This window comes from Anopheles nili, chromosome 3 (assembly GCF_943737925.1).
Source record: "Anopheles nili chromosome 3, idAnoNiliSN_F5_01, whole genome shotgun sequence".
NCBI lineage: Eukaryota > Metazoa > Arthropoda > Insecta > Diptera > Culicidae > Anopheles > Anopheles nili.
The window spans coordinates 51,288,370-51,401,372 of record NC_071292.1 but is presented as its reverse complement, the minus strand read 5'-3'; the positions used below and the strand labels follow the sequence as shown (position 1 = coordinate 51,401,372).

The 113,003-nt window shown below is 46.4% G+C and overlaps 20 protein-coding genes across 21 annotated transcripts; 12 read left to right on the top strand and 8 right to left on the bottom strand.

Moving 5' to 3' along the window:
- Positions 1-12,005: 12,005 nt before the first annotated feature.
- Positions 12,006-13,135, top strand: LOC128724584 (uncharacterized). The gene is made up of 4 exons (XM_053818307.1): positions 12,006-12,130; positions 12,205-12,599; positions 12,670-12,997; positions 13,081-13,135. The coding sequence occupies exons 1-4, from the start codon at positions 12,006-12,008 to the stop codon at positions 13,133-13,135; spliced, it is 903 nt and encodes a 300-aa protein (XP_053674282.1).
- A 452-nt stretch (positions 13,136-13,587) lies between these two features.
- Positions 13,588-14,573, top strand: LOC128724583 (uncharacterized). Its single transcript, XM_053818306.1, has 3 exons — positions 13,588-13,703; positions 13,784-14,178; positions 14,242-14,573. Exons 1-3 carry the CDS (start codon positions 13,588-13,590, stop codon positions 14,571-14,573), a joined length of 843 nt encoding a protein of 280 aa, XP_053674281.1.
- Positions 14,574-18,989: 4,416 nt separating this feature from the next.
- Positions 18,990-20,013, top strand: LOC128726617 (uncharacterized). The gene is made up of 4 exons (XM_053820432.1): positions 18,990-19,136; positions 19,358-19,486; positions 19,574-19,705; positions 19,835-20,013. The coding sequence occupies exons 1-4, from the start codon at positions 18,990-18,992 to the stop codon at positions 19,922-19,924; spliced, it is 498 nt and encodes a 165-aa protein (XP_053676407.1). The 3' UTR covers positions 19,925-20,013.
- A 959-nt stretch (positions 20,014-20,972) lies between these two features.
- LOC128724582 (uncharacterized) lies at positions 20,973-21,781 on the top strand. Its single transcript, XM_053818305.1, has 4 exons — positions 20,973-21,140; positions 21,281-21,406; positions 21,471-21,599; positions 21,680-21,781. The coding sequence occupies exons 1-4, from the start codon at positions 20,973-20,975 to the stop codon at positions 21,779-21,781; spliced, it is 525 nt and encodes a 174-aa protein (XP_053674280.1).
- Positions 21,782-22,009: 228 nt separating this feature from the next.
- Positions 22,010-36,587, bottom strand: LOC128722829 (tetraspanin-9). The gene is made up of 8 exons (XM_053816510.1): positions 36,489-36,587; positions 35,684-35,892; positions 23,770-23,836; positions 23,511-23,702; positions 23,252-23,446; positions 23,024-23,178; positions 22,839-22,953; positions 22,010-22,770 (listed from the first exon to the last, which is right to left on the bottom strand). The coding sequence occupies exons 3-8, from the start codon at positions 23,830-23,832 to the stop codon at positions 22,630-22,632; spliced, it is 861 nt and encodes a 286-aa protein (XP_053672485.1). The 5' UTR covers positions 23,833-23,836; positions 35,684-35,892; positions 36,489-36,587; the 3' UTR covers positions 22,010-22,629.
- An 807-nt stretch (positions 36,588-37,394) lies between these two features.
- On the bottom strand, positions 37,395-44,343 carry LOC128724581 (UDP-glycosyltransferase UGT5-like). Its single transcript, XM_053818304.1, has 3 exons — positions 44,263-44,343; positions 38,613-39,087; positions 37,395-38,536 (listed from the first exon to the last, which is right to left on the bottom strand). The coding sequence occupies exons 1-3, from the start codon at positions 44,341-44,343 to the stop codon at positions 37,452-37,454; spliced, it is 1,641 nt and encodes a 546-aa protein (XP_053674279.1). The 3' UTR covers positions 37,395-37,451.
- A 3,535-nt stretch (positions 44,344-47,878) lies between these two features.
- Positions 47,879-58,513, bottom strand: LOC128725920 (hyccin). The gene is made up of 6 exons (XM_053819693.1): positions 58,364-58,513; positions 57,994-58,254; positions 57,384-57,906; positions 57,189-57,305; positions 48,702-49,145; positions 47,879-48,605 (listed from the first exon to the last, which is right to left on the bottom strand). Exons 1-6 carry the CDS (start codon positions 58,511-58,513, stop codon positions 48,271-48,273), a joined length of 1,830 nt encoding a protein of 609 aa, XP_053675668.1. The 3' UTR covers positions 47,879-48,270.
- Positions 58,514-64,578: 6,065 nt separating this feature from the next.
- LOC128723601 (trafficking protein particle complex subunit 3) lies at positions 64,579-67,316 on the top strand. Of its 2 annotated transcripts, none has more exons than XR_008410816.1 (2): positions 64,579-64,698; positions 64,950-65,102. XR_008410816.1 is itself a non-coding variant. In XM_053817359.1 (2 exons), the coding sequence occupies exons 1-2, from the start codon at positions 64,660-64,662 to the stop codon at positions 67,165-67,167; spliced, it is 537 nt and encodes a 178-aa protein (XP_053673334.1). In that variant the 3' UTR covers positions 67,168-67,316. The 2 variants fall into 2 exon arrangements, 1 of the variants encoding a protein (XP_053673334.1); XM_053817359.1 differs by lacking the exon at positions 64,950-65,102 and adding an exon at positions 66,670-67,316 and having other exon boundaries at positions 64,660-64,698.
- LOC128723600 (nuclear transcription factor Y subunit alpha) lies at positions 65,240-66,735 on the top strand. Its single transcript, XM_053817358.1, has one exon. It carries the CDS (start codon positions 65,240-65,242, stop codon positions 66,281-66,283), a length of 1,044 nt encoding a protein of 347 aa, XP_053673333.1. The 3' UTR covers positions 66,284-66,735.
- Positions 67,317-68,620: 1,304 nt separating the features above from the next.
- On the bottom strand, positions 68,621-73,968 carry LOC128723722 (uncharacterized). Its single transcript, XM_053817488.1, has 6 exons — positions 73,604-73,968; positions 71,550-71,613; positions 70,906-71,011; positions 70,411-70,687; positions 70,142-70,310; positions 68,621-70,051 (listed from the first exon to the last, which is right to left on the bottom strand). Exons 1-6 carry the CDS (start codon positions 73,966-73,968, stop codon positions 68,621-68,623), a joined length of 2,412 nt encoding a protein of 803 aa, XP_053673463.1.
- Positions 73,969-75,498: 1,530 nt separating this feature from the next.
- On the top strand, positions 75,499-77,589 carry LOC128722648 (lambda-crystallin homolog). Its single transcript, XM_053816324.1, has 3 exons — positions 75,499-75,869; positions 76,517-76,895; positions 76,969-77,589. Exons 1-3 carry the CDS (start codon positions 75,826-75,828, stop codon positions 77,491-77,493), a joined length of 948 nt encoding a protein of 315 aa, XP_053672299.1. The 5' UTR covers positions 75,499-75,825; the 3' UTR covers positions 77,494-77,589.
- A 148-nt stretch (positions 77,590-77,737) lies between these two features.
- On the top strand, positions 77,738-78,745 carry LOC128723446 (alpha/beta-tubulin-N-acetyltransferase 9). Its single transcript, XM_053817189.1, has 3 exons — positions 77,738-77,814; positions 77,894-78,003; positions 78,076-78,745. Exons 1-3 carry the CDS (start codon positions 77,738-77,740, stop codon positions 78,558-78,560), a joined length of 672 nt encoding a protein of 223 aa, XP_053673164.1. The 3' UTR covers positions 78,561-78,745.
- Positions 78,746-80,787: 2,042 nt separating this feature from the next.
- Positions 80,788-83,503, bottom strand: LOC128726625 (arf-GAP with dual PH domain-containing protein 1-like). The gene is made up of 4 exons (XM_053820442.1): positions 83,422-83,503; positions 81,785-82,010; positions 80,937-81,715; positions 80,788-80,852 (listed from the first exon to the last, which is right to left on the bottom strand). Exons 1-4 carry the CDS (start codon positions 83,501-83,503, stop codon positions 80,788-80,790), a joined length of 1,152 nt encoding a protein of 383 aa, XP_053676417.1.
- A 1,453-nt stretch (positions 83,504-84,956) lies between these two features.
- On the bottom strand, positions 84,957-85,673 carry LOC128723676 (NADH dehydrogenase [ubiquinone] 1 beta subcomplex subunit 11, mitochondrial). Its single transcript, XM_053817438.1, has one exon. It carries the CDS (start codon positions 85,606-85,608, stop codon positions 85,144-85,146), a length of 465 nt encoding a protein of 154 aa, XP_053673413.1. The 5' UTR covers positions 85,609-85,673; the 3' UTR covers positions 84,957-85,143.
- Positions 85,674-85,891: 218 nt separating this feature from the next.
- LOC128725155 (Golgi reassembly-stacking protein 2) lies at positions 85,892-88,070 on the bottom strand. Its single transcript, XM_053818879.1, has 3 exons — positions 87,957-88,070; positions 86,768-87,815; positions 85,892-86,711 (listed from the first exon to the last, which is right to left on the bottom strand). The coding sequence occupies exons 1-3, from the start codon at positions 88,017-88,019 to the stop codon at positions 86,122-86,124; spliced, it is 1,701 nt and encodes a 566-aa protein (XP_053674854.1). The 5' UTR covers positions 88,020-88,070; the 3' UTR covers positions 85,892-86,121.
- Positions 88,071-88,606: 536 nt separating this feature from the next.
- On the top strand, positions 88,607-93,949 carry LOC128723228 (protein fem-1 homolog B). The gene is made up of 6 exons (XM_053816946.1): positions 88,607-88,768; positions 91,575-92,314; positions 92,376-93,065; positions 93,144-93,246; positions 93,309-93,450; positions 93,548-93,949. The coding sequence occupies exons 1-6, from the start codon at positions 88,607-88,609 to the stop codon at positions 93,703-93,705; spliced, it is 1,995 nt and encodes a 664-aa protein (XP_053672921.1). The 3' UTR covers positions 93,706-93,949.
- An 8,906-nt stretch (positions 93,950-102,855) lies between these two features.
- On the top strand, positions 102,856-103,940 carry LOC128726033 (uncharacterized). The gene is made up of 2 exons (XM_053819814.1): positions 102,856-103,168; positions 103,246-103,940. Exons 1-2 carry the CDS (start codon positions 102,856-102,858, stop codon positions 103,593-103,595), a joined length of 663 nt encoding a protein of 220 aa, XP_053675789.1. The 3' UTR covers positions 103,596-103,940.
- A 141-nt stretch (positions 103,941-104,081) lies between these two features.
- LOC128726268 (uncharacterized) lies at positions 104,082-107,096 on the bottom strand. Its single transcript, XM_053820065.1, has 3 exons — positions 105,303-107,096; positions 105,137-105,234; positions 104,082-105,063 (listed from the first exon to the last, which is right to left on the bottom strand). Exons 1-3 carry the CDS (start codon positions 107,079-107,081, stop codon positions 104,370-104,372), a joined length of 2,571 nt encoding a protein of 856 aa, XP_053676040.1. The 5' UTR covers positions 107,082-107,096; the 3' UTR covers positions 104,082-104,369.
- Positions 107,097-107,774: 678 nt separating this feature from the next.
- Positions 107,775-108,803, top strand: LOC128726271 (lysozyme c-1-like). Its single transcript, XM_053820067.1, has 4 exons — positions 107,775-107,937; positions 107,999-108,087; positions 108,144-108,207; positions 108,590-108,803. The coding sequence occupies exons 1-4, from the start codon at positions 107,775-107,777 to the stop codon at positions 108,727-108,729; spliced, it is 456 nt and encodes a 151-aa protein (XP_053676042.1). The 3' UTR covers positions 108,730-108,803.
- A 1,096-nt stretch (positions 108,804-109,899) lies between these two features.
- On the top strand, positions 109,900-111,490 carry LOC128726270 (lysozyme c-1-like). The gene is made up of 3 exons (XM_053820066.1): positions 109,900-109,977; positions 110,647-111,018; positions 111,090-111,490. Exons 2-3 carry the CDS (start codon positions 110,694-110,696, stop codon positions 111,233-111,235), a joined length of 471 nt encoding a protein of 156 aa, XP_053676041.1. The 5' UTR covers positions 109,900-109,977; positions 110,647-110,693; the 3' UTR covers positions 111,236-111,490.
- The last annotated feature ends 1,513 nt before the right edge of the window (positions 111,491-113,003 follow it).

Here is a 113,003-nt window from a genome sequence, read left to right as displayed (position 1 = left end):
AAATGGGTGGAATCGAGCGCGAAAGCAAAGCTTCGTGGATATGATAAATCGAACACTCCGTAGTATGCCATAAAAGGAAGCCTTAGAGCGAATAAATCACGGCTGATAGCAACGCCATAGCAACGCTTTTCCCAGTGCAGGACAGAATGAAACCCAATATTTTCGTATCGCGGTACAAGAAACACCATGTTAGGGTGATATAGGTATATAAAATTGCTTTCAAGGACATACCAAAAATCCTGTACACCTTCCCACAGGAGCATTGCCGTTTACATTTACCGTTAGGAGTAAAGCAAGTACAACCTTGCAAAAATATCCTTTTAACGGTTCTATATACAGCGCTACTCCATTTTAAAGCTTATTTCCACAAACTTCTTCAGTATATAATGCTAGAAATGTTTAACATTGGCAGAATTCATGGCTGATCAAAACCTAAACCCCAAAATAGCACGATTTGCAGCTAAAATAAGTCCCCACAAGCGAAAGCCTCTAGCGAGAAGTCTTTCATCCATTATCACGTAAATGGAAAACCATACCCGGACGCCCCAAAACAAATGGCCAGTACTCGGTGGGTTCGCTGAAAATCAAATAAAGTTTTGTCCCTTGTTCGGAGCGTTTCGTGAAGCTCGGCACCAACGGAAAATCGCCCCAGCTCGTGTAAGGATTCCAAGACGCCAAAGTGCCGCCAATAAAGCCAGTTTTCCCAGCAACAAATCATGCTTTTCGGCCTAGTTCACAGGAATTACTTCACGCCCGGGCGCCAGGGTATCATAGGTCAGGAAAAAGTAAAAAGGCTTTGACATTGTTGTCTGAACACTCCGACGGCATTTGACCACGAGAGAGGGGGCAGAGAACGGACCGGAGCCATTCACCGTAAATGGGCTGGAATAGGTGTAATTCCGGGCCAATAGAGCAAGCCCACCACCTCTCGAGAGATCTCACAGGTGAAAAGTTTCCAATTGTGCTCCTGCAGCGTGCATTCCAGCTCCTGGCAGTTACACACTGTTCCATGGAACGAAACGCTGCCTATTGTTCGGATGGCGGCAGCCATTTTGCAAATTTTATCGATGGCTCACTCCCGTCGGCTGTTTGAAGTCGTCGAGCGTCAAGCTGAAAACGGGTGGGCTTCAACGAACGAAACCTTAAAAATAACGGGCTTCGGCCCTTTACGGGCACTGCTACTGACGGACGAAGATAATGGACTATCCTATTTCGGGGTTGAATGTGAAATCGAACATACCGCCGGTCGGTGAGCGAGACAGAAAAGAGAGAGAGAGAGACCCCTAGCGTGTGAGCGATGCAAAAGAGGACATCGACACCGTCACCACGGCAGCACAAGCCCTACCTACGACAGGTTTTGGTCCTTTTTCGATCGCACCGGTTTTCGGTCCGGCGTTAGGTTGGCCTTTATCTCTTGCGTGCTGCACAAATTTAGCCCTTTTCGGTTTGGTAACGCCGATTATTAGGGATGGCAGCACAACAGTTTTGCAGCTGCTGTCCACTGGGTCTTTTTTTTTTACGCGTCCGACTACCGGACGGCAACCGGAGTCCACGCCCGCGCAATTTTCACATTTTCGGGCAGGTTTTTGCAAATCCGATTAATCCGTTCCACTTATACAATTTTGATCGGCTGGCCAGGTTTGGCGTGGGCCGCGGTTCGGTCGTGCTCGTAGTGCAATCTGATGCGAGTGAAGGCACTGGCACTTTCGTTCAGTGGCATCCCTCGAAACAGGGTAGATTTAGCGACCCGTTATGTAGAACGACTCGCCCCACAGCGGTGGTTTTATCCGTTTCTAATCAAAGTTACTAATTCCCGCGTACTGGAAGCTGGAATGAAATGCGCACGATAAATTGGAAGCGTTCTAGAGAATTGCTCATATCCAACGGTCAAATGGCGACATTTTCCGAGGAAAAAGCCACCCTCATCCCCATGTAAAGCGTCGATAATTGCGTGTGCGCGCGCGTTTTTCCGATCCTCTCGCTTGCGTACAACATTGATGTGATGCGTAGAATGCGCCTCGCCATGCGTATTGCTCGCAGGCACGCAACCCACGGCGAAGGAAACGCTCTAATCTCGGTTGTCAATCAATACACAACCGCCGTGGTGTTCACCCTGCACGTGCAGGTCGGAGGGTGCAGTAAGAGCGCGAAACAAAGCGCCTGCCCGTGGGTGGCGCTTTTCCAGCGCACTCCATGAAGGACGTGACTTTTCAACGGTAAACACGCGCGATTGCCAATTCGCCGCGGGCGAAAGTAAGCGCATGACGACTCACCCCCCACCCGAGGGTGGCCAATCAACAGTTCATTTCCGATGCATCCTGGACCACCCGGTCGAGACGGGAGGATGCTTTCGCAGAAAGAAAAACCCAAGTAAGAAACATCCATCGTGCCCGGGGGGCGCGGATGCGTTCAACAATTGCGCGTTGTCCTGCCAAGAGCGCGTGACAGCCTACCGGAACGAGATGGGGAGAAAATATCCTGTTTGCCGTCGGGAGCTTCGATCAATAAGAGCAGCAATAATAATTCGAGCCCACAACTTGACCACGACCACGGTTAGAGCCTTTACCAAGCCGAGAGAAAGAGGATCGAGGCTTCACAATGGGGTTGCGAGGATGGAACTGAGTTCAAACACGTGTCGCAACGCGGGCACCCAACCGCGTAATAAAGCACAGGGAGTGAGAGAGAGAGAGAGCAGAGAAAAGGTATAGCAAAAGAAAAAAAAAACACCATCATCATTTACCGTCACGGTATGTCGGGCCAGTTTTTAAAACCACTCAATATTCCATTTGCGCACCCGGTGCCATCATCCCCTGCCGGCAGATAAGCACCGAGACTGCTGATAGTGAGCATAATGTGAGACTGGGGAAGGAAAACAAAAAGAACTGCAGGAAACCTGTTGCATCAGATGCACCGCCGGTGGGTGGTCGGTTTCCCTGTGGCCCATGCCGTGGTGGGGTGGGAACGCATAATTTAAGCTGATTAAATTTCATACCACGACACCAGCTGGGGTCACGTGTGGCGTGTGTGCGTAGTTGAAGTTTTGCCGGTGGAAAATTCCCTACCAACCGGAGCGGTTCGACTACGCGGCGGTGTCAAAAGGGCCAAAAGGGTGCACGAGGGCAGATGGGTATTGTTTCGCATGGCGCGTATCGAACGTGGCCTGAAACCGCATGTTTTTTACCCCACGTCGCCAGCAATACAGGAGCACGAAATTAACCGCTATTCACGCTAATGTGCGTCCTGCATATGCGCGCTAATTAAGGATCGTGTGGCATCGTGTGTCACCAAGTGCAGAGCCATCGTAAACCACGCATCGGTAGTGCAAATGGTGTGAGTGATGCAATTCTTGGTCGATATTGCTTGCCTATTAAATGGAGCAAACACGTTCGATTTAAATCAATCACTTCAAATCGATACCCATGGCTCATCGGCCAACCATCGGCAGGATGTGCATGAACATTCCAGCAAACGCATGGGTTTGCGAAAGCGTGTTTTGTGCGTTCTCTCTAAATCAAAGCAAGCCTTGCCCGGATAAATCGGTCAGCCGACAAAAAACAACCGAGAAAAAGCGAGAGAGTTGTAATTGCTTTCCAAGTATTCAAAGGAAAATTTTTACATAGCAAAACATACTTCCGCAAGGGCTATGTCAGCGGAAAATTCCACCGATGGCATCCCGGTGCAGGGCTCGGGCTCGTTTTCTTGAAAAAAAAAAAGAAAACCATCAACGAAGGCATGCCAATATTGCATGCGATCGCCCATTTTGCATACATGCACCCGGTACAGCCAGGTTTCCTGCGATAGTTTTCCTGCGCCTCCATCATCCCTAGCTAAGGAATGCGTGCTAAAGGAAACGAGCAGCTGGTTCAATTTATTATGTATGTCACAGCTTCTTCTCCCCCGAGAACCATCCGGAGTGAGGTTTGTGCAGTCCCCGCTGAGACAAGCACTTTCGTCAAAACCGGACCACATCCCTGGGAAGTAATGCTTATCCCATTTCCGTGCGAGTGATGGAGCACCCAAACGGAACCGATTTCCCTGGGTTGCAAAATGTTGTGCCCTCTCCGCTATGGCACCCCTTTTGCACAGGCCAATCAATCGAGATTCCGATTTCTGGACCGAGGAAAGGCGTCGAAAGAAAGCACACAGGCGACAATTTATCGCTGAAAATGAGCACTCGGATGATCGCAGCAGGCCGGGTTTTAATGAATGGGCATCATCATGGTCGTCGTCAGGGGCGACCACCGCACGCCGAGCAGGGAACATGAGTTTGCAATCAGCGCGCAATCCGAAACAGGTCACACGCCGCAGCGATGGTTGGCGCGAACGATGAACAAACTAGGCCAGCCAGCTCGAGGCACCCTCCCCGGAAGGCTCGTCGCCCGCGGTCCGGAGGGAAATTCCTTCGCACGCAGTAAACGACTGGCCGCCGCCACAAAACCGGAGCGACGCAAGCCGGGAAAACTCGATCGAACCGGCACGATGGCCGCCACTGGGCTGGGTTGGGGGTGTGATTAGGTTAGCTTAGATTTCAGCGGATTCAGGCAACCGGGAGGGAGAAAGGCACAACGTGCGGGAGAAGCTGAAATGGGTGATGAAAGTAATCCCTTGCCAGCGATGGGCGCAAACGACGAGTGATATATCGTATATCGTCTGCCATCGGAACATGTTGTTATCGATGGTAAGCGATTTTATTCGATAACACTCCTTGCAGTGCAAATAAAAGGGTGGCTCTTGGGGGCGTTGCAGGACGCCCGGCTTGGGGACGATTGACTGAACGAGGGAGAGTCTCGAATGGCACTGCGGCGACTCCATCCAGCCATCCATCACGACCATCCATCGGCTATCTTAGGAAGACATAGTAGAGTACGCTGTAAGCCATAGAACGCCTGCCCCGGGGGACGATGGGCCAGCGCGTCGTTGGTCATTGTTTATTTATCACGATCAATAGTACTACAAACATGATTAACTCCATCGGACGTGAATGTGGACGAAATCGCGCTGGCTGGTGGCGCGTGAAGACTATCGTTTTGTGGGCGCTAATAAAATCGTTATTCTGCGATGGAGGCGCATGGTGCCTCAACGCGGGCAGACTCGAGAAGGCAGCCGAAAAAGGCGTGTAAAAGTCGAAAGCAACCGCAGACGCGCATAAAGTGGGCAATTTCTGTTTTGGTGGCTGCGTTATGAAGGAAATCGGGTTCGTGGCACTTCAAACTTAATATATTGCTCGATTGAACTCTTTGATTTTCAACAGCATTCGCAGACTGGCGAACTGGTTCGGCGCAGTTACTTACGTTACGTTTTCTCGACGGAAATTTCGAAACAGCTTCTCGACAAAGCTAACGCTCACGGGGCAATAGAGCTACGAAAAGTGCTACTTTTTTCATAAATTCCCTGCCCGGATGTCGATTGATACGAAGGGAAGCAAGAGCAAAAAATAGCAATCCCAAACCCCGAAGGGGCCCGAGACGCGTTTTGTGCCACCTTTGTTTGTGCGCTCTTTTCTATCGCGTTTCGTCTGCATTTTCTTTTTATTCGCTCATCGAAAGGTAACAAATACGCTTGCACGATGGGTAGCACCGTCAATTTGCCGGGAAAGAGCAAGGTAAAATTGAAATACTGCAGCTTCTTCCCGAACCGTCTACCATTACGGCGCAGTGACCATCTGTGAGCGGCTGATGACGAAGGGTTTTTTCTTCCATCAGCTCCCGAATTGGTAGTTCCTTCGCCGGGGATCTTTCCTTTTCTTTTTCATGCTTGTTAGTGTACTTCAGTGTCCTATTAGATGTGATTGAAAGCCGTCCCGTATTGATCGAATTTTGGACATTTTTGACCGTTTTTTTTTGCGTTGTTTCGACTGAACAACGGCAGACGGAATCTTGTGATGGGAATTTTTGTACTTCAATTTTATATTACTTGCACAGTTTTCAGAACGATTTCTGAAAACCGAGACCATTGGACTTGAAAATTTATGTTGCGTTCGGAAATTCGATATTCGTGAATATTAATGCTCCCTAGGCGATGGACTTATCGTACATGAAACGAATGTCTCCTTGGTAGTCTCCTAGAACCCACAAAATAAGAACCAAACACATCAGTACCTCGGTGCCAGGCGAACGACCTCTGGGTGGCACTGTGCCAAGCTTCCTCAGTGGCAAGGCAAACAAACTAACCGTAGCTTTAGAGCGGTTTGAAAGCAGTTTAAGAGCAGTTTCATCTTTCTGTTTTTTTTTTGGGACCAATCCGCACTCCCGGGATCGCTGTGGTACAAAACTCAAACTCACAACCCATGGGGGGCTGTGGTGTGCGAGAAACAAAGTCGTACACTCGACGGGACACATCCGGCCGCAGTTCCTGGTAACCCCGGGCAACTGCTGGAAAAATCCGAGGCTGCCACTCGTTCAAGTGCCACGTTTTACTGCTCCAACCAGTGTCCGCTTTATTCGCGGACCGTGCCCAAAATCAATACGCAGTCTGCGGCCGGATGGACGACGACAGCATTATCGAGATGGGTCCAAGCTTTCCCGGAATTCGGTCCGTAACCTTTTTCGCCCGAATTTGCTCCCAATGGACCGTTTGCTGGTCACACCTCCGGAGATTTGAGTAGCCACTCGATGGTGGTTGAGATCGCTGGGCGGAAAAACTGAGATACCCATCGTTTCTTTTTATGCTCCGGGGGAGGGTTTTTTGTTGTTGTGTGAACAGGACGAATTTTCGATTGAAAATTAGAATTTACCCTTGCAGTGCTGACGCCAAAAATCCGCCCCATAGCCACTGGCAATTAGTGGGCCGTATCTAACCGGAGAGCGTTTTAAAGATAAGGGCAATTAAGTGAGCAAACGCGTCGAAGGTGTTTTTTTCCGCACAACTGTGACGGGTTTGTAATGCGGGATTTATTAATTGCGCTTCACAACGGTATGCTTTAAGTGGCCGGGAGCAAAACGGTTGGTGCGCAAAATATGGCCCACAAAGAAAAAAGCTCTCCCGTGTCTTCCTTTTTGGTGATAAATTTCCAGCAGCAAGCAGGAAGGCTCATAACAGCTCAAATACTCGGCTGATTTACTCGGATGCTTGCCGAACGTTTTCGCAACAGATTTTCTGCCCTTCTAGGAAATTAGCAAGCGAAGAAGTTTTTGCTTGTTTTTTTTTTTCGTTAGTCTCTCCCCATGGGGGAAAAGTTTTTCCCAACCATCCCACCCGGTACCGGACGGGGATCGGCAGCGAAAATCATCAAGCGCATTTTTAAGCACCGGGAAAATGTCAACCCCCATGTGTGGCATCAAAGCATGCGTGGAAAAATGAAAATGCAAACAAACAACAACAAAAAAGAAGTAGAAACGCGCCCGGAATGGGGGTGAAAATGTTTGAAAATCTCCATAAGCTCCATCGCGTAACGTAATTGTGGTGGGGATTTCGTTTCACTTTTCGGCTCGTTGTGCCTCCAACCGGTGTGTGCCGCGTGAACTTTTACACCGTACTTTTCACGGCGCTTTTCCCTGAACAAAACGTACACACCCCGCTGGCGGGCAGCTTCATAGTGATGTTGCCGTCAAGGTCGAGCTGTTCGTCGAAAAAGCTCGCCTCCATCGGCGGTGTAGTTAAAACAGACTGGACGCTACTGTCGGTTAGCACCGGTTGGGCTCCCGTTGGGTGCAAAAACTCGATGCAAACGATGGACGAAAGAAAAAAAAGCAAGCTGGTGACATACCAACCACACCCAATCTCTCCGCAAATGCCCCGGCTTGGCGTATGCTCATTTATTCGGCATGATTCCAATTAGCCGTACGTTTCTGACCACGTTAATTAACGTGCGGGCGAGATGGCAAAGCAACAGCAACAACAACAACAAAAAACCATCTATATCGTTCGATCTTTTGGCTGCACAAAATCGACCATTTCCTGCCGATCGTGTGGCAGCGTGCGTTAATTAATTTCCTGTGCCACTCCGCATGCCAGCCATCTGCCGAGGGTGCATGCAAATGTTCTGCCGGTGCGGGTTGTTTCTTGATTGAAAAAAGCACACGGTGGGGGAATCGAAAAAAAAAGGAACAAAATTAAAGGCCAACAACATTTGCTGTCGCGTTTGGAACGACGACAAAATACACACAACCACACGTGGTGCACAAAGCGGCTTATGCGAGCTGAATGTAATGGTAGTAATTGAAATTCCTGCTGCTTCGAAACAGCGGCACACGGCAAAGCCCCCGGCGAGACGGTGAGCTTTGTGCTTCATCGTAATGAGTGATATCCTTACGTCCTTACGAGGCGCCCAACCATCACATCGGCGGCACAAGAAACAATCACAATCCGTCCGATGGAAGGAAAAAGAAACGCAACGTGCGAAAGGAGCACGAGCACGCTGTGCAAAGAAAACTCTCTAATAATTTAGCAACATGATACACTCGAAACGTACTTCGGATGGCCGTCCGGCCACTGGGGGTCGTCCTTAGACTGCGCTGCTGGAGTCTCCCGTTCGGGTGATGGGAGATGAGCGACTCGTCCGGCTCGTCGGGAAGATGATTATGGTAATAATAATTTCACGATACAATCGTAAAAAGAAAAATGACACAAACGACAAGGGCGTCCTGTGACGCGCGCCGTTGATTAGGATGCGATCGCACGCTGCTGCTGCTGCTGGCGTCCGGTGCGCTTTCCCGGGTCAGGTTTCGATATTTTCCACCCCAACTTGAGTGGGGAGTTTTTGGCGAGGTACTGGTTTCTTTGGGTGTGCGTTAATTTTCACTCTCCAGTGGTTTGCCGAGTGGACGCCACTAATTAAACCGCCCGTTCGGTGATGGCGTCGAAGGACATTCACAGCGTAAAAGTCGCACAGATCACCTTTGCTGAGGAAGGGGTCACCGTCAATCAACTCACTTCAAACGGTTCTCGGGGTTTATCCAAATGATGGTCGGACTATGTTACGGGACGGTTCAAATAGCACACGCACAACGTACTTCGGTGTCTCACACTGAGTATTAATACACACTTGTGCTGTATACTTTACGCTAAAAAGATCCCTCTTGTACGGTGTGCACTTTCTTTTATTGCGTTTTCACAAACAGCCGCCAGACGCTGCAACATATGCGTTTTTTTCCATTCAACAACGGTGTAGTTTGTCGTCTCAATCAGCCGCACCGATTGCACTCTGGTTGCCAATTCAATCACAGCGCATCGAACTCATAGATAAGGACAGCCCGCACTGACGGCTGGAGTTGTTTCACCGATAGGCGCACGATAACGAGTCATAGCCGTCGGTACGTGTGCCGCCCCATTTATATTCATTTTCCGCTCGGGAAGTCAACGACGATGTCTGTACTCGCCGATCATTGCTCACGAAAAACCGAGAAAGCGAGAGAGAGAGAGAGCGAGAGAACATCCACCGTAGTAGCAGTGCTGTGGAGGATGTTTTCCCGATGCTTGAAAGCTCCGAAGCTCGCACCCGAATGGATGGCGTCCCGGCAAATGGGCTTTCCCTCCGGCTTTTCCACGGCTCGGATTTCGTCTCACCATGAACGTTCTAACAAATCAATTTTCAAACCGCTCGTTAACAGGTGTGGATTAATTTACGCCGGCACTAAATAGTGCAGGGTATTCGCTTGTGAGAAATGATAAGAATATTGGATACAACTTTTTGAATTTATAGCCTACTCCTGCCGGAAAAACGTATCTATTAAACGTCGGACGTCGGAGTCTATTAAATTCATCCCAGATGGCTGCGCTTTTTTGCCAAGATGAGCAGAAGCGGACGGCACGATTTAAAGAATGCCTTCGTGGAAGGATCCTTTCGACCTTCTAATCGCTTATTTCCAAACTTGTAAACCACAACGAAGTAGCGGTAAAGCGTCGTTTTCCAGCATCGAAACGTCGTATCTCTTTTGCCCTCAACCCGGGTGAGATGCTCTCACCCGGGAGCAGATGATGAAGTTAGCCATCGAACCGGGCCGGATGATTTCCAAACCGAACCACCGGGCAATCGATAGATGGATGCCATTTGTTTCCCATCGGCAGCGGGCTCGGCGGAACGGACTAATTAAAGCTTCACGCGAAACAGACAAAAAGTTGCGCATGGTGGGGCGCGAACTCCCGGGATCGGAAAGCGATGATGAAAAGCTTTCTGCGCTCGGGAAACTCGGCTGCAGGAAAAACCAAGGACTCGGTGAGAGGCAACGACGATTTGACAAAGAGTGTTGGGAGTGCGTAATCTCTTATCGGGTGGTTTGTAGTAAAGCGTAACGGGAGTTGTAAAGCTTCAGGGTGGTTGAAACTTTTCCACTACGCCCTATTTGTGGTACACATGTGAGGAAATGAGAGCGAAAGAACGAGATGGGTGATCATTAGAAGATGAACAGTCAGGCAAATGTCTAGCGGCTGACATGAACTTTTAATTATTGGAACAAGGTTTATATTCCGAAGGGTGGGAAAAAAACGTTTTCCCGGGGTTTCTTGTGCAATTGCCTTCGTGAAAATTACAGCCATCGGCAAGTTACGCTGTTGTCCATTTCAATGGAACAGAGAGCTTTATTCGACGTAACGCTCATATTCTACCAGCTGCCGATGCTTGTCTGGTGCTGCTGAGAGCGTTCTTTTGATGTTGAGGCTTAGAATTGAGGATTCGAAACATTCGTCGACCTTCCTTGAGCACTCGCCGAAGCAACAGGTCGAGTGAAATGCGAGTACAACCGTTCGGTCGAGTCGCCTTCGAAGAGCCAGACGGGTTCCAGTGGTGCGAACATAAAATGGGATTTAGCTTTTCGGAAGCACGGCGGCAGTTCGGAAAACGTATGCCCGGCGATCCAATCACCCAAACCGCGAGTTGTAACGGCTTTGCGTAAGGGAGAACTTTCCTGGAAGTAGAGAATTTGATAAAAGATGTTTCAATACCTCGTAGATGCGACCAGTGTTACGAATGCTTGCTGTACGTGCCACCAATGGACCGCCCATTCGCGGGGTATTTAAATTACGAATGCCATTGTGCAAAATCGAAAGGTCAGTTGGACGGGGCGAAAACACTTCGGAGATGGAATTCGCGTTTCCCGGCTCGGAAAACAACATCATCGGGCATCGTAACCAGCACACGTAGGCAGTCAAACATTTTGCGCTGCTTCTGGTGGCGAAGGTTTCCAGCAGAGCTCGGCCACACAGTGCTTTTAATCATTCCGTCTCGAAGGAGGAATGCAAAAGGAGACCTTTCCGATCACCTTTCAAGCATCCAAGTGTATTTTTTTTAACATTTTTCATTTCCTAGCTTCCTTCAGTCCAGCGATCTATCATTCGCAATAACCCGATGTTTGCAAAGGACAGCAGAGTGTAGAACTTTACGTTTGTTCATCATTTCAAAGCTGTCAGAAGGTGAAATAAAAATATTACAATTGCAAGATTTATAACATCATTGCAAATTTGATCATTTAAGTAGAATAAACTGCTTTGGCATGGAGCTGATAATGCAATTAGAAACCCCAAAGCGTTACATTCTAAAATTACTTAACTAAATAGCTTTTGCATGAAACAATTCAGCGTTCCATTTTGCGTATCGATTAGAAATCAATCATCAGGAATTAGCGCAAGTATATAAAACCATGAAAACAAATCTGATTGCCATGCTGCGTACTTTATTTTAAAATGTAACGTGGCAGCAAATTGTACAGACAAAAAGCACCCCTTAAATCCAACGCCTGCTATGTTACTTATCATAAAAAAAAACTGAAAAAGAAAATCAAATATCAAACGAAGAGCTTAACGCGCTTGTTAGGATGTATATGTTGCAAAAATGCGTACACCATAAAAGAGACCACAATTGATAACGATCATTGGATGGAGACCGGAGAATCGCGAAAGCCAACGAGGCAAAGGTTCCAGACACTGCCTGAATGCATTTGCTGGTTGACTGCCATCTTGTGCGGAGTTAAATCCTGCTTAGGGAAATTTTCCTGAGCGACGAATTAAAGCTTTAAAAATCGTGTACAGTTGCCGTTTGCAGTTTCTCAACGATTCGCTAAACATAGTAAAAAATGGAGCTAATTTCCATAGTGTACTTTTCGGTTTACTTTCTGGCTTTTGCTACGCATTCTGCTGACGCGGTGGGACCAACGAGCTACGATTACGATACGGTCATAACATTTACCATCTTCGACTGGTGTGTAAGCATGTGTTTGGCGAAAGAATGGTCTAACATCTGCTCACAACTCACGCCTCGATCTTTTCCTACAGGAATCAAAACAAATTTGTAAATCACACTACCGTGGAGACGAACTTCGCGTCGTACGGCTGTACGACGTCTGACCCGTTTGTAGTGACTGTCCACGGCTGGATGAACGGGTGCTACAGAACACCGTGGCTGCAGGACACTCTCAACAACTTCGTCATCCACCGGAAGGGCTGCGTGCTGTGCATGGACTACTCCCCCATTACTGACAGCAGTGATTTTTTTACCGTTGTTGCACAAATAGACGGTATAGCTTCCACATTAGTAAAGAAGATGCGCCAACTGATCGCGTTCGGCATGAATCCACTCAAAGGGATGCTGTACGGATTCAGCCTTGGAACACAGGTCGCGTTTCATGCAGGCCGTGATCTGGCTCCCGTAAAGTTGGGTCGAATCGATGGTATGTTTCGTGTAGCTGTGGCGATCACCAAAACGCTTTTTCGATAACTTTGTATCGTTTCATGTAAAAGCTTGCGATCCGCCCGGTATTGGATTCGATTCCAACGCCACCCACAACTCGCTGAGCGTAATGGACGCCGCTGTCGAGGTGCAGTGCATCCACACGAGCAGTAATATCGGCACATTGCAGCGTGTTTGCCACAAAGACTGGCTTATGGGGTATTGTGGATGGTTGCAGTTTGGTTTTAAGAGTTCGCACGAGCTGTGTCCGGATTATTACAATGCCGCGTTTTCGTACAACTTTCCGGCCACGATCAATCCGTACTTGTGCCCCACAACACGTGCCGCGTTATTGTGGCCACCTGGCTTCAAGATGGGGTACTTTATGCCGCAAGGAATGTAAGAAGACTAATAACATTAACAAGCAGCCATATTATTCAACATATTAAACTTTTTTTTAAACATATCTTTCTTTCTGACAGCCCTTTGATTGGAAACTTTTTTGCAAAAACTTCTGTTCTTTTTCCGTACAACTGAACAAAGACGGTCCAGCGGAGTAAACGGTTAATGTTTCACAAAGCTACCTATACATGATACTGTTCAATGTGTGGTCATTTCCTTACATCTCTTGTTTGTGAACGTAACGGAAACACACTGACCAGAAATAAAACGAAATGAAGCAGCACAAAATGCAGTTATTTTTGAAAGATTTACAGATGCATCGACCTGATACGTTAACAAGAAAGAGCCACCGAAAACAACCGAAAAAAAAACATATCAAATTCAGGTTTTATTCCGCATTTTGCTTTGGATGGCATCCCAAAAATTGCATTCCTCCGCATTCGATGTCGGTCGGTGAACTTGTGCAGTGGAGTTACGTTTTGCAAGTGAAGCTCTTCCCTACTGCTCGTTGGAAAATATACTTAGGTGTACTAGAAGTGGTGGAGAAGTCACCGAAAGACTCAACGTAAAGAAAAAACCCAATAGCAATGCTAAAGCTAGTGTGTTGTATTGCTTTGTTCTTCGTTCACTTCCATCATGCTTCCACATTGGGATTGTCTAACATCAATTTCGACACCGATATCACTTTCATTATCTACGATTGGTGCGTTAGCTTGCGGTTTACCTCCCCACCGGTGCATAGTTATCCTTTTATGCATGTCCTTTTGGTGTATACACGCTCAGGAATAACAGCAACTTTACGCAACACGCTACCACCGAGACCAACTTCGATGCCTACGGCTGTACACCTGCGGACCCGTTCGTGGTAATGGTGCACGGTTGGTTGAACAATTGTAGCCGGGTTCCGCACGAACGTGCGACGCTCAACAACTTCGTCATCCACCGGAAGGGCTGCGTGCTGTGTATGAACTACTTCGCCATCATCGACAACACCGACTACTTGACTGCGGTGACGCTCGTGGACGCGATCGCTCGCACGCTCGAGAAGAAGTTGCGCCAACTGATCGCGTTCGGGATGAATCCGCTCCAAGGGATGCTGTACGGGTACAGCCTGGGAGCTCAGATAGCGTTTCAGGCAGGGCGTAATATGGCCCCCCAGAAGCTGGGCAGGATCGATGGTGAGGATGCTGTTAAGCCTCGACAACTGCCCTTTCTTATCTTTTGGTTTTCTTCCCATGAAGCATGTGATCCGGTTGGAATAGGGTTCGACACGAACATCACACATAGTTTGTTGAGTGTGATGGACGCCGCTGTCGAGGTGCAGTGCATCCACACGAGCAGTAATATTGGCACATTGCGGCGTGTTTGCCACAAAGACTGGCTTATGGGATTCTGTGGATTGCTGCAGTTTGGCTGGAAGAGTTCGCACGGCATGTGCCCGGACTACTACAACGCGGCGTTTATGTACGATTTTCCGGCCACGATCAGTCCAGTACTCTGTGCCACGACACGTGCCGCGTTATTGTGGCCACCTGGCTTCAAGATGGGTTACTTCATGCCGCAAGGAATGTAAGTTAACCACGAGAAATTGGAAGTATGTCGCACACAAAAAACCGTACCGTTTCTCTCCCGTAGCCCATTGATTGGTAACTTTTATGCGACGACATCCCTGCTGTATCCATACAATTGAAAAACCTCGCCTAAGGGGTCCCAAAATTCTGGATCTTATTTAAAACAGCTTAACAGAAGGCTGACAAAGCGTGCCTCAATTCAACTGCGCATTTCTTCGAATAAAGCTGACGCCTATTTTATCCTCGACAACAGTGTGCGTGTGTGTTTATATCATTTCTCTCCAACGACGAATAAATACTTTGATCGTATGGCGTAGAATTGTCGGTGCCATACGTCACGCTAAATCCGCGGCGTAAACTTTTAATTAAGCTTTCCTGAAATCACGCGCCAAAACGAAACACCGGCGGCAAAGTCACGATGAAAACGTGCACCGAACCGCATCCTAAACGATCGGGCACGTCCCCGTACGTCACTGATATGTTTGGCCCCAAGCCCTAAGCATGAGTGCGCAGTATATCCTTCGTAAAATCACACCGTCAACACCGACGTCAGCGATTTCTGGCACGGCACGGGCACCGTGGGGCACGTGAGCGACACACGAGTTGCCCAACTGGATGGCGTCACGCGACACAAGATTCCGGCTCATCGGCAGGATCCAGGCGTGAGACGGATACGAATATGATAAAAATCAATTTGAGTTCATTATCCTGGCTCCCGTGAGCAAACAGATCCGAAAACACACGGCTCATTTGCTGCCACGACGTTTGGTTGCCAATTTTGATGTCCTTTCTTCCTTCTCCGCAGACGGTGTGGCTCGTTTTCTGTTGCTAACTCGCACCAGCGGTGGAAAGGATACGATAAATCATCGTTTTATCTCCCACCAATACTGCCCCCATCGTGCTTCCTGTAATCAATGAGTGGTGGTGTCGCGTTTTGATGCACGTTTCCAGCAAGGATGCGAGCACACGACAAAGTGTGTTTCGATTGTGGTTATCCCATTGCCTTTTTTTATCCTTTATCCTTTCCACCCTTTCATTCGGATGAAATCGCCCGCAATTCCCACCCCACGTTGGTATGTAAAGGAGGCAAACATGCAGGGCATCCTTCTCATTCGCGGAAAATCGCCGTGTAGTTTGGATTTTTTTTCCTCGTGTCCACCATTCCATGGCCTACTCCTTTTGTTTTGTTACGCGCTTGCAATTGATGGGTCCCATCCGTGTGCTTAAGGTGCAGCAACGTGCACACGGTGACGGCGCAAGTCCTGAACCCGTGACGGGAATCGTGATTCGGTTTCAAATTTCTCCCACTGGACGCAGAGGAAACGTGTGCACGCGCTGATACTATCATCATATTTATGGTTTGGTTAGTTGGGAGATGTTTCATTTTTGTTGATGTTGTATTTAATCCGTATGTAAAATATAAAAACGATTGTTTGTAAAATAATACTAAGGAAAGAAGACAGACAGTTTAAAAAGCAGTAAGGGAAATGATCAAATGAATGATTTCTAAAGTTAATGAATGTCTTCTTACGGTATGGTATATGATGAGCAGGATTAAGAATCCAAGGGGCATTTTGATAAGCTAGATGGGGAAGTTGAAATGGATAATAATAATAGGTTTTACTTTTCACGCAGAAAATGGGAAAACAATCCATGTAAGAAAGAGTTGAACAGACAAACAATTATTTTCAATATGAAGTATTTACTAGAATGTTGAGCAGCAACACCAAAAGAGAATTGAATTTTAAAGAAAATAAAACCTCAACCAATCCCTAAAAAAGCATCAATCCAAAGTCTTGCAAGCAAGCTATTAATATAATAGAAACTTTATCATTTATCAATGTAAGAAAATAAGTTAGCAAGTAATTATAAGCGTAAGTTTAATCGGGTTTGCATTTATCGATGAACAAAAAACAACATCAGGATTATAATTATTATTATTATTTATTTAGGGACGGCCAGACCGTATTGAGATTTGTATAATTGTTTCTGAACTGAAAGGCATTTCCTCCCAACAGCCTCTGAGAGCCTTATCCCGGGCAGACTCGGTTGAGGATTATATTTAACAATATCAACAGCACCATTGCACCTTCCACGTGTTTGTTAAGTTAAAACTGTAAACTGGATGCTGATGAATCACAAGTAATCGTTTTTAATCCCAACACGGGCATATCGATCGAACCAGAAATGCTTCGGCAAATAAAATCGATATCGTAACCATTGGATTTCTTTCGGCGTAATCCTGTGCCCAAGCATGATGATGTTTTTTTCTTTGCTTTTGTCTGCTACTTACCTCCGGTTACAAAATTAGCTCACAGGTCCGATCGAACGGAACTCGCCTCTCGGTCGTCGTCCTGCCGTAAAGGGCATCTTCCTTGCCAACAGGTAATGGAGAAGAATTAATCAAATAGACAATACACGAGTACCGGATCATGGTGACCGGATATTAGCTAGAAGAATTTGGTTGCCATCTATCCATTCTTCGTAATAAATGTACCACAAATAGACATAAATGCGTTCGAGGAGGGCCACCACATTTATATTTAAATAAAGTGACCTCCGAATGAAATTCAGTAAAATATAATCAACCCATCTTTCCATCCACCACGCATACGATTAGGCTGCGATTTATATAACTCCTGGTGGTGCGTTTCATAGCTTCGCGCCGATATGCGGCTTTTCAATTTCGTTGTCTACTTTCGCCTCTCTTCTCACTGTAACCTTGAGCTAATTTCCCTCAAGGTGTGCATTCGGTTGGCGTTCCGCGAATCGGTGGGTATAATTCAAGGCCACGGCGCGGTGTTGGCGCTTTGTCCGGAAGCGCGCACCGAACGTAAAACCTCAACCCATGGTTCGTCATCCTTAACCGCCAACCGCCAACTTGATTGCCACTGTCAATAAAGACGAACGCCGGTACGAAAGCGAACGACGATCGCGAGACCGGAACGGACCGCATTCGTGCGTATGATAGGCATGCAAACTCGGTACAGCTTCACGCTATGTAAATGTGCTCCATTTTTATATCATATTTTAAGTGCTAAAGTGAGCCACAATATTGCTGTACTTTTAAGGTTATTGGTGAAATAAATTGCTTTAGACCTGGCTCGATGTTGGCAATTCCTGCTCATTCATGCCCAAAACCTTCGCGCTCTAGTCTAATGCAACAGCATGACCCAATGGAGGTGCATGCTCGTAAATAGTGCTAGTAACAGAAAAGGCGTATGGGCAATAAAATCGTTAGACGGTCGGTGGTGGATTGCTCGAAAAAAAATGCAGCCAACCAAAATGCTGCTGCATCAATGGAACGTCGGCCAGTTGAATTATTGTACGTCGAGAAGGTAACCCTTTGGTGCATGCTTTACGAGGCAACTTACACTATTTTGCAGGTAAAGGGTTTTTTCAAGACAGATATAAAAGATTATTTATTTATTGGGCTTTAAGTTCATAAAACTACCAGCATAAATGAATGTAAAAAATGAGAAAAAAGAGAAGATCCTTTAAGGGTTAGAAAAAGAGTGGGGTCATCTTCAACGTCCCTGATCCCAGCAACACACACCCGCCGCCCATGGACACAGCGACTGCAACCAAACGCTACCATAGCAGGCGACGAACCCCCCCAACGAGAAAGAGACCTACTTCGAAACGTTCGCCCGACTGCATAACACGTTAAGTAATCGAATCGAAGCAACTCGAATCCGCGCTGCTTGTGTGCGCGAGTGTGTTTGGAGGAGAGGAGAGAAAATGAAAAAAAAAACACACTCACAAAATACTGCAAAAGCCGGTAACTTGTTTGGCCGCAGTTTCGAAAATCGACCCGTCGGGAGAACAACGAACTCCCCCCATTCGATGGTTAAGTGTGTCGCTGTAGATCGTGCTCGATCGCGAGTCGCGCAAACGCGTCGGTTGTTAAATGGGTACTAAAAATGGCTGCTTCTCGGGCACATCGAAACCGCAAGGGATGTTTCGGGGTGGGGATGAATTGTATTTACTTTCTGTAGGTCGCCTAAGCGGGGCACTGGCTGGCGACGACTGCACGGCAGCCCAGATTGAGCTGACCGGCTTCTGTTTGGGTTCGCGCGTTCTGTTCACTTTCAGTTTCAACCGTGCCGTCCTGGCGATAAGTTTACTCGATCCAATTTACTGGATTGGGCTAACGTCCTTTAGTGCGCCGAAGGAGTTGTAGTTCTTTTTATTTATTTAGGGACGGCCAGGCCGTGTTAAGATTTGTATAATTATTTCTGGACTGAAAGGCATTTCCTCCCAACAGCCACTGTGAGCCTTATCCCGGGCTGACTCGGTTAAGCAGTTGTAGTTCTCGGTAGAACATTAAACACTATTTCTTTACTGCCTTCCATCGACTAATCAACGTGTGCTTTAGTTTTGTTGGGTAATACTCTACACTAAATTCCCCTGAAATCATGATCGTACGATCAAGTGCAGTGCTATCGTTGCTTGGGGCATTCTTGCTTGTTAGGGCCGCGCCCCATGGCGGTCATGATGGTGAATTTCGTGACACAAAGTACGACGAGCAGTTGAAACATGTTTCCAAAGTGGGCAATACTTACGTAAGTGGAGAAAAACAGATAGTGTTTAAATGCATTACAAATTATTTGGCGCGTATAAATATCGTTTAATAGTTTGATAACCAAATCGAAGATTGTTGCATAATGCTGCAAGTACTTATATTCCTTTCGCTTAGATGGTGTTTTTGCTTAGATGGTGCGAATGATTTATGTTGTACTAAACATTGTTACTTTTGTTCGAATGTCTTCAATCGCACTACCAGGTAGCTGCACTTGAAGTGTACGACAACCCACCGGATCAAGACAACGCCCGTAAGGAAGTGGATAACTTCCCTTCAAACATTTACAGCAAGTACGACGGCTTGCAGCATAAGGTGAAGAGCTTTTTCGATGTAAGTGTGCAAAAAGGCCCTCGTAGTGATTCACGGTTTCTGCTTCGGATGTTCTGCTCACTCTGTCCATTCTGTTGGTTTTTTCAGGCCGAGCCCATCATCGATAACATCAGGGAATCGGATAAATACGGCAACACTGGGGATCAGTTTTACTTCATCACGAAACCGCTGGTGGAAACGACCGCCAAGGTGAACATGTTTATCAACTCAGTGATAGCGGTAAGTGAAACCAGTCCCACCGTTAAATCAGGCTAGCTGTTTATGCTTGAACAATGTTGGAAACACATTTTAGGTTCCTAAAACCAAACAATTTATTCTGTTCCTTTTTCTGTGCTCTTTCGATTATAGGCTCCAAAGAAGCTACTCAATGGTTTGCAGAAACAGGCAAATGATAAACTGAACGACATCGGAGGGGCATTAGTTGGTTTGAGGCGATAATCTAGAAAAAATGGCGCAGCCAACGATCTGTTTTTGCATAGGATAATGAGTACGAAGTCCTTAGAGTGTGTTCTGGTCGATCGTGAAGGGATGCGCCACAACCAGAAGTGTATAAAGTGTTAAATAAGAATTGGTTCATTTAGAATTATACGTTATACATTATAAAATTTTATGTTTTATGCAAAATGTGATATATGACAGGGAAAGTTACACTCGAATACTATTTAGCAAACTCTACAATAAAAAAAAGATAACACAAACAAAAGAACAACATTATAATTTTCAACGCTTTCGATTTTTAATTGTATCTATTGCCTACGAGTAAGCTTTATTTATATTAACGTGACTGCGACGCCACTAAAAGCGCCATTTGCTTTACTCCTCTATCTGTGCCACTTAAAAGTGCATCTGTGCCACATTAAAAGTGCATCATTGCCACTGAAAAGAGCCGGGCGCGCTGTAACTGACCACGACCGCGTCAATGAAGCAAAACGCACCACAAGCACAGCAACTACCACCAACGAAGATGGGCGGTTTTTCGCTAGTGATGTTGAAAAGCTCAAAGCCTGTCTGCATCCACCATCCGCGAACACCGCGAACCCAACGGGCTCATTGTCGATGCGCATACGAATTCGAGTGTGTTGCGTTTTGCGTTAGATAATCGAGCTGAGGGGCAACTGCTGCCCGAACGGCCCTGGGCATCTCGGTCGCAGTGGCCAAACTCTGCCCAGCTCTGTTAGCTAATATTTGACGATTTTTCGGTGAGGGCTCACCTGTTGGGTCCACGGAGATTTCGAGACGATTGGCTGCACCGTTCGGAGGAGGTGGAAATTTTTGGACAAACGTCACCGTGTCACGTCACCAGCCACCGTCAGTTCTCTCGGTTCGATCGCACAGATCGGATGGATTAATGATTCGTTCAAAAACCCAACTGACGTACCGGAGTAGGCTGTGATTTATCCCCGAACTGTGACCGAACGTTTGCAAAAAAGAGTGATCTTTCTGAGTGCATAAACCGTTGAAAATTGAAACAATATACTTAGACGTGATGGGTTCCCACTGGCAGATGGGTTTGGTGTCGGTGATTTACGTTCTGTCGGTCGTTCGGCAGCTTCAATGTCTACCGTTGCCTGGTCGTGAGAGCGATGATGCGGAGGCCAAAATTCAAGCTGACCGTGAGCTGCTGAACACGGTTACTTACGTGGGCAATAACAAGGTAAGCGAACCTGTTCGAGAGTGGGGATTTCAGATTAGAACAGATGCTTTGGTGGTCTAAACGCCACTATGCACGCTGTTCTACTCCGTAAGAAAACTCAACGACGAATTTACGACAATTTTTGACATCAAAATTCCTAGGTATACGGACTACTTTCAAATGAACAGCCAGCGATGCGAGAGGCGAAACTGGAAAAGGAAGACTTGGATTCCACCATACTGACCAAGCTGGACAATGTGCAGAAGAAGTTTGCCGAGAAAGGCCAAGTAAGCCCAACAATCCAACACCGAAAGCCATATGGCTTTTAACCAAACCAAAACACGCTCTTAGGTTCCGGCCCTTGTCGACCAAACGGCACCGAAGGATTACTTTGGAAACGATGTAAAAGACGAAGCGATTCGGCGGGGTTTTGTCGGAATAGTCGAGCAGCTTTCGAATGTTTTCAACGCAATTGTTGAGGTAGTACGCAAGGTAAACTGGTCTCGAGAACTTGTGATGGTTAACGGTCTCCTTTTTTTTTTTGCTATTTTTGCTGACAGAAAGTACCCAAAGGAGCCATCACGAATCTGAACAAGAGTGTCCTGAACCGGCTCAACCAAATCGGTGCCGTGCTAGTGGGGCTGGAAGACGCGAAAAAGTGATGCGAACACCAGCAGCCCAACTGATCAGGCGCTCGACGATGTACTTCGCTCAATCTGTTTATAGTAATTTATTTATTCTGTAAATACTTAAATTCCTACCATGCGCTGTTTGTTAAATCATTTGGAATGTTCCTGTCGATCGGTCCCCTGTGCTCAGCCTGTGCTGCATTGTGGGTGAACGAGTCTCTTTTCTTCCTGCATCACGTTATCCTTGTCCTCGTGATGTCCTGTATTGCGGTACGCGTGCTCTCAGCACATCGATTTGGGTAGTTTTGGTAGTTTGTTTTTTTTTTCTTCTCAGGCAGTTGTAGTCGTAGTTGCGCGCGCGAGAAATCAGCACACCCGGGAAATTGGTGACCAAACGCTACATCTAAGTCGAGTGTATAAATAAAATTGTGCAACTCCTACATCCTACGCTAGCGGCCCACAACCATACCATCGTTATCGCGCCTAATCTCAAATAATGCGTTGCATCGCCAGCTGCAGTTGGTACCGGCGTGTGTTTATGTGTGTGGGTGTGTGAGTTTTTCTCGCTTCACTCCCCTCGGTATCCCACGTCCTTCCGGTTCGTTCGTTTGTTGGGAGTTTAGGTCCATTACATTACGCGGTTTTGTTCGATACACTTTTGTTTCTATCTTTTTTTTGGCACAATCGTTAGGCACACGTCATTTGTTGTGCTTCAAGGATCACACACGTACAGCTCGCACGCATACACAACCCCATTTGCCATTGCTTTGCGGAACCTCCCGGTGTCCTTTCGAGACAGGTGAGTATTGTGTCGTTCCGTGGTGCTGGTTTGTGGTTGCGATTGGATGCGTTTTACCGATCACAACCACTCAGCCATACAGTCAGTCGTCCATGTACGTGCCACTGGTGCCGTTACGGTTGAGCGTAGTGTCGACGGTGGGCGAGTAGGATTTGTAGGTTTTTGAGGATCGTTTATGTTTTACCGTGCAGAAGAGTAACATTGATGTGATGAGACCGAAAAGCTGTAACGAAGCGAACATGAGTTGAGAAACTGACTAGAAGCTGGCTGAGATAAATATCCTGATCTCACCTGAAGGAAGCCTATCACCAGTCCTACCGTTCCAACAACGTGAAGTCGCTGAACGAACCACATCTGCAGAATCTGTCCGCAGCTCTTGTCCCACAGAAGTGCTGGATTGCCGGCTCTAGTAGAAAGAAAAGCAATCAAACGTCATCATCTAATCACGCGGTAGATTACCAGCCAGTTGGACTTACTTCTGGCAATCGACGTTCGACAGCTCATCACCAGATCCTTCGGCAAATATCGATCCATACTGGGTTCGGCAACAAGACGCCGGAACCCATCGCTCACCGGGCCAAGCACTGATATCATACCAGTCTTCGTACGACGACACACCGCAGCATTGAAGCTAAAAAAAAGGTAAGCAAACGTTCGAAAATTAGCTTCAAATGCAAAGGCTCGTTAGGATGTGCGTTACTTACATCGACCTGCAGCTTATCCCAGATGGAACCAACGGAGGGAGTTAGAAGTCCTCCGCGATCAGACACGTTGTAATGCTTCTCGATGCCGTACTTTAGCTCCTGTGTAAGCATACGGCCTATACCGCCACGGAAAACGAATGAAAGCGAGCCGAGCAGAAACTCGCTCAGGAACAACAGCACCACTAGGGTAAAGTACTGGAAAGAATGATTAAAATTAGGACGCTGTTGGGCTAATTATGGGTGCTTTCTGAGAACTTACAATGACCAAGAAACATCGCGACTGGAACCAGGATCCACAGCAGCCGAAGAACGCGATCACGAAGCTAATAACACCGACTGCAATGAACAAGCAGTCTGCACTTAGTGCGGCTTGGTCAGGCAATAGCGTTGCGTAACCGGGATACGCAAAGTGCAGCCACACGCCTATTGCAAGGAAACCACTCCCGCAGAGCTAGTTGAAATGGAAAAAAATCGTATAAATAATCCACTTCCTTTGGCGGAAAATGTGCGCTACCTACCCATATGAGGATGTTGAAGAAGCAAAACGTCCGTCTTATACACGTGTAGCCTGTACTGCCCATGATTCTGGGGAAAAGAAGGAAAAATGCCACATTGTTAGTGATAAATACGTGATCGTTTCTTTATTTTTAGATGATCATGCTTTGCTTTTCAAGAACGATCGTTCGTTGATCAAAACGCCACAATGTATGCAATATGTGAAGCATTTGTGCGATGAGAGTTATCGGCGACGAAAAGTAGTACAAACATTATGCTTATGCTTATGATTTTCCAAGCTTTTGTAGAATTTTAACAATACTGAAATCATTGACTGTTTTTGCAACAAACCATCCGGGTTTATCTAAATAACACTGCTTACAGATGACGGTCGTTATTGCGTAGAGCGTGAAAGTTAACTGTGCCCGCGCTTCAATAGAGAATAGCTACAATAAATCACAATCCAACCACCCGGCCAAATGTCACCCCAAAACCGGAGAGCACCGTATATAGCAAACATCGCCACAAACTAGTCCAGCTGGGAATTATCAGCCCAAACGATTCACATTCAAAACGCAAACGCGAAAGGGAACTTCTGCTTTTCAACCCACCCATCCCACCCAGCAACCTTGGCTCCCAATTCCCACCCGACCTTATTGTGCTAATGCACGCTGATATGCAACGCGACGAACGAAAATGGCTCCGCAACAACCCACCATCGGCCCTCCACCAATAAAAAAAGGGCCCCAAACCGGGAACGTGTCTTCTGCCGTGGCGGATGTGTTCATTATGTTCCGTCATTTGCATGGCGATGCGGCGCGATACGGCGATATGGTCCCTCACGGGGATTGTGCATTTGTAAAACGGATACAAAACGTTTTTTTTTTAAGCGCTGCCGCCCCTTTTCCGCCAGCGCTTAGCCGTAAAGTGTTTTCCTACCGTTAATATTTCCTACCCCAACCCCGAGCGAGAGAGACAAGGGCTTTTTGCTTCGGACAACGCTGGGAAAGCCGATGGGATCCGGCTCAAAACAAGGTAGAAAAAAAAACCCCACACCGTTACATCGCGTCGCGTTCCATCTGCGTAGGTCTACAATGGGCTCAACATTAGCGCCCAATTATGCTGCGACGCGTGGCTCCGGTGAGCTTTCGGTTGTGCCTTAAGAAACCCACCCGATCCGTATCGCTTTGTATCGTGTGCGGTTCGCGGTGCTTCCGTTTCGAACATTGGTCACATTCGGCATCGAGCGGTAGACAAATTTATTTGAATATGTTCCCATCGCCCTTTTGTCAACCGATCGCAGCCGATTTTTACGGTTATTACTGTTATTGTTATTGGTGCTTATGCGCTTAGATAAAGCCGATCGGAACGCGCGCGCGCCCATCCGGATCGTAAGAAATGGAAAGGATTTTCCCATCCCCGTTTGGCTGACATTCATCGCTCGCGGCAGTTCAAATACCCCACTCAGCTGCAGCTTCAATTATGCTCATCGTCCACTCGAGCGTCCGTGTTATTATCTCCGTGCAAACGCAAAGCGTTGGCCCCCGAAAAAAAAAACGAGAATGAGAAAAAAAAAAACATCCCTTCACCCTAATTGATGGGCCAATCGACGCCCACGTGGGCAACCACAACGCCCTCTCGAGTGGGTGCCGCCCTCTAGAGGGGAGATGAGTGTGCGTGCGTATGCGTGGCACCCCCACCCCCACGCGATCGTAATTAGTAATTAGCTGGTTCCAATAAGTACCCCGTCAGCCCAAAAACCGCAACGGCTCGCACCATCTAATCGACCATGCCCAGGCGGTTTCGGTTTCGTTTGGGTGGAATTTTGGACGAAAGTGAAGCCAATGCGGTTGGTGCGGTTTTCCTTCGTGGTCAGGCTTTTCCAACCCAACCACCCACCCACCCACCCAATTTACCACCATTTCCATTCCGACGGAGGTGTGGTGTTTCAAATCTCACGCGTACGGAAAAATCGAATCAAAGCAAACAGAGACCTTGCGTCGTGGGGAAATTTGTGGCGCCAGGGTTGGGAGTTGGCGGGTGGTGGTGGTAGTGGGTGGATCCCGCGAGCTCTCGCTTCAAACGCTCTTGAACGGTACGCTGGACGCACGGTGGGCAATCTTGACGGGGTGAAATGCTTTCGCCCACCCAAAAGCGCCCTCAAATTGCTGGGTATCGCGCGCAGAACCCTATTTTTATCGATAGACCAAAAAAAAATACCACGGGTAAATGATCTGAGGGGTGTGCCGATCGATGGGCTGCTATTTTCGCGGGAAGGTGTTTCTCTCTCTCTCTCTCTCTCTCTCTCTCTCTCTCGCTCTTCGTTTTAATTAGCATAATTTCGAGCCTTTCGCCTTTGCCTGCGCGCGGTGAGATGCATTATGAATATTGGCCCGCTTTTCGGGAGCTGACGAATCGAAGCTTTACTGCATTTTCCCACCCACCCCCGGGGGGGGTGGAGAAGAATTCGCAAATAAAAAAAAACTATTCACCCTTCGCGCCACCTCTCGATCTTCACCCCGTCGACGCCCAGTGAAATAAAATGCTAATTAAATTGATTTTTCGTTCACAGCTCACCCCAAAGATAGCACGTTATTTGTATTTCGCTCAGCTTCCACCGTTTTGGGGTGAGCTGTGAACTCTTCTAGCCATTATGTTAAACCGCCATCACGGTAAGCACCAGAGCAGGTAAGTCCGGCTCGCGCACAAGCATGAATAAAACATCCGCCTAATGCTGTGGTTTTCCTCACGCCCATCGCAAGCCGCCGTAGTTAGTTGGAACCAAAATGAGCGCGATCACTCGAAACAAAGCCTCGCTGCGGTAATGTCCCGGCTGCGTATGTGGCAAGCGAGTGCCAGAATTCAAATTCTGGCACACGAAAAGCCTCCAAGACGCGATGGGAACAGAACATTCCCAGCCAATTCTCGGCGCGTAGTGGCGTTCATTTACATTTCCTTTCTCACAAACGGGACGAACCCCCTGTTGTGTGATGGAATCACCCCTCAAAAGCTGCCCACCGGTGTCCGGTGGCAATTATTCTTGGAACACCGTGAATGTGTCTTCCCGTTTGGTACCAGCAGAATGGCTTCGACCGCTCGATTGCGCTTCAACGTGGTTTTCGCGCACCATTTTACGCCACCTGGGTACAGTTACGGTTTTGGGCAGTTACACCGGTCAAAGGCCCCCGCCCCCCGGATGGAGGAGTGAGACCACTCGAACCCCGTTGGAAAAGTCCGCCCATCCGTGGCGGAATAGTGTGGAACGAACGGACGTAGGAAAACGGCAGCACGTTTAATCCACGGTTTTATCACGCACCGTGTGGGCGCTAAGAATTGGCCAGCTGAAAGGAAGCTGCAGCCATTTTTGGCAGCGGTTCTACGCAACCGGAACCCGTCTGCCCGGTGGAAGATTGATTGATCGTTGCTCAGAAGCTGGCCCGGGCGCGCTTTGGTCTCGATCGAGTGAGCTTCGTCGTGATCGGATCACTTTTGGCGAAGGTTGGTCGCTTTCGGGAGAAGGCGAAACAATAATGACGAATGAGCCAATGATTCCAAGTGACCTTTTATTTTTCGACACAACTTTAAAGGGTACCTCTGAAAGCGTGCCCAAGCTGAAATGTAAGCAGGAGAACTGGCACGAAAACGAACACCACCCACCGTGCGGGGTATTGAATTATGCTCACTTTGGCCCTAAACAAAACTAAGAAACGACCTCGGACTTTGCAATCAGCCCGCATTCTGTCCCAATTTCCCCGTGTACGCGTGTGCAATCCGTTATGCAGATTTATGTGTCCACTTCTGTCGCGGCTAATCGCCTCGAGCATTCGCGTGGGGCATTATGTCACGCTCGAGCGGCACTCATCTAATAACCGGTGGGTTTTTCCAGTCTCCGGTCGCACGACCGATGGCTGCCCATTTGCTCGCTAATAACCATAAATTCCTCCCCTTTTTGCATCGCAACGGAAATGCACATTTGCACATTCGTTCTCACACAAAATACCACACGCAGGGCCCGTGCGCAGACACCGGGGTTTGTGTCGCGAAGGTGTACCGGGTGACCTTTGAATTGCTACGAATTGTCGGAAAAAGGGACGATCCCATTGGTGGGGGTGTTAGTTGGCGATCCAGTGACCGGAAAACGGAAACCCCACGTCGGGACCGGAACAAATATGCGAGATAAAAGCCACGTGTTACATGTCGTTACAGTTCGAAATTGGACGCTTTCGAAAGTAAGGACAAAAAAATAAGATACTCTCTCATGAGATGTTCAGGGACGGATGGTGGCCATGGACCGCCTCGGTGGCAACGTTTGCCAACGACTTCACACTAGCAACCGTTACTGCACCGTTGCGCTTATCAGGCCCTTTAATTCTCGCGCGTAACCTTGACGGGGGGAAAGATATATAAATTAATCCACAGCCCGCTGGACGAGTTGATCTCAATTTATGAGCGCAGGGAATTAGCGTTTTCTCGCGCTTTTGATGAAAATGTAGAGTAAGGTCTACTTTATTTAGTAAGGTCTAAACACGAAGCCTGAATCAGCGTTAAAATGAATGCAAAATGCAACCCTAAGTACCTTCGGCGTGAGTGGCTGGAAGTGATGATTTACAACCCAGCTGATTATGTGCGTTTGCAAAGCTCCCAAGCCGGACGGGAAATGTCATCGAGTCAAACCTTAACCTTAACCCACCTCACAAACCCCAGGTGCGGCCAATAATGAACCCTCAGCCAAGCGGCGACGATGCTGTTTTTTGTCGCGTTTTTCCCGCATGCGAAAAGCATGAAAGCAAACACCCCGGGTTGTGAAGAGATTGCGACCCGACAATCGTAAAAGACAAACACGGGCTCTCGCTTGAACGCTCTCTCACCGGATCGGTCGGTCGTTTGGGGTGGCCAGTTCCATTACACCTGAAGCCGGTGTCGAGATGTCCCACGAGACAGGCGCGGGAGCAAAAAGAAAAAAAAAAAGGCCCGAGAAAAAGGCACTCTAAGCACCGCAAATGGGCAAATCCAGCCCGTCGATGTTGGCCGTCGTAAATGTTGGCCATTGCAGCTCGTTTGGCCTCTTTCCGGGCTAACGCTCTCGGGTGGACTTGAGGGTTTCTTCTCGCATTCTTCGCAGGCCCCCCGAGACAACCACCCCACGTCATGGGGGAGGGTTTTTCATTTCCGACCGGACGGAATGGGCCATCCAAGCTGTGACGGTTGTCCGTTCGCGATCCAGTTCTCACCTCCACAAATTTGGGTCAGCGTCGTCGATGCTGTTGGGGTTGATTTGGCTTCATTTTTTCTTGCTTTTTCCACCGTTGGGCAATGGCGCTCCCCTAAATAAACCCTTCAAGACGGGGGCGCAAGATTCTTTCGGTGTGATAACACCGAATCGGTTTCCCCAGCGCTATTAGAGACTATGAGACGGCGGTAAAACGGCCCAGATTGAGATCTAAGCAATGAGACGCCTTTCCTTTCACCCGTTTGGCTTTAAGGGGGTGGAAGATACAATTTTCTTAGCCCTTCTTCGGTCCGGTGCCGGATTGGGCGTGGGATAAATGAGTCATTCGCGGGTGTGGAACGCACTAACGGAACCGAACTCAACAATGAGGGTAGTACGCACTTGGACGGGGAAAAATCAACATCGGCCAGGGAGTCAGAAACATTACGTGGACAATTTACTCTTCGGCGGTAGAGGAAAAGAAGAGCCACAGCTTTAAAACGAGAAAATTAAAAATAATCATGGTGTCACTTTTCACCGCAAGTTGTTGTTTGGACTCAGCTTGGAAAGTCAAGGGAAAAGTAAGCCACTAAGATGTGTTTTAGCCGTTAATAATGGAAACATTTCAAACCCCGCACGAGATTACAGTACGATTTTCTAATAGACATGCGATTGGATAACACTTTTCATGAAAAAGATCGTTTTAAATTTGAATTCACGTAGTAAAAAATGTGGACAAAAAATCGACATTACGTCAAATTACAAAAATCAATTCTTGTGTATACTTTACCCATTCCATTGGGCTATAAATATAAGTAATACATCTTTTGGATGCTGTGACAGTTGTTTCCTCTTGCATGCGCTACAACCTGAGCTCGCTGGGAAAACCTCACAACAAAAATTCATCCATGCTTGATCACTATTATTACACACCCAATATATTATCATTAACGCTTAACTAATAAGCCCGCCGGTGGCTTCCCATGGCCGCAGTCGAGTGGCAACAAACAAAATTCTTTCACAGCTCCTTGAGCACGCTTACAATAGGCCAAAATAACCCACCGAACACGACAACCGCTTACACGCCTTTCAATGAATCCAAAAAATATGTACCAAACGACTACTGGCTGGAGAATTAGCGTGTAGTAAAATATCACACGGACCGGCGCGTCGTTGTATCATTCGCTGGGGAAGGAATTTTATAACACCTATTTCTAGCCAGGAATCCGCACCTTTCCCAACCACTGTGTGCCTGTGAGAAAAGCCCCGAACGCGATCGCGCTGTTCTTCGGTGGGAATTTATCTGTTTGCTCTCTCACAAGTGTGCATCGCTCACAAGCATCCGTGTGTGCATCGGCTGCAGCACGATTATGTTGTTCCAAGTCAAGCTGCACATTTCTCCCCGTGCACGCTTTCGGGCAAGTTTTCCACACTCACACGCCGGTATAAATAAACGCGTTGCTCCATGCCGAACTGCCATGAAATGGGAGAAATGAAAACAATCATCATAAAACGGGGGGGTTGAAAATCCGTCGTGATGCGTAATTCTTACACACGCCTGTCGTATTTCTCAATCGATCGCGTCTGCCGTCTGCGGTACGTAATCGTTTGTTTATATTTTTACTTTCCATGCTAGAAGCGAGCGATTTTTCGCACGACGCTGCCAAACATCGCTTCCTCCCATCGAGCCGTCAGCAGAATGGCCTACTTCGATGGGCCTTTCGCTCCGCAAGCTCACATCTTCAACCGAAGCGATCGCGAGGGCGAAATTTTGCAGCAACGGAGGGCTTTTCACACATTACCGATCGGTTTCGGAACCACCGTCTCCAGAGGGTTCACCTAGTAAACGAAGCTATCAGCTATGGACAACTTAATCTTTGCATTACGCAAGCCCGTAAATTGGTCTTGCTGACGCGGGCACCGAAAAATGGCGTGCAAAATTGTCATTAATATTTTTCTCACTTTCTTTCCCTGCTCGGCTTGCAGGCTCGCACAGGGAGGCCTACATTTTACATCACCCCCGGTGGTTGGGATTTTGGGGTGCGAAGCGCAATCAAAGGGTGGCTTAATTTTTCCCAGCTACCGGCGCTAGCTACCCTTTCGGGGTACCGGTTCGGCGACGACAGCGTGATGATGACGATGATTGCTATTAATAATTTTAAACGCATAGCCGCGCAACGCATCAGCCGGCAAAAAGAGTTTCCCATCGAATCCTCGGCTCGTCGATCGGTTGCTGGCGGGGTGGCGATTGTTCGATTAATTTCCTCCGAATCGTTCGAGAGAGCCGATTAGAGAGGCTGCAAATTGTGCTTTTCCCGCCTTTCGTTTGCTATTTTTTCGTTGCCGCTTCCAGCATTTACGTGGGCATGCCGAGCGAGCGCAAAGAACCGCGGGTTGGTTTGTGTGATGTGTTTTTCCTTCATTATTTGCTTAAATAAATCCACCTTTCGATTGCGCAACGAAGTTCACTTTCGTTTCGCGCCCAAATGGATTAGGGATTAGTACGTCGGGCGCAGTACCTTCACGAGCATTATTTTCAGCGAGCGGAGCAGCGAATTCAAAAGCCAAAATAGAAAACCTTTTGTTGCGCAACCCGCACGGTCCGTTCGGATACGGAAATTAATCATCATTCAGTGGTCACTACAATAAAATCCAAATCACACAGCATAAAGGGGAGATGGAATTGGAAGGAACGCACGGTACGCGGAAGCATATTGGCTGCACAAATCGGAAAACATTTCGAAAACATTACTGCATTTGTGCGCTCGCGTACTTATTTAAAAACAAATCGCCATCGTTTCTCGAGACGGCCCTTTGCTGAACGGCGGCTGCATTAAATCAGACGTATTTTTTTCACGCAATCAAACAAACCGCCCTTTAACAAATCGGTCACGATCGGTCGTGTCGGTCGAGGGTGGTGATCGAGTGGACCTGCAAGCGACCTAAATTGCACAAAACTCCAACCCCTAAAACCCTCAAACAGCTCGCTCAACCCCTAGATGCAAGGGATCCCCTTTCCGGTCGGCTGTCGATGGTGATGACGCGAAGCGAGGGTCAATTTCCGCTTCATTAACAACACCCACACCAACACGTGATCGCATCGCTGACCGCAAAAATGAGAAAAAAAATCAACCCCACCCCCAGGGGTTGGGGTGCAGCCAATCATTCGCACCATTCGATTCATTTCACATGATTTGTGGTGATTTTCCTTTTTTTTTTTCAAGCGAAGGGATGCTCTCGAGACCTGATTTAAGAGATCAGTTTTTGTGCTCGCTCTCTCACTGCGCCCAAGATCAATGATCTCGCTGGCTCATTCCATCCCTTTTCTCACTCTCGAGCTCACGATCGCTAGATCGAGAACGATTTGAAGCGAAACAAATGCGCCTCCATTTAACTGAGATCGATCGAGACGAAACGCCGTTGTCCATTTGTTTATTCATTGCAACCTAAAAATTGACCCACGCGGACAGTGCGCGAATGGGATCGTCGCTTCCCGTGTGCTAATCTTGCGCACAACACTGTCCAAACACACACACTAGTTGTGTGGCTTTTGTTCGGACGCGCGATCGCGCACACACGGCTCATTTGATCGCCGTCACGCACAGTCGACTCCTGCTGTTTGCCATATCGCACGTCCGATCGTGCCCTTTTGCGCGAGTTCTAGCTGCGTTCGCGCGAAAACCACAATGAGGCGACAATTACCATAATAATTCAGAACAATTTACTCGAATCAATCCGCTCACTCTGGTGTGTGTTCCTACAAATATTTTTCTCTGTTCCCTTTATTCCACTCCAAAGGAACCGAGTGGGATCGCGGGCTTAGATTGAGCGCAATCGTTCGCCATTGCGCCGTCGATCCTCGTTGAGCGGGTGTCTGCGAGCGGACGCCTTCTGTAACGTTTGCTTTTATTTATGACCGCCTCAGGTACGGGGTTTTGGTGTGATAACCGCCCATTACCATAAGGTCCTCGCCAAGCCACAGCGTGCGCACAACGTTCAGCTGATGTGCGAAAGCAATCTCACGCTGCGATACGAGCTGCATTTTGATTTCGAGCTCGAATTCTCGGGACGGTAGACGAGGACACAAAAAGTGACGCGCTCGAGGGTTCGGTTCCCCAACACCCGGGTTCGGTTGCGCATATTCATTCGCTAGCTTATCAGAAACCTGGAACCGTGTTGGCTCAGGGTCATCCTGACCCTCAGCAGCATCCGTGTAATCTGTTGCAGTGGGGAGAAATGAATAATAAAAAAAAGGCACACACCGTCAAACAAAAAACCACCCCTAACTGGGCGACGAGCTCTCGCGGCGCGTGAGGGTGTATGAGCACCCCCCGGTCGGCGGTCGGAAATAGTTCGTTTAGCGGAGTATATTGACAATAAAAAAGCGCTAAAATGGAGGGATCCTGCCATAAACTGGTTTGACTAAATAAAAGAGAGAAAAAAAACGCGCGGCAGGAAAATAAAAAACATCATTTTATGGGCACGATCGGAACTCCTCACATTCGTGGAAATAGGGATGATATCGTTGCGAAATAACAGCAAACCGGTTGAAGTTGCAAAAACCACACGCGCCTCTCGGTTTGGGCCATAAAAACCGCAAAACTTTTACCACCAAACTTTCGGTCCTGTTTGCAAACATTTTCGCGATTGCACCCCTCCGTAGCGACACCCGGCGACAAATCGCCCCACGCTCGATGGCTCGTTATCAAGATTCGCTTCTAATTTTGCAATCAAAAACAATCAAACTAATGACCGGCTTCCAGCTGGTTCCCTTTCGTGGGGCCAACCCCTTTTGGGGAGGAACAGCCACAAACACACGCAACACGATGGCAAACATATGTACGGAACACGCATGCGATAAGCGAGGTTTAAAGCCCAGTCGCTATCTATGAACGTCCAATATTTGCGGCGAGTGGTTAAAGGCGAACGGATATCCTTTGAAATTCGCTCTTTACCTTCCCCAAAGCATGGCTCACCACTCGTAATCGATTGGGGTGGTTCGATTTGCGCTTCTTATCGAGCATGCAATCAGCTCTGGCTCGCATAACCGACATCGACCGCCCAATCAGACGTGTTTATTCGATTGACCCCTGAGGGTAGTATTTCATTTCGGAGAAAACATTACTTTGGCAGGGTCGTGCTTTGCTTTGAATCACTCAAAAAATAAAACTAAAAACCATACCATTGCAAGCCAGACACGATGTATTTGGCACACACGCCGTTTTGCTTCCAGTTTATGGTTTACCCAACCGTTTACTAGGAAACCCTCTCTCTCCCACAGTGCGGGTTTTTTTTTTTTGGTTTTTCTATATATTCAGAAAAATGATTTATGAACGCGACCATCAATGGTGCTGCCGAACTTTCACGCCCATCGCAATCGTACCCTCCCCGAACGGTGAACTCATTTCTAACGGCTACCGGTCCCGGGCCATAAAGGCGTATAAAAATATCCCTTTCGCGTTTCGCGTACGAAAGCCCGCGTGCGCGCGCGTAGATACGCATCTCAGCCGCGCGATCCGTTCCGGAAGCGCTTTGAAGCCGCATCTCAAACAAATCCGAATAAGAAAAAAATCGCTCCCCCCCCCCCCTCCTCCTCTCAAACGGAACAAAAACCTGACCTTGCCCTGGGAGGCCAATCTCGGCACGAGAGATCTCGCTTTAGGAGGGGGGACCATTTGCCTTTGCGTCACCAACGGAACGGAAAACGTGCATTTGCGTGCTCTCGTCGTGGCGTGGTTGACGCGACACCGAATTCAAACGCCGGTGTCGCACGTGTACGACTTCCACGGTTCATTATCGGCCATTAATATTCTGCGAAGAAAGCGAAAACAAATGAGCACGGTTCGCTTTCTGTTCGCCGTATGCTTGCGTCTGTAAAAGATTCACCGCTTCTGGATGACAACCACCGGCCGTGGGCTTTCGTTTCGTTGTGTCCTCGAGTTTCGTCAGGTGGCCTGGGGAGAGAAAGGGGGGTTGGCGGGGGGTGGGGGTGTCGTTGGGCTAACATATCCACCCACAAAACGAGCACCCACCCACACCCGCGGCTAGTCAAAACAAACAGCGCGGCACACAAAGAAACAAAAAAAATAAAAGCACTGTCATAAACCCGAAGGGGGAGTGTTTTTTTTTCTCTGTTGTTTTCTGCTTCGTTTGTTTGCAGTAAAATCATCACCGCACACATTAGCATAGGGAAAATCGGTTGTTGATCCACCCCCTCCACGAAAGGCTCGGCTTCTATATTTTCTCTTTCGAGGCTCACAAAAGAAGTAAACCCGGGAAGGAGGAGTCCAATCAGCGGTCAGCGCCTGATCGATCAAGAGCAACCGAAATGCGGAAGAAAAGCGACCCGTTGAAAGGCTCTTTCTTGATGGAAACGATCGAGCCGCCGAAAAGACCGGCGGTTAGGAAAAATCGGAAATCATTTCGATGGCCAATACCAGCGGCAGCTTTTCACCGTTCGGTAATACTTTCGATCTGTAGATGATTGCGAGTGTTGCTAAAGCGTGCTTCAAAATGGCGCACCGATGAATGGGCCGTTTTGTGGCCATTTTTGAATCCCCAACCCCCCCCCCCGGATTCGCTTTGGGGGAGGATGATATCATAGTCCGTTTTTTTTCTGGTGAAGCGGGCGATGACTTCACGGGATTGACGTCTCTCAGCGTATGTGATCTTTCCAAACGTTCCACTAGCTACTAATACTGCTGCTGCTGCACCCTTTACGCACTTACCACACTCAGCAAAAGCACGCAAGATGGCGCTTACTGGCAACGGACTACGATCGACTAAAGCGCTAACGGGTGCGATTCGCACGCTGATTGATTTGTCGCCTTTTCAAAAGCCAATTACACCGGCCGCGGATCGTCGGTGTCACACAACAGCGGCACTGCTGCACCGCGCAATACACACACACACACGCAGCAAAACTTCCACAATGCACCTGCAAAGAGTACACGGGCAAAAACACGTTAGACATGCAATTGACGTCCAATGGTACTGGCTTTCCCGTACTGTTCACTCGCGTTTTGCGTCGCTTATTGAGCACTTTTTGCGCCGGTTTCAAAGCTAACGCTTTTAAACGCCACCTAGATTGGGGGTTTGATTCTGATTCACTGCGCTTCGGAGCGTGTTCACACCCACAGTGATCATTCGTACGCGATCGTATCGGCGGCGCGATCGAACCACATTCACACCGCAGTGTCACCACACATGGAAACGCAACAAACACGGCACCCTGCCAGCGGCTTTTCAGGCGCACATTTTCACAGTTTGTTTCACGCTGACGAAGCCGCTTTTCGGTGACCGTTCGGATTCCGGAGCTCCGTGCGTGATCGCCACCGCGGTACCGGATCGGGATCAGTCTAACGCTTTTCTTTTCCACGTCGTTGTGCCAACGCCGGGCGCTTTATACCCGGGGCCTTGTTTTGTTGCGCGCTGCTTCACTGTTTTTGCTCAATTCCTGTCACGTACGCACAAGGGGCGATGCTTTAAATCGGGGCTTTCTTTTGATTCTTTTGAGCACGCGTAAAACCTCACCTGCAGACGCAGCGCGAAAGAAAAAGCAGGAAACCAGTCTCACGCGCACCGAACCAACTCTCGGGCACCAAACACGCGCATGCTTCGCTCGGAACGGTCGGGCGTGGAATGAAACTGTTTGGCTGGCGTAAATCGCGCGATCGCGGTGCCAGAGCTGGGGCTGGGAGATAAATTGCGCTTTCGGTCGCTTCTCTCCACTGATTGACCGTGGTTCGCTCTTGGCCGTGAGTGGTTTTTTGGATGCAGATTAGTCGATCGGTTGGTGTTTGGGGTTGGTTTATTTGCGCGCGTTTTAGCTGGTTTGAATAAATAAGTGAAACGGTTTTTAGGAAGATAGCTAATGTGATTCTAAATACGTGCTTATCGCAGCAGCCATCAGCGCTTTGAATACACGTTTTCGGTTAAATTTGAATCCATTTGTAACTATTTTACAACGGTTGACATATGGCATGATATCAACTCGACAGGGATTATAGAGACAGACGGTCATAATTTAGCACGATAGCACTTAGTTTCTTCGTAGGTTTGAACGGCTTTTGTTTGATGCCACTATCACTCACAGCACTGTAAGCATTTGCGTTATACGTGTTGCATACTTTTAGGGGTATAACAAATTTGAAAATTATGAACGATCGCAGATGATCGCGGTTGCAGCGATTCAAGTAGGCTGTAACTCTACTCTTAACAGGTTGCCAATGGGCTTTTGTTGCCATTTTCCAATTGTTTTCACTCGTACCAGCTGTTATTAATAAAGGCTACTAAAAGAGAAGAAGTAATAGACCGACTGGAGTATTGCAAATGGGGCTTGGAATTCCTTTACTATAAGTCAGCTATTTTATATTTCGGAAGCTCGTATTGATTTAATTTGAAAGCTATAAATAAAACAGATGTAAAGTTGAGGTACATTCCAGGGCTCTTTATTTGTTTGGCCTCTAAATTTAGCTATCATCAATTCATCTCATATTATTCATGTTTCCTTTTCGATTTTCCCTTTCGAACACCAAACAATCTCGCGGCAATCTTCCGGAACACAATCAACACCACCAAAAGAACAACCACCGCTAGTCCTATCAAATCAAGCAAAGCAAAGCTCACCCACGGTAAGTCAAGCCCAGCTGATCGCAACTGTGGAGCTCCCTTGTGGCGTATCACATACTCTATCCAGTAGATGGATTCCTCCAACGCAGGCACCGGTCGATCGCGGAAGATCTGTGAAACCCTCTTCATGTTCGCCTTGTAGCTCGGATTGTACAATACCTCCTCCAGAGCCCACCGGAAAGACTCTTCGGTTATGTTGGGAAAGTATAGCTTCACGGCGTACCCACCCAGAGTGGCTTTGTTCATGTTCAGATGCTGATCGCAGTAGATGGGTATACCCACCATGGGAACGGCCCGGTGAACACCCTCCTGCGTGCCTAGTAGACCTCCATGGGTGATGAACACCTTGACGTTGCGGTGTCCGAGGATATCACTCTGTGGCAACCAATTGCGCACCATCACGTTCGATGGCAGGTTCTGGATGCGTTCGTCCTCAAACTTCCACACGACACGTTGCTTCATCGCACCAAACACCTTCAAAATAACGGCCAACTTCTCCGGTGGGAGGTCAGCCGAACGAAGGTTCGTACCGAGACTGAAGTAAATCACGCCATCCTTCGCTCCGTCGATGAACGTTTTCAGATCTTGCGGTAGGGGCTTTGGAGGCTTGATGTGTAAACCACCGACCTGCACCAGCCCAGGCACTTTGGCACGAGTTGTAGTTAGTGGAGGGTAGCTGTTCAACAGAATTACCGACACCTGCTTCTCGAGTTCGCTCAAACTAGGCAGTGGTCCAGGAAGAAACGAAAAGTACTTCGCAACCATCGCTTCTTGCTGGGGAAGATAATACCACGAGCGCAGTAGAAGCTCGTATGTACTGACGAGAGAGTTATACGCCCTCTGAGGCAGCGTCATGTGGTCGGTGTAGGGCAGAAATTCGTGTGGAACATGTGACCAGGCGTTCATCAGACCCATCATTGGTCCCATGTACTGAGCGAACCCAAATGTGCCTAGTTGGGGACAATAAGAAACATTTTGTGGGTTTTTAGTACATGTTATAATACACATTACCATCGAAAGGCTCACCTATCGACACGATCGGCACCTTGTACTTATGTGCTAGCATCAGGTACGCTTCTTGATAAAACTGCTCTGCTAACAGCAGATCAAACTGCGTCCGATCGTTGCGCAGAAAGTTCATCACGTTTTTCCGCGAAAATGCATACTCGGCCGTCTCAAGTCCCAAGGGGTATAGGAAATCCATCAGCATCTGGTGTATCGAAATGTCAGTCAAATCGTACAGCGAGTCCACCTTTACCGATTTCCCCCAAAAGTCGTAGATGGGAGCAATCACTATTTCGGTAAGATTTGGGTGTGGCTCTTTACGAGGATAGTTCGTGATGACGGTCACTTCATGGCCACGATCAAGCAACCCCTCCAGAATGGCACTGATCATCATCCAGTGGCTGCGACCTGGGAACACATTCACGGAGAGTATTTGAGCACCATCGCAGGGTTGAAGGCAAACGGTGATGGCCAGGACAGCACAAACGAGAAGACGCTAATCAAGAGCATGGAGAAAAAAAAATCACAATCAATGGCAAGTTGCATAACTGAATTCATGTGTAGTGATATCAAACGCAATCCAAGCTTTATGGTGGTGTAATAGCACTGTAAACGATTCAATTCCTTATGCAATGGAACATTCATTGCATTGGTTGCTGACTAATCTGATCAGCCTTAGGTTGCATTTTTGCAAATCATTCAGCGTCACGTTTGTAAGCGCCAACTAATGTTGATCTTAGCCAGCGTATTGCATTAATTTGATGCACGATGGTGGCACACGATGCCTTTACCGGTAGCTAATAGTAACCCTACTTATCACCGCCACCGTTAATACTTGACACAACTTTTGATAACTGCACAAGCAAGTGATAAAGAATTGCAGTTAACTGTATTACAATAACAGCCTGTCTACTGTACCATTATATTCCAAATTCTGCCACGGTAAAAAAAAACCACACAAATAGTACACGAAATAGCTGATGTATCTCCAGCGAGAGTCAACACGCAACTAATGACCAGATCGTTTGTCCATGCTGTGCTAACCGCGCCCGCAATCCCACAACACCACGGTCAGGTTCAATGTCGATCGAGTTGTTTGCCTTAGGCAGACACTATTAGGCTACACAGCACATCAGACCGGTTGGTCGTAAGGTGATTTGCTTGGAGTTTCTCTAAACTAGCAAATATACGAACAGCTGCTAGATCAAAACGTGAATGTTGTTGATTCTGCTCGGGAAAATCCGTTAGAAGAGAGTTGTTGAAAGTTCGACTGGTTTTTTTGCTTCTTAAATTGGTTGCGCAAAATTCATCAACATATTGTCACGCGATTGATCTGCTGCCAAAATATCACGCTACTGCAATGGGTATAATCTGACTCTAATGAGTTTTTTGGGACCGTTAGAATGTATCATAATAAACTGGATGTAGCTTAGCACAACATATTTAACATGTACATAGATATCATTATTGTAACTATTGAAGAGTCATGTGTTTATTATTTTGGACTAGAAACAATTTTATTTATTTACCAATTCTGAGCAAAAAGCTTATTTAAACGATATGGGCGTAAGCAAACCTACCTTTAAAAATTTTGTCCTTTCCTGTTATTTTTACGGATGAAATTGTTGAAATAACGTACGTAATTTTTTCGAAAACATAAAGCTTGGAAAACTTGTAAAAACGAACTGAATTTCCACGATTAGATCGTCAGAAATATTACCTCCAAACAGGTATGCTCTCCTCTTAATTAAATGGAGTAAAATTTCATGCAATTCAAGGACATTTTTCTACATGATCAAACTAGCAACATTAGTTAGTTTTCACAAGTCAATCAGAAGAAATAAGCTAGACACGCAAGCTTGGAAAGTCTTCAAGCAGCTATGATATACTGTTGATTTTCCGTGAATATGTCTTTGTAGTCCATTTCCCAACAAGATTTCGGTACAAAACGCCCGTAAAGCAGAGAGCATACCTTCTGAGAGATAGTAATTCTGCAGAATAAATTATGCAAACGATGTTGGATAACAAAGATAGATATTTCATAAAACGTTTCCACAAAATTAACAATCTAAGGAGTAAGGATTCAATGATGTAAGTAAGGATTCAATCGTGGAAACATGTTCGGTTTTCTGACAGCATTCTAATAAAAACATTCTTTTTTTCCTTAAAATATCTCCAGCAAATTAATCATTAGGCAAGGTAGTATAAGAAGAATGGTATGGTTTGAAGATAGTACCTCCGCGGACATAATTTAAACGTATCTAGTTTTCCCAGCACGATTTTCAAGAAAAAGCTCATTGAGTCCATGAAATATCTCCAATATAGTAAAAAAAAGCCTACCTGTATAAAGGTAGTATTTTTGCCTACCAAATCGTGAAAATTATCCTGATTTTGCAATACATCGTTTTTTTGTTTTGAACGAATTCGTCTGTGATTTCATACAAATTTTCCTTCTCTCGCTTTCCTCCTTAGTTATTTGGTGCTTTCTTCCAGTTGCAAACTATGTTTTTTTTCCAAAAAACCCGAGTAATATCAACCATTCTAAAAACCCACCAAGTCCTCAATAAAACCCCTCCTGCCTCGTTACTAAATTGATCTCAATTATTCAATTTCCCCAGCATGATTTTGAAATACGTCACTGATTGCATGATTTTTTCTTTCTTAAATTTCCTCTTTAGTTTCTTTTCTGATGGCCTATTTAATCTAATATATATCTAGCCGGTTGATTTGGTTTTAATTGTAATGTAAACATATTTAACTGATAATTTACTAACGATTACCGGCGATACGATGAAACCAACTCTTTTTTTAATACAACCTTGCATGCAATTAGGTTTAGAACAGAATTCAAAAAAAACCTCTGCAGCGCTTGCGAAAAAACCGGTCGAAACTGCTCAAATTGTTCAGATTTGTAACAGGGTCGCATGAGAAAAAGAGGTTACTTTGCCTGGTCATCATCGGCTCACGGGTTACACTAGTAAATGCATTAGTATTGGATTTGTTGGCCCAATGCCTATTCACAAAAAACAACCATTGGCTCATAAGCCTTATCAGCCAATTAAAGGCCTCGTACATGAAGGGGAAGAATCAAGGCCGATCGGATTATCAGTGCATGGGTGAGAATCACCTGATCGATGTGGGAGCGGGACAACCCTATCTTCGATAAGGTCGAACGCGTGCAGCCTCCTTGGAGCATGATCTCCTGGTACTAGCGTAGGCAAAATCCATCGAATTCGCTCCGTTTTGAGAGGGCTTTTTGGAAGATTTTCGGAATATTCAAGCGCACGCGACCTATCTGCGGGGAAGACACATTTGCTATCGCCGTTTAAATGTATGGGGATGGTAATTAAAACTGATAAGAGATCGAACGTTAGAACAAGAACGAAAGTAATGTGCTTTGTCGCGTCCTGCACGAGCAACACGATTGGTTTAAACGACCATCGTTGCACTATGAGCCAATGCGTTCTTTGACGACACCGTTGGTATTCATCGATTTTGTTGCAGACGGTTTCATAAAATAAACATACTCAATGTTATGGGAAACCCTGAGTTTATATATTAAAAATGTACCATACACAGTTTCTTTCTTTGTTTTGTTTTCAAAATGTAATCAATGCGTTTAAATACGGTAATTCCACATTACAAGCACACGACTTTTGACCACGAAGATCGATGCCGGAGCCACATAGCACACCTAGAACTAAAGGATAGAAAGAGTAAAGAGATGGGATGCGGATTATCTCGCGCCGGAGTGATCGGCTATATGGACTGATAACGCTAGAAGGAGCTAGCAATCAAATTTGCTAGATGCGTGAAAACGAGAAGGAATACTCGTACATCATTCGAATTATCCCTTGAGTGACAAACGAGATCAGTTGCGAGCTGGTACCAGCTAAAGCAGCCTCCTTGACTCATGTTCTCCTGTTATCACAAGCCGTTTGTGATAGTAAAAATCCGACATCGAAAAGCTTCCGTTTCGCAGCAAGTGTTACGGGATCTTTCTGTTCTGGCGCTGATGCAAATGTGATTTCGCGATGAAAACTAGCAGTAGAACGGGGAGGATGGGTGTTATTAAAGGGCTTGGTGGGTTTTTGGAGGGGTTGATGTTACTGTATGGCATAAATTGGAGGTTTTCGAACAAAATGGAATTTGCAACCGGAAGAAAGCCCCACAAAACTAAGGAGAAAAGCAATAGAATGGAAATGTGAATGGAATTACAGATGATTTCTTTCAAAATTGTGCTAAAAAAACCGGATAATTTTCACGATTTGGTCAGTAGAAATATTACCTTTAGGTAGGTAGACTGTTTGGGGGGTTTTTCTTCGAATTCGTGCTGGGAAAATGGGGTAATTTCCACGATTTGCCGCGCAAATCGAGAATACTAGCTGTCTTTCTTTCGTTAAGCTTTCACAGAAAACTATCAATAAAGGTTTGAGAGCTACTTTTTCTTTCTTTCAGATCTATTAGTAAAAGAATTCAAATCTACCCTTAAAATAGAAGAAAAAGAACATATGTTAAAACCTTTTTCTTTCATTACTTTTATGTACTTTTTCTTTCATTCAGATCTATTGATAAAAGAATTCAGAACTAATAATAAAATAGAAGATATAGAACAATTGTTAAGAAAAAAATTAACAGTTGAGCCACATTCCATGGTTTTTTATTTGATGACCCTCAAATTATCTGTTAATTCATTCATTCCTTATTACTGGTGTTTATTTTTTGCGAAAATGTATACTCCAGAAGACAAAACTCGTAGTCAATGGTAAACTACATAATTAAATTCATATATAATGATCTTAAATCCATCATGAGTCGGAGATATACCATTGAGTAAAAGTGAATCAATGGAGAATGCAGCGTAACATTTAACGCACTAGACTTGCAAGAGTTGCATCTAATCAATGGATAGATTGCAGTTTTTTGCAAATCATTCAATGTCACGTTTGTATACAGTTACTTTCGCAATTCTAGCAAACGTGTGGTTCAAATCTAATCGCAGTACGCGATGATTTGACGGGTAACTAATAGCAACGTGCTCACCATCGCCAATGGAGGTATTTTAAAAAAGCCTTTATATTCATAACTGCATTTAGCGGAGCATTTTCTTTTATTGCAATGTTTGTCGGGTTTACGGGATGAAATCGACCTACACACTGCCTCCAGCAGGAGCCCAGAGTGTGTTAGGAACGTCCCAAACTAGTAGATTTCACTTCGCATTTCGACACATTCATCAAAACGGACAACCAGCGCACATAACGCTCTGCCGTGCTTATTCAACATACTTACTTAACGCCAACCAACGTCATAATTACTCAACTGCCACAACGCCTACGGTAGCCGGAACGGCCCTGTCGAGAACATTTATTTATTTTTGCCCATATTTCATAATTTTCGTGCCATGCATATTAGGATAACAATAATCGATGAGTGACATGAGCCGCACAATTGAGCGGATTGATACAAACCTTTTAGAACACAGCAGTGGGCATCCTTACAGGCTGACGTTGGCTGGAAATAGAGAAGGAAAGAGCTGAACGTGAACTCACGTGATTACCTGATAAGTTATACTATGTACAATGAGCGAATGAGAAACACGCACCCGCAGTTTGTTGTAACGATATCATATATTTTCCTCTTCTGTACAGAGTAGATTTTCGCTTCCACTTACACCTGCTGCACCGCTACGGCTCCTAAAGCCCTTAGTTCCGATAGCTACCGATAGCCCGTATTTTCCTTCCGTCGCTCTCATAGAGCCGCCTCAATTAGTTTTCCTACCACGCTGCCCATCGCAACGTACCCCCAGGTCCTGCTTGGTGTGATTGCTCTAGTTTTCTAAATGTAATCCTTCACCGGGTGCCATAACGTACGAACGCGAGCGAAATATAGCGTTGTTTAAGTGCTGCTGACTCCCGCCATTCTAAACCTGCACAAAACGCTGTACACATCGCAACCGATTCCGATGGTGCTTGATGTTTCGTTTCCATCACCTGAATGCCTGATTTGCCACCAAAAATTCAACGCTTCCCGCTTCAATGAGCTTCCCGTATCCTCCCGCTGTAATGCTGATCCTTTTCGCTTAAGCTTACCGGCACTCGCTGTAGCCTGCACCGCAAGACTGATTTTAATATCGTGTTGTCTATGGTTCGAGATAGATTACACTGAAAGTTTAATTCATTTTTGAATTTGTGTATATATATATATTCGTGTGTGTATACATATGTGAGTGTATATATATATGCTCTGTGAACATCTCGTCAATAATGATCGACAACTTTTCAACCGCGACAACTGTTAAACGAGAGAAAATGCATTCCTATGCTATTCGGCCCATGCAGAAACGACTGCCATACAGCTTTACACCAGCGCTCTATCTCGTTTGTTATGCTTCGTGTTTTATGTTTATTCTGCCACCCAATGTTCACCCCCTTTCCTCGCGATTTCTGAAGAACTATGTAAATATGTACACCGATAATGAAATCTAATTGTGTTTCTTTTCCATGCTTCGACGCAGTCGCATCTGCGGTTGTGTATAGGCTTTCAACTACTACGCTCCTGCTTTACTATTATGTTACGCGATACGGTACACCCGAGAGGGTAGAGTGTCTTTCATGCTACTTCATTTATCGTTTTGCTTTAATTGTAGATTGCGTTCAGAAGGTAATATAAATAAAGATAATTTTTTTTTCTCAACACGCTTGCAAGCGTTTCAGTTGGTTTCGCATTCGCGTGGCATATTGTAGAACTGTGTGATACATGAACATAATCCGTAACTAAATACTGGTTTAATCTTTGAGTAGTGCTGTGAATTAGATGCACAAAACGTGCCACTCATTACCGATGCTATGCAAAATGATATGTATAGGAATAAGAAGAGTCGATGAGTTATCCGTTACAAATTAGATAATATCATTTCCAATGCGTTCATTATAAAATACTTCAGCACGTTTGATTTCGTTTTTTTAATAGTAAACATGGTTTAGCATAGAAATGAGTACCGAAATACAAATCCCTCAGAACGATTCTGGGTGAAATCATTAGTTTCCCGGAGGAAATGAAGTAATATTTCAATATTCGTGAAGGATAAAACCTAGCGGCGCGTCAATTTTCACCTAATATCGCACATTTTAACCTGCCCCCCGTGCACTCAATCGATAGATGGCAGAGTTTATAATATTGTTTCATTAGCTTTGCTTTCACTATTGCTTTTCCTGTTGTGTTGCATCACGAGACAGAACGGTGGCAGGAAAGAGGGAGAGCTTTCTTCCAAGAAGAAGTAACAACAACGAGAGAATGAATAACAACAGCTAGCAAATGGCTTCCCCTTCCTACATCGACCATAGTTTTTCTTATCCATTTCATAGAGCTGATTTGCTTGCAATAACATTGACATGATTCTACTGCTTCAAAGACCCGCTGGAAGTTACATATTCTTTTATCCTGCTAATGTAGCCTGTAATAGATGGCTTGCCCGTGTGGTTGCATTCATAGTATTGCTTCAATATTTTCTGAGTTCAACCGAACGAAAACTCAATCCGCGCCTGCATATTAACTAAGGGACATGAATACAAAGAGAAAAATAATCTGAACGAGGATGTCGTTCGCTGGGTTTTTTTCTCGATCAGAAGGATGATAACCGATGGGATATACGCTCCAGGAGCGAAACCGAAATGGACCACGAGATGGCCTAGATAACGCAACGGAGTCCCTCAGAACACGAATAAAAAAAATTACCACACACAATGCGTAAACTCTGTTGGCACATTTACTTGGAAGCAATTTAGAATATTCTTATGTTATCTGTTCCGCCGGTACTGATAGAGCCGTTGAGCGGTCCTTTGGTGGGTTGAAGTATCGTAGGAAATTCATTTGCATGCAATAACAAGAAAAAAAAAACGAGCACGGTTTAGCGTTACCAGTTATGTGCAAAATCTTAGCATGTTTCCCCGTTATGGTGGTTCATTTAAAGCATTAACAGAATTATAGTACGACGTGGCACATAACATATGGAAACGGAACTCGTGTGAACGATACGAATATCACAATGAAAATACACAACAGCAAACATAGGGACTATTGTTCTCAGTCGTCCTTCTCCTGCGTTAAATGGCAACGACGTCTGTTTGATTTACAACCAATCGTGTCGCTGAAGGAAGTGATGGGCTAAACGAGAAGCTTGATTTTGGACTTCCATTTCAGATTCTCCACAGCTGCGCTCGGTTTCGGACAAACCAATCATCACCGCAGGTTGTCGGTGAGCATGCAATTCAGCATAAAAGAAAAACGGAATTGTTTTTGGATCATTAAAGACAGGGGAATATACTTCATCAATATTCTGTCATCTGTACTTTTAGCTTGATGGAACTAATAATAAACTTAGGGGGCATCATTTAACGGAAATTCTCGAACGAAATCATTCAACTACGGGACCTATGGGACAGAGTGTGTACATTTACGGAGCACCGGATCGAAGCTAACTAGCGCAATGAACGAGCCACCAAAGATGGTAGTGAAGTTATGCATGTTGTAAACTGATTTATTTATTCCTAGCATCGCACCGAAGTTTTCAGACCTGAGTGCGCGCTGTTCAGTAGGCCATTAGCATTGAAATCTGCTAATTTGTGTGAGTTTTTTTCATTGGAACAGTAAAAATGTGGTACAACCAATTTGTGGGAATTTATGGAATATTGTAATAGCTAACGTTTTATCATAAACCGAAATTGCAATGACGATGATGCTCCGTGCGAGCGAAGGAGAAAATCATAAAGCTTAATTTTGCACGTATTTCGTTTTCCTTCTTATCTGCTTTACTGCATCTTCCAGGACACGAACGTAGGAATGAATAAAACAGCACACATTGGAATGGGAATTCCCCCGAAAATATACGCAACATCAAAAGCTATCAGACTTGTACAAATCTCCGTAAAGAAGCCCGTACAAAATGTAACGCATCAAAAAACAGACAAATTAGCGTAAAACAAGAACGATTCCGAACAACCAAATCAACACAAATATATAACAAAAATTAACTATCACATCAAATTAGAAGAACAATATATAATGTTATGATTACAAATAAAAATGTACAAAACGGGGGAGGCTTACTCAGCATCATATACTTAAAACTCAACACTCTGCAACATTTCGACACTATTGGGCCACCCGGGCACTTATTTGGTATAACAGAATCGCACCAATATCAACATTTTCAAACCTTAGCTAGCTGTTTGTCTGTCGACTGTGAATAATATAAACATGTGGGATAGGACGGAAGAACCAACCGGACCATATCTTAGCGCGAGGGAAATTGCATAAAATAATCGATCGATCAATTTTACCACTAGCAAAATCTGTTCGGTTTGGGAGCAGGTTTTTTTTCTTTTACGAAGGAGCTATGCTTATAATATATATGTATGAATGTATGTTTGTGCTTTTGTGTTTATGTTCCAAAATGATTTTTTTTCTTCCCAATACAACCAAGAGATCCTGAGATAAAATGTTACGAAATTATCCATCAACGTACGTGGGTGGGCTGTAAAAACCGACCAACTCAAGTGAGAACATGAAAATGCTGCAATATGAAATGATTTTTTTTTTTTTAAAACATACACACACACATACAGTGATATAGAAAAATAGCACTCAGCCAACAGAAATACTTTTAGCGTTACCGACAAACCTAGACTTGACTAACTTGTATACTCCCGTGGTTTTTCATGTCCATGACGGTGGTTTTTATCGTGTTGCCCCCGTTGCTGCTGGCACTGTTGATCGTGGTTCCGTGCTGCTGCAGCAGCTCGCTGGCAGAATCAAACGACTCCCCAATATCGAGCGACTGCTTGCCGAGCCCACCGTTGGCCGTGCCAGTGCCTGCGCCGGTGGATAACGTTGCACCAACACCGGGTCCGTCTGCACTGTCCCCGTTCGTCGTAGCGCACGGTCCCGATCCCATCAGGATGCTCCCATTCGAGAGGACGACCACCGTGGCCGGTTGACCGCCACCGACACCGGATGCTGCAATTAGAAGAGATCATATTCATCATCGTTTCACTGCAAAGCACGTTCCCTTGCACCGGTTGCGGGCGCTTCATGTCGGATCGTGTTGCTTACCGCTTAGTTTCTCCTTCGAGTTGATCTTCTTGGCCGATGACATGAGGGCCTTCGCTTCCTCGACGAGGGAATTTCCACCGACGGAGATGCCGGCCGTTGCGCTGGTAACCGGTAGGGTCACGCTACCCGCGCTAGTCGAAACCAGCACGACCGGTGTGGTGCCACTTCCGTCCTTATCCCGCTCCTTATCCTTGTCCTTGTCCTTCTCCTTGTCCTTATCCTTTTCCGGTTTCAGCTTCTTGAAGCCACCCAACACCTTATGCGTCTTGGAGTCTTTCGGTTTGCCCGGGGTCGTCGTCGAGGATCCTCCGGATGCGCCCAACCCGCCGCCCTTCGCGCTACCATCCGCCGATTGCAGTCCACTCTCGCCCTCCTCGTTGATGCTGGTCAGATGATGGGGGCCACCGTTCTCCTCCTTCGTTGGACCCTGTATGGGGATATCGTCTGCGCGTGGCATCGGCCAGTGTCATTATCGTTGGCAATGGCAGCGTGCACCACAAAGTAAAGCAAAACACAACGTAACGAATTAATTAAAGTTTATCTGTGCACCTACGCACCGGGAAGCGACACGGGTGGAATGGGGGAGAGAACGGCCTTGGCCTTGAGATGGCCATGCTTCGACATTGCGTAAGGAGTCAACGGTACTTATCGTGCAGTAAGGGATCACGACAATGTCCACCGGGTGGATGGAAAATTGAACGGCACCAGGAAAAGGACCAAATTGGTTGGGTGGCAAAGAATTATCATAAATAGCAGAACATGCCACCACACGAGTGGAGCATATAAATCTTTTTGTTTTGTAAATGTACTACGACCATATTTTAAAGAATCAGGTTATTATGATATCCTTACGACGCGTTTGCTAATTTTTAAAAGATTTTAAAAGATTTATCATTTCCTTCCGAAGGAAAAACAAATGCAGCCGTTTATATAATTAATGTGGATTGTCGTAAAGGTTTTGATATCGAGTAGATTGTATTAAACTGCGAATGAAATATACGCTTCAAGCTATTCAGAGAAATTTTTTGTTTGAACATTATTTGTGTTCCACTATTAGCTAAACAGAAACATTTGACTTGTGCACACAACGGTGGTAATGAAAACATGTGGTATAAGAATAAATAGCGAGCTGGCACTCGCCTATAATGGAAACCGATTTTTAACTGAAAACCAGCGCCGGCATCCCACGCAAAAAGCCACGTGAACGAACGGACGACGGAACGGTGAATAGTGCATTTTTATTGCATTATCGTTCAAAATAAACAACCCCTGCGGGGTGGATACGTACGGGTGCGTATGCTGTGAAAGTACGATTGTACTGTGAATTTTCCAAAAAAAAAATAACACACAGGAAAAAAACTCTTTCATCGCGTGACAGGACACACACAAAAAATAAAAGAAACACTTCATAAACCACACACTAAAGTCACGTTGGGCAAACAAACGAAGTCGAAACAACAACAAAAAAAACGAGTCGTTAGAGGAACAGAAATAACGAACGGTAAGCAGCTCGGTGGCTCGGTGTGCAAAAACGGGAACAAAAAAAAACATCGAGCCAACAAGGCCGTCACGGAAAAGCCACATGAAAGCATATCCTGCGTGCGTTGGTGCCAAAATTATCGTCAACGCACGGGGCGCAAATATTGGCGGCATTTGTTTGCCAGCATGTAATCCTGCCCTCCCATTAGTGGAACGTTTCAGAGTGATAAATAGAGAGAGAGAGAGAGATAGAGAGAATCAGAAAGAAAGAGCGATAGTGAGGGAAACCATGAGTTTTTAACGGAAGCGGAACACGTGATCGAAAAGGTGCTGCAAAAAATAAAACGCTGATATTTAATCACACCAAGCAACAAGTGCTAATACGAATGAGGTAAAACAAAACGAACCCCTTTTGCGAAAAATATAAAATAATCCTGAGCAAGTGTTCGAACACATAACTAATCCTCAACGACGTAGGTTGCGATGGTCGAAAAAATTTACCTAACAACAAAAAGTTACTGAAACAGCGATGCATCGAAAAGTGCTTTTTGTAGAGCGCAGGTGTCCTTACACGTCGCATATTAGGCGCGATATTTCGATTATATGCCACGTGATATTGTGCAGACTATAGGTGAACCTCAACGGCTTTGAATGAAGCAAAAAAACGGAGCACTGCCAGTTACGGCAAACACAACTTCTTAAGGACCGAAAGCTTTGGCTGCCCACGAAACCATACGAAAAGGATCCTTTTCCTTTATTTACCGTGCAGCATCATTCCCCGGAACCCGGAGTGAAGAAAAGCGGTGTCGGCAAAATTTCAGCGTGCACCGTGTACCGCGGGAACATTTCCCGGGTGTGGATGGAGAGAAGCATAAAGGCAAGAGGCCCGGGTGGACCTCCGGTTGGGTCAAACAAAAAAGAAAAAGAAGAAAAAAAGGAAAAACGAGCGTGCCCACGGAAGGCGCTGCGATGTCGCGCGGTGAAGCATTAACGAAATGAAGAGGTAAACGTAATCAATAGCAGCAGACAACGGAACAGATAGCCAGGCAGGCACACTCTTTTGCGACGGAAGCGATCGGATTGATTGTTGGCTTACAGTTTTCTCCATACCTTCCTGGATGGGGAAGGCGACCTATGCTTGGTACATTCACGGAGCCGATTTTGGGGTGACGATTTGCAACAATGCCGCCTCATCAAAGCATTGAGAGCGTAGTTCAAGGATGATGATAGTAATCTCCCGATGCCGTTTGGCCTATTGTCTATTGTGAATGCGTCGGCAGGAGCATTGGTACGGTTAATTCCGCTAATTCTACTTCGCCGATTTGAGTTGATTATTAGCTATCTAGCATGCAGCAGGTGTTGCCCGGGGGATGTTGCTGTTCCGTTCTTGTGATCAGTGTCTAATTATTGAGTAGCGTAAATAGCAGATGTGCACAGCAGAGCGATTTGTCCCCCTAGATGGTAAATCCTCTTAAGCTCTTCGTGTACGACTTGCAATTTCAAGGCTAACGCCACGTGGACCGTCTCCTAGTACAGTCCGGGGATTGTGGACGGTTGTATGAGATGAATCGTCGCCGGACGACCGTTCACAATCAGAGCCGCCAGTTCGTCCGAGTCCGAGTCCTGCAGGCTGCTCTCAAACTCCTCGTACAACCGGGCCCCAGCACTGGCGCGTGTCTCGGACCGATTAACGGGCGACTGGTTCTTGCTCGAAAGGAACTTCTTACGGCGCAGCGAGGCAGGCGAAATGCTGCTGCTGTTCGAGTTGACATCTTCCACTCTGCCCGTACCGAGCAGGAGCTTGTGTTTTGGGGATTCGGCTGGGCTCGAGTGACGCGTTGATCCTCCGGATCGTTTCGGGGAATCCGCTTCCTCTTCGATGCTGGCCTGCTTCGTTTGTTGGCCGTTCACGTTTACCGGCGCGTTCGAGGGTGTGTTCGTTTTCCAGCCCCAGTTTTTCCACTTTCGTGACGATTCCTTCTTTTTCGGTTCCGTTCGCGGGCTGGTCACGTCCGCGTCTCCGCTGGCGTCCTGTCCAACGCCTGCGGAACCGGCCAATGGAGCCGTCGAGCCTGAATTGGCTGTGGTTCCGGCACCGGCAGCAAGCTGAGTTCCGGAACCGTTTACCAAGCCGTTGCCCACGTCGGCATCAATCATCGCCAGCTTACTCATCATTTCCTGCTGCGTGGACTGGAGGGCGTTCACAAACTCTACCTCGAGATCGTCTACAGGTTGGGTCAAAAGAAACCGCGATTGGCATCGTCATTTGACCGCATTCGGTCAATTGAGAGAGAATTCCGGATTTTTTGGTTTTCATTTTTCATGGGACAGACCCCGGATTGGCACATGTCACAGATTCACAATCGAGTCATTCGTAGAGGGTACAGTAAATTGAAGATCAGTTAAAGAGAGAAAAAGAAAAGAAGAAAGTAGAGATATTGTTACATTAACCACCCCTCGAATGTTGCCGGCAAAAGAATCGCTTGCTTTTAGCAACTGCACCGGAAATCAGAGGTGCGCAATGCTGCGTTAGATGGTGACTTGTGCATGGCAAAGTGGTAGGTACAAACATGGAGAACCAGAATGATGTAGTTTAAATGAGCGCAGCTTTCGCGCCAACAGCAACGCATTCGCAAAAGAAACACTGTCGACTTGTGCATGCGAAAAATCGTTCATAATCGAACACTGTTAGAAAGAAGGTACAACGTTTAGTAAGATAGTGAAACAAATGGGAAGAGAAAAGTATGCGTCAACAAATCTACAGCAGAAGCAGGTTCGAACGATCGAATGATCGACCGATCGGGGCAAAAGCGAATCGATGGAAAGAAGGTATTAGCGTTGGTAATGCATCTCGTACTTTCATCACCGCAAATCGCAAAAAAATGCTTCTTCCAGCACTTGCAAACTATGAGTTAAGGGAAAATATATGTGGTTTGATGATGGCACGATAGTATAATTTCTTTTTTAGGCTTTAAAGAGCGTTACGAAACTGAAATACGAGTTATTATCATAACTAAACAATATGGTGGTTAGAGCTGAAAGTCCCGATAGCCAATAACACGAAATGACTCAAAATATGTAAAGAGAAAGAGGAGAGATGTAGACATTTTTTTTTCCCACTGAAGGAATTAACCGAGATGTCAATCATGCACTCAGCATGGTAATGAATTTATCATCGTCCTACTGATGATCGAACAACATTGTACTGGCCATGGAGCCTCGTTGAAGGAATTCTTATAAAAGGATCACTATTCTAGAGTGGGATGTAGCAGCAGCTGTGGGATTTGTTTTCTTCTTGTTGTTGCTCACTGCAAACATTTTTAGAAAACGCCCTCACAGCAGAACAAAACTATTGCAGTCAGTCATTGTCAGCCTGTCAGAAACAACACGATGCATCAGGCAGTGATGCAAGGAAGACTTCTGCCAATTCCGTACCACCCGTTGCGCCTGTGACCGCAAGGATGCTTAATGATTATCCAACAAAGATCCCACTCAAATGGAAAGACGCCTGGGAGGGAAAACCAGGCGATAACGAGCACTGAAATGAAAAATTGTACCGATTTATGTTATGTTACATTCGCAACGCCCATCCATCGTACAACCTCCACAAATTTCTGCCCACAAAAAGTCCACCCCTGCCTTTCACTGAGGAAGCTTTTTTGCGTAATCAATCATCATGATAGGACGCATTCACACACGAATGGATCTGGTCACGTTTTGCTGCATGCTCGATGGATTGAGAGCCAGATGTTTACGTTATTTTGCATCTCATTCCGAGAGGAAGATTTCCAGGCAGATATCATTTCTCGTGTTACGGTTAATTCATCACGGTGCATGTTTTAATTGCTCCTAGCTTTTTTTGTCATGCTTTGATGCAAATAATCAATGGAAGAGCTAAATGATTGAGCATCGCATAACTTGCCGGGGAGCCATCCAAAGGATAGATATTATGCGAGAATAACATGCTTATTAGAAAAAAATAGGTTCTCGGAAAAATTGAATGATTGGAAAACATGTTTTTACGTATTCCATCCATCTAAGCATGCTATGCTTTATCCAGTGATTTCAAATGACCATGGCCTTTAGGTTGTTATTGTTATTTATTTAAGACGACCTGGCCGTATTTAAGACGATTTACGACCTGGCCGTATTTAGATTTGGATATTTTTTGTGAGCTGAAAGGCATTTCCTCCCAACAGCCGCAGATAGCCTTATCCCGGGCTGACTCGGTTAAAATGACCAAGGTCTTTAGGTTGGGCGGTTTATAACTGATTTGGTGTTTGGTTGCGTAAAACTATTTTTTAATTAAAACTGTTGATACTGATTAAAACATCATTGATTAAAGTAATAATAAGAAGTTAAATAAGGTAATTTTACAATAATTTATAGCCATAATTCAATTTGATCTCTTGATAATGTTTCCCGAGTTTTTCCTTCAATATACGTTCCGCCAGATTGAATTGACTAGTCTCAGTTTATCCGTTCATCAAATATTCAAATATTCATAATAAGTTTTTTCATGAAACAGCAACAAAAGATGAATCATGAAACCCCGTCCAGTCACGTCTCATCGGAGCCTAACAACAGGCAGGAGCAAATAACAAGGAAAGAGGCGGCAAGGACAAAGGAGCTGATGAACTTCATAGAAAAGAAACTCCTTAAAGAATTTTGCTTCTGAACAGCCGTTCCAAAAAGCAATTGTTGAAATTTGCGGTACATTGGCATGAAATTGCGGATTTAACCATGAAAGGCAGTTCCAGACAAGCTAATTAATATATCTTTTGTGCGATGACTGTTTACTACGGAATAATCGCAAAACGTTCTCCCTATAAACCTGCTTTGCTGTGCTCAGGAACCTGCTATGGAAAATGGCGTGCTGTGTGTGCTTTAAAATTCCCCACGTGAAGTCTAAGAAATTTCCGACAGACTGGCAACAACAGACATGGTTTTACTGGCATACCATGTTTTTTTTTCTTCGGATTTCCATTTTCATTTTTCCAGACCATTTTGATACAAATGCATTACGTCCTCAGCGATGAAGTAAATTGTTCCTATTTTCAAGCAACACGTATAATACTGTTGGGATCGTAGGGTTGACATAGAATGAAAGGCCAAGATAGATTTAGACATCAGCGGGAGCAAACACCAAACCTATGATTCAGAGCATGCTACGTGGGACAGCTGGCTAACATCGAAATGAAACTGCTTCAACTAGCACACCGGGAGATATTAGATACACGGGATAACTCCCGCGGTCGAATGCAAACACCGCATCCACTGGGGTAACACAGAGCTGCAGGGAAAAGGAAAACATGGAAAATAGATTTCACTCTTCCGGGCCAGAGCACTCGTCCGGTTCCAGCAAATAGGGTACTCCGATTACGTCGAGATACACAACGGAACTTCGCCACACGAGTGGGTAGAACAAAAACACCGAGCTATTAGCCACAACACTTACTTGCTGCCACATTCGACTACGGCCAGGTGCTTGCTGGACAATCAAACAAGTACTCCCACGCTCCAAGGGGCACAACTTCTTCTGAACGCACCATTTTCCACCGAGGGCTCTTCACATTCATTCGACTCACCAGTCCATATTGCGTTTCATTCTACACCCCTAAAGACCCCAATCGCGTGAAGGCCGTGTAAACTTTAACAACGAGAGCGAGAAGAAAGTGGAAATTTTATTCATTTTTTTTTTTGCTTTACCAAAACTTTCTGATTTTCTTCGTATGTCAGCCACCAAGCGTTACATTGGACGACTGAACGAACAAAGCTAGCGACCTTTTTTAAACAGATCAAGAAAACGAGCTTTTCGTAGCTTCATTAGCCTATGCTTTGGTGAATCCGTCGATCGGGAAGAGTGATCCACTAATTGCGCGATTATTTCCAGAACCATGATACGCACCTGTTCAATTTCAAACATCTTTAACGTTGCTTGAGGGACAAAATTTTCTTCTAGGATGGGTAAAGAGAAGTCACAAAAATAAAAATTGACATTAAACATGGCTATCCATCAAGCGCAATGAGAATTAATAATTGATGTGGATATATTAGCACATTTTTGTTTCGATCTTATTAAACCTAATTTCGCATAGTGAACCGGCAGTTAGCACAAGACACAAGGGTTCCACTTTTATATCCGAGACAGAGAACAAAGAGGACATAATTAAGGTTAAGAGAACGGTTTTAGATTCTCAAAGTCTTCACAGAAACAAAGGACGATACTATCCATTTCTCAAGTGATGGCAAACTATTCCTACCGATCCTTCAGCCCACGACTCAATATCAGGTAGGTGGAACTATATGGTACTCTGCATTGATCATTTAGATCGAGCCTTAGGAAAGCTCTACCGCCAATTTGAAAATTATGGCCCATAATTTAAAAGCCTTGAGCAATTGAGGTAGTAAACATTTTTGTTGACAAAGTACCTTTAAATGGGCTGGAATTGCTTGATATTAAATCTGCTACAGTTTACATAAATAACTCTCCACCATCAAATGAAGCAAAGGAAACAAACCTATCACAGTTCAATGATAACACGCCATAAGGTGTCGGTAACATTTTCACCCATCAGAATGAACGAAAGTAAGTAACAAATAAACGGGAATAAAATTCGAAATAGAAAAGTAGCCGAATCTCAAACAACAACAACACATTAAACAACAAGAAAGCATGAAGCAACTGCAATTGGCCGTTTGATGGCCAAGCAAGAGGATACTATGGGTGATGTTCATTAGTTCGACAAGAGGGAAAATGTGGAATTAAACCAAATGCACCCTCTCCCCTCCGTTTAACACAGGCGAACATGGAGTGACGATTACAAATCAAAGTCCTACGGAAAGCTAGTAAATATCCAATCATTCGAATCGTCGCTCCATCACTCCATGGCACGATTGCAGGAGCACAGAGGGAAGTTAGGGAGATGAAGGTACATAAGGGGTAAAGTTTACAAATTGACCATTTTGGGGCAAAAAGCAATCGAGAAGGAACACTGCTCCACGTACCTGGTAGCTTCTTAGTCCGGAAGGAAGCATTCGTGATCATCGATTTCGAGACCGTCACCGTAGTCGTTGCTGGCGTTAAAGCAACACTAATGCCCATAGGACCGTCACTGGGTTGACCTGAAACACAGCGAGGAAATGAAAAGGAAAATTAAACAACCATGGTCACAAGGAAGCACACGCTCTATCGTAACCTACCGGAAGGATTGGCATGCAGCGAATTGCGTATCGCGTTCGTGACCAGTATCACTTCGGGAAGCATTTCGTAGCACGCCCGGCTGTGCAGATCTGTCACGGCTTCGATCGCGGCCGACGCGAACTCGTTGAACATAGCGAAGTAGTTCGCGTGTGCCAGCTCAACCAGGAACTGTGAATTCACCGCGATCCGTGGTGGCGGACGGACCACGTGCGACGGTGCCGCCATCGCCATAGGTTGCTGCGGTGAGATCGGATCGTTCCCATAGGACGAACGGTGCATGTGACCGCCCGGCAGCTTCGGAAAGCCCTGGTTCACCAGCAGCGAGGTCGTCTTGCAGAGATGGTACAGCGCTGGTTTGTGTATCTGGTTCAGCTGCTGGTTGTACGTGAACAGCAACGCCGTCATCACCTTAAGCCGATTCTGGGCATTGATCGACTCGATCGACGGCAGCGGGCCCCAGTTGATGTCCTTGTTGCTGTTCTCCTCCCACCGCCGCAGATCACTTGGTTGTAAACTTTTTTCCTGTGACAATGAATAAAAAAACGTTTAATTGAAACACTGCAATATAGCGCTCGCAAGTGATTCGCATCTGATGCACGGAACACTCACCTCATGGTAGACGGATGCTTGCGCCAGCACAGGCATTCGGAAGGACACTACCTTCGGGCTGCCATCGTCGGCACTAACCTCGATGTTGTAAATGCATATCAGAAGCGTTTCGATCGACCGGCAGCCCTTCTTATCGCCCAGCGCCACCGAGTTCAGATACAGATAGATCAGCATCGGCACGAACTGCAGCGTGAACCGGCGTAATTCGACCTCATTCGAGCGGTAGAAATTGCACAGCTGATTGCAAATGGGATGGATGAGCTGCAACCAGAGCGAACAACATAGAAGGACATCATCAGCAATCGCCAGGCTCACATGGGTTGAGTGGAGTGTTTTATGTTGCTGCCTCCCCCAACAATGCGCTACTTACATCCTTGTACTTGGTCCGCTCGCTCAGGACGGTGTAGAGAGCCTTCGAAATTTCGAAATCATTCTCATGCTGAGCGGCGAATGTACGCAGCTCCGATTCCTGCAGGGCACTGTAATCGGAGATCCAGTCGGCAATGATCGCTTCCGCCATATCACTTGCTTCTACCGCATGCACCACACGCCCACAGTTGTACCGGCTCCGAGATAAGGGTCCACCGCCGGTTCCGGCTTCCAAATCGTGGCACACAATCGGAACGCACTTCCGCAGCTACGACAAGGAGAGGCAGCGCTTTACTGGCGGCGGTTCGCTACGCTGCGGTTCGCTTGAGGCGCATCCGGAGGCAATTCTTGCGAAGCGATTGCCTGCACCCGATGTGATTGATATTTGCCCAACTTTTGCAAGCAAAACAAGCAACGGTTTGATAGCAGAAGTTGATCCCACACGCGCTGCTGGGGGGAGATTTTACGATGGGTGAATCTCCGTTTCACAAAGCAAGCGTTGTTTCACCGCAACGTGCCATGCTGTAAGCGATAGTTAGGCTGTGAAATAAACAATACCCGTTAATATAACTCATTACAAGTTATTGTCAGCGTTAAGCTTAAGCTTAATGCTTTGCACAGAAAGGATACCATTTAAATACTATCTAAATGCGTCTGAAGGATACGATTTACCAAAACAGGAAAAAAAACAAATGACGACATCATTGTAATTGTTATTTATTTAAGAACGGCCGGGTCGTATTTAGATTTGAATAATTATTTGTGAGCTGAAAGGCATTTCCTCCTAACATCCGCAGAGAGCCTTATCCCGGGCTGACTCGGTTAAAATGATGGCATCAGATTATTATGGGATTTTAAATGAAGTGATTTAATTTCAGCAGGCTCATAGCACCTTCAATACTCCATCTTACGGTCTACAGAATATTAAACACATTTTAAAGCAACACCAAAAAGAAATGGCTTAGTTTCGAAGTTCCAATGTCAGAAAACCACCTCCAGATCCAGCATTTTGGTTAGCCTCATCTGATGTTAACGCTTAAGTGTTATTTAAACATCTCGTTCGTCGCGGCACGTTTTACGATAACAGTTTCTCCGCAGATGCCCACCCGCAGCGATAAACTGGTGGACGTGCCACGTGACGGTGTGCGGTTCAATCCTTTCGAGATCTCCTGTTAGCGTTTACTTTATTGTTTCCACGCTACTGTTCGACAATTCGCGAGGATCCTGAACGAAGCAAGGCGCTTCTACAAAACCGAAAATCGCACCGGAATGTAGGTGAAAATCGCTCGAAAAGTTCACCAGCCTGAAGACCTAACCGATGCCCTAACTCCAACAAAGCCCATTAGTATCCTTTCACGAGTGATGCGTCCTGCAGAAGCCGGGAATCTCGCCGATGGCCAAACGGAGGATAAAATTTATGAGCCAACGTCTAGACGACGAAAGGCGCGGGAATACAAGCGGAAAACGGTCGGGACGCTAGTTAATCAGAAATCGATTTGAAACCACTTATCGAGAGGAATCTCGCGGCACTTTCGCCGCTGCTTATAAAGGGCTTTTAACGCGAATCGAGGGATGATGGAAAGCCGGAACAGGACTAATTTTACAGGCTAAAACAAAGGTAGCGGTTTTCTCAAATTGTTTTCCTATTGGCATCTGGCCATATCCTTTATCATCTTGGTAAGCGACAAAGTTATACAGAAATAACAAATTTATACTGCAAACATTAACGGACTTTTGATAAAGCGAAACAACATCAAACAAACAAACGATGCAACAATTTTCTAGATACTAAAAGTTATAGAAATCTGCATCATCTGTTAAGCATTACAAATGCAGCTTCAAGCATTGGCACAGGTTCTATCTAATCGCCCAAAAGTAATTTAGAAGTTGAAAGTTTATCATTCGCACCACATGATCCTGAAACCTCCATTCATTCCTCCTTCTTGATGACAGGATGCATTCTCCAGCAGAAATACGATGAATAATGTTTTAGTGCGCCAGCTTGCAACGTACAAGGACCATGACACAGCTCAAACTTTTTCCAGCTTCCCGGATTAGTCATGCGGCGAACATCTGGATCGCTCCGGCACTCTCTGCTTTAGTTGCCGTGAGGTGAATTTAAACTTGAACCAAACCACGTCACGAAAGAGTTCGCAAAAGAATCGCCTTGTGGGCTTTGATTCCAGAGCTTAGTGGATCGAAAAATGGAAGAACTTTATCCACAAAAGTAAAGCATCGTTCCTTTTGCGGTCATAATAAGCTTGACTCCGTAAATATGATCATACCGCCACCTCGAGAGATGCGATAGTACACGAACTATGGCCCTTTGCAATGCATAAAGGGTGCATTTAATTTCAAACGCTCTATTGACTGCGAAAAGAATCACGTCAGTTCGTTGCTAAATGCCCTCTCGAATGGCCTCGTTGGCCCAGTACTTTACGCCATCACCGTAATTAACCATCACCAACACACACCGGGCACAGGTCGGTGTTGTCTTTACGTTCACGTTCGAGGCGACATCGTCACAACTCGGCGACTAAACCTCCCCCATTTGGTTGGCACTTTTTGCTTCACCCTTTGGAATCATGACGCACATAAAAAGTGCATCAAAGGACTTCTGGCCGCACGGAGAGCAGACGATGGCCGGGTTTATACATTAGCGATGATACGCTGACAAGCATGCCAACAGGTGTATTATGACGGTTGCAAAGGTGTAGAGGATTGGTTCTTTTTTTTAAGTGCCATCCTTTTACGCGAGCTTTTGGGAACATATCTAAGTGTGCTGGGAGTCAAGTCACACATTTTAATGACTCCTTTCTGTTGTTAATCTAAAGTGAAACTAAGCACGATTATTTAGAGCAAAATTTACCCCACCTACCTCGGGGCAAAAAAAATATATCTGGCTACAGACAGTCCACCACCTTCCATCAATTTAAACTCTTTTTAGGATCCCGGACAGCTCAGGGCAATTATACCACCCCTGAAAGTGCAATCCGTGTCGACAAGTGCCACAACACGTTCACTTTTGATGCTTAATTATACCGCGATGATCCAATTAAACCATCATTTGCGATTGGGTAAACTTCCAATGCTGGCCAAAAGCCGATAGACGGTTTTGTATTTCACCCCGGTCGAGCCAATCGATTGAACGAGTAACATTTAAGGTTCAAACAGTACAAACCACTACGGCGGCGGCAATGGCGAGGGTGATAAATTAACCATCATGATTGATGGGAGGAATTTAAAATGTAAAATGATTAATTGAAAAAATATATTAAAATGTCAAAAAGTTGGCGTTAATTGACTATTTCCGTGTTTTGCGTAGAGGATTTTAGTGACTCCTACGTTATAAACTACGCCTACTACGTTTGGCGAAATGTTTCTACAAAAATTTAGCAATTACACCCCTATTATTAACTATTACTACCCGTGCAATCGTACAATAACGAAGGTACGGTTGCATTTACAAGCCGTCAATGACGTCATGTCGTTGATAAGCCCTTAAACACGATTTCCATGGCCAACTACGCTGTCGTTGTACGCCTTTGGAGTGTTCACCTGGTTTTTCTAACAAACCTGTAAGAACATATTCCTGCTTAATGAAAACATTTCCTTTCCACAAAAGGCAGCACAATGGATGGAAAATTCAGACGAACGAAGCTACGAATGAGGGATTTGAATGCACCCCTCAATCAATCCGCTCAATTAATCCCTCTCGTGGAAGGAACGAGTCCCATACCGTACGTAAACAACAAACAACCCAAACTAAGTGATATCAGCACAATTCCTTGGCTATGAATTCCTAACATACTCTCGCAAGAAACACGTCCCATTCTGTCCGGAATGTCGCGCACGTTCGGCTCGGTAGGGATGTTTCTTTACGGTGGTTATCTAATCCAACCCACAACAGAAATGGAGCCCGATAAGGGATTTGTTATGCTCCATGCCCAATTATAGCGTACTGATAAGGTGTATCAATATTCGCGGTAATCGATCAAACGAAACCGATCGAACGGGATCAGCAGCACGGTATTGAAAGCACAACCTTTACTACTGATGGAATCGTCTCGGAACCCTCGCTCGTGTCACCACAAAAACAACATTTCTATTTACTTGCTACCCAGCACCGTTGGACGGATTTATGTTACAAAACTACTGCCATCGTAAATCATCGCAATCAATCCAATTACTTTATGGATTAATGCTGGCATGAGCACGCACGCATCAAAAGTCTTGCGTTGGGCTCATGGGAATTTTTAGGTGTTACTTAATCAAATCGATATGTAAAAATTTCACCTCCGTTGAGCAAAAGTATCGCGCGTGCAGGGCCACAAAGGGGGCAAACGGTCAGGGAACCTTCACCCTGGAATCGAGAACGGTGCAGCAAACCGTGCAAAACAATAAGCAAATGGGATAATAAATACCCATCGACAGGAGCCCGATGCGGGGCGCGTGCATTCGTGCATCGATTCATTGAGGTCAAGGTTCTGTTATGCTCGGTCGGTTGGCTCATCCCACTGCCACCCACGCACGTGAAGGCCACAGACACAACGGACACGGCAAGGGCGGATTCTGCCAAGCCCACCCCATTTAGAACAATTTAGAGTTCGTTGATGCGACCGTTTTTCGTCGTTATTCAAAGAATAACTCGCGTAACGGCTTACGCGTCCTTAAGGCAGATGGTTCGAAGGGGATAGTAAGGATGTTCGCTCCCCGTTATCAGCTCTTATGCTGAGAATGTGACTTTTATCAGCACGATTATCCTCACGGTAGAGACGGTCGGGAACGCTTACAGGAACCATTACTCTCTCTCTCTCTCTCTCTCTCTCTCTCTCTCTCTCTCTCTGTCGCTCTGTTCACCGCGCACGGTTCACGAACACGGTGATTACGTTTTTAATCTCGTTTATCAGGGCACATCGTTGAAACCTTCGGGGCCCCATTTTCCTGCGTTTTCCAGCACAAAGTCCGCTGCCGTGCGTGGTTCACTTTCGTCACTCGATTGCAGCAGGCATAGCAAACGCCGCGACACGACGGTAGGGATGATATCATTCGATTGCCTCCCAACCCCCTTCCACCTCACACCCTGTCACGCACCATCGACACCGGAATGAAGTAAGCCATGGTAAGGCCACTGACTCTCGGCTTAAACACTCGGAGATTCCGGTGACTGGGAATGGAAAACCTCCCATCGATGATGCGGGTGGACGATTGGGTGGAAATTTTCTTATTATCTTCACTGCTATCTTGGCGGGGGAATTCTCACGATTTGACGTAAGGCTTGCTTATTGCAAGGATCGGAATCACTGAACCGTATTCGTCTGGATCCTGGACCGTACATCTGGGGATCCAGGAAGCTAACTTCCTCGCACCTTGACGGACACACACACGCGCGCCCACGCGGAATATATATCGTAATCACGTAAACTGGGACGGGCATGATCCGCAATAACAGCGCTTATCATTCGGTTGGTGCATCGGAATCGGGTGGGATTCGCACGGTTTACGTCCTCCGACGGGTGCACTGGACGACGGCAGGGACACATTACGCCACACTACCCCTACACCTCCGCACAATTCCCACTCGCACAATGCATCGAATTACCTTCGGCAAGCAGCTCGGTAGCGTAGACGGAAGGAAATTGCACGACACGATCTGAAGCAGTAGCGCAGCCCCGGTTGGCTGGAAATTTTGTACACCAACTCGCGGTAGGACTCCTGGCACACCCAGCTTCGGAAGGAAGGGAAAACCGCGAGGGTAAACGAAAATGATTTCAAAAAGACTACACACCGCGCGAAAGAACTGGATTATTAGCGAATGTTAGCGAAAAATCGAAGCACTTGTGTTGTTCTGCTGTCAAACTGTTCGTCACCAAACCGACCTTGTGTTATTTCTGCCAGCAAGACCAGGTGAGACCAGCCGAAGTGTCATACCGACACGTCGCTTTACAATTTCGTAGTTGCTCTCTGATGACAACAAAAAGCTATTTGGTGAAAGTTGGAAAAGTGCTGCTGCATTCTGCATAATTATTTGTTGTGTAAGTTTACGCTTTCAGTACCAAAAATGTATTGAATAAAGTACATAAATTTTCGCCAAACAAAGTAAGAGCCAGTTGTCAAAATGAATTCCAATATGGCGGCTGGTTCGATGTTATGAACATACCTGTCTCTCTGGCTCTTCGGTAGGCTTGTTGACGCTGTCAGAATCATAATACGCGGAAAATTCCTTGCAGTGCGAGTGGAAACAAACAATTATCGGAAAAAGTACAACTTTTACGCTTTTGCACTATCAACCCTAAGATGTCTCGCCAAAGCACACGCCTCGACACGAAGAAAGTGGTAAGTGTTAGGTTGCTCCATTTGCAGTATAGTAGATTCACTCTTTCGGAAGCGGAACTGCCCGCAGCGTCTATGGCTGATTGAATCACGCCCCCGAATTAGCTAAAAGACGGTCCCAAGATTCGTCCATACACTGCGTTTCATGACTGGTCGTTTTAGCCTTCTAAATGGAGAGTTCCGAAAACGACAGCCTACCATTTCGTTCCGTTTTCTGACCTGCCCTATCTTCGTCTCTCTGTTTTTTTCCTCAGTGAGGAGTTGTAAATCCGGGTCACGGGTGAGCGTCTTATTTTCCGTACACGTATTTCGCCACCTCAAAGAGTTCTCGAAACGTGCCCCGCGGCAAGAGTACAAGCATTTTTGTTTGGGGTTTTCATTGCGTATGGTTTACTGTCTACAGTCTAGCGCAGGCCGAAATACACGTAGAAAATCTACCCCATTAGCTGTACTCGCCAACGAACCGGTTGAGATTATCGGACCTCTCGCTCCGATACGATTCGGCAGAGGCTTAAGTCGTTAGGAACATCGCACGCATCACGTTATGCTTACGATGAATAATCCAGGCGCAACACCAAACACCCTCGGTGGACTTACGTTCTCGGATCTTACGGGCGGTGCCGGAACCAGCGGCCTGCAGCTAGTACAGCTGAGTCAGGTGATGCCGGATCCGAACTCCCAGCAGATGTTCATGCAAAGCCTGCAACAGCAGCTGACCGGCGGTCCACCAGCAATACAGGTCATTCCTATCGGGGCGCTACCTCAGCAAACGATGACCATGGCTCAAGGACCGCCACCGGGTGCCACTCTACAGGCAGCTCCACAGCAGCAACAGTTTGTGCAGTACACACTGGACGGGCAAACATTGCTATATCAAGCACTTCCAACACCGGAAACTGCGTACCAGAGTGTGAATCTGCCCATCGTTCAGTTACCGCCCCAAGCACTGGGAGCCCCGACCACCATACCCACGTATGGGAACCTTTCGAATCTTCAAGGAGCACCGGTCACGTTCACGCACCTACCGACGGCCACCATGGCGCAGACCATTCCGCAACATCATCCCCAGCAGCAGCTGCAACCCCATCAGCAACTCGCGACGACGATCGATGCAAGCACGTTTCAAAACATCGTCAACGCGCCCGTCACCATCACGCCGACTGGCACCGTTGTTCCGGTTTCACAGCCTACGATGCAGATTCCGGTGTCGCAGCCGACGATGACGCCCATGTCTACGGTTTCGATCAGCTCTCCTCCAGACACTAACATCGGAACTGGCGATAGTGCTGTTGCTTGCAACAACACCGTCACCGTTGAGGAAATCGCCTGCACCAGTGTCACGGAAAGTGGAACACACGGAACGGAAACAACGGAGAGCGGTTCCGGTGTGGATATGGATCAGGAACCCTTGTACGTCAATGCCAAGCAGTACAAGCGCATCCTAAAGCGGCGTCAAGCGCGTGCCAAGCTTGAGGCAATGGGCAAGATACCACAGCAACGTCCCAAATATCTGCACGAATCGCGCCACCGGCACGCGATGAATCGGGTGCGTGGAGAAGGTGGCCGCTTCCATTCTCTAGGAAACTAGGCCGCTGTGAAGCGAGATCGAAGACGGTGAAAATGACAATACCAATACGCGTAGCCAAGGACCAATTGGGCGCCTTCTGCCTATACATCGTTAATGCGGCACGACACGGCCATAAAAAAGATTTCAATAAATCTTGTGTACATATTTCATGCATGCTATTCCCCTTGTGGTTGGGCAGAAAACGTGGAATTCAAATGTTTAGGAGTATGGCCAAAGTATGTAAAGAACAATAAAAGAGACGAATAAACGTAAAAGGTCAGATCGATGTTGTTAAATGGGGTTGATGCTGTTTTCGGAACTCTCCAGTCGCAGATGATCTGCTTGCTTAACTATCCTCGCGGTAATATAAGACTCTCTGGCATAAACTTTCTCTGTCCGTGTTCCAGAACTCGGAGCTCTTAACACTTACCTACGGCGCGCTGGTGTCGCAGATGTTGCGTGACTTCGAAAATGTCGACGACGTTAACAAACAGCTTGACCGTATCGGGTTCAACATGGGCATGCGGTTGATCGAAGACTTCCTTTCGCGAACCGGCTCAGGCCGGTGCCTGGATATGCGCGAAACGGCGGACAAGATTCAGCTGGCCTTCCGCATGTACCTGAATGTGCAGCCGACCATCTCAAACTGGGCGGCTTCCGCTGATGAGTTTTCGCTCATCTTCGATACGAACCCGCTGACGGAGTTTGTGGAACTGCCGGCTGATTATCAGCAGCTGCGTTACAGCTCTATCCTGTGCGGGTGCATTAGGGGTGCGCTGGAGATGGTGCAGCTTGAGGTGCAGTGCTGGTTCAGTCAGGATCAGCTGAAAGGCGACGCGACGACGGAGATTCGGGTTAAATTCGTGCGCCGGCTTGAGGATGCTGTACCCGCAGGAGAAGACTAAGGACCGCAGCGATTTCCTTCGTTACGCATGCATTCCGAAAGATCTGCTGACGCTATGCGTTCTTCGAAGTTGTAACAACTCGTGGTCGAGAACGAGGCGGGTCAAACGGGAGAATCCCTACTTGATATTTTTTTATGTTTGTTAAGAAATAAAACCCCCCTTCGAACTGCACATTTTACTGTGATTCTTTCGTTTGCTATTGAGCACGAGAAACAATTTGTAAATATTATCTAAAACACTTTTCTTATATCTTGTAATTTTGTGATGAGTTTGAATTTAACTTCTTAACCGTAATAGCCTTTGTCAAAAATTACACGATCCGCGTGTACCTTTGATACAATGCTGTTCTTCGTTTCCATTTCACTTTGGCAAATTAGTTCTTTGTCCTGTGTATCTTTCACTCTGATGCATGAGCGCAAGAAAACAATGAAATGACTAGACAAAAAGCATACAATTACCCTTAATGTTATTGTTTTTTTTGTTTAAGCGACGAGTATAACATCATCGAATATACAGATCCATTTACTTCCACCACATGGATTGTTCTTAATAGTTTGAAAATAGATTTCACATTTTCGCTAATAAACATCTTAACTGCAAAAAATTATGCCAAGTAATATGCTTGAAAACAAAAGAGCGTATTATCCTACTCTCAATCACTCAAGCATGTGCTCGTGTACGTGACAAAAACTACCGGTATCACTAGCAATCAATTTCCCGGGAAAGGACACGTATGCAGTCGATAAGCAAAAGCAACTTGCTGCGGCCCTACGGGCGCCTTAAGCACTATACTATGGTTCAGGCGCCAAATTCAGCGCATTTTCGAATAATCGCGATAATGATTAGCTTAAAAATCAAAAACGAACGTACTTGGTAACAATAGATAGAAAGGTACTTAGCAGAAATCCGTGGACAGTGCCGAGAGGAATAGGAAAGTAATTCTAAAATACTAATGTAGCGTTTAGGAACAAATTTAAAAATCATCATTTCTTAGAACAATCGATAGTTTCTTAGGAGCCGTAACAAAATGCGAAATCTATCAGGCGTTATCAGAGAATGTAGTAGCATGTAGCACTGATTATTAACATACATAAGCGTACAAACTGTTACAAAACATTTTAACAGAAGTAAGAGATACACAATCTAATAAACGAGAAGAGCCCTACAGAATCAGTTTAAGCCGGAAAATAGTAAAACTTGCCAAAAATGCATCGCTAAAACAGAGAAAATATTTCTTTTTCAAAATCGAAGCGGGAACACGTGATGTCCACTCGTTTTGATTTTACAAATCAATCCAATAAAACATAATATAACAAAACAGAAATATTTGAAACATCATCCTTTGAGGATCCATCTAACAGATTTTCTTCTAACACTAACAACGATTAGACTGCTTCGCGACGGATGTTTGTACTGCGTTTCTATAAAGTGGGCATTATTCTATACTTTACCCTTAATTGATGATAGCACTGCTACTGCTGTGGCACTGGATCAGACTAGAATGTGTGCTCAGTACCTTTTTGAGTGTTTCTAGCGTCTTCAGGCAAATCACGACACAGCACCCCTTAGAGTGGCCATCACGCGGTCCAGCACAGGAGCAACTCTGTAAACTTTTTAACATGTTCGCCAACGGTTCCAACTGATCAGTCAGCTTGGGCGCAAGTCCTGACCCAGCTGCTGCTGCTCCAGTAATGCTGGGAGCGGAGGCTTTGCAACAAAACGATTCCGGTGAAGCTGGTTTTGGTTGTTCCGGTTGTTGCTCTTCCAATCCCACCAAATCCAAACCGGTGAGTGCTGTGGACTGGAGTGATACAGGTGCCGTTTGTACTGGTGCGATTTGGGGCATTTGCACCTGATGCTCGAGTGCTTGCTGAGTGTTCTGTACCATTGAAGAACAACCGCTGTGACCCGATCTGGTGGAGGAAGGTATATGACAAGGTTTCTCTGGTCCACAGCCTCCAATACAACCTTGCATCGGATCACACTGACAATTGACACACCGACAAATGTCGGCGTCGGCCGTTATATCCTTAAGCGTTTTAGTGGAAGCATCATGCAAGGTGATCGGTGCGCTCGTTAAGATATTTTGTTCGCCGCTTTTATCAGTATCGATCGATGAAAAGCTTTTGCTATCTAGCAAAACACCACCGGCACCCATAGTGTCCGATGTGGCATCTAGCTTGGGCAAGAACTCGTCTGCAAACAGTTCGTTTATCAGCTTATCCGTTGCTTCTTGTTCTTCTTGCTTCACGCCACCAACACGCTTCTTACTGTTCTGTATCGCACGATCGATTTGTACCGTAGCATTGGCACTCTCAAGCAAACTTTCATCAAAGTAATTCCCAATGGTAAACACCTGGGGCCCTTGGACAGACATCTCTCCCACCAACGCCGGGCTTCCGGTGGACGTGACGACGTTACCCTCAGTGGAAGGCATAAAGCCGGCAACGTTCACATTAAACGAGAGGTCCACGTATGATGGCACACTCGTGGGCAGGGCGACACAAGCGGACGTGACTGGATCGAGAGCGGCGAGCGGTTTCGATTGTAGCATCGAAATATCGATCCACTGTGGATTCAGCTCTTCCTCAGCGGCCAACGCCAATTCGAGTGCTTTCGATTCGTGGAAATCATTCACCTGCACAAATCCGTACTCTTCCTGCACTGACGCATCCGAAACATACCCCATAATATCCACCTGTTGAACATTTGCTGTTTGTTCGTATAATTTTTGGTGATCTTGTGCTTCCGGTTCGACGGTATGCACACGTTTGGCTTCATTTTCACCTTCTTCTAGCACGACTGTACTTGCATCCATCCGTTCTTGCCATTGCAGCGTCGAACGCACCTTTTTCAGTTTTGCAAGCTTGGAGAACTTTTTCTTCTGAAACAAACAAAAATCATCCGTATCATCAAATCCTTATCACTTCCTTCAAATATCTTAGACATTGCATTCGAAGTGTCATTTACTTACCGGCTTTTCGTGCGTTTTCGAGTGCGTTTTCAGACTGTGTGGCGTGCTGAAGGATTTGTTGCAGTCGGTAATTTTGCACGAAAACGGTCTCTCACCCGAGTGCGTTCGAATGTGCGTTTTCAAATGATGTGACGCCGTAAATGCCTTACCACACTTATCCTCCTTGCATCTAGCGGATAAAACATGCCAAAACAGTGAACGAAACAAAATTTAATCTCTTGCAGCAAAGGACTGCCCAGTGACACTGATGCATCATAGTTAGTACTTACTTATACGGTCGCTCTTGGGTGTGAACGCGCGAGTGTTTCTTCAGATCGCTCAACGTGGTGAAAACCTTCTGACAGATGGCACAGTTGAATGTTTCACCGTTGTGCAGCCGTTCGTGGGCCCGTAACCGGTACCGGGTGTTGAAAGCTTTTCGGCAGCTGCTATCACTGCAGATGTACGGCTTCACCTTGGTGTGAACGCGAATGTGGATCTTTTGGCTGTAGGATGTCAGGAAGGCTTTGGTGCAGCCCTCTTCGGTACATTTAAACTTGTACTCGCCTACGATCGAAAAAAACACATTCAATCATGAATCAAATCGAAACATTAGCATACGACCACGTGGGCATTTTCAATTAAGCGTACCAATTTTCTTTCTCTCTCTCAACTATCACGCCTTGACGATTGTTAGCAAGTTAGGAGTAAATGCATTTAATAGTGTTAGATCACAACTAATATTTAACATATCATTTGTTAAACATTCTCTGCTCAGGGCTTACCTCTGTGAGTTTTCATGTGCGTTCTCAAGTTGCCAACCGTGCTGTAGCTTCGATTGCAGCTCCCATAGTTGCACCGATACCGAGCCAGTATCTGATTATCCGGACCCTGAACAAACAATGAACGGAAAACAGATTATTACGAATAACGCTCCAATTCCCTTCTCTATATCTGTATCGCTGAGATCTTTTGGGATTGGGATTCATTAAAACGACAAATTTGAAGGTATGCTACTAATTTACATGAGGATTTCTACCAAAAAAAAACAGTTCAAATATAAATCTAATCAACCGCGAAGGAATAACACTACGTAATTATCAATAGTTCTTTCCATATGTTAAAACTAGGAAAGTCTTCCTTTCTAATCACCGCAAATGTGTTTTTATGTCGCTAAATTTATGTGGAATTTCCGACTCCACAGTGTTTCATAATCAGTCTGTTTGGTTTCATGTGATTGATTGGTTTTGCTAAAGAACCTAAGTTATGAGCTAGTTTTTTTAAATGGCAATAGAAAAATTATCATTCAATTAAGTTTACTCCATAGACAGCGCACTGCCTGTCCTGTAGGGTCATGTGTACAGTTAATTATACCTACAATTATTTGCTTATTGTTCGATAGATTGTATTATTTTTCTAAAATGTGTACCTCGATTGTGATTGTGGCATGCGATGGCTCTCCGTCTTCGTATAGAGTATTGTTTTCTTTATTACTGAATAGAGGAACGAATTGTAAAACGGAATACATCAGCATCAGTTCAATTTATCTATTATGTGTAAACGTTTTTAATCGAAGATGCGTATCTTGTATGACAAGAATGAGAAAAAATAGCGACAAAACAAAAAAACGGGGACGAAAGCTATGCTGCCAAAATTCAATTCAGCACACTCGTGTGGCACAGCAAGAGAGATTATTTGGGGAGTTAGTTGCTAGCATTACAATCGACATTTTACAAACGTGCGAATCCGGATTAACTATCACAAAGTCTACGATTGACTACTGAGAAACTACAGAGGATAGGGATACGTTTTCACCACCAGTTCAACATTAATAAGAAAGGACCTTCGTCCGTTGAAATCGTAAACATGTTTTTATGCTACCCACCGGCTCCACTAGGCAATTGGTATCTATATATGTGAGAAAGCCGGACCCGTAGTATATTTTGTTGACATTGAAGTAACACATCGCTTCAAGTGAAACACATAGGGAAGCGAAACGTACGAGCATAACGAAGGGCTGGGCGACAGCCCTTACAGGCGGAGGGTGGGAACATGTTTTCATGTTTCCACCAATCGTCATGGAGCTATTTTTATCTGCGACTATTGCATGGCCTTCTGTTTAGCACAGATGAAAAAATATACAGCTCATTAAGTGCGGTATTAACACTTCATTTATAGAGGGCATATAGCAAACATATGAGAGATGGATCTTCGTTGACGCTGTACTATAGCAAGCCAATTAAATAAAGGTCAAATCACGCCTGCTCGCCGTGGATCAGTGGGCAGGTGATCTTCATTCAAAAACACTTGATCGCCATTAGGGTTTCGTGTTCCGTTTGAATCCCACCATCCGAATGCGCGGAAAACAAGCGAACCAATGAAATGTGATACACAATGCACAATGATAATGCACCTGCATTGCGATAATGTAAACAGTACGCGAAAATAAAACAAAACCCTCCCCCACAAAACCGCCTCGGTCGCATGAAACGCCCGTAAGAGAAAATTCGACCAATTTGCAACGCCCACACGAATGTGGCCACCGTGCGGTCAGGCCAGGACGGTGGCGCGTGACGGTTCTTTAAAAATAATCTTTCCTTTTTGGTCGTTTGTTTGCAATAACCGTGCATTTATTCTCTGGCAACGAGCATAGAAACGGCCGATGAAGATCACACTACTCCACAAACAACGAACGAAACACACTATTAGCGGTGGTAAACTGCTCCCACTGCCACCCACAGCGTGTCGCGTGCCCATACGCTCCCAAAACCTTTCGTTTGGCCCCATCGTTGTTCCAATTTGTTTGCCCACGTACGACACATCGCGCATCGTCACAGTTTCATCTGCCCAAAAACCACCGACCGACAGACAATCGACTTGATCCCGCGAAGGAAGCACGCGAGATAGAACGGCCAGGGTGCAGGAAAAAGAGTCCCACGACAAAGTGGGAAGTTCTATTAATAAATATTTTGGAAGGCGTTTCGATGCTGAGAGGGGCCACAGGGTTTTCCGCGTGGGAAACTGATCACACTCTCTAATTCCACCAATGGTGCTGACTCTCTCTCCCGATGGAATGTGGGCCATAAAAATTCATTCCCTTCGCTTGGGATATGAGACGGATTTGAGAAGAAATATCGAATCCTTTGGATGGTAGGGGGACATTTTACGACCATACCAGATCGAATATCCTTGATCGATCGGTAGATGAAATTAAATGATCGATGAAAAAACACTAAGCAGAATGTTTAATCTAAAGAAATAAAATCAAAGTTTGTTTTAGTAGGTACACAGACAAATCATAAAAGAAACAATGCTACAATTGATAAGAACACGCAAAGCGTAGTGGGAGGTTTAAAATGGGAATTCAAGTATACTACGTTTCCAGCACGATAGGATTCGTTCCGGAATGCGACACACACGGAGATGGGGATGCATAAATGAAAGTAAACAAGAAAAAGGGTAAAATTCGCGTCGTCTATGTACCAGCCTCCGTCCTCCAGATCATCATCAATCTTTTCAAACTCAACCAGAATGCTATTATCATTGATGTCACAGAATGGGTTGCCTTCGCTACCACTACTACTGTTCTGCTCGTCCGAGTGATGCTGCTGCTCTAGCTGAAACTGCTGGCTTGGGTCGACTGCGGGTGCGATTTCATTCGAGGCCGGGATCGAATCATCCTCCGGGCTACGACCCACCATCGTTGTTATCATGTCCAGCGGTACCAGATCAAATGGGTTCAACTGGTTTTCCTCCGCTAGCGTTTGGAAATGCTGCGGCACCTGCTCCTGGATAGCTCGTTCGAGAGCATCGATGTAAAACTGACTGCTTAAAGCGAAATTCATCATGATGGCAATCACAACCTAATGCACGGCACTTTCACTCAACTATTCACCACACCGTACACAAAACCGAAACACACCGCACCGATTTGGTCGGGGAAACTTTCCTACTTTAAGAATCTTTCCCTTTTTCCGTCTTTCGAGAACTATTTTATTTTTATTTCACCAGTGACATTGCATTGACATTTTATCTTTGCATCATTTTGTGCTGTTGTAGGGTTCCAATGCCACTGTTGCATGTTTCGTTCACTGACATCGCCGGGTTGTGTTTATGTTTTTGTTATCGTCAACAATAAGCGTGATTTTATTACAAAAGTTGAAAAATTAGGTTAATAGAATATAATTTAGTGTATCGGGCCTTAACGAAACTTCCGTAGTAAGTATTTTTTTTAGACATCAATGAGTTTCGTACTTCAATTGTTGCAACCCAAAATACGAGTTGTTTACTACAATCCAATTTGGCATTTATACAAATTATGATTTGTCCCTTGTTTTGAAATTTGTGTCGGATTTCGTTAAAGAATTGATGTATCAATATTTTCATCATCTAAGCGTCTTTTTACTTCGTATAAGAATAATGATCATCTCTTTAGAATGTCAGCATAATTCAATCATAATAGTCCCTCTCATTAGCATGACTTCCGCTCTTTCGGTAGTGATACGTTAAAATGTCTAGCCCTACACATAATTAGTCGATACTATTCGTTCGTTTTTGTTTATGGTTGACTAGTTATGACAGGGTTAATTGGAACGTTTGAATGCCGTACGATCAGAGGCTGAACGATAACCCGATGTGTCCCTCTTAACGCTTCACGCTTGTCCTTATCAAGGCTTGGGGGCAAAAAATGGCATGTCTCATTTGTCCTGGCGACAAACTACATTTTAACTGTCGCTTCTGGCAGCCTTCGCGGTATCTATTAAACGTGAGGACTGCCGCTTACTCCAACAATAAATCTGAACCACACATCAAGAGCTATCAGCTTCTCCATGTTTATCAGTTGTTATCAGATTTGGTCAGTTGGTTGGTTGTTTTACTTATCCTTGATCAAACTCGAGCTCACACTGATAGCAAGACTATTTTAAAATGCCTACCAGAGAGGCTACGAATGTTTCTGTTCAATTTCAAACTGCACATTAGAAGTCGTTTAAATTTGAATTTTTTAAGCTCCAGCAATTGCAATTGGAATTGTTTTTGCGCAACATATGGGAACGAATCGATCTGCAATCGCGTGTCCCATAAACATATTCAACCCCTTTCAAGTGCATTCGATTGCGCTCCGTTGGGTCATGGACCATATCAGAGGATGTAGGTAAAGCGAACCACGCGCTTCGTGTACTTCTCTTCTGCTAAATCAAACACTGAGCGTATCTGTTCGCGTGCCCATCGTTCGCCTACCACGGAAACTCTCGAAACCGCCACCCGCCAGTGTCACACTCGATTCACCGCCTCCGAATGCCGGATCGCCGTGTTATCTTCGTGCGGCCGCGAGCAAAAACGGTTCGATCAGTCGCTGCCATTCATTCCACCCAGTAGGACACGCTCTCGAGGATCTCTTCTCGGGCCGTAGCCTGATCGATCAATAGAAGCCAATAGAGCTGATTCATTTCGAATCAATTCCGGTTCATTACGTCTACCCTGACTGTCGCGTAAACTGGTGGCCGGCGGATAGTGGCGAGTTTGTCCGCTAGAAGTGAAAGTATTTCCCTTCCTTAGTACCGATAGTGTGTAGTTTTTTTTTTGTTTGAGTGACGAGTGGTTCAAGCAAAAGCTATTTGTTGCCGTGATCACATAATCTACTTCGCCATATATATATTTTTCCCTGCTGCTGGACGACTTAACAAAAAACAAGAGGATTTTTAGCAATGGCAACGAAAGTTAAGAAAGAGAAAGTAGCCATCATCGGCAGGTAAGTTCGATCAATCTACGAAATATATCATATTTTATTGTTGGCAATATGTCGATTTTACATCGCACGATACTGAGCCTTTGGGGAGAAGCATAACCTCTCGAGCAATAAACCAAAAAAAAGGTTTATCATGAACCTGATAGCACAATCGCCAGATGCCACCATAAAGCATCGTGATTAACGGCCAATCAATAATAAAAAGGACTAAGAACGGAAGGTGATGAAGGATTGCGGGCTCGCAAAGCCAGAACGAATGCTCATGGGAGCGAAACATCGACTTATCTTTCGTCTTTTTTATTTTTATACCCTCGCTATCTCATCCCAATATTTACACTTCACTTGAGAAGCAGTTAACTCGACCTCCAGCTAACGGTCGTTTGAATTTTAGTGGCACGTTGTAGGTCAACGAGTACAATGGGTGCCTTTGAGGCGACCAAGCTGCAATCACTAATGGGATCCACTTCCGAACCTGTTCCGTTGTTATTTGCAAGGAAATGTAATCAGTAACAGGGCATATTTTCCGCTTGCATGCATACCCAACCAGTGCCCTTGGAGCTGAGATGGGGCAAAGTGATCCCAAACAAACACTACACTGACCTAGCAGTGACATTGACGAGAAACGCTAACTTCCTTCATTTTTTTTGCAGCGGTCTCATAGGGCGTTCTTGGGCAATGCTGTTCGCCGGCGTTGGCTATCAGGTCACCATCTACGACATCATCCCCGATATTGTCGAGAAGGCGCTGGTGGAAACTAAGAAGGAGCTCGATAGCATCGAAAAGCAAGGACTGCTGCGTGGCACTCTGTCGGCAGCGGAACAGTTTGGTTGCATCAGTGGCACGGATAATCTGAAGGATGCCATTACCGACGCTATATACGTCCAGGAGTGCGTACCAGAGCGCCTGGATATTAAGAAAAAGCTGTACACCGAAGTCGACGGGCTGGTGGGACCAAACACAATCTTGGCCAGCTCGACCAGCACGTTTATGCCATCGTTGTTCAGCGAAAACATGAAGCACCGTGCGCAGGTTGGACTTTTTTTGTTGAGGTTTTTGTTTGTTGCATTCCAACCAATGGTCTCTATGGATGATATAATTCTAGGTACTGGTGGCTCATCCGGTAAACCCGCCTTACTATGTTCCGCTGGTCGAGATCGTGCCGGCGCCATGGACGAAGCCCGAGTACACCACCAAGGCACGCGAACTCATGACTGAGATTGGTCAGAAGCCGGTCACCTTGTCGCGCCAGATTGAGGGATTCGCACTTAACCGCATCCAGTACGCGATTCTCAACGAAACCTGGCGCTTGGTTGCAGACGGCATTCTAAGCGTGAAGGACATTGACGTCGTCATGTCGGAGGGTCTTGGCATGCGGTACGCATTCCTGGGACCGCTCGAAACGGCGCATCTCAATGCGGAAGGAATGTTGAACTATTGCGATCGCTACTGCAACACGATCAACGCCGTGAGCCAAACGATGGGGCCCATTCCGCGCATGGAAGGGAAGGTGGCCGAACAGGTGGCGAAGGAGCTGGAGGAAATGGTTCCGATTGATAAACTCCCCGAACGGCGTGCTTGGCGCGATGCCTGTCTGACGAAGCTGGCTCAGCTGAAGAAGAACATTTAAGGGTGGATAGAAAGTGGATACTTTTTTCTTTTAACAAACAGGACTTCAAAGTGCATTTGAAACAGATATGCGCATGAATAAAATTAATTCAACCGATGAGCCTGTGTTTTACATACATGATTTGCTATGATCCTTCGATAAGTTTTATCCTTATGATCATCTTCATGGTCCTTATGATTGAGTGCCAATAAACTACACCTTCCTATTCCTTTTCTTAAAGGATCTTTAGTTGAGCGTACTTGCAATGAAGCTCAACGAACATCTCCAAATCATCGGTACCAAAGTTATATTGGTACCTTACGAAAGCAAGCATGTAGAAAAGTAAGTTAGTATATAGTGAATGCATTTCATCGATTCAGCATTCCTATTTATAATTACATTTTTTGGATTCTTTGAAAAGGTATCACCAGTGGATGAAAAGTGAAGAACTGCAGGAACTTACCGCCTCCGAGCCACTAACCCTTGACGAGGAGTATCAAATGCAGCGAAGTTGGCGAGAAGATCAAGATAGTAAGTGGAGTCGCTGAATGAATGATCTTTTGATCTTTTTCAAATGTCTCAAATATTACGTTTGTTTTCTAGAATGTACTTTCCTCATTCTCGATCGCGAACGCTACGAACAAACGAAGGACGAAATCGATGCGCTAGTGGGAGATACGAACATATTCATTCAACCCACCTCGGTAGATTCTCCCGGAAGGCAATCGCAGGATGATGAGAGAGAAGTTCATTCCAAGGAACCGCTTCCAAGCGATTCATCACAAGTGGGAGAAATTGAAATTATGATCGCTGAACCCGCGGCCCGACGAAAAGGATACGGTTGGCAGGCTACGCTGCTAATGCTGCTGTTCGGTGTTGAGCATCTGCATCTTAACCGTTACATAGCCATTACGAAAGATACAAACGCGAAAGCGATGCAGATGTTCGAGCGGATGAAATTTACCGAAACTAAGCGCACACCTGTTTTCCACGAAGTAACTTTTGGGCGATCAATTGACGACGAATGGACGAAGTGTATGAAGCGTGAGGCAGGCGCATATGCTGTCGTTCCTTATCCTGATGGATAGTACGCTACCCAGCTATTCTATTCTATGTTGTGGATATCCAAAGATGATTGAAATCTCTGCATGCAAAATTAAGAGCACGATGTTTTTTTTAGCTTCACATTTGAAGCTATTTTTTATGCTTATATTTACGATTAAACGCTACTCTGCAGGCTTCATCTACAGCGTCGGCTCCAGAGGCAACCGCACGCCCCATAAACCATGTTTCTCGTTACGATGATCCTACTTTAGCTATTTTTGGCAGATTATTGTAGTGTTTTTTTTTCGTCCTTTTCAAATATCGCTTCGTGTCTTCAAATTTGAAACTTTCTTAATTTAAGACAGTTGTTTGCTTACTCTTGCACACATCTACTGTTATTGAAAAAGTATATGCACGAACACGTTTTTGTTTCACGGTGTACTTGTAATCGTTTCCATCAGAGTAAGGGGGCAGTATAAATTTCATTGTTGCATTTCAATTCGATTCGATGTATCAAGCATTCGCCGTTCGAACTTTAGTCTCTGTTTTCGTAGGTCTAACCAATAAAACGTTTTGAGCAAAATCATCGGCATTGTGTGTTGAAACATCTATTTTTTGTTGGTTTGTTTTGTAAATGATAAAACCGAGTTATCCCATTCCCGTTCGTTTTTGGTAAAAATAACCAGAATACACAAATGCGTGTTATGCTGTCTACTAGGAACCAGAGTTAGAATAGTGTCAGCGAAACACATTTCGTTACTACCGCACAGTAGCACTATCGAGAGGCACATAGTGCATAATTTCGATAGTTTTCCGTGTTTCGTGTGGCGCATTTATGCTTGCTTTCTCAGACTCCCGTAAGTCTACGTGCTTTTCTGTTACGACCATAGAGCCTCTAATTTAATTTGATTTAAATTTTGTCTATCTAATTCGCATACCACGCGTTTGGTAAGCTAAACGTACCACCAAATATGTGCCTGTGTCCGTTCAGTTGCGTTAGTTAATTAGTTTTCCTTTTTTTTGATGCGATCGTTTTACTAGCGCTCCGTCTAGGATATTTTTCATTTTCTACTCACTGTGCAGATGCCTACCAGTCTCTATGATTACCGCTAGTGCGAAGGTAAGCTTGATTCGGCAATTAGTCACTCTCTAAAAACGAATCCAGTGCCACATGCTATGCACAACATATTTGTTGTCTTTTTTTGTGTTCCTGCTATAGCCAAAAAAAAGCAAAACACGTGCTTAATCTGTTTTCTCTTATGCATGAGTGTGCATAAAAATCCGCAGGCGCGTGGAGCAGAACGTAGACGCGCTGTGCTATTCTGATAACGTGATGGTCAACTTAAGTAAGCCTAGGAGTAGTTAGAACAAACAATGAAAAGTACGTTGGAGCAGAGAATTAATCTAAGGATACAATCCCGGTGAGGTGAGGAAAGGATAGGTGCGACAAAGAAATCCTTCTAACGTTTTCGTTCGTTTGCATGCTTCCCACTGTAAAACAGACCAGATGTACCAACGGATTTCTGCAAACATGCTGAGTATTTCCAAGCATTCCATCCGGAGGTTGTGCTTAAACTTATTTAGGTGCGTTACGTCAATAAATAAATTGGTCACATATGTTATACCCCAAACAGATCTCACACGTACTAACTTCCTAGGCTTCCTTATGATTAGTTTTCTATCTTGACTTGTTATAAACCTATAAGCAATTGTTACCCCTGTCACGCACAAAACATCGTTTAAAATATATACCAAGAGGCATTTTTCTCTGCTTGTTTCCCCGATGCAGACAACCGATAAACCGATCAAAAAAGGATGAGGTTCAGTGCGTTATAGGTAGTACTGAGAAACATGTTGGGTCGACGTAGAAATTGAACCTGTCAAAAGTAAACCGCTTTATACTTGCAGAGTAATAAGCGTTTCCCTCGCTGCCCAATGCTGATTTGAGTTGCTCTCCAGCAAAGTTAGCTATCCCCGGTTTAATGTCGAACCATCCATGCCACGGTGCGGGCTATATTTTAATTTCAGTAGTATACGTCCCATTTTCACCTCCCAGACCCACAGCGGCGGCAAGCGTAAACTATAAATACCATTCGCAACCGTGTCGATCCCATGTCCCCTATACAATAATTGTGCGCTCCTGCAATCATTGCGACGAGGAGCGCACTTGCTCGAGATGGATGAGAAGAAAACCGCTTCCCCTAATTTATATTGCTCGGTCTCCATAATTGGTGGCGTATGTTAGTCGTATTGCACGAAGAACGCACAATATTACCGCCCCGTAAAGATACTCTTTGGGTTGGAGCACCCACGTTTGCGTATTAATCGTGCAGATACTAGACGGTTTTTGAGAAGAGAAAGAAAAACAAAACAACATTTAGATAGGGGCGTCCTTGCGAGAGGATCACCGGGTCGCTTACTTGAGTTGTCCTGAGGACTGAGCGGACGTTCCAGCACATTCTGTATAGCTGCGATCCATTCGTCGCGATCCTGCTCACTGTGCGACGACATGTTGTACACGCGTTCCGGCGTGAATAGCGTAAAGCTGAAACCCTGATCTTTGGCACCGGGTGGCGCCCCTATCCGGACGCTGTAACCATCGAGCTGGTTGCCGAGAAAGATCTCGCCTTTCGGGTGCGCATCGAGCTGATCGTCGTGGTACATCAGCTTGCGATCGTCCAGCGTAAACCACCGGCGCTTGTAGCTGTCGGTTGCCCGCGGTCCCGTCTTCAGTAGCCAGCCTTCACGTGTGAAATCGTGCGTTAACGAGTCGACAAGATCACTCTCGGAGGCGCCTGGGAACGCGACCTGGAGGCGGTGCAGTTTAGCACATCGTATCGCCATGTACCAGTTGTTGATCACTTCCGGATCGTCGTGGTACACGTAGATGTGGCGGGTGGAGCCATCCTTCATGAACGTTAGCTGCAGCGAGTTTGGATTGCCAATTTTCGACGGTGCGTACACCACGTTCAGTTCCGATATTCGCAGGATGGCCTTTGGTTCACGTTTTTCCTTAACATAGTAGCGCAACGTGTCCTGCAGCCCCGAGAGCACAAATTTGCGAGGCTGGTAGCGGCTGTCCTCCTTGCCGCGTTTCATTAGGAAGCCCTCCATCCGGCCCGAGGTGTAGCTCGGTCGTTCGATCATACAGAACTCTAGGCGCTCGTACTTTGCCCGAATCCACTGTTCAATCAGCACCCTGCAAGTAGTGGGGGGTAAGAATTATCAAACTCCTGTGTCCTGGTAGTTATGTAACCATGCAACTTACTGTGGGTCATTTTCTGTCGGTCTCCGGTAACAGGCCGGCACACGATTTTCGTATTTCAACTTGGCGGATTTGTTGCCCACCTCGATCATTCGCTGGATCTGGCTGTCCTCCCACTTGTCCAGCTTTAGGTGCTTTACTTTGGATATGTGTGCGCCCATGCTACGGTGGACTGCACAGCAGCGCGTGCACAGAAATATACCAATATTGTAAGATGCCCATTCCAGATCTGCAAAAGGAAAACAAAAGCGTATCAGAATGATAAACTTTATCAGTTCTGCACTGAATCAACAAATTTAAGGTTTAACAAACCCTGCAGAATGGTCAACAAACATTTTCATTAAACAAATATTGCTCAGTTTGGAACCTTGTCAGATGTTAGTTATAATTATAGGACGTATTTGTCGTGAGAAAATTACATCACTTCTTGCTTTCCCAGAAACAAAATTCGTGGAAAATCCCTACATGCAATTACAAGAATGAGAAAGAGAGAAACGAGTAAAAGAGAAGCAAAGTGAACGGAGATGTAAACATAAACGTTTGAGACGATCGATTTATTATTTTTTTTACTCGCACAAGTTACCATCCCTCCCGCGTTGTAGACCCCCTCGGCGCGTATCGTTCAGTGCGCTTTCAACGCTTGTTTATCGAAAAACAACTCCGCTTACAACGGGGACGCGTTTTTTTTTCAGCGTGGCTGGGTTGAATTATTTATTTTTAAGTCCTCGCAGGCTGCACGGTGCAGCACGATCATACGCAAGGGTGCAAGTAAAAAATAACAAATCAAAACAAACCCATGGCGCAACGTGACGGGACACCTGCGCGCACTCGTTCGTTTTCCACTGAGTTCGATTTCCTGAAATTCCCCGCGATCGAATGATCCCCAACGTGGGGAGCAAAAAAAAACAGAGGAGGTCAGCTTTCGAAAGGGTTCCAGTTCCTGCTTCTAATCGCTTATTACGCATTACGGATGCACCGTGTTATCAACATGCACGTGAATGGAACGTGACGCACGGAACCAAAACAGAGCCATCGGTTGTATGTACCTAACGGATTCACGGTGTCGGCGGCGGAAAGATATCAAAACAAACCGTAGCACACGCACACACACACGCGCGCGCATGCATGAAAACAACAACAGTACACATCCGCTGACCACGGGAAAGAGCTTGGAATGCGGTACGAACTTAGCCCTTTTCTCTTTTAGAGCGCCGTCTGCCAGCCCCCATCAAATGGAAGGGTGGGGAAAATGGAAGGGTTTTGGGTGGTGGTGGGCGGGTGGCAAGAGAGTTCAGCATGCCGAGGAGCAAGCATAGTACATCTCACGGTTTGCGTAGATTGATGATGTTGTTTATGACGTTGGCGTGTTTTGATGCGAACGCGAGGAAAAGAGAGCGAGCAAAATGATTGGATGAGTCATTATTTTGCTATTTGCGTTTCTACGATCTAAGCCGCTCACTCGCGTGGCATGGTGAGGTGGGGGGGAGGAGAGGGAGAAAACTATTTACTAACCACCACCCATTAGCCTATTCCCGCCTGAATACTTCCTGCCATTAGTTGAGCTACTTGTGAATAGGATGGAATGTACACACAGCACGCGCGCACACAGGAAGCAGCCCACAACTGCAAGCAATACGTACTTTTCGCATCGCAGTCCGCACAAATGCTGTTAACCTCGTGGTGCAGTAGGCGATGAAGAATTTTCTCGTTCTGGTCTGCCATGGTTACGCCGTTGCTCCGTGTCTAATGTGCCGCCCAGGTTGATTGCGTCGTTGGTACAGTTTTTGTTTTTTTTTGCTCTCACCTCCAACGTAACCGACACGGGGAAACGGATCGGTACTTCACAACTGCCGTATTATACACTGGAATTTCCACTTTTCGGGCAAGACGAACGCCGACGACATGTTCAGCTTCACAGTAACATTACGCACAAACACTGCCGCGTGCCAAATAGTCTTCTTCGCACGTTTACGCGACCGCTCTTCATTCTACGCAGAAGGATAAACTTTAGAAGCCTGCACTAGATCCCAGGTTTTCACTGTGTCTCATTAAATTTTCCAAACAGGCTTATTATTAGAGCGCAACATAGCCCCTTGCAGCTTCGGTTTCTTCTTCTTTTTATCTTGCCAAGCACCGGGCGCCGTATGCGTTACAGAAACACGTGGTTTATGTTCGCGTCCCGATTGAAATTGATTTGTGAAGTTATTGCACAAAACTCAACGCACGACGATGCGTATTTCTGACTGCAACGAGCCAAGGCAAAGTTGTACTGCATCACTCCTCTTAAGAGCAGTGCTGAGACCAAGACCCCTTTTGAGGTTGCCTATCAAAGCCCGGTGCCAAATGTAAACGCAAGCTGACGGGATTGAGGGTTCGTGGAACTAGCCTATCGTCATTTCACAGCATCCGAGTGAACGTATTGTAAATGTTAACGGTGGAACCGTGACGACGACAAAATAATTGCAATTTGTTGCGAAAATGCTGAAATTGACGAGCAATACCTTTCACACTTCACAGACACTACACACCATATAGTAACAGCATTACAACACACGGGAAGCTACTACGAATATAATTCATTTGCTTAGGCAAATGATGGAAGTATGAAAACAAATGTAAAATACCATTTTTATTGAAAGTTATTAAGTTCTTTGCAAACACTTTCCAAAACAATCTCCCCCACACACGCACACGCACGTTGCCATGAATTTTGACATATCAACGTCATTTAGGAACAGGTCCCTGTTGTACTTCAAATTTTGTTTGCGTCTAATTCTAAACCGTTAAATTATATTTACTTTTTTGATATAGCAACAATTAGCTTAAAAACAAGAGTCTCATATGGTTTAGTACATGAAACTATCAAAAAATTATTATATGTGTTAACAAAGCTAAAACATCAAACATGTTGAGTTAGCTTTAGCCAACATACTAATATAATATGCTTAGCAGCTATATGTTAATATCCAATAAATGCTATTGCCTATGCGTATTGTGTACTCAATGAAACAAAATAAAGAGTTACAATGAAAATGATTTTCTTTTAAGAACATATGACGAAAAGTGGACGATACATTTTAGATCATTTTCGATTGACAATGACAACCATTCATTTATCAAAACAAATAAGCGGATGATGAAAATGAATACAGTTTAACCACACTTTTTAGTAGTTTTTTTTCCTATTTATTTAGTATTTAGTTGCATCACGCGTACCACAAGAGCTGCTACAGCAATCGAAAGTTCTTTTCCGATCCACGGTTATGTATAAACGAAACGCTAATCCACTCATAGTCACTGTGGAACGGGGCCATTACATAATCCAACGATTCTGCACCTGCACGATTGGGCCGCCCCACGAATTAGATGATGATTTCGGTGTTGCCAAGCTCTTCATCTGATGGCAGCACAATTTGGGCAGGATCGACAAAGTCCTTACTGATTGGTTCCAGCCCAGCTGCTTCCCGGCGTCGCAGCTCGAGGTATCCTTCGCGTTGCGCCCAATCTTGCAGCTGCGGATCTGGAACATATGCCCAGTAGGCGCTTCCAAGTACTAGGCAGAGTGTGACGGCGAAGAAGAACGAAGCATTCATGGCGCTGGTGTCGTTTGTTTGGTCTTTCCGGTCGAATCCATAGCTGACCCAGTTCTTGGTAGCACCGGCTGTAGCAGCGGCCGCCGGACTAGGAGCAGCCGCCTTCTTCGGGATGTCCAATGTGGCAGCATCGCGGTTCTTCTGCGACGACGAAATCAACCGGGCACTGCGAAGCGAATGGTACGCTAGGTTGCGCAACAGCAGCGCATTGCTCATTCGTACTAAGCTGGACATTTTGTGGCCAGCTTTCGAGTTGAACTTTCCGGTACCACGAAACTCCGCTAACACAACTTCGCGAGGAACGGATATTTGTTATTTTTCTCCTCTGCTGTCAAGGCTTTGACAGTTCTCCGAAACCAATCTAAACCTACGGCTAGCCCTTGATAACCCTTAAGAGTCCGGCAATTTCTCCAATCCATCTCTGCCATATGTTTAAATTTTCATGTATTTAAAACCACAGTACACCTTGCTCTATTAGTTTTTGATTACTATACTTTATCCTTTTTCATAAATCGACTAAACTTAATCATTACATAAAGCGAAAGATAAAAATTATGCTTCTGTTTATCCGGTGTCACCGAGCGGAAATGCACCATGCCGCACCATCCGTGCATCGCTTTCTACCATTCGATAGGGCCGTAGCAGAGGTCCGAAAATACGATAGGTTCATTTTATATGTACAAACATCACTTCTCTTCTACATCCACCTCCTATCTCTGTGAAGGGGAAGGCAAGAAAAGAATGGGCTCATTGTAACGTTGGCAGCGACTGCTGCCCGGTCACAGAACTGGCCGTGCCGACCGGGGCATTGGTGAATTGCAAGCCACGAAGTGCTTCTGGTTGAATCGTGGCACTGACCGTTATCGGTGGCATCCCGGGCAGCGATATGGGCGTCGTAACTGCATTGCTTTGGAATAATGTCGATGCTGGCACCGAACTACCATCCGGTAGGTGGGACGGTGATTGAGACGGGTCCTGAACCGGTTGAACCTGAGGGTACGTAGAGTACATCTGAATTGGCGATTGTACCCAAGTTTGCTGTGGTTGCATCGGTTGCTGCTCGCTCTGCATAAAATCGATCGTGGTGGACATGGTGTAATTGTTAGCGGTCGTGGTGCCCATGTTACTAGCTTGTTGTACTGGTGAACCATACATTTGGTAGAAATCGCTGGCTAGTGTCGAAGGTGGTGGCACCGTGCTTGCCATTGAGTACGGATTCGTCATCGTCGGGAACGACGGCGTGGAGGCCGCCGGATACGAAAGATTCATCAGTGGTACCTGTGTTGAAGATGGTATTGGTTGGGCGGGTTCGTAGCTACTTATCGATGATACCGGAGCTAGAATGAAAGTTAGATTGTAGCTCAATTTTACACACCATTTTACCATCACATACCTTCGATTGGTTTAGCTGGAGGTGTATAAATGGCCGGCCCTACGTGAATCGGTGGCGAAGCAACTCCTCCAAGCTGTGTCGTGTTGTTATTGTAAGCCGCTTGCGTAGGTGTTGTTTGAGTTTCGACGTTATTGTTGGCCTGATCTGTCTGACCGGTCGACGTGGACAAATTAGCGAATTGGTTTACAAGCCCTCCGGCCACATCGCCTGTTGTCGTCGTTGCAGTCGCTGTCATCGTATTGCTCGGTTGGGACACCGTTAGAAGGTCATGAGCGGCGTTGTTTACTTGCGGTGCGAAGGTATTTGCCAATGGAGGAACCATAGGAATAAATGGCAAGGAACGATTAGCGTTTGTCGAATCCACAACATTTGGAACCGCACCAGCAGCAGTACTAGGAACGGATGCGCCGGTAAACAACGCACCGGCGCCTACAGGAGCAAGCGGAACAGTTTGTGCTGCCGTACTCAGAGGAACCTTTGCGTCGCTTGGTAGCATCCGGATTGGTATCCGATGCAGGTATCCATAACCAATGCCACAGCCTAGGCTTCCTTCGCCACCCCATGTCGTGTTTGGAGTAATTGTCACTTCACGGCAACGATCGAGATCCGTGTTGTAAACGTACATTTTTAACGGGCGCCCTTCGTGCGATTCTATCAGAGTGAAAAGATCTTCGCTTTCATGCAAGATTGAATCGGCTCCGATAATGTAGTCGGTGAACGGTATCAATCCGGCTTCTTCCGCCGGTGACGAGGGATGCACTTCCAGGATGTGCCACACATTTTCGTTCGCTCCTTCGAAAGAGCAGAACCGTATGCTAACTCCGAGCAATCCCTGTCCACCCCAGGTGCTGCTTGGCGTAATATCTACTAGCCGAATATTTTGCGTTTTGCTGCTGTACACAGTCATTTGTATCTCCTTGTCGATGTTTCCTTTCAGTAATTCTTTTAGTGTGTCGTTATCCTGATCAAGCCGGGTGTTCCCGATGGCCAGGATGAAGTCGAAAAATGCTTCCAACCCCGCCGTTTTCCCTGGCGAGTTGTCTTGCACCTGTGCAGATGAACAAACAAAAATATTATCATATAAACAGATCAATGCTGGTTCTTATCATCGTAACGGGGCTGCAGTGGATCGAAAGTGAACACGTCATCTGCCTCAGCTGCTTTCTGCTACACGCCTCCCAAAACTTACCCGCAGAACATGGTAGCCCTCTGTTCCTCCTCCAGGAACGGTAATGCTGTGTGAAAGACCCATTATGGACTGCACTACGAGTAGGTTCGATAATATTCAGTCGGTTTGTTGAGAGTTTTTCACGTAAAATCCCGGCCACCGACACGAAAGCAGCGACAACGAAAAATAGTTTCTTGACAACTCCGGTGACAGCTCCCGCACCACTGACAACGGAGCGAATTTGACGTACGCGCACGAAAGAAAATAAAACAAAATTATAAAAATAAACACATGAGCGTAACCCCAATCCGAACGTGGGACTATCCGTTTCAGTATGCCTTACTCAGATTCGATCATCGTTTCGAATAAGATCGAGGAAGCTCCAAGGAGAAAGATTCCTTGCGTGTCGTCGTTGGCGTCGGTTGTGTGAAAACGAAACGTACTGGATTGTTCGCGTGGAGTTCGCAATTGGCAAAAGTGTTGCGCAAGTTGATCGTGCATAGCCATTGCTAAATTTTCAGTTTCAGCGCAATCTGTCCACTAGTTTTGTGGTGGATTTTTTTATTATACTTGTGTTTTGAAAAGCTGCAAAAGTGTCTGCCCAAGGAAGTGCTAGTGCCGCGTGTCGTAAGCGGCGAACGCGGTCAACCAATCGAGAAGGTGCGGTTAAAATGACCAAAGAATCCGAGGACTTAGAGCGGGAGAAAGAAACGCTCCGCGAACGTGCTATGCTTCGGTTTTACTATGCCGCCAAAGATGGGTTCTGCATGCAGCTCTTGGCCTTGTTAAACGATATAAAGGACGAAGATGATCGTCGTGCAATGGCGAATCAGGCAAGTAACGTAAAATCAGACATAATCCAAAAGATCTTGAAACCATTCGTCACATTTCATCATTGGATGTGTTAATCGTTCACCATACGAGTCGTCATCTCGCTGACCTAGTGAAATGGAAACGACAATAACACTGCTTAAGGAAAATTTTACGTTACTTCTTTTTGGCAAACGACCATACGAACGTAATCCCTCGTCCGTGTTTTGCCTACGACGCGGCGACCTGCACGAGTCGTCATCCTCGCATTCTTTTTCTCTGGCCAGCCGCCTTTGGACGATTTACGTTTGCGTGGTTTGGTCGCGTACGTTAATGAACTATAAAATTTTTCGCCAACACATTCGAGTCTTTCGGTGGTATTGTGTCTTGAGGATCGCCGCTGTTTCCTCGCGTCTAAACTCGCGGTTGCGCGCATATCAAGTCTATCTGTTTCTAATTTCGTCGCATGCGCAACATATACACCGAAAGCCACGCGCTAGTGGGATGCGACGAGATACTGCCCACTCCTACAGATGGATCCTCATACCAACGTATCGTGAGGAAAGTTGAAACGCATCGGAAAAACCAAAGAATCGGCTGTATACGACACGTATGAGCCGCTTGCGGGGAGAAACCAACGGATCGGCACTAAACATGCCGCCGTTTTTCGATACACATTTGATTTCGAGTCTCACGAGCTGGTTGTACTGTTTCACGGTCAAGGATAAGTTGCGAACTACGCAAGCAATAATTTTTCAGCCTAACATGAGAGTCGTACAAGATGCTAGATTCGGGCATCTCCAATGGGATGAATAAAGACGAGAATCAAATGTAAACCATGAGTAACGGAAGTGTGCTTTAAACACAGTTTTCCTGTGAACGCCCAACACAAAGAGTTGATGCGGCGACATCATCGTTAGCTATAGAAAACGTGATACACAAAGCGGAAAATTGCGCTGCGAAATTTTAATTCCATTGCGTACCGCATTTCACAGTCGTCTGCGATCTACTTTGCTTGTGACAGTTTCAGAAGGAAAATATAAACTAATAAATTATCAGACCTTGTATACATTCTAGAATTACGTTGGATTAACAGTTTGAAAAATGCATTTCATTTCCGTACACAAGCTTGTCCCATACGATCTTCGATCTCAACTAAAACAAAGCATCGCGTGCACTTTTATGGGAAATACTGGAGTTTTATTGCTCCATTTAACGATGTTTTTTTTTAATAATTTTTAGTTAGTTTAGTTGTGATTTTATCGGTAAAAATTCATTAAAAAAAATGACGCGTGCCAAAAAAATTCAGCATGGAGACGCCTAGTATCGTGTACGAATTTTTAAGATTGGTGGAGACGCCTAGTGATTTGTACGAATATTTTGTTAGTTTTAAAAGTTAATATTCAACAAATGCCTCAAGAATAGGCCTGTAGTTGATTTGTGTTTTTTATATCAATTTCTATTTGTGCGGTATGTTCCATCAATCCAGAAAACTTGTAAGAACATCCAGTTTGAGATATAAGCATACGCTTTCCCAAGTCGTCTTTATTGTTGAATGTGCGAATCTTTCTACCTTCTCTGCGATCTCAGACCTTACGCTGCATCTTCATATAAGTATGCCGTATATATTCACCAACGGTGGCATGTGTTCCTATTCTATACTTTATTTTTCCGGATCGGTTCTATAAATAACCGCAAATGGTGAAAACAGCGATCATGTGTAAACCGCCGTTGAGGTTACTTTTATCGTCTGCTTCTAGGGCATTGAACGCGAACTGTATATCCGCGATCGAAGGATGCTGGCATACGCCGGGAACGGCTTTCCATCAGCCGTTTGAATAGCGCGAGAACTCTTTTTTAACATTAGTGGCATATAAATACTCTTATGATGAGCATTATCACTTAATCATTCATTGACTTTCAACATTAATAGCTTCACATACTAAAAGGTTAAATGCTTCACATATACTTTGGAGTTTTAAAAATTGTACAGTTTTTATCGTAAATCATCGTAGTTTAGTTGAATATAAGGAAGATATTATCTTGAAATAATGCTTCATTTCCGCCCTGTTTATTACGATATACACGTCACGCGCCTAACGACATTCACGAGCGAACGTTTGTACGCCGATTATACGCAGTTTTACTACGTACTATAAACAACACGCGAATGCTAACGAAGGCACGACTCGATCGATGTTGTTTTTGCGCAAAATTGCGAATGGCGTGTTAGAAATTCAAGCGACCTTTGGATCTGCTTGATTTGAAATTTCATAAGAAATATTGCGCGAAACGAAAAACCATAATTTTTAAAGTATCAGCTTAATAAAAAAAAGAGCGCTGGTCATAGGAATTTTACGGACAGCTTTGTTCTGAGTTTGTATATTCGATGTCAGAATAGTTAACCAGCTTCTTTTGTGCCTATGAGTCAGATTTTCCATGTTCGATGTCTCAATATTAAAAGCACTTCATGGTCGCGCCTCCGTCTATAAAGAATCGTACATTCCTGACGCGTCACGCACGACGTTGAAGAATAATTTTGATGCTCGTAAAGATGAACTCGTAAATGAGTCAGCCTCTTGAGCCGCAAGAATGTGGGTGAACTTATTATTTATTTATTTTTTTGCACAACGCTAGGAAGTAAAGTGTGCATCATTTTGTTTTGGTTGCCTGTTTTTACTTGTGCAAATCTTCAACACCTTCATCACCGTTTTTTTTAGCAATTGACACGATCGTGCAATATAGATTGTGCAATAGGCATTCGTATGGAATCAACAATGAGGTTAAATAACGTTTTTATTCCACTTTGCTTTCCACAATTTCCCCCAGTTGTACTACGAAGAAGACCACCAAGTATTGACACCCTTGATCATAGCGATATTGAACGGTCATCTGAATGTAGTGCATATTTTGCTCGCGCACACTAAACCGGACCTCGAGAAGGAAGGCTGCGTGAGGCTGCACGAAGAGCTAAATAATGGTGCAACGGCCCTGTGGGTTGCAGCAGCACTCGGCCGTTTGAACATAGTCAAGCTACTGTTGTCATATGGCGCCCAAGTTGACCATCCCACCATGAACCGGTCGACACCATTGCGGGCGGCCTGTTTCGATTGCCGGCTGGATGTGATCCAGTACTTGGTCGCCCACAGGGCGGACGTTTGTGCGGTCAATAAATTCAACAACACTTGCCTCATGATCGCAGCCTACAAGAACTGCACGGACGTGTTGCAGTACCTGCTGGAAATGGGTGCACGTGTCAACGAGCAGGCACAGTGTGGAGCGTCAGCGCTCTACTATGCGGCTGAATGTGGCCACGTTGAGGTGTGCGAAATTCTGCTGAACCACGGGGCATTGCAGCTCCGCAACACGTACGGTCTTACACCGGCGATGGCCGCTGCGGAGAGGACTCGCGAGCCTGTCGTGAAGCTGTTTCTGGAGAGACCGGGACTGCTGACGAAGGAGGAACGCGTCAACGTGATGGAGCTGCTGGGAGCGTCGTACGCAAACGATAAGGATAACTACAGCTTAGTTAAGGCTTTCCATTACCTGCTTTCGGCAATGGAATTGAGGTATGAGTTGAGCTTCCTTCTCACGTATGCTAAGGCATTTATTAGTATTCCTTCTTTGTAGGTATGAGGATCGTGAAAACGTGATTGTAAAGCCGTCCTTCCCACCCGTACCGGCTTACGAGCATTGGGTCGAATGCCAGACGGTACAGGACCTGCTGGCCATTCGCTACAATCACAACTCTCTGCACATGGAGTCGCTCACGATACGCGAGCGTATCCTCGGCCATCAGTGCCCGGAAGTGGCACATTCGATCATCTTCCGCGGGGCGATCTGTGCCGATAACGGGCGGTTCGATCGTTGCGAAAGCCTCTGGATGCACGCGCTTAGGTTGCGCCAGAAAAACGGCCTGCAGGTGCAGCGGGATTTGCTTCGTTTCGTGCAGCTGTTTTCGCAGGAATATTCGATAAACGTGCCGATCCGGTTCGATAGTATCGCGTTCGTGCTGGGGGCGTGTGTTGACGAGCTGCGCTACAACCAGCAACGAATGGCAAACCCAGGACCCCGGGATGATATGGAGACGCTGGTGGACAACTACGAGATGAACATCGTAACGGTGCTGTACTTGCTCACGATCATCACAAAGCTTATGCGGATGAAAAAGCTTGAGCCCGTGGAAGAGCAGATGATTTATCAGATGGTATATCAGCTCAATCAGATGATGGTACGCTTGCGGGACGATCAGACGCTTCTGCATCTGGCCGTGAATGGTGTTACTCCCGTGGACGACTTTCACACTGGTGACGTTTGCAGGTTAGCACTTGACCGTGAAGAGGAAGTGAGAGTAAAGCAAATTTCACAACTCGTTTCTTATCTCACACTTGCTGATAGGTTTCCCTGCGTCGATACAGTGAAGTTGTTGCTGAAATGCGGTGCTGTAATTGACGTTGTCGATAGCGATCGGAACACACCCCTACACACTCTCACGTCGACGGTAAGCAAATGTAAAAGGGATGCACGTGCCAGAACCGTACTAATTATAAAACTCACTCTCAGCTACAATCGGCAGTACTACGTATAGCGGATAACAATGTTATGCCGGTGGTGAAAGAAATTACGGAACTTTTCATCGAATCCGGCATCCATCTTGACGCGGTGAACGCTGACGGGCTTAAGGCATCGCAAGTTTGCGTGCAAAGTAAGTATACTAACCGTGCGCAGAAACATCTGGTAATTGGTAATGCAACTTCTGTTCTGATATCAACTGTTTTTCTGTCCCTCCCCCCGTCGTTTAGGTTGTGTCGCGGCGTTCATCAAAAGCTACGAATCTCGTGCCATCAACCTGCGCTGCCTTGCGGCTCGAGCGATCGCCCAACATCGAATTTCGTTCCGAAAGCTGATACCATGCCAGCTGGAGGCGTTTGTTGAGCAGCACTGTATACCGAAAAGCTAGAGACACGACGTCAAACACGTCACGCGAAACTAGGATGCTAAATAGCTTTAAATTCTGCGTTTGCTATGCTCTTGGGGTGGATGAAAATCGACACCGGAGCATGGACGGCTGCGGGCGGTAGTTCACGTCCACCACCGACAACCCTGCCGCTCGTCTGACGAACGTAAAGTCTAACCGATTTATATTGAGTTTTACTTCAAGCTTAAATAAAACCAGCGCTAATGGTATTTACATTAGCGTTATTCGCAAACACTTTTTTTTATATGCTACATGAAATTTCTATTATTGAAAGTAATGGCTGCAGGCGATACATCGATTTGATGAACTTTCGCGTCCTTTTTTTACAAAGTACTGGGCGCCTCCTTTCCACAAAAGCACGTGCGTGGGGAGGTACCTTTTCTGCTTGTTGATGTCTTTGTCAAATATTGAATTATCGACGGAGTGTGAATAATGTATCCTTATCGAGCTCGGGAATGCTTGACCGGAAGCAACAACAGCGCGCTCCTTTTTCGTGATTTTGTGGTAGGTTATTGGACATTCAAGTCTAATCAGCTTCGAGAATAGGGCGTTAAGTATCGCCTGACAACGAAGGGAAATATGTTTGATACCAGTTGCTTTTATCGTAAATGAAATGTGGAAATGGGTCCGAAAACATCCTGATACGGTCACAACTTTCCAGATGGTCAGTGAAAGCTGCGTTTTTCGTTTTGGGCAACACCCTGCATTCACACGTTTCTGGACTGTTGTTATTTTTTTTTTGCGTTTTTTCCTATCATTTACCGAACCTATCCTAACATACCAGCTTTCAGTATACGATCCGGTACATTCTTTATTACTTCACAAGGAAAACTCCAACAGGCCAGTACAAGCCAGTGGTCAGTGAATTGTTTTCATCGTTAGCTAAAGCTTCCCATTCGTACTCTTTTTTTTTTGTCCCGCTTTTTTACGCTCGATCAAACCATTCCACCCTCTCTCGCTCGCCCCTTATGAATAATAAACAGCGAAAAATGGGACACAGGAAAGGCACCTCTGCCGGTTTCCATTCCACCAACGCAACGGCAGTAAAAGCGACGCTTTCTCGACACTGCCAGCTGCCGGGAGCAGCAGTTGAGGTTGGTAAGGCACTCCACCACGAACAATGCCATGCCAGGATGCATGAACGACAAGGAGCTATTCCTGGCCTTGCCACACCGTACCGCAACGTCCGCTTGTAGGACGTGAGAATCGTCGACGAATGAAGCGTACAAAAACGCAAATGCCATTCGCGTGTAGGGGCTCGTGTGGAGCCTTTTGGACGACAGGACGGACGCTTGTCCCACTCGCCCAATGTCGCCACTTCATTAACGACTACTCGCTACCCTGCCGTTTCTGTTCCATGGCCTCTCTCTCTCTCTCTCTCTCTCTCTCTCTCTCTCTCTCTTTGTCTTTCTCTGTTTTTTTTTTCAGAACTCCAACAAACCCCAAAGCGGACGCACAAAAGCGGGGTCAAAATAATATTCGCCGACCGAGCGGAAAACTGCATTTTGCTCTATTAATTTCTATTCGAATCCCTTTTACCACGCTTTTCCTGTGGCGCTGCACGTGTCACCGGCGCTGTGAAACCTCTACCATGGGAAAAAGGAGCGCAACAACAACAAAAAAACACACACACACATTCCATTATTGTTCCATCCGCCATAGCCAACGGGGCATGGGATACGTGCGACAGAGAGAACGAACTGGGGGCGAACCAAAAAAAAAAACGATGGAAAAGAGCGAAACAAAAATGCAACATTTCATAAATATTTGAACAAACGCAAAGGCGGAAATAAGGGAGAAGGGCAAATGGGGAGCATCGGAACGCGATTGATGTGGAGAACAAAAGGACCGGGTTTGCGTTGAGGGTGCACTTGAGTGGCAAGTTGGCAACCGGGAAGGATGCAGGCGCGTGTCGAAGCGCATTTGAGAAGGAGCAACGCATTTATGCCGATGGTCGGCTATGTACAATGCAGTAAGGAAAACGGAGAAAGCCATTACCATCGCTGGGAAAAGGTTTCCCAAGAGAGGGTTGAATGTACTGAAATGAAACTGTTTTAAATTCCAATCACCCAGCGCGGTACAAAATGCATGGATGTGAGATGCGTTTTGATTACTTTGCTAATTATTGAAATGCAGCCATCGTTTTCTAAAAGCACAACACACAGCTCATGGTATCGTGGGCATCCTTCATTACATTATGCAATTGCAGACATCGATAGATACAATTTTCTTACCCAACGAATGCAATTCTTCGTGAACACGAGGCCGCTAAGGAGGGGAAAAAAATACGGCATCAATAAATAAAAATGGAACGGTAAAAGTAATTAAATTTCAAATCACTTCACCATCGAAACAGCTGCCAATGTCGTGCCAAATGCGCCAGTGCTGCCGTATGCGGTGAAAATTCATTTCCATTACGCGCGTTCGTGTTCTGACCACAACAGTACACACTCGCTAACCTTTTACAGGACCCACGCAAGGCAATACCCGCCCATGGATCGATGGCTGTGGCGGTATCCCCGTCAGGACGATCGATTCCAACCGCTGCCGGTGTCCCGGAAGGATGCACCCCAGCGCGAACATGTCCTTGGGCAAATAGAACACGGGCGGTGTAGATAAGCGTGGGGCGGTGGGAGGGTTGGAGCACTCCGATGGGGGTGGTGATGGGAAAACGAATCAAAAGGACAATGGATAGGGGTGCGTTTTTTCCCCCCCAGCACGTTCGCTTTTCTCCCGCTTTCTGCCGATAGCAGCACGTCAACGGCTCTAATCAGTTGCCGGAATCGGATTTATCGGTGGCTCTAGCCAACCTGCTCGCGCTTTTAGGGCGAGAAACAACCACTAACGGGCGGTCCGAGTGTCCATCTAGTGGGTGGTCAATCCATTCCGAGTGTTTTGCTTCCTTTTTCTTTGCTTTTTTTTCTTTTGGGAGACAAAAAAAAAGAGGAAACGTTTTTTGTTGTACATATTTTGTTCACGCCATTGGTGACATTTTAATGGCTCCCGCCAGATCCAGCTGACGTTGGAAGTCAACGGTCGGTTTTTTTTTCTTCTTCGCTTTGCCCAGCTGCTCGGAGCATTGTTCACGTTGCACTTGTAGCTTCAAAAACGTAACGTAATTATGACGTCGGTGTGACGTGGCACATACCTTGGCGAGTGTTTTATTTTTGGCAGCAATCTGACCCCGGAAGCTTGACAGGCCTCCCGCGGAATGGGTAATGTCTTATTTACGGCTTATTTACAGGTTATTGCGTCGCGCTTGGGCGCGTGGTGGGCGCCAAGGGATTCCAGCGACGTTTCAATCAAATCCAGTGTTCAGCTCAGCGCCTACTGACGTAGACGAGACCTGTTACAACATCGCGCGATGGAGCATTTCAGCTTCAGACGGCCGTTATTATTTTTGGAGCTTTTGTTTTGAAATTTAAACAAGCAAAGCGGGTGGAAAATGTGTGCGTGAAACTTGATGATCATTACCCGACGAAGAAGGCACTGAAGAAAATGTCCTCCGTCATCTTGATGCTCCGTCTGTTTTCACTAAAATTGTTATAATGACGTTCGCGCTTGCCTGTTAGGAATTGTATTTTAACGTACTTTACTACAAGCATCTCTTTAAGCATCTTAAAGCCACCGTGTACACGTCGATCGGGCCCGCTCATCTCGCCATTTCGTTCCCGACCCAAGAGAGCATCCCGAGAGAGCAAAATGGCGGCTGAAACGGTCTACGGTTACTCTCGCGCGCGCTCTCACTCTCTCACGGACACCCGGATTTGTTGTTGACGGGTCGCGAACGCAAACAAACCACGTTCGCAACGTGGTCCCGAACCGTTCGAAGACCGTTCAGAACCGACGGAACCGGCATCGCATGTGGAACGCGCGTGAAATTGTAGTCCCCAAGTTGGACACGGACGGGACCCTAGACATCAAACCATCGCAACGCAGCACCGCGCCATATTGGAGTGGCGTTTCGAGTGGCGTTTCCCGAGCTAAAAGAGAGGGACACATTTCAAACGCGGCCTCTGTCGAACTCGACACGTGATTAGCCGCGCGCGGTCAAACGGACTAAGCCCCCGAAACGGCGCAGTGGGACCCAAATTTAGACGGCGTTTGATAACGACCGCGAAAAGGTGATAACGATCGCGCGACGCGTAGCGTGAAACATATGTGCTTAATTAGCGTGTGTGTGAAGGAATTAGAGTAATTTGTTTTTAACCATCCCCGGACCCGCGGGTGGGCGCGGGGTTTTCAAATAAGGGTGGGTTGATTTTTTTTTCCCGGTGGTTGAGTGTGTGTGTGTTTCTTCTCGCGAGTCCGGTCGTTGTTTGCGGTTCCAGTGTAACGAAAAAGCATCCATAGCCGTGTGTCACCAAGTAGGCTTTGGTTTAGAGTGTTCGAGTTTACGTGAGTGTGTGAGCCATAGTTGGGTCGAAAAGTGACTGGTGCGGAGTCATGTTCTAGCTTCAAACCCATCTCCATCGGAAATTCTCTCCTCGAGGGACTAAGGCGACAAGGTCGACGAGTGTGACGACGTCTGACGGAAAAGGGCGGTTTTTCTGCTAACAAAGACAACGAGATATATCCCCCCTGATAACGGGCGGACTTAATGAAAACCAGTTGTCGACGGTTCAGCCTTTCTTAATGTGTCCCGGCTTAAGCAACGGCTTTGCACGGGTCCACCCAACAAGGAACGGAATTTCCCTCGTCAAGGGAACCAACGCTCGATCCACCTAGGGACCGGCTAGTCTGGCCAGCACGCGCGCGTGTGTGTGTTTGTGTGTGTAAAAGTGGAGCAATCATTCTACCCCCACCCAGTAACCAACCGGTGAGTGAGTGACACGTACCAAGCCGGACCTCGCGCAATCCTCGTTATCCTTGCGGGAAAAACCGTTGGGAAAGCGACAGCGAAAACAGTCTCCCAACGACACCAACCGTCCTTATCGTCCTTTTTTGAGGCGAAGAACGAACATTCCGGTAAGTGTGGGAAGAGCGAAAAGGAAGCATCAGGGCTTGGTAACTGTTGAAGTGGCGTCCTTTGTGGTCATTAGAAGGTGTCCGTCGGTTTGGACTGACAGGAATCAATTCTCGACGTTGGAGCGCACGGAGCCTTTTGACATCGTCCAAGCAGGCGAGCCATTATCGCTGGATCCATGTTCGATGGAATTATTATTTTTTTTTCAATTTCAATATTTTAATCACCCGTCAAGGTGCACCGGACGAAATAGCGTCTAGAACGTGCTGCTCTGAATGGATGAGTCACGCGGAGTTCCAGCAGCGTGTCATCAATGAGACAAATAATCTAACCAAACATCGCATGCACCATTGAAACACCAAATGGTCTTCTTTCACGAGCTGCTTTCGGAGGTTTCCGAAGGTGCTCTTTGAATGTTTGAACGCGTATGGCGTTTTGCGTTTTTAAAATCGATCACGAGCGCTTTTTAGTTTCGCTTCCCTTTTCACACACTTCAAACTCGCTTATCAACGGCGAGTTTTGTTCACCTTTTTCTTTTTTTTTATGTAATCTTTGCGTACTTTGCGTTCCCATTTGGGTGCGCGCTAGACGATCGGTTTTCGCGATAAGAGCTGCATAATATGTGCAACACGACGAGAGCATTCGTTCTGTTTTAGCTCAACGCCGGGCAGTTTTGCTAAAACGGCGTATGGTCGGTGGTGTTTTTGAAATTCGCAAAGAATTGCTTTCAGTTAATTGAACGAACGTGTTTAGCTTACGTGTGTGTGTGTGTTTGTACGGGTTTTTTTTACAATCTCTTTACTGCCGTCAAACGACGTCCATTATTCGGGAACGCACGTGGTTAGCATGTAAAATACTCGCTCGTTTAAAACATGAAGCACCGGCCGGTATTTCCATCCATCATGCGTTCGAAGGGGGTTGCCCACACTTGCGATTCTAACCGCGAATAGAACGCAAAACCGTTTGCGTTTCGCGAAACGGGCGTAATCATGGAATTGACTGACGTGCCTGTTATACGAACAGACAATAAGAAAAAACCCTCACACACATCCTCCAAGGACACGGGCGGGTCACTGTCGAATTGATAACGAAAACCCGTGCGGCACGTTAATGATCGGTTCGCATTCTACTGGGCGGTTCCCTAATCGCGGAAAATGCCACGAGTTCGCTCACGCGCCTTTCCCTTCACTCGAAGGACATTTTGTGGAAGCAACCACCCGTTTGGTGTCAGCCTCCCGCGGGTCCTTTTCCGAGTGTTTCGGCGCGTTGTCAGCACGTCAACCGGGTCCACCGAGTCGGTCATTTTCTTATCACACCGTTTCGATCAAATGAAACCGCTAATTTTTGCTTCTCTTCGCCACATGGCACACTTTCCCTCCTGCGAGACTCATTTTTCGACATCAAAACGAGCAGTTTCTCCATTATCACCGGGAAGTGTTTGAGTGAAGTGAATTAACACGGACGTTTTGAAGCACTTCTCGAGACCTTCTCCATGCTTCTGTCAGCTGCTCGCTTGTTCGTTTTGTACGATCTAATGAGTCGGTTCTTGCCACAAACTTCAAGTGACACCTGCGTGGGGACTATTCGATCCTCCCTCGTGTGTAGGGGGGATTTTGTCCCATTCCCAGACGTCTGGGGAAGCGTCGGTGGTGGATTTTCCCACTCAGAAAGCCGGCTGGCCGACAAGTGCCATTTGCAATCGACCTTCAATTATCAGCTGCGTGATATCGCAAATGTCGTAAAAATCCCGTCCGACACTCCTTTGGCGTTGGACGCACGGAAGCACAAAGTATCTCTGGGCAATGGGTGGTTTTTCCACACATTTTCCTACCCCAAAGCAAAAAAAACGGTAGGTGCGTCGTCGCGACGGTCGCTCTGTAGGTCGTACAGGTCTATGGAAGCCTCGCGGGTGTCAAATTTGCGAAATTTTACAGCCATCCAGCGTCGGTTAATCACGCAATCGCACGCCCAAGCCAGGCCCCTGTTTGCTTTTCTCGTCGCCCTGCTGTGTGTGAACCTGAGCCGGCCAGCCCGCCACAGGCGTGCTTATAAACTTAATTACTCCTCATCGCAGACGGTTTCGGGTGGCTCCTAGCCCCACACGCAGTTTCCAGATCGTGCGTGACACGAGGAAGCAAAAAGCCCACCGCCTTTCCAGTGTCAAATTATCGCCACCCACTTTCCAAACCCCCTCAGGGAAAGTCCTCAGCTAATCCACGGCTACATTATCTTGCCACGCCAATAAAACATCCACCGGTGGTCGACGGTATAGAAGCTTCCCAATCAGGCCATCGGCCAGTGTCGCGATAATCTTGCGATAAATAATAGACACGCTGTTGTGGTGTCCGATTGTGGACCCCGAAGCTAATTCCAAAAAGGGGTGGGCATTTTGACGGGAGAGAGGAACAAGGAACGGATGTACGGGGGTCGTAAATCACGCCGTCTCCCGCCTCAAATAATGGTGAGGGAAAACTACGGGTCCGCGCAGGATTTTCCCGAGGCAGGATGAGCCTAATTTAAACGAACAACGACCGACCAATTCGCGTCCCATCGATCGAGCTCAATTGAATTCCCCTTCCGAAAGGACCTCCCGCTGGTTCTCCAAATCCAAAACCATCGAAGGGTTGCGTGGGTGTCCACCCCCTCGATCAATCACCGTTCCCACCCGGTTTTGGATTGGATTCGAGCAAGCCAATGAATTACATTAATTGCCCGTTCGGTTCATTGCACCGGAGCCATTGGGCAGAGAGCCAGGAGGTCCCGGCGCCCCCATCATCATCAGCCCGATTCATCATTCATCGCGTACCGACGGTTCGAAAATGTCGCCATTTTCTTTGCCAAAGCTTTCGATTTTCCCGTTGCAATTTCTTGCGGTTTTTTTTTGGTGCACTTCCTGGAGGTTGCAATAAATTGCAACCCCCGGTTCGGCAAACGGTCTGGGCAATAAAAATCGAGCCTAATGTCCGATAGTGTGGGTGTGTGGGTGGAAAACGAATCAAGGCAAGCGCTTCACATCCGGGATGGGGTGGTTTCCGGGTTCCGGTTCTGGAAGGGGGAAAATATCGCTTAATTATTCAGCCCCTTTTTGCCTGGGATGGTACAATTCCAGCGCACTCGTTCGATCGTTTTGCTGGTAAAACACACCATTCGTAGGGAAAAAGGGGTGTTTTTTTTTCACCCACCCACCCAACCCAACATTTGCCTACGTAACAGTGATGTCCCCCGTACAAAACGGGGTTTTTGCGAGTGGTCTCTAAAACCTGACTCATATGAAATCGGCCTCTGAATCCTACTCACGGATGGGGGTCTCTGGCCAAACCACGGGGCTTTGAAATCACGCTTCGACGGCAAGCCTGATGGTCTCTAAATCATCCAGCAGGTGTTGACCCTGGCCACTCGAAGGCCTTCTCCCCCATCCCATCTCCTTTCCTTACTAACGACGCTGCTGACCTTCTGGCGTTGTGAATAAATTCCACTTCTACCCACGGTGCACGGAGCACGAATGCAACGAAAATGCAACCGGCCAAACCACCCGGGCACCCATAAATTCTGCTCCACCGTCCGTTGCGGCCTAATGCCGGAACAACGCTGGCAACTTTATGCAAATTGGTTTCCGGATTTCATGGCTTCTCCGGTTGCTGCCGCGCTGAATGCGTTCGTGCACGAGAAGCTCTACCTACCGTAGCGATAAGGGGACCTTTAGCGCGTTTAAACCTCCCAACCGGGTGGGACCTCGGCCGGATCCCCGGGAAAAGGACTTTCCACACATTCCTTATGCTTGATAGATAAAGAAAGGCCCGTCCGTTTGCTTTGGTGCGATCACCTCACGGAGCACCTCGCGTTATCTGATAACGCGTGCGGCAAAATTCACTGTCACCGGTTAATCCTTTAGCCCTCTTTGCGTATCCCGTGCCTGTGCCTGGTCACGGATGGCCGCGAGAAAAGGGTCTTCGTGCGTCATGCTTGGGATACGCCACGTCGCTCATTCAAACGTCGCTATCTTTAGAGACTCCCACTTCGTCAGACGTGTGTCATTTTGTCGTGATAATAACACGAAGTATCTACTCTATCTCTACTTTCTAGATAACCGTCCAAAAAAAAAGGCCATAGAGCAACGAGCCCTGGGAAAGCATCATTAGTTTTCTGCACAAACCCAGTAACGCGCCATGATCATATTCCTCTACCTAATACTGGTGCTCGCGTGGGCGCTGCTCATCATCATCCTGAAATGCAAAAAAGCGCGCGCAAAACGCCTCGCCGAGCAGGAAGAGATCGCCCAACAACCGGTACACGTGGTGCAGATCGGTTCCAACCTCTACGACATCATGTCACTGCAGCGGGACAACTACAGTGGTGTGTACGGTTGCCACGAGCATGGTATCATCGCCCAACACCGGCAGCGTGCCTCCGCCAGCGTGACGCACTCAAACGCGGCCTTCATCGGTGACGATGGGGCCATCTATCCCGGAAATGGCATGGGTAAGTGTACACTCACAGAGGGTCCTTTTTCCGCCTGTCGCTCGAATCTAATCTCGGCCTTTTTTTTCCACCCACAGTGGCCATGGAACCGCCACCATCGTATGAGGAGGTGATTCGACTTCCCGCCTACTACCCGAAGGTGGAAACGTTCGTACCGGAAATGGTGGTCCCTCCGTCGATGCCAGCTTTCACTCCACCAGCGGCGGTCATACATCAGCCCCAGGTGCACCAAGGATCCTTGGTGGGTCGACCGGCGGGAGATTCTTCGTCAGTGGCCACGATCACATCGGGCACGGACACACAATCCACTGTAGGTCGTGAGCAACATCCGACGGAGCCACCGGTCGATGCGAATGGAAACCGGCTCAAGAGCGTCATTATGACTAGCGCCGCCGTCAGCAGCTCCAGTCCGGTTGCTGGTTCTTAACAAGGAGTCTGACCAACCGCCGGGCGGCTAGGATAGAGTCGAAAACCGTTAAGTGCCTACCGGGGAATCCGCACGCTAGAAAAAAGGAGGCTGCCGTTTTGGGCGAAACGCGAGGCAAATAAGCGCATATCTCAACGATTCCTTACTTAGTTACGGGCGAAGAGCTGTACATTTTTTGTTTCCTGTTTCAAGCTTACGGGCCGGGACGAGCGTGCGTGGCCGTCGGTCGCATAGGAGTATTTATTTACTTAGACGTTCGTTTGTATCTACTTGTTTTAGTGGCCCGATAGGGGCTCAACCAACTCCCAAAGATTGCCGTTTTGTGAATTGATACTGTGCAAAAAATATACCTACTACTATAATCAAAACGCACAAAGCACTTGCGCGCTTTTCTTTCCTCGCGGTGGCTTTCCTTAGCTACGGTGTTCGGTTAAAAACAGTATTTTTCTCTTTATTTCAATCGCTCCCGATACACTTCACTACACCTCGTTCGTAATGGTTACAAACATCCACACATGGCACAACAGGATTAGTAAAGACGTGCTTTAAAATACAAACATAACATTAACGTCCGGTTTGCAACGTAAAACTAGCATCCCTTCTTAAGTTACTCTTTACACTCGGCGCTGGCTTCTATCACCTTATCGCTATCATAAATAACAAGAGCTTTTAGTTAACTCCCTCACCCCATCTAAAAGCCGACGGAATGTTGTATGTACATCAATTTACACAGCGTTTTTCACGCTTTTGAGATGAAATCGTTAGGCTGCAGGCTCACAGGCTCGTTGTCGCCTGTAGCTTAAAGTACCGACTTCGACTTTCCACGTCCTGGTGGGGATTTCGTCGACGTTCGTCCACCGCGTAGCAGCTCGCCATCGATGGTAGGTGCCGATTCTGGCCCCTAAAGCGTACCATCCCCCACACGAACGCTACCAGGCTCGTGATGAGAATGATGGTACCCAAACCCTCGAGCAGGACGCGTCCTCCACGCACGGAGGGTAAGCGAGCTGCTTCCGCTTCAGCCGCTAGCTGCATCTGCCGGAAGTCAGGATCGTCGCGAATGTTATCCGTAAGGATACCGACGCTTTCGTCATCACCGTTCTCATCATCGTCGTCTGAATCATCGCCCTCGTCACCGTCGTCCATGTTGTACTCTAACGGATCTGATCCACGATGATCGACACGGTCGCTTTCTAGCGTGCGGTTGTCTTGCGTGTCGTCTTCGTCCTCACTGTTGCCTTTGAGCAGCTCATCCCGGTTGCGATCGTCGTGCCGGAATTCGGACGAAATGCGTTCAAAGTCCGATATGTCGGACTCGTTCGTCTGCCGGGTGCTGATTTGGAGCTCTTTCTTGATGGATTTTCGTTTTGATGGGTTAACTTGTGGCTGGGGAAGTGTGGCTGCTTGACACACGCCCAGGTATTCGTCCTTCGAGATGTCTTCCTTCATGATTAGACAGAATTTGTAGCTGGAAAATTCGGAGAACCATATCCATATTATAATGCTATCCTTTATAACGTCCATAGCGGTATAAACACTACCTAACGTTGCTTTGCAAGTCGTACGCCCCTAGTAGTTTGGCACTGTAGCTATACTCTACAGCTGATACTGGCTCTTCCGGTTTCACGATACAAGAGACCTGCGCAAAAGAGAGAATCGAAATCATCAAACACTCTGCCTCTTGGAGCGGTTTGTACAATAGCTTACCTCAGAGTTGTACAGAATGGTTTCAGGATCGTCCGTGTGGAACACATACACAAACCGGCACGAGTAATCATCCGTATCCAGCAGCCAGCTCAGAAAGATATCACTCTCGTCGGTGATGTTAACTCCATGCAATCGCACCTGCCCACCAATGTCCCGCACGTACGATGCGTTATTCTTGAGCTTCAGCATCACTTCGATCGTCTGGAACGTCTCATGATCCCGGCCTTCCGACGGCAGCTTGCTAGCACCCTCACCACAGTTCAGTGTTTCCGGTGCTTGCTGCAGCAAATCGGCACCCTCGAGATCGGGTGGAGTCGCACAGATCGCCCCTAGGATCCCCTGCGAGGCAGGTCGAACACCTGCCAACCACCGTAAGAACGGTTGCATCGTGCAATCACACACCAGCGGATTGTTCTCCAGCGAAAGGCTGTGCAGTTGGGTCGCGTTCACCAACGCGTCCTCCGCGATCAGCGAGATGTCGTTCCCATCGAGTCGTAGCTCCTTCAGCGCGGGTAACGGCGAAACCACATCCGCTGTCAGCGCCCGCAGGAAGTTGTGCGTAAGATCGAGAATGATCAACCTGGGCAGGTGTTTGAGTGACGCATCCGAAATGGTAACGATGCCGTTATGTCCCAGATCGAGCATCTGCAGTGAGGCCAACCCAGAGAAGGCATGATCCTGCAGAACATCGATCTGGTTGCTGTGAAGTGACAACATCTGTAGGTACGGGTACGCCTCCAGAGCACCGTTGTGGATGCTGGCGATCGAGTTCTTGTCGAGGTACAGAATTTCTAGCCCACGAATTCGCGGAAGGGTCGTATTTCGCAGTGGCCCTCGGATGCCGTTCGAGTGTAGGTGTAGCTCTTTCAGGCTGAGACACGCCGCAAGTGCTTGCAGACTTTCGGGCGACTCACCCAACCGGTTGCCGTTCAGCTTCAGGTGTAGCAGGTTCTTCAACGGCACCAAGCTTTTGGGTGCGATAAGCGATATCTGATTTCCGCTCAGCTCGAGGTACGACAATCGGGGCACGGCCAAGAAGTCACCGTTCTGCAACGCCTTGATCCTGTTAAACGAGAGATCCAACCGATCGAGTTGACCAACGGCTCCTAGCGCCTGCATCGGGACACTCTCGAGCGCGTTGTTGGGAAGTCCAAGCGCCTGCAATGGTGTCCGAATTCCCGCAAAGGCAAGCCGATGTACGCGTTTGATTTCACCCGACGACATGACCAACCCCTGCAGCGACACGTTCCGGAATATACTCGCATCGCTGATGCTCGTCACGTTCTTCAGCGTGCAATCCAACAGCGATACCTCGTAGGGCGATCGCCTTAAGCTGTCCGCGATCACCTCCAACCCATGCAGATCACCGCTACACCGCAGCGTATGTGGTAGATCACAGCTGCACTCGAGATTGTCTCCTCCAGAAACGTTGGGACATCGCCAGTCGGCTAAATCTCGCCCACGTGGCTGCAAACCACCCTCGAAACGCTTGCCAAAGCTCGCCTTCCGATCGTACGTGGGCTTGTTGACGAACTTCCGGGCGGTCCACGCCGCACCGAAGGCATCCTGCGCGTCCTGTGACAGCTCGTCTTGGGTTCTATTACTACTACTTATGGTGGTGGAACTACTGCTTAAACTAGACGATGGTTGAGGAGTCCCCATCGAGGGGCTTTGGTAGACGGACGGTGCTGTGACGGGTGCTTGACTAGGTGTCGGAGGCGGAGACGAAGGCCTTTTGCTGGTGGGCAGCATCCCTCCACCAGCAATGCCGGCCGTCATGAGTTCCGCCCCATACGCGATCGCGACGAGCTGTCCGACGGTAAGGCATGTGTATACTAATTGAAATCTGCAATGAAATGAAGCAGAGAACAATGATTATGTAGATGTACTTGTATCCTTAAAATATCCTTAGATTAGTTTTGAATTAGAGCTGAACCTTCTTTCCACAGGTGTGATCCTTTTATTAATATGATATTTTATTAAAGTCTAGAAACATTTATAAAACAAGATTCACAGGTTCAGTCACAGGTTGCAAGAAACCCTCGCCAACCTGTTACATCAATTTGCATATGAATATCAACGTGCGGACCAACAATTACCACAACCTGAAGTCCGCTAAGCTCCAATTCCATGTCCAATTAGTTAGCTTCTTCTAACACGCAACTAACCCCCCGGGACTCCTGGACTTCCTCCAACCTGGAGGAACCACGCTCTCAGCCTCTCGCAATCATAAACCAGCTGAGCCGCTGATGCACTTTGATCTCTCAGGCGATTAGCCGATGTAGTCGTCCAATAACAACTTCATAACAAACGCCTCTCAACGGCGGCGGTGGCTAATTTCATCTCTCGATCTCTAGCGAGCAGCTTCTGGGCATCGAAAAGCGAGAACATCACCTGCAATCGGTTCAACCAGTTGCTTCCAGTTTCTCAGAATCAGTTAGCGAGTAGGCGTACTATCGCGGAGGCTTTAAAATGGGTGCTGTACGTTGTCGACACCTTCGCGGTGTAGCGAGCATCGGGTTGATCGTTCTTTTCGCACTCTGCACCGAAACCAGCGGGAAAATATTCGAAAAGTGTCCCCTCGCTAGAACAATGGAGCGCGGGCAAATCTCGTCGCGATCGCTGATCTCCAACTGTGAGTAGGAATGGGAAGATCCCGAAAAGTTGGTTGTAAAACTGTTCCACTCCTGCTACAGGGGTTTGCCTTGTGATGGCCGAAAGCGGTGGTGACACCACGAAAAAGACGATCCATGAAAATGAATCCACCAGCTACGGTGTGTTCCAGGTAACTTGAACTAACCTCCACTCACGATCGTGTGATTAAACGCGCTGCGTTTGCAGATCAACAGCAAAACCTGGTGCCGAGAGGGACGCAAAGGAGGCCGCTGCAACAAAAAATGCGAAGGTAAGGTGGAGCTAGTTTCGGCGATCGCGCCATAAATCGCCCAAAAAGGAAATCCATCCCCAGGAAGGTGGCCCATTACACGCATTAATAGCCGGAAGGTGAACCCGTGAATGGGAAATCGCGCTCGAAAACGCTTCCGTCCCGGGCACGTGTTTGGGGTAATTTGCTGAAAGTGAAGCCCACTCGCGCCATTTTGCCAACCAAATTCAATGTCCAAATTTCTCAGCTGGAGCTCGAGATCCCTATCTCTCGATCTCTCATCGTTTCCGGTGTGGCTTTTAGCCGATCGATCTAAGCAGCCCCTCAGCATGTTCGTCCTTTAATTCGGGCTATTAATTTTGTTCGCTTGCTTTCATTCCCGTTCTTGGCGGATCTCGTGCAGACTTCATCGACGACGACATCAGTGACGATATCGAGTGTGCGAAGGTGATCTACGTAGATGGCGGATTTGGCGCCTGGAAGGGTTGGGTCAACCGGTGTAAGCAGAAGACCCTACCGGATCTGTCATCGTGCTGGAACTAGACACGGAAGTAAGCCTTCCACTGGGGCTTGTGAAGTTGTAGAATAGTGCGAATAAAGCAATGGCGGCAACAAAAATGCATAATTTAACGGTAGTTTGACATCGCCGACATTGTAGACATTATCACGTGTTGGCGCCTCATGGAACGTGTTGGCGCGTCAGGCTTGTTAGTTTGCTTCGTTTTCTATATTGGCAATTGGCTACGCTTGATTAGAACACACCGCGATAAGGTCTGATATCGAGTGAAGACACGAAACAGATATCGAACAGCAAACACTCAGCGGCAGCCCACGAGAAACCCACAAAACTATCAATGTAAATGCCGACTAAAATCGTCTTTTGCTTAGTTCCAACACCCAAATGATCTTCAGCTCTGCCAAGCTTACTCACCCCGAAAGCCAACGAAACGATGCACGGCAACAGATAAGCCCGCGCTCGGCGATTAAGTTGTTTATATTTACATTCCTACACCAAACCCCCACTCACTCTCTTTGCTCTCACTTCCAGCTTTTGCATCACATTAGAGTTTCGTTTTGTCCAGTGGCATGGCATGGTGGAATTCCCCGGTCATTTAATAAAAACACAAACAAAAACCGACGGGTCAACACGGAACGGAACGCAGACCACAATCCGTGGAAAATCGCGCATACGACTTCGTTCAGAGTGAATGTTACAGCCATTAGGTGTACCACGATCGTGTATAGATGATCGACGAACCGAAGATCGATGCATTTGGTGCATAAACAATTCCATCTAATCGGCGTCGGTTCCATGTAACAAACTGTTATCTTTGTTAAATAATTCAAGGAAGCCGCTAGAGACATCATATTTTATATTTTCAAGTTCATTTCATGGAAAGAGTTTATCAGCAGACCCATCACTTCCGACACATGATCGACACTTTTCGCCCCTAGGGGGATCGAAAAATCGGCAGCGAAGATTCACACGGTTGCAACCAACACCACCGCGCCTCCATACGGGATGATAATGAGCGAAAGGTTCGGAACGGGAGCACTTCAACTGGCACATCCCCACATGGGGTGGGTTGTTGCAACGTCAAAACCACCCCGGCACCGTAGTAGTTGTTGCGTGTACACAACCAAACCCCCATTCTGCCTCAAAACTCACCCTTCCACGGTTCCACGATCGCTTTTCACAGTGCTCAAACACAACGCAGTTAAGTGGGTGGTGTGTGCTCGGGTTCGCCACCGATTCACCTATAAAACGCGTGTCTGCGCATCAACGCAAGCGTAAGTGGTCCCGATCGTACTAGTGACGGAACCGGAAGTCACGCATGGTCGCCCGTGTTCTGGGGCCGGTAATTAGACTAGCTAGAACCGGGAAGTAAATTCGGGATCAGTTTTGGATAGCGTGAGTACAACAGCGGAGGTTTAATGCCGTTTTTTAGCGAGAGTAGGGAATTTTGATTGTACTAAGGTACGCGAAAGCTTATGGAAAGTAAAGGTATAGACATCAGCACCGACGGTATGTTAGCCGTTTAATGTCGACTTCATTTAAAGCTATCTAAATACATTAGATAGGAGGTCAACCAATCGGTTAACGGTTCTATGAGTTAAGGTTGATCGCCCCGGATCGATACATTACAATATTCCAGTTTCGTGAAGTTCAGCTACAGAAAAAAAACACCCAATAAAGGTCAATTCAATACAGCTGGCAGACCTGTTCTTCAAGGTCTTTCTGCTATGCCGGTTACGCTTGTGGTGTGGTTTTGTTTTAGCCCAACCATGCAGCAGCGTTCTGATGTCACCATGCGTTCAGTTCAGGTTCGGTTGTTGTGGCTTTCGGAGATGAGAAAAGTTTAAATTCTACGCAAGCAAAAAGCGGTGTTGTGAACGTGCCACAAGTGCTCTCCGCTAAACAGTGTTTCATTCTAGTGAATTTTTACATTTTTTCCACAGGAACATTTACAGCTGTTTTCGTATCGAAAAACCAAACCAAACAAGCGATGGCACGCGTCGCACAATTAGGATTCTCTCTCGGGCCAGCGATCCGGTGGATCACCGTAACCCTGCTAGTGGTGGGCCTGCCGGCAACGATCGACGCAAAGATCTACACCAAATGTGAGCTTGCCAAACAGCTGACCGCGAACGGGATCAGCAGAACGTACCACGGCCACTGGATCTGTCTGGCTATGGCGGTTAGCGGACTGGACACCTCCAAGACGACAACGCTACCCAACCAAACCGCAAACTATGGCATCTTTCAGATCAACAGCAAAGAGTGGTGCCGCGTGGGCTATAAAGGCGGTAAATGTAACATGAAATGTGAAGGTACCTGACGATCGCGGCTTTCGCACGTGACGCAAAGGTTCATGGTTTCATCTCTACTTCCTCTTTTGTAGATTTTGTGACCGATAACGTGACGAACGCCATCCAGTGCTCGAAGATGATCCAGCAGCAGAAGGGCTTCAACGAGTGGCAGCTGTGGCAGAAGAAGTGCAAGGGTAAAGATCTGCCCGATCTATCGAACTGTGGTGCGATCGGGTGAACGGGCAGATAGCGAGTTACTTAATTTCTGCGCTACTCTCTTTGCAAAAACGTATCTTTATTCAACAAGGCAGCAAATACAAACCCCACTTAGCTTCCAGTGAAATTTGTGAAGCGATAAATAATCCCGGCGCATCACATCCCCAATCTGTTTTGAGAACATCGACAAAACAAGCCGAGCGCGATCGCGAGCTATAAAGCTAGTTAAAATCCAATAAACATCCTGCCACGATCCCTGTGGGGGCATGGTGATTAACACAAATTTCCAGTTAATTAATGCTGGATGTACAACATTTCTCAGTTTGTCGCACAGCTTCGTGGCCACAGTTTTATGGTTTTATACGAGCCCGTGTCCGGGTGAACTATTTGCGATGGTACGATTGATCTTCCGCCGATTAGCTTCAAAATCAGTTCTCTCTCTCTCTCTCTCTCTGTCCCATCTCGTGTACCTCGCAGCCGGTGGTCTACGGGCTCTGGACCAGGGCTCTAGGAGCGTGCGAATTTGTCTTTTCCCATTTTTCTGGATAGTAAACTTTGGTGGAGTGACAATTAAGCGCGCCGGTAGATGCCGTCCACCATGGAGAGGCATGCAAATTTTCCCAAGTCAGCCAACCCACCGGCACACGGGTCGTAAAATCCACGCCAGGAAGCAAGCGACGAACGCGAAATAAATCGCATCCGTGTCGCGGAACGGAAAACTTCGCTAGCAATTCCGGTGGTTTCGGGTACTCGAGGATATTCGATGCGGCGGCCAACGAGGGGGCTCTCATAAAACTGTAATGTGAATTAATTTGAATACATATGAATACATTTGTCGCCGGGGCAGTCTGAAGTAGGAGGAGACGATGTTCGACACCGTCCTAAACGAGGGGTAAATAGTGATAGTTTACCGAGTGATTACCGTACATGATCACTCAATGCTTGTGGTTAAGGATGGTGGTCTGGACACGAATCGAACAACAAAAAATTTAATTTATTAACTTAATGGAGGTTTAGAGCATCACTCTTGTCCCATGTTCAACGGGTATCTCTGCGAGATGTTTTGTCAGGATCAAACGACAGAGCGTCCGGAACACCCAGTTGGCAAAGTCTAACCCAAGCTCAGCACGATCCCGTTCCCTGCCGATGCCATTCTTGTCGTTATTCATGCCCGATTAAGTGCCCATTTCCATGGCCGTCTCGTCTTTGCGCCATCGCCTTTCGCATAAGTAGGCCTCGTTTGGCCAGTTCCAGATTAAAGCGAGGAGGCGTTTAGCCCCAAGGTGGTCTCCGTCGGACACGGGTCGTGTCGGTAGCGATCATTGGCGATCGGCAGCCCACCGTGCGCACCAATTGCTCACAAAAGCTACTGGAGCACGTCGTTGGCGGATCCCAAAGAGTGGGATCATAAAACCATCTGCGGCTTGGAAACCACGATCACGACTGAGCGAGGAGAAAGATGTCAAAACAAATGTCATTCGTCCCCGAGGGTGAATGCGGGCGATCGTACGTGGGGGGCTTTCTGCTTTTTTTTCCCCCATCACGACACCAGAAATTAGATGCTGTTTCGGATTTCGTGTGATATCTTTGACGAGGGTAAATAAGAAGGAAAAATCAAAGATTAGAAGGTACACGAATTGGAACTCGCGAAACGAATGGGCATTGTGATTGTGTTTTTGGTGTGACTTTTTGGAATGTCTTCATTGGGTCTTTCGTGCAAAAGAACTTCTTGCTTGCGGCTGCGTTTGTTATTTAAATATGCTCACTACCATAAAAAAAAAACCAGTGAT

Excerpts from the sequence above, each read along its gene's own strand:
- LOC128726617 (XM_053820432.1), top strand. The coding sequence starts at position 18,990 with ATGATCGTACGATCAAGTGCAGTGCTATCGTTGCTTGGGGCATTCTTG. Across the intron at positions 19,137-19,357 it reads CCAAAGTGGGCAATACTTAC|GTAGCTGCACTTGAAGTGTA; the intron begins GTAAGTGGAGAA and ends TCGCACTACCAG. Across the intron at positions 19,706-19,834 it reads TTATCAACTCAGTGATAGCG|GCTCCAAAGAAGCTACTCAA; the intron begins GTAAGTGAAACC and ends TTTCGATTATAG.
- LOC128722648 (XM_053816324.1), top strand. The coding sequence starts at position 75,826 with ATGGCAACGAAAGTTAAGAAAGAGAAAGTAGCCATCATCGGCAG. Across the intron at positions 75,870-76,516 it reads AAAGTAGCCATCATCGGCAG|CGGTCTCATAGGGCGTTCTT; the intron begins GTAAGTTCGATC and ends TTTTTTTTGCAG. Across the intron at positions 76,896-76,968 it reads ACATGAAGCACCGTGCGCAG|GTACTGGTGGCTCATCCGGT; the intron begins GTTGGACTTTTT and ends ATATAATTCTAG.
- LOC128723722 (XM_053817488.1), bottom strand. The coding sequence starts at position 73,968 with ATGATGAATTTCGCTTTAAGCAGTCAGTTTTACATCGATGCTCTCGAA. Across the intron at positions 71,614-73,603 it reads GATCTGGAGGACGGAGGCTG|TAATAAAGAAAACAATACTC; the intron begins GTACATAGACGA and ends TCCTCTATTCAG. Across the intron at positions 70,311-70,410 it reads ACCCAAGAGCGACCGTATAA|ATGCAAGGAGGATAAGTGTG; the intron begins GTAAGTACTAAC and ends TTTATCCGCTAG.
- LOC128726270 (XM_053820066.1), top strand. The coding sequence starts at position 110,694 with ATGGCACGCGTCGCACAATTAGGATTCTCTCTCGGGCCAGCGATCCGG. Across the intron at positions 111,019-111,089 it reads ATGTAACATGAAATGTGAAG|ATTTTGTGACCGATAACGTG; the intron begins GTACCTGACGAT and ends CCTCTTTTGTAG.
- LOC128725155 (XM_053818879.1), bottom strand. The coding sequence starts at position 88,019 with ATGGGTCTTTCACACAGCATTACCGTTCCTGGAGGAGGAACAGAGGGC. Across the intron at positions 87,816-87,956 it reads AGGGCTACCATGTTCTGCGG|GTGCAAGACAACTCGCCAGG; the intron begins GTAAGTTTTGGG and ends TCATCTGCACAG. Across the intron at positions 86,712-86,767 it reads TCCAGCTAAACCAATCGAAG|CTCCGGTATCATCGATAAGT; the intron begins GTATGTGATGGT and ends CTTTCATTCTAG.
- LOC128725920 (XM_053819693.1), bottom strand. The coding sequence starts at position 58,513 with ATGGCGGAAGCGATCATTGCCGACTGGATCTCCGATTACAGTGCCCTG. Across the intron at positions 58,255-58,363 it reads AGCGGACCAAGTACAAGGAT|CTCATCCATCCCATTTGCAA; the intron begins GTAAGTAGCGCA and ends CTCTGGTTGCAG. Across the intron at positions 57,907-57,993 it reads AAGCATCCGTCTACCATGAG|GAAAAAAGTTTACAACCAAG; the intron begins GTGAGTGTTCCG and ends TCATTGTCACAG.
- LOC128726033 (XM_053819814.1), top strand. The coding sequence starts at position 102,856 with ATGATCATATTCCTCTACCTAATACTGGTGCTCGCGTGGGCGCTGCTC. Across the intron at positions 103,169-103,245 it reads CTATCCCGGAAATGGCATGG|TGGCCATGGAACCGCCACCA; the intron begins GTAAGTGTACAC and ends TTCCACCCACAG.
- LOC128723600 (XM_053817358.1), top strand. The coding sequence starts at position 65,240 with ATGCTTACGATGAATAATCCAGGCGCAACACCAAACACCCTCGGTGGA.
- LOC128726271 (XM_053820067.1), top strand. The coding sequence starts at position 107,775 with ATGGGTGCTGTACGTTGTCGACACCTTCGCGGTGTAGCGAGCATCGGG. Across the intron at positions 108,088-108,143 it reads CCAGCTACGGTGTGTTCCAG|ATCAACAGCAAAACCTGGTG; the intron begins GTAACTTGAACT and ends CTGCGTTTGCAG. Across the intron at positions 108,208-108,589 it reads CTGCAACAAAAAATGCGAAG|ACTTCATCGACGACGACATC; the intron begins GTAAGGTGGAGC and ends GATCTCGTGCAG.
- LOC128726268 (XM_053820065.1), bottom strand. The coding sequence starts at position 107,081 with ATGACGGCCGGCATTGCTGGTGGAGGGATGCTGCCCACCAGCAAAAGG. Across the intron at positions 105,235-105,302 it reads CCATTCTGTACAACTCTGAG|GTCTCTTGTATCGTGAAACC; the intron begins GTAAGCTATTGT and ends TCTTTTGCGCAG. Across the intron at positions 105,064-105,136 it reads GACTTGCAAAGCAACGTTAG|CTACAAATTCTGTCTAATCA; the intron begins GTAGTGTTTATA and ends CGAATTTTCCAG.
- LOC128724584 (XM_053818307.1), top strand. The coding sequence starts at position 12,006 with ATGGAGCTAATTTCCATAGTGTACTTTTCGGTTTACTTTCTGGCTTTT. Across the intron at positions 12,131-12,204 it reads ACATTTACCATCTTCGACTG|GAATCAAAACAAATTTGTAA; the intron begins GTGTGTAAGCAT and ends CTTTTCCTACAG. Across the intron at positions 12,600-12,669 it reads AAAGTTGGGTCGAATCGATG|CTTGCGATCCGCCCGGTATT; the intron begins GTATGTTTCGTG and ends TTCATGTAAAAG.
- LOC128724583 (XM_053818306.1), top strand. The coding sequence starts at position 13,588 with ATGCTAAAGCTAGTGTGTTGTATTGCTTTGTTCTTCGTTCACTTCCAT. Across the intron at positions 13,704-13,783 it reads ACTTTCATTATCTACGATTG|GAATAACAGCAACTTTACGC; the intron begins GTGCGTTAGCTT and ends ATACACGCTCAG. Across the intron at positions 14,179-14,241 it reads GAAGCTGGGCAGGATCGATG|CATGTGATCCGGTTGGAATA; the intron begins GTGAGGATGCTG and ends CTTCCCATGAAG.
- LOC128726625 (XM_053820442.1), bottom strand. The coding sequence starts at position 83,503 with ATGGCAGACCAGAACGAGAAAATTCTTCATCGCCTACTGCACCACGAG. Across the intron at positions 82,011-83,421 it reads TGCGGACTGCGATGCGAAAA|ATCTGGAATGGGCATCTTAC; the intron begins GTACGTATTGCT and ends TTCCTTTTGCAG. Across the intron at positions 80,853-80,936 it reads CAGTCCTCAGGACAACTCAA|TATCTGCACGATTAATACGC; the intron begins GTAAGCGACCCG and ends AAAACCGTCTAG.
- LOC128723676 (XM_053817438.1), bottom strand. The coding sequence starts at position 85,608 with ATGTCCAGCTTAGTACGAATGAGCAATGCGCTGCTGTTGCGCAACCTA.
- LOC128724581 (XM_053818304.1), bottom strand. The coding sequence starts at position 44,343 with ATGAGAGCGACGGAAGGAAAATACGGGCTATCGGTAGCTATCGGAACT. Across the intron at positions 39,088-44,262 it reads GCCGTAGCGGTGCAGCAGGT|CGTCTTCTCGTTTGTGCTGT; the intron begins GTAAGTGGAAGC and ends GCTCTTGATTAG. Across the intron at positions 38,537-38,612 it reads GGTGCCGATCGTGTCGATAG|GCACATTTGGGTTCGCTCAG; the intron begins GTGAGCCTTTCG and ends GTCCCCAACTAG.
- LOC128724582 (XM_053818305.1), top strand. The coding sequence starts at position 20,973 with ATGGGTTCCCACTGGCAGATGGGTTTGGTGTCGGTGATTTACGTTCTG. Across the intron at positions 21,407-21,470 it reads AGTTTGCCGAGAAAGGCCAA|GTTCCGGCCCTTGTCGACCA; the intron begins GTAAGCCCAACA and ends ACACGCTCTTAG. Across the intron at positions 21,600-21,679 it reads TTTTCAACGCAATTGTTGAG|AAAGTACCCAAAGGAGCCAT; the intron begins GTAGTACGCAAG and ends TTTTGCTGACAG.
- LOC128723601 (XM_053817359.1), top strand. The coding sequence starts at position 64,660 with ATGTCTCGCCAAAGCACACGCCTCGACACGAAGAAAGTG. Across the intron at positions 64,699-66,669 it reads GCCTCGACACGAAGAAAGTG|AACTCGGAGCTCTTAACACT; the intron begins GTAAGTGTTAGG and ends TCCGTGTTCCAG.
- LOC128723228 (XM_053816946.1), top strand. The coding sequence starts at position 88,607 with ATGACCAAAGAATCCGAGGACTTAGAGCGGGAGAAAGAAACGCTCCGC. Across the intron at positions 88,769-91,574 it reads GTCGTGCAATGGCGAATCAG|TTGTACTACGAAGAAGACCA; the intron begins GCAAGTAACGTA and ends AATTTCCCCCAG. Across the intron at positions 92,315-92,375 it reads CTTTCGGCAATGGAATTGAG|GTATGAGGATCGTGAAAACG; the intron begins GTATGAGTTGAG and ends CCTTCTTTGTAG.
- LOC128723446 (XM_053817189.1), top strand. The coding sequence starts at position 77,738 with ATGAAGCTCAACGAACATCTCCAAATCATCGGTACCAAAGTTATATTG. Across the intron at positions 77,815-77,893 it reads GAAAGCAAGCATGTAGAAAA|GTATCACCAGTGGATGAAAA; the intron begins GTAAGTTAGTAT and ends TTCTTTGAAAAG. Across the intron at positions 78,004-78,075 it reads TTGGCGAGAAGATCAAGATA|AATGTACTTTCCTCATTCTC; the intron begins GTAAGTGGAGTC and ends TTTGTTTTCTAG.
- LOC128722829 (XM_053816510.1), bottom strand. The coding sequence starts at position 23,832 with ATGGGCAGTACAGGCTACACGTGTATAAGACGGACGTTTTGCTTCTTC. Across the intron at positions 23,447-23,510 it reads CGCGATGTTTCTTGGTCATT|TACTTTACCCTAGTGGTGCT; the intron begins GTAAGTTCTCAG and ends CATTCTTTCCAG. Across the intron at positions 23,179-23,251 it reads GGGATAAGCTGCAGGTCGAT|CTTCAATGCTGCGGTGTGTC; the intron begins GTAAGTAACGCA and ends CCTTTTTTTTAG.